The sequence below is a fragment of the Hibiscus syriacus genome, unplaced genomic scaffold (genome assembly GCF_006381635.1).
Source record: "Hibiscus syriacus cultivar Baekdansim isolate YM2019G1 unplaced genomic scaffold, ASM638163v2 tig00110500_pilon, whole genome shotgun sequence".
Classification (NCBI taxonomy): domain Eukaryota; kingdom Viridiplantae; phylum Streptophyta; class Magnoliopsida; order Malvales; family Malvaceae; genus Hibiscus; species Hibiscus syriacus.
The window spans coordinates 1,508,789-1,652,967 of NW_024062762.1; the positions used below are offsets into that span (position 1 = coordinate 1,508,789).

Consider the following 144,179-nt stretch of genomic DNA (forward strand, 5'->3'; position numbering starts at 1 on the left):
CGGGAGATGAAATGTTGAAAAATAGCTTATCGGGTTTGAATTGGAAAATCGGACTTCGAATTCGGACTCATGACTTCAAAAACATAAAATATGACTTTTCAAAAATAATCAACTACGCTGTCAGAACCTCTTTATTTCAAATTCGAGCTTATTATCTTCGATCTCGAGCTTCATATCTTTTTCATGAACCCGGACCATTTCTATTACGAACTCAAATCCAAATAATTTCCCTTGCCAAAAATATTTAATCAATAACTGGGGGACTTATTTGTCAACATCAAAGACCTACACAATCAATTTAATACTTAATTACTAAAATATGGGCTAAATCAAATGGATCTAAACTGTTGAGACATAAATAAAACTATATGGAAACTTCAGGGGAAGGTCAAGTTCTTACCAACTCGAAGAACTAAGGCTGCGATTTGCCATCTATCTTTATTTCCAGCTACCCCAAAACTACGTAGTTTTGGGGAGCATTTAAATGCTTAAGCTTTTCTCCCCCATATTGTTTTTCATTTTATTTTGTTTAAATCTTCCCCCCACCGAGTGCTCTGTAGGTTAGCAAAGGAGCTTTGTTGGCCGGCAGTCGAACGCCGATAACCACCATATAGCCGCCGTCTCCGATCACCTTTCAAAACCAAAGTTTACCAGTAAGTTTAGTACGCCATCCTCACCATGAATACGTGATCTGATTTCCCAAACTAGTCGTTTATTTTCCCTTGGGTTAAAAACTCATCTAACGCCGTCGTTCACCGTCTGATGATCCCGATTTCTAGATATGTGCTTCCCATCGGCAAGAGGAGTGCTCCCACCGTTGGGATCTCTATATTAACGCCTCCAACATCGAAAATAAAACCCCCAGCTCTTGTCGACATTCTACTTTATTTTCCTTTGTTATTATTTATTTTGCTTGTCTCGGGTTGTTCACTATTGTTGTTAAAGGTGGTTCTGCAGGTGACAAAATGTTACATTGAGTGGAGCTCACACCGTCAGTCATTGGTACTGTTGGAGTTCGAATAAGCTTGGTGGTAATTTGGTTGCTGCAAGGATACCTATCCGAGGCCGCTGTGGTTCAACGGGATGGCTGAGTACGTTTAGCTTGCTAGTCTATTGGTTGGTCGATCTCCTCCTTTGGTTCACTGTTTTAGAGAACCAACGAGGTTAGACTAAAGATTCATCCTTCATCATCCCCAATCTCGGTTTTTTTTTTAACCGAACTGCACCCATACTTGAGAAATCTCTTAAAATATAATAACCATGGGGAAATTATAACTAAAGACCATGAATTTCCTCCCTATTTCTTTTGAACCCAATACTTCAATTAAATTATTATTTTAATCTTCATATTTAAGCTAGAAGAAAGATAACCCTTAAATTGAAAATCACTTTTAAATTTTATATTTGGATGGTAGAGTATGTAATTTGAACATTTAAATTTGTGTATGTTTTTTTAAATTAATAATTTAAAAATGATAAAAAATCAGGTATCTAATTACCAGATACCCGCAACATTCGGGTCGAGACACCAGCAGGCTAATCAACTACCCGAAGACCGGTACCTGGAACTTGGTACAACCGTTAATCAGACCCAGATTTGAACACCCCCTATACGCCACAACCTCAAATAATAATGAGCAAATAGTTGGTTAAACCGAATAATATTTTAAATAATAAACTAAATATATATGTTTAATAATTTAATTTAAATATAAAATGAAATATATACTCTTTTTAAACAACAATATATTTTTTAAAATATTCTAAAGTGATAAATAAAATATTTAAATATAAATTAATATTATTTAATTGTATAGTTATGTTAAGGCTTAAACTAAAAATAGGTATTCAAACTATATCTTTTTTTCCTTTTGTTTTAAGTATCTAAACTATTTTTTTATCAAAGCCCTTAAACTATTATATGTAATCACTTTAAGTGCCGAAATAATTTTCTAATCAAAATAAGTTCCTAAACTATGATTCTTTTTTTTAAGCCCTTAAACTATTTTTTGGTCAAAACAATAACTTAATTTTGTATGATGTGTCAACATGTTTTAGTCAGAAAAAAATCTATTGAAAAAGTGCTAAAACTTAAAATAATTAAATATAATAGTTCAAGGATTTAGTTTGACCAAAAAAATAATTCAGGTACTTAAAGAAAAAAGATACATAGTTTGAGTACATATTTTTTCTTTATGTCCTCTTACTAAAGATAAAACCATTTATGGCATTAAATAGTTATTTTACCCTAAGATCGTTGTTTTACCACATTCTCTTTCGGGCAACAAAAAGGGATAATCATATTCAAGCATCCAAACAGATCCTATGAAATATCTACAATACATTTTTCTCAATCCCACTGCAAATTTGTAGAGGCTTAATCCTCTCTTCTCGAAGATGGCTCTCCTCCAAATCCACATGCTTATGTCTTCGCTTTCACCTATATTCTCTTCGACAAAATCTCATTTCCAGAGCTCTACAATGAAGGTTAGACCTTTGTCGCTTTCAAGATGTCTCTAAAATTTGATTAAATAGTTATTAGAATATTTATTACGAAATTCAGTTTCTTTTTTTTAGATGAAATAAGCAAAAGAGCTAGTTATTTCTATTTTACATTGGAGCTTCACGCATCTCCTCCTTGATTATTTTGAACGTTTCTATCAGGGTTGTTCGATAAAATCTATAATTTTGCCGATTGTGATCATGTCAGTCTCGCCATGTTACCTTATTCCTCTCTGTAGGTACAAAGACGAGCTTCAAACTCCAGCATCTGTTACTCAAGTCTGTAATAAAGGGAGTCATTGAAGATGTATTCCTCGATCCCGATCTAGCTGTAATTTCACTAAGAGCTTCCTTGTTATCTGTTTCCATAATGATGGAGTTCAATCCCAAATTCCAAGCAACCAATAATCCTTAAAAAATGCTCCAAAGTTCCGCATCAAGAATCGAACACTTTCTAATGATTTTGGAATATCCTACGAAATTCAATTTCTTAAGAATATAAAATTAAGTAATCAAGCTGTATTTCTCATTGAAGAACAAGATGTTACAGTACTATAAAAGATAGAAAGAAAAGTAGAAAGGAAGTACAGGGCCGGTTTTGGGCCTGTGCGGCTGTCCAGCCGCACAGGGCCCAATTTATTTAAAGGCCTTCAAAATTTTTTAAGTCTTTTGTATATATATATATATATATGTGTGTGTGTGTGTGTGTGTGTGTTTAAGATGTTTGATCCAAGAATTTTCAAGTTCAAGGCCCACATTATTACATGAAGATATTTTTTACCACTATTTAACGTTTTCTTATAGTTATAATAAATTTTAAAATATTAGTGAACTTCTTTATATATCTAATATTTTAGTTTTAAAATGCCTATTTTACTATTACTATTATAGCATAGGGCCACCAAAATTTACAAGACGGCTCTGGGGAAGTATAGAATAGAGAATTAGAAACGAGAGAAGATAATAGATCGTAACAATATTATCAACAATCGATAAGTTTGTTGAGTTGGCATGAATGCTCTTGAGTCATAATAATATTTTAGGCTCTAAATATTTTATTTAAGATAAAAGGATATCTACCTTTCGAATAAATAATCACTTTGACCCTTATTTTTAGAGTATTGGAATAATATCAGAATTAGTCCCAAAATTTATTAAAATGACTATTTTAGCACCTATTTTTTAAAAAATGTTTTTGTCTCTAACGTTTCATTTTAAGGTAAAAAGGCACCTAATATTTTATAAAATATTCTCTTTGGTCCTTAATCTTTTTCCGGAGCATTTTGACCCTCTACATTTAATTTTAGAGAAAAATGCCCCTATTTTGGAGCATTAACTGTGTGTTAATTAACTATTTTCATTCATATAGGAGACTTTTTTTCCCAAAAAAAATGTTGGAGTCCAAAATACTTTAAAATGACCATTCTGGTAAACTTTGAGGGTAACTTTTGCATTACAACACTTTGTTAACGAAAAAATGCCCTAATTTTGTAGCGTTAATCGATTTCTAATTAACCTTTTTTGTTTACGTATGGAACTTTGTTTTGAATAGAAACATCTATATGATTAAATAGATAAAGCAACCATACAAAATACTGATACGAGCCTCTTTGCAAAACCTCCCTACACCTAATGGAGTAAAAAAAAGTGCATTGTATCAATGTCGAAACAACTTCACTTTATCAATAGTCATAATCAATCCAACTCAAGACATTACTTAAACAAATATACATAGGCTGAAACAAAATTGATAAGCAAAGAAAACCCAACACCTAAAAAGCATATGGAACTACTAACAACGAGTTGATCTAAGAGAATGAGATATTAGATTCTTTAAGCAAGGTTAAGGGATCAAATCCTGACATTTACGTATGGAGTAAACTGGGTTGGAAGGGTCGCCCCTATAATAGATCTCTATAAAACTCGATCTGTATAAATCGATCAATATATTAGATATTAGTGATTATTAAAAAAAAAGATGAAACTCAACACATCAGACAAGAAGAAAGAAATCGACCCCTGCCTTTGAACATCACCACTTGTCGTTCTCAAAAACCTTTGTAAGGGCCGCTCTTTCCATATTAACACTTTGAGTCAATTCGTGGGCATCAATATTGCTTTCCCTGACATAAATGTCCCACCTCTAGAGGACCCAAACCCGGCAAGTGCCGTATATTGGCCTGGGTACCTGCCCAGGGCCAGAATTTTCATAATGTATTATAGGTCTAATTATTTGAAATATTTGTTATTATGGTTTAATATTTATTATCATGAGCTTATTTTTTAATATTTATTATTAGGGACCTATTTTATAATTTATTTTTATAATATTTATATAAGTGTCTAATTTTTTCAATATTTTTTTACTAACATTTGTTATTAAAGGCCCACTTTTTTCAATTTTTATTATCAGATATTCAATTTTTTTAATATTTGTTATTAGGGACATACTTTTAAAATTCAATTTTTTCTAATATTTATTTGTTGTTATGAATTTGATTTTTTTTCATTACTTTTTATTGGAGATTTAATTTTTATATATTTGTTATTAAGTGCATACTCTTAAAATTTACTTTTTTTTTAATATTTGTTATTATGAACTCATTTTTTTCAATACTTATTATTATTATTATGAAGCTAACCTTAAAATTTATTTTTTCAACACTTATTTTTATGAACAATTACTTAAATAACGATACGTAACCACAACAATGACTGTTATGACATGGTAACGACATCGTCTAAAACTGCGATATCAACAATCGTTATGTCCACAATAGTATATGTTATTAAAAATTCACAACCATAATACTTGCAGTGACCACAATATCATATGTTATATTCACAATAACGATAAACACAACACGATCAAAGACACAAATACAAACTGTAATTTAAATCTTTGTTTAAAGGCCTAATTTTTTAGTTCGGATAGGGCCACCAAAATCTCAGAAATAGGCATCAACCTGGCCAGACCAACTTCCACAAGCTGTTAGTAGAAGACCCGACTGAAGAAATAATTTTACAATAGGAACCGGGGACATAGCATCCAATCGAATTCTCAGTCCACCTTACACAATCACTACTCACGGTGTTAATCGAAACGGACCTAATAGTGTGCATAAAGCTCTCCCAATCAAACAGCCGCCTTCGTAGAAGAATGTTTCATTACCACGTCCCATTGTCTTTGTGTCAGAGCTCGCAAACCTTGCCCTACTCCATAACAACGAGGGCGAAAATTCTTGAGAATGAGACTTTAACAGATGATACACCAGTCCAATGATCTGTCTAAAAGTCGATTGACCTCCCATCTCCAAGAATGGCTATCATATTACTGGTAAAGCAGTCTTCAGACTTAGTTAAGGGTCGTGATATGTTCCTCTACATCTATGACACATTTCTATCTTGTATTTGACTTGGCAATCGACACATTGGGTCGTTACTTTGTATGGCATCAATCACTCTCTTCCATAATCTATTCGATTCATTATCATATCTTCATACCCACTTGTTAAAAAGAGATCAATTACAAAAGCTAGCGTCAAAGAAACCATGCCATCATACTCTTTGGGTCTAACTGTATTCTCTCATCTTACTTAATAGATCGATCAATTTGAAGTGAACTCTCAAATAAAACTCACAACCAACTTATTTAATTTTGATGCGATCACAGCCAACATTTGAAATAGTGACATAAAATACTCTAAAAAATAAAAATTAATCTGATTATTTAAACAAACGGTAAGAAGTTTTTTAAGCATTATACCTTTAAACTTTGATACAATCTAATATAAATTTTACTATGTTTTATCTTGCTTATAATTTAAAAATTGAATATGATAAATACTCACATCAAGCACGATTGATTGTTTTAGCACATTCTCCTTCGAAAGGGGATAATCATATTCAAGCAGCCAAACAGATCCGCTAAAATATCTACAATATATTTTCCTCACTTAAACCCCAACTGCAAATCCTGAGGCTTAAACCTCTCTTCTTCTCAAAAGATGGCTCTCCTCCAAAACCACACACATACACGCCCGATGCCTTGGCTTTCATCCGTTTTCTCTTCATCAAAACCCCATTTCCAGAACCCGCTCTTCTTCTCTACAACGAAGGCTAGACCTTTCTCACTTTCAACAAAACCCAGAAAGCTGATTTGCAAACCCCCTCTTGGAAAATATGTCAGGGAAGATTATCTTGTGGTAATTTTTTTTCTTTTTTTCCTTTTATTTTCTGGGTTTGTTTTGTTTTTCCATTTTCACTATTGGGTTGCTGACTTGCTATAGGAATTTTTTTTGGGGGGGGGGTGGAAACAAAGTGCTTTTTGTGAATTTTGTTTTATCTTTTTAGTGGAAAGATTAGGTCAAACTGATGATTGTTGACTTGGAATGGTGCATTTAATTCAACTTGTGGCTTTTCTCTGTTGGGTTGCTGAAATTTTGGGGAAAAACAAAGGAATTTGAGTAAAAACCTCCATTTCTTAGTCTCAGCCATCCATTTACATTCATCCAATGATCCTAAATCAATAATCCAATTAATTTAATGTATATATAACTAAACTGTGTATATAAAAGAATATTATATGTTATATTATATATATAGAATTATATATAGTAAGTTATGTTCATTAGCATACAATACTAAACTAAAAATAATCAGTACAATATTATGGCGGAGTACAGTGAGTAGTATGAGAGGATGATGTATGTAACCATCTGTGATATCAAAAGCGCATGTTGCGGTATCCATGTAAGAGCAGGGCACGAAATTACTTCCGGTCCCCACTTACACCATTGCGTTTCGTAATGAGAAATAGAACCAATTTATTTACTTGGAATCGAGGAGTCATGGAAGAAGGATGCTTATCTTTTTTTATAATTATTCATATGGTGATGGTGTTTTATGAACTTTTGAAATTTGTTGACACTTGTTATTGGCATTTTGAGTGAGCAGAAAAAGATGTCAGCTCAAGAAATCAAGGAGCTGGTAAAATGGGAGAGAACTGTACCCATAATTATTGATTTCTATGCAACATGGTGTGGTCCTTGTATTTTAATGGCTCAAGAACTTGAAATGGTAAGCCTTATTTACTTGGTTTCTGCTTCGATGTTCTATTGGTAAATTTAAATGTTTCGTTTAATCGGTTTCTGCTTCGCTGTTCTATAAGTAAATTTAAATGTTTCATTTACTCTGTTTCTGCTTTGCTGTTCTATTGATAATGTTCTATTGATGTATGTAGACACACATGATTGAGTTTACATTTAGTTTCTCTTCTCCTCAAGATTAGGATTCATATAGAAGGTAATCTATCCCTATGTTTCTTTGACTTGTTTTCTCGAAGCACCATTGTTCGGCACATATTCTGACATGGGTATAGTAATAGAGTTATAACTCTTCAAAGAACCTCCAAATACATGGAAAAAATTTACTCGTGTAATATTCACATCCAAGTCCAATTTACGTAAGCCCATCATGAATATACAATAAAGTCCTAGGCGTTTAAAATCGTTCTAAAAGGAATCTTCTCACTGCCTGGAACTTATGTTAAGTTCATGTGTAGTCCAAAGTCCAAACTGACAGCATCTGTTGCTATCTGAAGAATAAAGTACCAGTGTGGTTTGTATCTTACCTTATCTCCTATTTCACCAGTGTTTACAGTTAAAAAGTATGAAATAATTGATCCTAGTTTTACAATTTCGCGATACAAATTTACTGAAATAAGCCAACTGCAATCACATTAATGCAATAAAGTAGAAGATGAAACCAGGAGTGTACTTTTTGGTAGAGCTAAACGAGAACGATGTTCTTGACATTTTTGAATCACTGAATTTTCTGTTAAGTTGATGTCATCACTTATCAGGAGTTTCGGTAAACATCTCCTGGTATATCATTCATTAACATAGCATCAAGTAATGTTGTTAGTAGGTCCTTTGAAATGGCACTGGAAAATTCTGCAGTTTTGCACTTAATGCACAAGTAAGACGTTTTCTTGCAATTCACAATTTGAACACAGTTTTGAAAGATAGGTTCTATATCTTCTAAATATTCCGGGATGCTGATTTCCGGTGAACTGATGTAAGCACCGCCCTTAAGCATGTTATGTGCTTGACCAAAGTCTACAAATCGCCGTGCATTATATTCAGGCATTTGGTTGCATTAAACTGGGGTTTGCTTTACATATTTGGTTGCTTAGCTATAAAATGCTTGCAGATTCACTCAAATGTTATCTTGTATTTTTTATGTTATTTTTCTTTTTAATCACAGCTAGCTGTGGAGTAAGAGAAAAATGCAATTATCGTCAAAGTCGATACCGATGACGAGTACGAATTTGCACACGATATGCAGGTAATTTGGGAGTAATATTTATTCCTCTAATTCTATCGTTTCCGCTGTTTCTCTACTTTTGTTGCTCCAACACTTCATATTTCTTAAAGTACCCATGACTAACACATATTCGAACTTGAGTTTCGGGACATTTATATACTAGATTGATGCCAATATCCGATACTCACACCTGAATCCGAGCAACGATCGAACCTATTTAAACTAGCTACATTCCGTTTTATGTTGATTTCACTAGTGATCTTCCTGTCGGATTAGGATAGTAGAAACTGAATGGAACCTGAAATTCTGATGTACCAGGTCAGAGGGTTGTCTACTTTGTTCTTCATCAGCCCTGATCCAAACAAAGAGGCAATTCGAACGGAAGGCCTCATTCCGGTACAAATGATGCGCGATATACTAGACAACGAGATGTGAATAGACGAAGACCGGTTTTTTACCTTGAAACGGAACCATTGTACTGGATTCTGCTTCAGAGCGTTGAATACATATTTTTTGGTGCCGATCGGACGCGGGAACCGTATGATCTTGTAGCAAACTTGGCATGGCAATGACCTTCTCTTTGTGAAGGGGATGCTACAACAATTATTTAGCCGACAAAGCATGTGCAGAGACAAACGGCCAGACATTATTTAGTTAATTGGTTCAATTTTGAGGGACCATTATGTTTGATAAATGTTTTATGTTTAAGCACTTAACTTTATATTAATTTAGCAATGCTTTGGCCTATTAACTTAAAATTAATGTTTTAAAAATTAAAATCATAGTAAAAAAATACTACTTCAACGATGCAATGATTCTGTTTTTATAAATATTTAGTTATGATGGGTGTCCCAATTTAATTTCAATTTTTATATATTTATATTTACTATAAAATATATAATTTGATTAGCAAAATTAAGTGGATGGCAAATAAATTGAAAAATAATTAAAATATTTTTAATTAATAATTAATATTATAGTAAGAGTTTTTTTTGGGGGGTTGAAGGTGCTAAAAGTCTATGCTTTTAGAAAAATTAATTAAGTCCTTAATTTTTTTTACATCTAATTAAGTCTGTAAATCTAAAATATTTAACCAATGTGATTATATGGTTAACGAAATTAGCGTTTGCATACGTCTTTGTTTTTTTCCCATATCTTATAGAGTAATAATTTAAATAAAAAACCAAAAACGTCAATTATTTTGTATTAAACTGAGATAATTACAAGGTGATATTTGTTCTAAATATTCTAAACCCTTTGAGAATAAAAGCTCAAAACACATTTACAAATGCTAGTGCTTGAACCACGAACATCTAATGATTACAACAATCCCTTTAAATGTCTATTTAAATTTTGAAAAAAAAAATAATAAATTATCAATATATGTTGGGCATATCAGTGAAACATATTATACTTTTAATGAGAGAATTTAAATTCAAGCATTAAATAAGATATTATTGAAAAGAACAACCACATACATTAAATTGTGAAATAAACATAAAAGATATATACAAAGAGACTAATAAATTCATATGTTATGGTTGGTTTAAGTGGTAAGCAACTTGATATTACTTTAGTAATGTCTCATGTTCGAGTACTTGTGTATGTTTAAAATTCCCGTTGGGAGACTCACCTATCAAAGCTTACGACCTGAATTGATCCAGATATTAGTCAGAGTGAAACATTTTAACTAGAGGATTTTTACAATTTCATTTATAATTATTTAATGAATAATTTTAAAAAATTAATCTAAAATGAATATCGCATATCAAAATATACCATTAATGTAATACACTAAAATACTCTAGAATTTCCCAATTTTAAATTACATTATAAAGAGTTTTTGTTCAACTACATCGACAAAACCTAGGATATATATTAATACGTGGCTTGAGATGAATTGACTTTCGTTGAAGCTCAAAATTGAAATGCCATTTGATGTTACGGCATGAGATATTATTGTTTTGATTAAACTACACATTTAGTATTTAAACTATCAATTTTGATCCATTTTAATACTTATATTTTAATTTTTTTAAAACCATACGTAATTTTTAGTTTTTATTTTATTTTAATATCTCCTCGTTATAAACTTAACACATTTAGTGCATAAACTATTAGTTTTGGTCCGTTTTAGTACCTAAATTTTCAAAAAAAAATAAAAAAAATTAAAGTTAAATTTTGAATGGAATACTAAAATAAAATAAAAACTAAACGTTAGGTATGATTTTTAAAAAAAATTAAAAATTATATACTAAAACAGATCAAAACTAATAGTTTAGATGGTAAACGAGTAATTTGCCCTAATATTTTTCTAAATTAAGATTGAACCATTTTCAACCCTTCTCTTTTGACTTTTGGGTCCAACAAATTTTCAGACGGCTGCTATTTGCAATTTGAACGGTGTGATTTTTGTTATCAAACTAAAAAAAACTTAAGGTACGTTTGGTTCGTGGAATCTTAAATTATTAAGGGGAATTTTTTTTCTGAAATTATATTCACACGTTTGGTTCACATAATCTTATATTATCAGAAATATTTTTTTCTAATAGTAGCATTTTTTGGTTAAAATTATGAGAATGTCATTACCTCCAAATTCTTAGGTAATCTTTCATTCCTACCACTTTGGACAAGAATACCCTTAGACTAATGAATTCCTTTTATAATGATCCTTCTAAATTCTTATTTTTTATTTTTTACTCAAAATTATAAAAATAATAATAATATACAAAGAGTTTGATTTACCAAAATATTAATAATTTTGAGAATTTAAAATATTTTATATTTTTAATATTCAATATTTTACTATTTATAATTTTATGAGACGAAAAAAATAGTATTATTGTAAAAATGTAATTATTTAAAATAATATTTAAGTTTTAGCTATTAAAAACATATCTTATATAATTGAAAAAATATCATTATCCACTACCATAATATTTTTTTTATATTATATATATTATATAAAATAAATATGTTACTTATGAACATTATTAAAAATATAAATTTAATATATTAATTATATATTAAATGTAATTTCTCCTCAAAGTTAAATAGTTTAACGATTAAAATATTTTTATGAATTTTCATTCAAATATTTATAAATTAATATTAAAGTTTAATTTTAAAAAATATATCACAAGTATAATTTGGTAAAATATGCATCCAAGTAATCTTATATTCCTCCAACCAAACACTATAATCTTACATTCATGCTAAATAAATCAAACAATGTAATACAATATTCTTATAGTAATGTTACATTCTAGTAACGTTATTCCCAAATATAATCTTACATTCTGTGAACCAAATGCCTCATTATTGGTTTATTAAACTTTGACTAAAATATATTTAGTTTACTAACGTTAATTCAAAACTAGTTTCATGTGGTATTATTTAATTTATCATAATATAATTCATTGTTATTTGATTTGTTTTAATATAATTATTAGAGTATGTTTGGTTCAGATAACATAAAATTACTCTGATCATATACGATTTTTAAATTTCATAACATTCTCTACTAGCAGTGATATTAAAAAAAATTATAGTTAATACTATTTGCCGGCCACTTTCCAGTGGAAGACGTGTTTTTTTAACACTGGTAGTCATACAGTATAGGAAACCGCGTTGCCCACAACCTCCGCCGGCGAAAACGCCAAGAACATGAGAGCTGCCATGATCCCAACTGGAAAGAGCATCAGAACCAACGGCGGAGGGGGTAACGGCGGCAACATCAACGGAAGAAACACCATGGACGCCGCCAATGCCACCAGCAACAATAATCCCCCGATTCCGAATCCCAAAGAAGCACCGAAATACTTGGCCATCGTAGAATCGTTTTTTTCTTCTTATCCTGTAATCGTCGTCAATGCTCTGATCATATCTCGCCGTAAAAGGCGACGAAATGGATACTTTTGGCGACGAAACGAATACTTTAGCGACGAAATGGACACTTTTAGCGACGAAATGGGTACTTTTAGCGACTGAACTCGTCTGAAAATTTCTGGAAAGAAATCTTGAATCTTAACAGATTTAGGGTTTGGGTTTTGGGGAGAACGATGAAACTAATGACGATGGGATGGATGGATAGAGAATTTTGAAGTGAGAATAGAAGAGATATGCATTCATTGTGTATATATAAATATATTAATAAAGAAATGTGAAGTTTTATGATGGCTGCGTCCAATCTCAGCCGTTGAATCAAGGTTGATGATGTCGGCTCTTTTGGACTAGAAAATCTGACTCATGTTGGGTAGCAGACAGACTCGTAGTCGTAGATGAAGGTCCCATGAATTTCATGCAATACATAAAATTATTATATTTAACTTATTATTTGTTTAATTTTTTCTATCAAACCCGATTAAAAATAATATCCCTTCTAAAGATTTTCAATTCATTTAACAATAAATACTCAAAATAATATCATAATATTTTGGGATGAGCATGGATCAATTTTTTGTCAATACAGTCGGACCAAAAATATATACCCTTTATCCGAACTTATTCCTTAAAAGAATCCGACTCGATTCGATCCCAATTTTAAAAAATCGACCCAATAAGATCGGAACGGAACCTACCGGATTTGAGTCTTGTGCCCATCCCTACTGATATTTGATGTGCTCGAATCCGAAATCTCTAAAAATAATAATCATCCTTTTAATCACTGAAATAATTTTATATGTATTATTAATTGTTTAATTAAAATTAAATACTTTAAAAAACTTTATACATAATAGGATTCGAACATAAGATGTTAGAATTTTGAAAATCTTGATTGAATCAAAAATCTCGTTCGCTCAACTTTACCATCTTTCATATATAATAGTATTAACTTATTAAATAGAAGGGTAAACTGTGTATTTAGTACTTCAGCTATCATTTTTTCCGTTTTAGTCACCTAATCATTTTTTGTGTGAAAGTCATACATATCTAGTGTTACGTTTTTATTTCATTTTAGCTACAACGTCTCATTTGAGACAAAAAGATCCTTTCGTGATTTGAAACCGCTAGTTAACAAATGGTTAATGATCTATAATAAGGGGTTTTCAACCTTAAAATGAAACATTAAGGGTCAACCTTAGAAATGGGCAATTGCCGAGAAAGCGATAACACAATAAAAATGTCGTCTCTTATAACACATGAAAGATGTTGAAAAAAATTGGATCAACAAAATACGATCCAATCCACCTTATGAAAAGTAGAAAACCACAGCTGCCATGCGTTTCCCTGGTCAATTGAACAGTCTAAAACGACATTTACCACTCCATTTAGCCACCGTAATCATGTGTTCAAATTCTTTGAAACATTTCATTATTTTCCAAGCTTTAATCAACTTTTCAATAGGAATATTCTTAATTATTTAATTGTATTTTTAGGATGATTCTGTCACGTTCGAAGAACACCGACAAACATCATTAATTTAATTTATAAATTTTAAAATTATAAAGTACTCAACGTATAATTATAAATTAATTAAAAATCTAAACGTAAATTATTTAAAATAAAATATTAATTACATTATTTTTTATAGGCTCATCGTTAATGGCACTCATCTTGCGTTATAAAATGTCCCTATTTTTTACACTTAAAAGATATAATTTATTTTAATAATTCAATTGCATCGTGATGTAACTATCACAGTTGTTAAACCTTTTTATATTAAAAATAACGAGATAATTTTAACAACCAGTTGATCTAGTGGGATAAAACACTAGATCTCTTAAACAAGGTCGGAGGTTCGAATCCTGACGTTTGTGAATGGAGCAAACTGGGTTGGGAAGGTCGCCATCGCCTCTGCTATACCCAATCTAGATTAGTCGGTCAATAGATCGGATACCAATGATTAATTCAAAAAAAAAACGAGCGATTGCTTATGGCCATATTTTTTCCCTTATAATTCTTTAATTTTCTAATCATATATTTTATTTATAATTGATAATTTAGTTTTAAGAATCGATAATCTGAATGATTAAAATACGACGTGATTTTTACAACATTGGTTTAAATCATCCGATCCTTGTGGATGAATGAAAGACTATTTGGAAAGAGGCTTCCCAGTTCAATGAATAGAGTGTGAAGAAGGGAATATGTTGAAAGCCTTTCGTACACGCTCATAACAACACATTCATTGCCGTTTTCTCATCCATACATGTTCCCCGACTCCCTACCTTACCCACACAGAGTTATTTGTATGACTTTATGATTGATAGCTCATCGTTCGAAATGTGTTTTCGTTTATAAATTTTCAGGTGAAGATTAAAAGACGCGCCTCAAATTAGAGATTTTAACCGTTTGGTTTACCAACATAATTTTCTATTTCACTACATAATCTGAAATTTAAAGGAAATTGCTCAAAAATAAAAAATGAAAAACAAGTTTTTTCTTATCTTTGGAGGGTTCACGCCAACGGAGAAGAAGATGAACACAATAACATGAAAATTTAGATTAAATTAATGTTAATTTACCTTTAATCTAATCTTAAATGAATATTTTATTCATTTAATGAAGAAAAGATCATTTTACCCTTAATGAAACTTCATATTTACCATGAAACCAAGACACTTCAACCTTATCATATTTCAGAAGTTAAATATGAACAATATATTTCTAACTTTACCATTTTATCCTTGAAACTTTCCAAAAATGACAATATTGTCACTTTAATCCAAAGTTCTAGATGTAACACAGAATTAAATCCTCAAATCCAATGATTTATATTATTTTCAAATATTTTCAAATGTGGAAATAATATTTGTAAGCCTAATTTATCATTCTTCAATTTTTTTTTGAAATTTCTATTTGATCCGATTTACCAAAATTTTTTCTCAAACTTTATCGCTTTATAGTTTTTAATACAAAATCTATACGAAAAATCTGATTCTTACATAAACATCATTATTGAGGTAAAATATTTATTTATGGGAACGAAATGCAAATTTTTAAAAATTGCCATTTTAGTTCCTAAAATTTTCTAAAAATTTATATTTTGGCCACTTAACTTTCAAATTTTACATTTTGGTCACTATCTAAAATTTGGGGTATCGCCGCCCATCATTGATATTTTTCGCAACAAATTTGGTACCAAAATGTTTGCATTTCATTTCTCTTTCATCTCTTAGATTAGTTTTTTCACAAAATTCACTTAAAATTGATTAGAAAATAATTGGACAATTCTCGACAAGCTTGGAAAACATATACTATTTTATAATCATTTCAAATTAATAAAAAAAATTGAGAAATGAAAGACTCTTTTGTTCAAATTTTGTTTCTACTTTTTTTCTCTTTGTTGTTTGGAATAAGGGACTAGATGGGTAAAATATCAAAATGTTGAGAATATTTAGAATTAGGAATAAATGAAAATTAAATGTAAAATTAAGGGTTAAATTGAATATTATACTAAATTTATTAATTATCACAACATCTGGACTCAATAATAAACATCATATAGTCAAGGGACTAATTTTGTATGTTACCCAAGAAATGAATCTTATTCAGTGATAAAAGCGCTATCACTCTAACGGTTAGCTATTGTCCTTTCTTTCTGTTTTGGTCTTACATTTGGCATATCAAAAATTGGTCATTTTGTAACCATATACACAACATAAAATATCATTATAATATAAATATATTAAGATTTATAGATGAATTAAGCGAATTTAATAGTTAAATGAATTATTATTATCTTTAAAGGTCTTAGGTTTTCGTTTAACGTGTGTAAGGATGTTTGAATATTTATTGTTAAATGATTGAAAATCTTTCAAACAATTATTATCTCGTAACCACTCTCGACAAATAAAATTTAGGGTAAACTACACGGGTGACTACCGAACTATGTTCATTAACCATTTTGACCACCAATGTTTGAAAACGATCAATCAGATCACCCAACTATTTAAATAGTTCAATTAAGTCACTGACCGTTAATTTTTAACAGAAATAATAATGTGACAGTTAATTAAATTAGCATAATTATATATTTAATTCTTAATATTTACTCATTGTATCAATTTAATTATTATTTTAACTCAATTAAATAAATTTAATCATTCAATACGAAAAATACAACCTCTCACTATATAATTGAATTAATTATATTATAATTTATTTTAATTCAATATACTTACCACCATTCATAGGATGACACGTGTCAGAAAAGAAAATTCACAGCAATTTCATGAGAGGGGATTCAAACCTGGAAATGGCTGGATGATAGAAGTAGTGCTCAACAACCGAGGTAGCCTATTGTTTGGTCTCTGACATACAACACACAATATATTCTGTTTCAGTGAGCTAGCTTGCGTTTTGGTATAAGGCGCAATAATTATATATATTTTAATTTTAATTCACATTACTAAATTAAATTCACATCTTAAAATTTAAAATATATTTTATTTTTATATTAACTTATTAAGTAATTTTATTTTTGTTTTAATTTGAAAAATATATTATAATCTTGTTTTAAGTTAAAAATATAAACATATTAAATACATTTTATTTTATTTTATTTTAAAATATATATTTTAGTCTTATTTAACTTAAAAAAATATTTTATTTTTATCTTAACTTATGAAATATATTTTATTCTTATTTTAATTTAAGATATATTTTTAAAATTTAATATAAGAATAAGATATATTTTTGAAGTTAAAATAAGATTAAAATATATTTTTCAAATAAAAATAAAATATATTTAATAAGTTAAGATAAAAATAAAATATATTTTTTAATTTTAAGATGTTAATTTAATTTAGTAATGTTAATTTAAATTAATATATATATAAAATATTAAGAATTTATACTGTGAAATAGACTATATATCATATATTGTATGCCTTAGACCATAAAAGCAATGCAGCTTTGTGGTTGTGCACTCCCATTATCATCCAGCCTTTCCCAGGTTTGAACCCCCTACACCAAAATTTGCAATTGTTGTGAACTTTATTTTCTTGCATATTAAAATTAATTAAATTCATCTTCCAATTCCAATTATATAGTGACACATGACACCTCTGGATTGGAGGATTAAATTTATTTAATTGAATTAAAATAATGACTAAATTGATGTAATGTGTAAATATTGAGGACCAAATATACAATTATGCCAATTTCATTAAATGCACGGCGAGTGGCTTAATTGAACTATTTAAATAGTTGAGTGGTCTGATTGATCTTTTCTAGACGTTGGTGGTCAAAATGGTTAATGACCATAGTTCGATGGTCACCCGTGTAGTTTACCCTAAAAATTATTTTAAGAATTCTTTACATGATTTTTTTAATATTAAATAATATTATACTCGAGTCAAACACAAATATAACATAAAGATAACTTAATTATCTAACTAATGTTTTATGAGTTAGTCAAACAAGATACAAACTTGAAAACCTTATTTTAAAACTTAGGGTAAACTACATTAGATACTAACAAACTTTAGGCGTTGTATCGTTTATATCGTTGAACTTTCAATTTTTTCAATTATAACACTAAACTTTGAATTTTGTTTTGTTTCAATTATACCACTGAACCATTAAATCACTACAACAAAATGGGTTGTTAGCGGCATTTTTAGTGGCGTTTTTTGAATAAACGATCCTTTCGATATGGTTGTTAACGATTTAACGGTCCAGTGGTATAATTGAAACAAAAATCAAAATCTAGTGTTATAATTAATAAAATTAAAAATTCAGTGATATAAACGATAGAACGCGTAAGTTTTGGTGGTTTATGATGTAGTTTACCCTTAAAATTAATAAGATGGTCTCATGTGATTTTGGAATTTTAAAAATTTAGTACACCAATTTAAACTGTACAACGAAATTAGTTAAAATATAAAGATTGAAAACATTAATTAAATTTACAATTTATATATAGTACAAAGTTTAAAAATTTAGTTCGATTTAATAAGTTTAATGCAAATAGACTAAAGATTCTCACCACCGTAAATGAGAGATCATGTTAATATTACTATGGGTAAACTACATCATATATCATCGAACTTTAGGTGTTGTATCGTTTATACCACTGAACATTTAATTTTGTCAATTATAGCACTGGACTTTGATTTTTGTTTCAATTGTACCACTGAACCGTTAAATCGTTAATGGCACAATGATGTGGCTAACGGCTGTCGACATGGCTAACGATGTCAACGTAGATACCTTACCAAAACGACGTGGTTTTGATTCGACTGATAATGATTTACGGCTCAGTGGTATAATTGAAATGAAAACTGAAGTTCGGTTATATGATTGACAAAAATAAAAGTTTAGTTATATAAACAATACATTGCCTAAAGTTCAGTAGTATCTAGTGTAGAGTACCCTATTAATATATGTATAAACACTAAAGGTCATGACTGTATATATAAATACTTCATCCATAATTCCAAATTAATCAGACTGAACCAAACCTTCTAATTGCGTCAAACTGAGATGCATCATGACCAATACCACCACCATCCGCATCAATGACTCTCGTCGTGTCGGAATCGGTCGACAAGTTCTGAGGAGTGGTGCCATAGCAGTTGGAGTTGTCCGTGAATTAATCGGCAATTTCGGAGTCTTTGCCAGTGAGTTGCTGGACCAAAACTGCGAGGCACATGTCTTGACCTTCATTGGACTCGAGATGTAAATGACTTTCAAATCTTTCTTGAAATTGTCTTTTTTTTTTGAGATCTTACTTATTTTGTTTGACGAACACCAAATGCATTCATGAAAAAAATCAAAAAGAAAAAGAGAAAGATTTGAATAGCCAGTGATGATGAACATGTGAAATAAGTTTACCTAGGGTTTTTAGGTATATATAGGGCTGTTAAGTTTGGATATTTGTTTAGCAAGCAAAGGTGATTTCTTGGAAAGAGATGAGATATGGAAAAATATTATTTGACAAAGGAAGATGAAGGTTACAAGAAAGAACGAGACGGGAAATATTTAATAAAGAAAGGTGATTACAAGATAATATATGTCTATATAATATTTAACATAGAGATAATGCATATATACTTTGTAGACGTAACTGCTTGAACAAAAGACTTTTAGGGAAAATAATTTTATATCACATGTTTTCAAATTATTAATTTTTTTTATTAATCTATGGTGATTACAAGTAGTAGTATTCGTTCAAAGGACTCTCAACTATTTAACAATGAACGGTCAAATACTCTATGACTGTTGGTGGTTGAACTCAAGACATCTAGGGATGACAATTATTCCTTTAACTATTGAGATCTTTTGCTTTGGGTCAAATTATAATTTTAAATAAATAATGGGGATGGTAAGAGGGACTAGTGGGGGCCATAATGTCCCTAAAAAATTTAAAATTACAATGCAGACTCTTTGGCCCCAAAAAATTTTAAAAATTGATATTAAACTTTAAATTTTTGGTTGTTCTTGATTAAACCGCCTTCCATAATTTCTAAAAATTCTCATTAAGTCTCTAAAAATTTCAAAAAAAATTAGTTAAACCTTGATTTTTTTGGAAAAAATGTAAGCTAAAATCTTCAAAACTTTTAAAGATTTTAATTTGAACCTCTTAAATTTTTTAAATTTTACGTTGGTCCCACCCAAATTCTATCACCAAGTTTCGCCACCGAAAACAAATAACGTTAATTGCATCACACATTTTCAAATTATGATTCTCATTTTAAATAAATTTCTAAATTCTTTAACCTTTCAAATTCATCTCCAAATTGTGAGTCGGTCCCTAATTTTTAAATATTACAATTTTATCCCTAAACTATAACTTTTATTTTAAATTAATCCTCAATCTTTTAAATATTTTAATTGCATCTCTAAACTATCTCATATGCTAATCATGTCCCCGTGTTAATAAAATCATTAAAAAAATTATTAGTCATCGTTTAAACATAGATTATTATTATTTAATAATATATCATAAACAATAATATTGTGTTCAAATAAAATAATAATTTAATTTTGAAACATATAAATAAATTGAAAGAATAAAACAAAATCAAATAACCTTTCAATTTCATTCTAATTAATGATTTCGTGGGATATTATTATTTATATCGTATCATATTATTATATACATATTAATATTAACATGATAATTAATATTTTTTAACGATTTTATTAACATGGTACGTGATATCACGTACCGATAGTTTGAGAATATGATTTGAACATTTCAGAGATTATGAACCAATTCAGAATAAGAAACAATTTAAAAATAAAATTAAAATGTTTGAAACTTTAGAAATTAAATTAAAATAAAAACGGTAGTTTGGAGATGACTATTTTATCCATTTGGTTTACATAAAACATGCTTTGAATGTTTAAAAAAAATTAAGGTCATGGTTAATTTTTTGGGAATCCATTTCAAATTCAAGCATGCGTAATGAAATGACTATTTTATCCATTTGGTTTACATAAAGCCATGGTTTTCAGAATCAGACCGGTTAGCGAACCGGTCATGCTGACGGTTCACTGGTTCAATCGGCAGTCCGATCGATCGGAAGAACCGAACAACGTCATAATTATTTAAAAAATTAAATAAAAATACCAAAAATATTTAATAAAAATATTTTTTTTATATCACAAGTCATATTCAAAGCAATTCATAACATATATAAGTTAAAAATCATAAAATCAAGTGAAACAAAATGATTCAAATTAACTACAACATAATATTTAAGGTAAAACATATTAAATAATAAATATAATTATATAACTGTAATTAAAAAATAAATTTGGGGCTAAAAAATCATAACAAAATGATATTGTTTGGTTTAATTTTTTTTAAATAATCTCACATGGCTAAGAAACATAGAAGAGCATCCCAAAAGTCTAAAGAGTAAAAATATGAGAACAAAACAATCTCACATGGCTAAGAAACATAGAAGAGCATCCCAACTAACTTCTATAAATAATAGAGGTAATTTGACATTCAAAATCATGGAGCCTTTTGGTGAGCATTGAGTGAACTATTCTTTCACTTCAATCAAGCTCGAATTTTAGGCTTTAATCGAGCTTCTAATTTTTTTTTTCTTCGAGTTCAAGCCTTTTCGAGTTCAAGTTTTAATATTATATTTCGAGTTCGAGTTGAACTTGATAATTTTTAGCTCGTGAGTTTGAGTCGAGTTGAGCTTACTTTTAAAGTTTTCAAGTTCGAGTCGAGCTTAGCAATACTCGAGTTCGACTTGGCTCGTTTAACAAACGACGTCGTTTGGTTTAAATTAAAAAAAAACAAAATTGGCGATTTTTTCCAGTTTTCAGTCGGTCCGGTTCGAACAGTTCATCGGTTCCGACCGGTTCACTAGTAGCGGTTCAACCGGTATAGATTGAACCGGACTAGACAACAATTCCCGGTTGAACCGGCCGGTCCGATCCTGTTTTCAAAACACTGCATAAAAGCATCCTTTGAATGTTTACTTTGAAGCATGATTTTTGGTTATTTCCGTTGCAGTGATATGTTTGATATTTACTCAAGTACATTAGCTTTCGCCTAGTAAGTATGATTAGGTTTGTATTTGTCTAATTTACTTTAAAATTTATTGTGTAACTAGAATACTCGAGTCAACCATCGTAATTAGGTATAAGATGTTACATTTGAAGATATCTTAGTTAGATTAATGTATGATTATATATATCGAGGTTAGGTATGTGAACCACATTGTCTCAATAATTTTGAAAATTTAGTAGATATTGTTTTTGATCACTCAATGATTCTCTCACTCTAATTTGATTTAATTTTGTAGTTTAGTTTGTATTCCGTGATGTTGTCATGTCGTGCTCTGTTGAATGTCTCAGATGGTGCATGTCATGCATCCGGAGCGAATGCAACCGAGTTGGGTGGTGGTGCCAGTGGTCCTCCTCCACCACTAGATCCGTAACAGAATCCTCCAGTTAATCTGTTGACTGAAGCGCTTATTGATGTCTTTTGTCATGTGATGCCTAAAATAATCTTATTATTTTAAAATATTATTGAGAGTGATAACAACAACCATTCTTATTTGTTTTTAGTGTACGATTCCATAGGTTCAATTAACATTGGAAGTAGATAAATTCATATTTGACTCTACAAGTCATAATTGACATCTAGTAAAACATTATGACTACTCAAGTTAAATGAAAAACTCATGATTCAAGACATTCTTAATACAACTCATGTCGAAATCTTTTTATCTCATGATATCTCGACAGAATATAAGACCTACAAATGTCAAACTTATATCGATCTATCTTCAATTTCTTGACGTCAATTAAACTGACGAAATAATAACAATTATCTCCATCAATTCATTTGTGTGAAAAAATCAAGACAATTCATTCTTACTTTCACTTTTTTTAATATAATTTGAGTAAATTTGTTCTTTAAAATTATTTAAATAAATGATATGTATTTATCATTAAATACATATAAAACATTGAGATTTTTTAACTTATTTGTTTAAATAAAAAATATATATGCATTTCATTTTTTTTTCTATTTTTCTAATTTATAATAAATTTTATAAATTTGAAAGATTAAAAATATACTATGATATTATCATTGACCTATGATATCATTTTTATTATCATATCATAAAAAAATAAACTTTTTCAAAATAATAAATAAAATTTAAATTTAAACAGAGAGTAAACATTCTTTAAATATTAAATTTTTAAAACAAAATCATTTCAAATATTTAATTCTTTAAATGCATATTTATTTTGGATATTAAATGTGTAGTATTTAATTTTTTTTATATCAATTTTAGAAAAAATATTTAAATACTAATTTTTTTGAAAATAAAACATCTAAATTATATTTTTTATTTAGGTTCTCAAAGTTTATTTTAGTTAATATTGTTTAACATTTTTTTTATCAGAATAGATGTCTATTTGATCAAAATAAGTGTTTAACTTTTCATTATATTAAAAAAATCATTATCTAATGATGAATATGAATGCAAACTAAGTGGATGAATTTTGTGATAAGGCGAGGATACTCCTTTGTAGCGACAACAAAAGAAGATGAATTTTTGAATTTAAGGTTAGGGATAGAGATAGGTATGGGTCGGGTTTTTAGTGACTTGACCCGAGAACAAAAATTCATCCACTCGAGATTTGACCCGACCCGAATATGACCCGATATATAACTTAAAAATATGATCTGAAATAATAAAAAATATTATTTTTATCTAATAAAAATAATGATTTAATTGAAAAAATATATAGAAGGGTATTATTGTAATTATTCATAAATATATAAGTAAAATTATATATTTTTCAGGTCGGATCGAGTATTTTTACCCTAAACCCGAACCCAACCCGATCGAACCCGAAATATTTTAAAAAAACTCGACTCGACCCGATCGGATCAGGTCGGGTCTCATGCTCATCCTAATTAGGGATACAACTTTTGTGAATTTATGATTTTTTATGAGAAATTAGATAAATTTAATTTTTAATTTAAGAAATTTAAAATTTTAAAAATAATTTTTTTAAAAAAATATGTAAATAAAATCACGTGTCAAATAATAACAGATTTCAATTTTTTTAATAAATTAATTTTAAAATAATTAAAAGACATTTAAATATATAAAATATAATTTAAACATTTGTTTTATATTTAAGTAATTTTTAAAGTTATATTTTAAAATAACAAGAAAATAAATAGAGTTGTAGGAGCAATAGGAGGGTTCAAACCCAAAGCTGGTTTCTTACATAACACAGTTCATCGAAGATTGGCTGTCCTTATTGATACTGTGTCAGTGTTATCTGACACAGTTTTTACAGCAAAGTAAAAAAAAATTCATGTCAAACCTCATTAAAGTTACGCTCAAAACAAAAACGCAATTAAAATATCATTAGTTCTTGGAAAGTGGAAAGATTTCTCGCAGAAAAGGTCAAGAGGGCGCCTAGAGATTGGAATATCATTATCCAACCAAGTAAATATTAACAATCAAATACAATTTTTCATCAGAAAGTATTTCACTGGGTGAGTTTTTCTGGTTTTAATCTTTCAAGTTCTGCTCTGTTTTAAAACAATCATTTCCAATTATTATTATGGGATGTTTACTGTTTGTGTTTCTGAAAAATTTAAAGAAAGTGGTAGGCATGAGTTGATTTTAACCCTTTCTTGACCATGGGGTTGGAAAAAATTGTTTTTTTTGTCATTTTTATGTATTTTTGTGGTTTTTTTTTGGCTAATGGGTTTAGGTGTTTTTAAACCGAAATTGTGTGATTTTTGTTTTGGATCTTCTAGAGTTTCCCTAACACGTTTTCTTTAGTGATTTTGGCTTGTGGGTATTTTTAGCTTAGTGTTTGATCTTTAGAAGTTTATCCTTTTTCTAAAAAGTCGTTTGCTAAAACTTGGGGTTGGTAAAATATTGCTTTTGGTAAGCTTGTGTTCTTTCTTTAAAGTTCTATAATTTAGGGTCTTTGTGATTTAGGTTATATGCCATTAATTTCGGTGCAAGTTTATATTCTTTGCTTGTGCCATCTAGATCTACTTCCTCTAGGATTCTTGCTTGTTCTTTTTTGCATATTGAAGCTTATGAACTTTGGGTTTTGTATCCATTGCTTGCACATTCATTTTTGTGAGGTTTTGCTTTGCAATCTTGAGTTGTTCTTTCTTAGAATTTGTGAGTGTGTGTGTTTCTCCATGAAATGTAATGATATTCGATGTAAGCTTGTGTTATTGTTTTTTTATTTCTTGTGCTTTTGATTGTTGAAGTCATGTACAATTCAAATGGTCTAGAAATCTGGTATTAAAGTGTGTATTTTTTTGTTGACTTGATTAGGTAACTTAATCATCGTACTTTCTCCGTTTACTTGTGTGGTTTTATTTATTTTTGTCAAAATCTGGTTTGAGAAGCGTCGAATCTTGTGTTGGCATGAGGAAGAAATCTGTAGAATTGATAGTTTTCTTGTTAACAAGTGGTATTATCCTTTTCGAAGAATGTCGGACAATCTAATCCATGTTCTTCTTGAGATGGTCGTCTTTTATTGTTGCTTGGTTGTGTATCTGAACCTTAATAAGAGGTAGATAATCTGAAAGGCTTATCTAGACAGGGGGAACTGTTTCGCTTTCTCGGATGCTTGCAATTTCTGATAGCTTTATAACAGGGTCGACATTGGTTTTTTAGCTTCATCTAGTGGATGTAGTTTTGGCTCTATCTGTTCTTTTGTTAGTTTCATCCAGTTGGTATTTTCGACTGGCTTGGGGATTGGTCGATTTTTTTATTTGATAACATGATTGACATTATATTTCTGGGGACTAGGTAATTTCTTTTGTAATGTTCTTGGCATTCTATGGTTATCGGAGAGCATTTCACTGTTATTTTGGATAGGAAACTGTTGACATTGATTTGCTCTCCCAATCACTCATATTTTTAGCTGGTTCTGGATTAATTTTTATTGTGTCTGCCCTTCGTTTATTTTTTTCCTTCATATTGTTCTGTTACTATCTTTACCAAAAGAAGGTGGTTATATCTCTCAGTTCGTTTCACGCACTGTTTTAATTTGTTTTAGGGGTATTAAAGAAGTACGATCACGATGCATGGAGCGTAGAACATCGGTCTATGGAGCAAAAGATGAGAACAAAGCAGCAAATGGGATTCCAGGTTTTGACCCACCGTTACCAATTACCAACATACTGTAAATTCCCCAGCTACTCCCTCTAATTATGGTATCGATCATCTATCAGCTTACCGTTACCAAATCTTAACGTCATTGATTCGGACATTTAGTAGGTAGGGATTTCTTTTGTGTCGTAAGGGAGTGTAGATAATTAATGCTTTGGTAGTTAGAGACGTTCAGCTTTGGTGATTGCCATGAGAAAAGATGCTTTCCATGATAAGAACTTTGTTCAAATAAGATTCTGTGTTTTAATGAAGTTATTTCGGAACGACGGGTCTCTTAACTCAGATTCGATATTTGTCGAGAATTTACTCTTCTCTCTCTCTCTCTCTACAACTGTGAAATGAATGTTTGATGGCATTGCATTGTATCGGTTTAGTGTTTTGCTGTGCCTCTAGGGGAGAGCAGTTCTCTGTTCTAACTGAAAAAACAAACAAAACTGAGCCAATCGGTTTAGTCGGTTTCAGTTTTATTAGGTAAGTAGGTTTAGTTGGTTGGATGTTCCATTAAGATGGGTTTTTTTGGTCAGTTTAATTATAAAATTTCATGACCAAATTAACCAACTTATATGTACTATTTTTAATTATTTTAAATATATTATAATATATAATAAATATTAATTAATAATTTATTTCTTTTAAAATATTTTTAAGTTGATTAACCAACCTAACCAACGGACTTTTAGTCGGTTTGGTTAGGTCGGTTTAGGCTATCTAATTCAGTTGGATGTCATTGCTTTTCTGGTTACTTGCATCTTGTAAATCTGATTTTCAGCTGCAGCAAAGGAACCACGATCCATCCGTTCCCTGCTTCAGACTTGGACACATTTGACCAATCCGTTGGACTTTGCCTAGAGGATGCTGTTAACCTGAGTGCAAGTATGCGTTCAGTAATCTAATCCTTACAAATCATGATTGAAGCAATCATTTTTAAAAATATTTTTTTAAAGAAAAATATTTTTAAAATAAGCAGACATTGCATTTGATTCAGCAAACGTAAGTCGCCAAGAAGTTCCTTCTGATCGTAACCTTATTAGCAATTCGGATAAGGTGGATTTTTCTTGTCTTAATCATGTAATTAGCTTTCTTTTGTAGTGTTCAGTAATATAATTTTCTTCTCCTTATTGATCGAAACTCAAATTTCATTTAATATATATCCGTCCACCGACCAAGCTCAATCTCCAAGGTTGCAGTTAGAAAACAGTCAACAAACGAATCTGGTCTCGATACCAAGTGGTACTACGGAGAACTGGGGAGAATCCAATATGGCTGATAGTAGTCCGAAGACTGATATCTCGACAGATGCAGATACTGATGAAAGAAGTCAGAGGGTATGCTTTATTTTGTACCCCTGCACTTTTAAATTTAATAAATCCTTTTTGGATAGTTTAAATGGTATTGTTGTGGTTCTATTTGAGCACATTTGTGCAATATGATCCATTAGCCTAGGCCCTAGCTCATGTAGCGGGGCTTGTTTTTGTTTCTGTTGTTGTTAATTGACCTCTTGCGAGTCTGACATTTTACCGCTTGCAGTTCGATAGAGGAAAATCTAGTGCTCTTGTGGCGGTTTCTGATTCCAGTGACAGATCCAAGGGTAATTTGGATCAAAAGGTCAGATAATTTCTCTTATTTGCATGGATAATAGCTAGTAATGATTTGGTCATATTGGTGACCTTTTGTTGATAATATTGTATTCTACAGACTCTTCGTAGACTTGCTCAAAATCGTGAGGCTGCTAGAAAAAGTCGATTGAGAAAGAAGGTAGGTCTTTTCCCGTTTGTTTTGTACTTCTGCTCTCAAAATCTGATGCATCTTGCTTGAGATCATTTGGTACGCTTTATTTTACATGGATATCAAATCGGATCTCCTCTATTGAGGCGCATTATCGTTTTTCTCCCACAGGCATATGTGCAACAGCTGGAGAGTAGTCGTTTGAAATTGACACAACTGGAGCAGGAGCTTCAGCGTGCAAGGCAGCAGGTTTGACTTGGTCCATCACTGCACGGGCTGTGTACTCCGTTTATTAATTTTTTTTATTCGGTCATGTGCTACTGTAACATACAGGGTATCTTCATATCAAGCTCTGGAGATCCAAGTCATTCAATGAGCGGAAATGGTAATGGTTCGGTCTTTTAATCTAATTATTGGTGAACTTTTCTTCTAGTGACTGTAGTACAAGTCTTGTTTCTCGGAGTCGTTCATTGAAGCAACGGAATGCTAGCTATCTTGTATGAACAGAAAAGATTTGTTTACGAGTTGGAGTCCGACCAAAAATCTAAAGGTAGGAGTCATAGAACCATGTCCATTTTCTAAGACCTGGCCATGTTGCTCCGGCTCTTTGTTTTCTTGAAATACTCACGCCGGACACCCATGTTCGGAACACATCGGACATCAGCATGAGGATATGGCACTCCAAAAACCCTCCAAATACAAGGAAAAGAATTTATCATTCCTATCTCAGACACATACCTGTATCGGAGTTATACACCCGGGTCTGAGTAGCATAGTTGATAAGTGATATGCAGTCAATTAAATAGTACGGGTCAGTCTACACATATCAAACTAACCAGTGCCATCTTCAGTATCTCAAAAACGTGCATTTCGAATTCTTGGAGTGTGGTTGTATTGGGTATTGTACAGAATTTTTTGTTTTCATACTAACTAGCATTCCGGACTAAGATTTCCAATATAATCATGTATTTATCGGGTTCTCTATGTGTTTTGTTTTCTTATTTTCTTCGTAGGTGCCATGGCATTTGATGTAGAATATGCGCGGTGGTTGGAAGAGCAAAACCGGAAAATTAATGAGCTGAGAACGGCTGTAAACTCTCATGCAAGCGATGCAGAACTTCGAATTATTGTTGATGGTGTAATGGCTCACTATGATGAAATTTTCAGGTTGAAGAGCAATGCGTCTAAGGCTGATGTTTTCCATTTGCTGTCAGGCATGTGGAAAACACCGGCCGAGCGATGTTTCTTGTGGCTCGGTGGTTTCCGTTCATCTGAGCTTCTAAAGGTAATTTATCTGAGTTTGCTGCTAAACTTCTTAACGATAGTCGTGTCAAACTTCATATTTTTCTCTGTTCTTTCACTTTATATTGTTTGCTGGTTCGGATACTGTTATATTGATTTCTGCATTGGCTGAGTTTCGGTCTCGACGACTAGGGAATCAGTAAGGTATTCTAGGATTAGCCATTTCAGTTTAGAAAATAATTATGCAATAACTTAAGGATATCTTGAAATCAAGATTACAATAAAATACGCTTTCTGAAAAATACATATAAAATAACTTATGGATTATATGTTATGTTTATACACCGTATACTGTTGCGATTCATATAAACACGAGTTCCTATTGATGTAAATGAAAGATCGTATTGAAGACCATGGTACAACTTCTGTTGGATCATTATATCCTTGTCTCGAATCATATGCTAAATGAGGATGAAGTAAGATCAGGCTAAATAAATGATAGATTTATTTCCTGTTCTGATTTTAGAATGATAATGATACAAAGAGCCTTACCTAAGTTGTCTGAGAATTTTCTGCTTTTCGGATCGAGACGTATATACATGAATCATATCCATGTATGTATATTCCGTTTGTAAATGGTTTCTGCATATCTCATCACTATTGAAATCGATGTTTATTCTTGCAGCTTCTCGTAAGCCAATTGGAGCCATTGACAGAGCAACAGTTGGTCGGAATTGGCAATTTGCAGCAATCCTCCCAACAGGCTGAAGATGCATTATCTCAAGGGATGGAGGCCTTGCAGCAATCTCTAGCCGAGACATTGTCGACTGGATCTTTAGGTTCGTCGGGATCATCTGGGAATGTAGCAAACTACATGGGTCAGATGGCCATGGCCATGGGGAAGCTCGGGACCCTCGAGGGGTTTATCCGTCAGGTAATTATTAGTTTTCATCCTCTTTTACCGTATGTACACAACTTGCTAGTATCGGCTGACATGAATAGATGAACCTTCGATACGAACTTGGAAGGCTGATACTAGTTTTGCTAGACTCTAAAGGCTGTTTTCTATTTTTCGATTGAATCTGTGGAGGATTTTGGTATATATTGCGAATTCAAAAACCGGTACTTCGTGTTCTGAAAGTCTGATATGGAAGTTTTTTTAAGCCATTCGTCGATCTATCGATGGTGTCCTTTATCATTTTGCGAATAAATGTTCTCTAATAAGTTGCAACGTTACCAGGCTGACAATCTACGGCAGCAAACGCTACAACAAATGCACCGGATATTGACGACCCGCCAGTCAGCCCGAGCACTGCTTGCTATACATGATTATTTCTCGAGATTACGGGCTCTCAGTTCCCTCTGGCTTGCCCGACCACGGGAATGAAAATGTCCCGTTCTATTTTAACTGATATAGGTGCTGCCGGAAAGTCAACAACGGGAGAATACTTTTTCCGATCTGGCATCTGCAGGAACGTTAGGCCTATTAACTCATCTTTCTGTCTAAAACTTATGTTTTAGTTTGGGTAACCCTTTGATGTGTTGTGTTGCCTTTTGTGAAATGGTTATAATTATATGTGCATTTTCAGCAAACTGAACTCTGAAGTTCAAAGTCATTTACGTATTCTATTACCATAATCTATCACATGAAGGCATCTTAATATATATATATGAGTTAGGATTCCCTTATACTATGTAAAATTAATAAGTTTTACATCAATTTATAATCATTAGATTTAAATAAATAAATAAATAATTTAGATTTAATTAAAATTTATAATTCATGAATAAATATTTATTTAAATCACAGTAAAATAATTTTTATTTTTATTTTTAAGAGGTAGGATTTAGGTGTAGGGTTTATAATTTATGATTTGAGGTTTAGGGTTTGAGATGGATAAAAAGAGATTGTTTTACTGGAGTTAAGAAATATTTATTTATGAATTATAAATTTTAATTAAATTTGAGTTATTTATTTATTTCAATTTAATAGTTATAAATTAATGTAAAATTTATTTGATTTATATAATTAAATACACATACAAAATCTTAACCTTTAAATCTAAAACTCTAAATAAAAATTCTAAATTGTAAAATTTAAACTATAAACACTAAATGCAATACATAATATTGAAATTTATATAATTTATCTATCAGCTAACTTTTTATATATATTATACTAAAATTTATTTGATACACATTGTAAATTTTAGTTTATACATATCTATTTTTCTAGGACTTGTTACCAAAAAATGGCTAAACTATATTATTTTTTAAAGTGGTGTTTAAACTTTTATTTTTGGTCAATTAAGGTGTATAACATTATAAATGTTATCATTTTAGGTGTCTCGGCCGAAATGACTGCTAAAATAGCCCATTAAATAACATATGTCACACTTATATATTTTTAAAGTTTTTATTTAAAATAAAAATATTATTTAAAAAAATCTCCCTACCAGTTTTCTCCCTCCCTCACCCCTTTGCAACTTTTTTTCCTCCACTGCAAATTCCTCCTCCTCCCTACTCAAATATAAATATATACACTGTAAAAAAATACTCATATTATATTGTATATAATATAATAATTAAAATATAATATAAATAAACTCATCAATTAACTTTAATGATAAAAGATAATGTTATTATCTATTAAAATCATTGATTGAAATAGTAGCATTTATAGGATTTATATATTACAATTATTTTGCAGACCCAACCAACCAGGCCACTCAAAGGCCCTAAACAGAACCCAGCCCACTACAAGAAACCCGATCCAGCAGCTCAACATGATCCGACCCAGGATTCGACCCGGTCCAGACCCTGTTGGGTTTCTTCACCCAATCACCATGCCCTGCTATCCCGTGACCATACCTCCATGACGGCAACAGTAAGACAACAATCTCCCCCAAATCACGACACCACCAAATGCATCAACGAAATCAGCAAGCAAATTATTATTTATGTTGAACATTTGTAATGTAAAGGGGGAGCCCGATCAGAAAAAACATTCAGAGAGTTCCCTATAATTTTGATAAACAAAGGAGCAAAGAAAACTTTCTTTTTTCGGCAACAGAGAAATACCAACCAAGAAGCCTTCAACTTCAGCGGACTCTCGACAACTTAATATTCAAAGATCTAAAACCATTCGAAATAAAAAGTCTTTGGGTTCTTGAAGACGGTTCGGCTCTGGCATTGGGTTCTCAAACCCCAGCAGTGAACAACGAGATAACAGTGAGGGAGGCCACATAACTTGATACCGTGACAATCTGACGGCGGAGGAGTTAGATCGGAGAGGTGAAGAGTCGAAGTTTCTTTTGCCTTTTCGTGGGGCTGGGGACATTTTCTTGCAAAATCGGGGTTGGATCCAAGTTACCGGTGTCGAGAAATACCTACCCTTGAAGTTTGGCGTTGAACGACTACCAGATAACGGCGACGGACGAAGGTCCTTCCTTTCCCTACGAGGAAGCAGCGAAGCACTCACCCTCTGTTTTTAATCTCTGGTAACAAATGAGTTTCTTTCCATTTTTAGTTTTAAATTTGAATGCGGCTTTAATCTGACATAGTAAGTGGAGCCGCACCAATTGTCATGTATTGGGAAAATTACTTATTTGGTCACTTGACATTTGATGAATTATGTTAACTTTATTTTTCCTTTAAGTTTGGCACTATATTATTTATACAATTCATTTTGGTTCTAGAACTTTAATTTTAAATTGAATCCTTAGATTTAGATTTCAATTATTTTAGTCATAATTTAGATTATTTTATCTAGTATCATTTTCTTTATTATTATTTTTAAACTTTTTTTGACTTTTTTTATTTATCTTTTAACATTTCTTATATATATATATATTAATATTTTCTTCATGTCATTTTATTTTATGGTTTTTAACATTTTTACTTTATTTTTTTTATTTTTTTAATTCAACCTTTTTTTTCTTCTCTTTGGTTTACTAAAATATTTATTTATTTATTTCTATTTTACAATCTAACATTTTTTTACTTGTTAAGGGCAATTTTAGTCGATAAAAGATAAGTAATTCGAATTGAGTCTTTAAATTTTAATTTTAATTTTTGTAATTAAGACAACCGACAAATTAAAACGGTACCGAAATGGCAGTTCAAGATGCTAATCTTTTTTTGACTATAACCGACTCTCAAATCTGGCATATTTATGGTAAAACACAGATCAGATAAGATGGTGTCCGATCAGCCTAAATATTATTTTTAAATGATCGATGATGACTCTAACATGTTTTATTTAAGTCGAAGCCTAATTCCAGGCCCATCCGAAAGACGGCTGCGACATCATCAATTTAAGAAAATTTAAATCGATACTTACTTATATTTATCTCGGAATATTCGTAAAACGATAATATGAATAGTTGGATTAGATGAGTTTGAATACTCATAAATGTTGGCTAAGTTAATCTAATGAGTACTAGTTTAATACGAGTGTTTTTTAAGAAGTTTAATATGAGTGTGTTTAAATTATCTTATTTTTCATTCATTATGTTATTTTTGTTAAAATAATATATTAATATTAAATATATAAAATAATAATATTTTGAGTATTTATGCTTTGAAGTGAAAAGTTCGTAAAATGACTTATGGAAAATCAGACCATAAGTCATTTTCCAAAAATACAAAGAAATTCAGTTGACTAAGAAAATGAATTATATTGACCATATGTTTTTTGTCAACTAAACACTGGAAAACGAAAAAAATATTTTTTGGAAAACCAATTAAAGAGAAATAAACAGAATATAATTAAATTTAATACTTCATTTATATTTTTAATTTTTGTTTTCGACTAATAATACAATTGTACCCGATTTTATTATTTTTTCAATTTAGTGTTTAAACATTTTAAAGATGAAATTAGAACTTAAATTTGGAAAAAAATGCATTAATATTGATGATCACGCAATATTTTATCAATCAAATAAATTGTGATATGTTATATTTAAGGGTAATATTTTATCAATCAAATAAATTGTGATATGTTATATTTAAGGGTAAACAATACAATTGCTCACTCAACTATTTAGCCTTTTACTTTTACTATTGATCTTTCAATTTTTGTTAATTAGACATTTAACTATTTAGTTATGTTCAATTAGACCACTTACCGTTAAAAATCAAGCGACGCATCTGACGTGTATTTTTCGTTACTTTCGTTATTCTGCGTTGGATGAACTTATTAAAAACATCATAATGCCACGTAAAAAAACTTGCTTATGGTTTTTTATATAAAGGAATATAAACCCACTGTTGGGAAATGATATTTATTTTTAAACCCTAAAAAAGCTGTTGCAAAAAAGAAGAATACAAACAATCAAGTGAAGGAAGAAGAAGAGAAGACTAAAATAAAAAAATAGATGCAGAAAACTCGTTGGATGAACTTATTGAACACATCATAATGCCACATAAAAAACTTGCATAAGGTTTTCTATATAAAGGAATATAAACCAACTTTTAGGAAAGGATCTTCTTCTTTCTAAACCCTAAAGAAGATACTATAAAAAAGAATAATACAAACAGTCACGTGAAGTAAGAAGAAAAGAAGACTACAATCAAAGAATGGATAGAGAAAATGCGAACCGATTGTGCTTCTGTGGAGTTCGTTCAACGATAACCATTGGTTGGACAGATGAAAATTTGGGAAGAAGGTTTTAGGGTTATAGAAATTATGGGAAAATGAGTTAGGGTTTGTAAGTTTTTTGTTGGTATGATCCATCGATAAGTTTTTGCTCAAAAATTGTTCTTGGTGGTATTCTTAGAAGGATTGGAGTCATGGAGCAGGAAAGAAAGAAACAAAACTTATTTAGATTTTTATTTGTTTGTTTTTGTTCTTAGTAAAGAAAATGGTTGACAGAAGATTTAGGGTAATGTTTTGTGGTTGTTATATTGTAAATGTATGTAATGTAATGTTTATCATTGTTAGGTAAAATGTGTTATGAACAAAGAAAACATATATGACCTACGTAAGAAATATATAAGAAAACATATATGAACAATTAAAATAAAGATATGATTGCATTATTCATTTCGTAATTCCAAATTAGTTTAAAAAATATTCCATACATCACATGTTTGACCAATATACATAATCAAAATAATGCATTACATATAACATATATGAGTAATGTAGGAAAAAAAAGATGTAAATAACTTAACTAAGGTTAACAAAAGGTTGTGTTATTTCCAATCACAACACCATAGTGGATCACAAGTTCACGACATGATTCATATTTAGTTAAGTGTCACTACACAATAAAAACCAAACAAAATATTTATGCTGGAAGCATAATCAAGTATCACCCTATGCATATTTGAAGATGATTGACTGACAGAACTATCCTGACTCAAGGGTACAGTGCGGTTGGGCATCCATATAACAGTAAGGACCTTTGAAGCTTGGTTTAGCGTTGGAGGAGCAATTTGACAATTTTGACTGAAAGAATTACCCTGAACTAAGTGTACAGTGGGACTGTGTATCCATCTCACAGTATGGACTCTTGAAGCTTGGTTGGGAATCCATTTAACAGTGTAAACAAAATGATGTTGTGTTGGAGTTTGCTGAAAACAATTCTAATTTGTTATATTTCTTTTAAACTGTAAAAACAATAATCATCAAACTGATATACAAAATATCCAAGACCAATCAAAACAATAATCAAACCAAGTGCAACAACATATGTCCCAACACCAAGTAAAACTCTAAACAGTCAATCAATAATCAAACCAAGTGCAACAACATATGTCTCAATACCAATAAAAAATCACAAAAAATAACTTATTGTCAATTTTGATATTCTAGTAGAATTGATATGATAGCCAATAGCAAAGACCCGGAGAAGTACCCAAGTGTCACCATCACACGAGCAAGGGCTAAGGAGTTTCAAGCAACCATGGAGAGCATGTTTACATCAACTTTGGAACGTGATGAAGAAGGAATCAAAAGGGAGGAACACTTTACGTTGCTTATGCATGAATTTGCATGAGAATTTAAAGTTTGCATAACATTCATTGCATATAATAAGTGTGTTGTTCATTCAAGCATGCATTGCATTTAAATCATCTAGTTCATTCATAAAACTAGTTTGTTTATTAAATTAACTCTTAATTGTTTTATTCATGTTTTCAATTAAATATTGAATAAAGTTCACCTTTGTGTCTAGGTGCATGAGAGAAGTTGAATGGTTTCATTATATGCAATAATGTAAGTCAGAATATATTCCAATTATGGATGCGATACAGATGTGTTTGGTTATAGAAATCAATTAGACATTATTCCTCTATCTCTTATCTTTCCAACGCCTTTTGAATCATCTTAATCCGATATTGGGAGCTTGAGATATGATCGATTTATTGAAGACAGTGCATGCTAGAATTTTGTTACAGGAATTTTATGCATGGATGAGTTTAAGCCAAGGATGAATCTTTTCAGCTTCATCCAAGTGACAAGCCATTGAAGGACTCTTAATTCACCCATTTAAGGCATTCAAAGCTGATTGTTATCATCTAAGTTCAAGGGCTGTTCATATTCTTCAAGGGAGCATGCAATGAAGAGTGATTTAATTCACTTGTTAAGACAATTTTCAGCATGGAATAGCAAGAGTCTTCCACCCCTTGGACGAAATTAAGGTCAAATTCAGCTTCAAATTATCTAGATTCATCCCAAAATGATCTAGAATATTCAACCAACCTTGAAGATAAGAAGACAAAGCATTCAAGTGCATTTTATTGCTAAATTGATGATAATGTTTTCATCTTTTGAGTCTTTTCATATGCTACATAGAAACACTATAAATAGGCACATTTGGGATCATTTGTAGAGACATTTGAATATATAAAACATCTTTGAGAGGTTGCTTTCATTTTGTTCTCTTGTAGAACTTTATCGGCTTCAAGATAGTCTTGTAGTCTTCATCCATTTCCTTTTGTTATAGTATTGGTTCCTAGCTCATCTATAGCTAGTGGGTCACGTTCCATACCCTACCATTTCGATTCAATCTTTTTATACTGTTGGTTCTTAGCTCCAAATAGCTAACGGGTCACAATCCACTTTAACCTTACATCACTTACCACGACTACACCATTTGCCACGACAACGCGATTCATATTTCACCATCTATTTTCATTATCATTAAACCACAACAACCATCACTCTTCCATCACCTTCAAACAACTTCCTCATTCTTTTCATTCCATCGTTTCAATTATTATTTCATATCATTTCCTTTTTATGTTTATATTTACACAATTTTAGAGTTCAAGCTATCATTACGGGGGTTTTTACTATAATCACGATCGGGCATTCACATATATGACTCGAAACATAAAATCGAGATCATATCATTTGATATCAGAGCTGGCCGATTTAGAAGCGTATCGTTTCATTATCTCTCTCCCGGGTTAGTAAAAAAACAAAAATAAAATAAAAGAAAGAAAAAAGTTTAAAGAGGGATGGAGTAATTCTTTTTATCTTTAAAGAAAAAAATATTTACTCCATCTTTATATTCAATTATTCAATTTTGTTACCTTTATTTACCATCTCTTTTCATTGTAGCCAATTTCTTTTCATTATCCTTATTACCAATCTACAATTGTTTCAGCTAAAGTCCACTAGACCTTGTAAGCCTTGAGAAAGTTCCCAAAAGGACTTGAAATCAAAACACGAGTAGTAAAAGGCAAGAGTGATCATTAAGGGTAAAAGCCATCCCGAGTGAAACACGAGTGGAAGTGACTTTTCTTGGAGTGTTTGGTGAGGTTTTTATTTTGTGAGGTTATTTTTTACTAATTATGTCTCATCATTTGGGAGACAATTTTCAAGTTACAGATAACGTTGAGCCAAACCTACAAATGCAAGCCATGGTGCGTGAATTGACTAGGATTTTGAGGGAAGAGTTGGAACCTCTCCATAAACGTATTGACTGTATTGAAGAGGAGCGTACTCAAGTATTCCGAGAACAAGAATATGCCAATCAAGGAGGAAATGAAGAAGTTGAAAGACCAGAAGAAGATCGTGTATCACAACAAAGAATGGGAAATCGAGGTATAAGGCCCAAAAGGTTTCACCCATTAATGGATGATAATCTTGTTAATATCAAGATTTTCATTCCATTATTCCAAGGCAAGATGGATTTTGAGGCTTACCTAGCATGATAAAAGTAGGTAGAGCACATCTTCTGGTGCCATGATTATTCTAAACTCAATAAGGTAAAACTCACTGCCCTTGAGTTTATGGATTATGCACTAATATGGTGGGATCAATCATCAAGTAGGAGACGCAATGGAGAACATCCTATCACTACAAGGGATAAAATGAAAGCAGTGATGCGAAGGCGATTCATTCCAACCCACTACCATCGGGAGTTATTAAACCGTCTTCAAAACCTTTCACAAGGTAACCGAAGTATTGAAGATTATTACAAAGAGATGGAGGTGGCCATGATTCGAGCCAACATCGATGAGGATCGAGAAGCCACAATGGCAAGATTCCTAGTGGGACTTAATCCAGACATTACGAACGTGGTTGAGTTGCAACATTATGTGGAGATGGAAGACATTGTGCATATGACCATAAAGGCGGAAAAACAACTCAAAAGGAAGGGTTCCACATGATCTTATGAGAGTGCAACTTCAAAATGGGGCAAAGTTCATACAAGAAGACTCATCCATTGTCATCCCACGAAAGAGGATGACCACCCAAAGGAAGTAAGCCCATTGTTGAAACTTGCAAGGGTAAGACTACCACCACTCCAAATCATTCCCGTGACATACAATGTTTTAAGTGTTTGGGGTGTGGACACATTGCAAGCCAATGTCCAAATCATAACACCATGCTTCTTCGAGATGATAGAGAAGTTGAATCGGAATAAGAAGATGATGAGAATGAAGATGCTACCATTGATATGGAAGAATTAGAGCATGCCATGAAAGGAGAGGTTCTTGTTGTCAAAAGGAGCCTAAATGTGCAATCCAATGGAGGAGATGAACAACGTGAAAATATATTCCATACTTACTGCCACGTTGGATGAAAGATATGCTTTGTTATAATTGATGGAGGTAGTTGCACTAATGTTGCTAGTACCTTAATGGTAGATACACTTGGCTTGGCAATAACAAAGCATCCACGACCTTATAAACTGTAATGGCTCAACGATGGAGGATAACTCAAGGTGACCAAGAAAGTTTGAATTGCTTTCTCCATTGGGAAGTACAAAGACGATGTGTTATGTGATGTCGTTCCAATGCACGCAAGTCATTTACTAATTGAAAGGCCTTGGCAATTTGATAGGCGAGTGATCCATGATGGTTATACCAACCGGTATACATTCGCCCATGGGGCAAGGAAGATCACTTCAGCTCCACTTTCACCAAAGCAAATACATGAAGACCAAATTCAATTGAGAGGAAAATTTGAAAGAGCCAAAGAGAGAGACCAAACTAGAGGTAAAAGTAAAAGAGTGTGATGAAAATAAGGGAAGGAAAATCATTATTCTTTCTAAAGAGAGAGTTGAAAAATGTTTAATGATGGCAAAAGAAGCACTAGTGCTCATGTACAAGGAAAATTTTTTGAACGCTAACTACATTGATCAAAATTTACCTTCTTTTATTGTGTCTTTATTGCAGGAGTTTGATGACCTATTTATGAAAGAAATACCAAGTGGGTTTCCACCTATTCGTGGCATAGAACATTAAATAGACTTTATTCCTGGAGCTGTCATTCCAAACCGACTAGCTTACCGAAGAAACTAAAGAATTGCAAAGGCAAGTATCTGAGTTAATGGCAAAAGGCTATGTAAGGGAAAGCCTTAGCCCATATGTTGTGTCGGTTCTACTTGTTCCAAAGAAATATGGAACTTGGCGCATGTGTGTGGATTGTCGAGCGGTAAACAAAATTACAGTTAAGTATCGTCACCCTATTCCTCGCTTAGATGACATGTTAGATGAGCTTAACGGTTCTAACTTCTTTTCCAAGATTGATCTTAAGAGTGGTTACCACCAAATACGAATACGAGAAGATGATAAGTGGAAAACAACATTCAAAATGAAGCAAGGTCTTTATGAGTGGTTGGTTATGCCTTTTGGCTTAACTAATGCACCAAACACATTTATGAGGTTAATGAATCATGTTCTTAGGCCATTCTTGGGTAAGTTTTGTGTGGTTTATTTTGATGATATTCTAATATATAGTAAAACCATGAAGAACATGTTCAACATTTGAGGTCAGTTTTACTTGTTTTCAGGAAGGAAAAAATGTTTGCTAATTTACAAAAATGTACGTTTTGTACTGAGAGATTTATTTTCCTAGGTTTCGTTGTGAGTTATGAAGGTTGACAAAGAGAAAGTTAAAACCATTAAAGAGTGGCCACGACCAACAAGCATTTCTCCAGTTAGAAGCTTCCATGGACTTGCAAGTTTTTATTGGAGATTCGTCCCAAACTTCAGCACCATAGCCGCCCCACTAACAAGTGTTATTAAGAAGAATTCTAAATTCTTTTGGGGGAAAGATCAAGAGAAGTCCTTTAATATCATTAAAGATTGTTTAATACATACCCCTTTACTTGCTCTACCTGATTTAATTTAACTTTTGAAATTGAATGTGATGCATCAGGTGTAGGAATTGGAGCAGTCTTGTCTCAAGGTGGACATCCTATAGCCTATTTTAGTGAGAAATTAAGTGGAGCTACGCTTAACTATCCTACCTATGACAAAGAGATGTATGCTCTTGTGAGTGCAATGAAAACATGGCAACATTACCTTTGGCCTAAGGAGTTCATCATTCACATCGATCATGAGGTGTTGAAGTATATTTGGGGGTAGTATAAACTCAACAAAAGGTATGCCAAATGGGTAGGGTTTCTTAAAACTTTTCCATATGTTATCAAGTACAAGAAAGGTAAGGAGAATATAGTTGTCGATGCATTGTCACGAAGGTATGTTCTTTTAAGCACTTTGGAATCTAAGTTGTTGAGTTTTACTTTTATTAAAGAATTATATGTTTCTGACTCTGATTTTGGAGAAATTTACAAAGCTTGTGAGAAAGGGACAATTGATAAATACTTTAAGCATGATGGTTTTCTATGCAAGGAAGGAAGACTATGCATCCTTCAAGGTTCCATGCGAGAATTACTCACTAAGGAAGCCCATGGAGGAGGATTAATGGGACATTTTGGGATAACAAAGACTTTGGCTATACTTCAAGAACATCTGTATTGGCCCAAAATGAAATGAGATGTGGAAAGGTTATGTGAGCGTTGCATTACTTACCGAAAGACCAAATCTAAAGTCATGCCATATGGACTTTACACACCACTGCCCATACCAGAAGCAAAATGGATGGATATTTCAATGGAGTTTGTGCTAGGGCTTCCACATACAAAGAACAACAAAGACTCCATCTTTTTAGTTTTTGATAGATTTTCCAAAATGACTCATTTCATTCTATGTGACAAAACTAATGATGCCTCACATATTGCTACTTTGTTTTTCAGGGAAATTTTAAGGCTACATGCTATACCCAAAACTATTGTGTCTGATCGAGATGTGAAGTTCTTAAGTCACTTTTGGAGAGCCCTATGGAGTAAGTTTGGTACTAAGTTACTATTCTCCACCACTTGCCACCCTCAAACGAATGGTCAAACTGAAGTGGTGAATCGAGTACTTCTATGTTACTTCAATCCATCATTTGGAAGAATTTGAGAACATGGGAGGAGAGTTTACCACATGTGGAGTTTGTATACAACCGTTCAATCCATACTACTACGGGGCATACGCCTTTCAAAGTGGTATATGGGTTCAATCCATTAACATCAATAGACTTGTTACCATTACCCGCTGATCAAATTATGAATAAAGATGGACTTAACAAAGCTGAGTTTGTTAAGAGGCTTCATCAACAAGTGAGGGAGAACATTAAAAAGCGAACTAAGCAATACGATATTCAAGCAAATAAGGGTCGTAAGCGAATTAATTTTGAGCTAGGGTATTGGGTGTGGCTGCACATGAGGAAAGAAAGGTTTGCGGCTCAACGAAAGTCCAAATTAATGCCTCGGGGAGATGGACCATTCCAAATAGTCAAGAAGATCAATGACAACACCTATCAATTAGATCTTCCAGGTGAGTTTAATGTCATTGCAACCTTCAATGTTGCTGACTTGTCTCCTTATGATATAGGTGACGATTTGGGGACAAATCGCCTTAAAGAGGGAGAGACTGATATGATAGCCAATAGCAAAGACCCGGAGAAGTACCCAAGTGGCACCATCACACGAGCAAGGGCTAAGGAGTTTCAAGCAGCCATGGAGAGTATGTTTGCATCAAGTTTGGAACGTGATGAAGAAGGAATCAAAAGGGAGGAACACTTTACGTTGCTTATGCATGAATTTGCATAAGAATTTAAAGTTTGCATAACATTCATTGCATATAATAAGTGTGTTGTTCATTCAAGTATGCATTGCATTTAAATCATCTAGTTCATTCATCAAACTAGTTTATTTATTAAATTAACTCTGAATTGTTTCATGCATGTTTTCAATTAAATATTGAATAAAGTTCACCTTTGTGTCTAGGTGCATGAGAGAAGTTGAATGGTTTCATCATATGCAACAATGTCAGTCAGAATGTCTTCCAATTCTGGATGTAATACAGATGTGTTTGGTTCTAGAAATCAATTGGACATTATTCCTCTATCTCTCATCTTTCCAACGCCTTTTGAATCACCTTAATCAGATATCGGGAGATTGATATATGATCGATTCATTGAAGACAGTGCAGGCTGGAATTTTGTTACGAGAATTTTATGCATGGATGAGTTTTAGCCAAGGGAGAGTCTTTTCAACTTCAGCCACGTGACAAGCCACTAAAGGACTCTTAATTCACACATTTAAGGAATTTAAAGCTGATTGTTATCATCTAAGTTCAAGGGTTGTTAATATTCTTCAGGGGGAGCATGCAATGAAGGGTGATTTTATTCACTTGTTAAGACAATTTTCAGCATGGAATAGCAAGAGTCTTCCACCCCTTGGACGAAATTAAGGTCAAATTCAGCTTCAAATTGTCTAGATTCATCCCAAAATGATCTAGAATATTCAGCCAACCTTGAAGATAAGAAGACAAAGCATTCAAGTGCATTTTATTGCTAAATTGATGAGAATGTTTTCATCTTTTGAGTCTTTTCATATGCTACATAGAAACACTATAAATAGGCACATTTGGGATCATTTGTAGAGACATTTGAATAAATAAAACATCTTTGAGAGGTTGCTTTCATTCTTGTTCTCTTGTAGAACTTTATCAGCTTTAAGATAGTCTTGTAGTCTTCATCCATTTCCTTTTGTTATAGCGTTGGTTCCTAGCTCATCTATAGCTAGTGGGTCACGTTCCATACCCTACCATTTCGATTCCATCTTTTTATATTGTTGATTCTTAGCTCCAAATAGCTAATGGGTCACAATTCACTTTAACCTTACAACACTTACCACGACTACACCATTTGCCACGACAACGACATTCATATTTCACCATCTATTTTCATTATCATTAAACCACAACAACCATCACTCTTCCATCACCTTCAAACAACTTCCTCATTCTTTTCATTCCATCATTTCAATTATTATTTCATATCATTTCCTTTTTATGTTTATATTTATGCAATTTCAGAGTTCAAGCTATCATTACGTGGTTTCTTACTAGAATCACGATCGGACATTCACATATATGACTTATGTCCATACTTTCCACATTTCATGCAAAATAGTTTAACACCCCTCTTTGTAACTTTACCAGCCTGAGGTGGTACTTCATCAACCTCCATTCTTATTTTCTTGTGTGGTCTTCCCGAGGGCCTTCTCAATATATGTGATAGGATAGGCTCCATTGTTTCAATATAGGTCCTTTGATCTTTACCTCTAATTGGACTTATCAAATGATAATAAATGGTCTTTTGGGTTTTCACAGTCTAGCAATCATCAACATATGTTTTTGACCTTTCGTGATTAGACATGATAATAGAAATAGCATAAACATAAGGAATGCATGCGAAAAAGAATAATTAATAACTAATGGTCTATATAAAAAATAATTAAATAATATAGTAATAGAAAACGTAAGTTGACATGTTAGTTCCAATTTTTTACAAGTACAAATCTTTGTTTCAATGTCAACACAATGTTGATTTGAAGGACCACACGAAACATGAAATGTTGGTCCACCAGTATGAATGAGCTAGCATATGAAAAATGAAAAGAAAAAATTATGCATAAAAACAAATAATAAGTATTAACACTTATAATTAATTAAGTATACTTATTTGCCTGAGATATTGCTTGGTCTATTTTTTTTCTTCTAGATTTTAGGGTAGAAGAATCCATAAAATTTCTCAACTTCATCATTCCTTTTTGCGAGTCTTTGCATCAATTTTGATATAATTGATTCCACTAATGTAATGATTATTTTGTCTCTAGCTTCAATATCATCTGATCATAAAGAATAAAAAATTAGTGTTACAAATTCACCTTATTAAAATAAAAAATAACATTTTTTGGACAAATTCACCTTATCGAAACATTCACAATGATTATTAAGAACCATGTTTAACTTGGCTCTAAAAGAGAAGTTTGACTTTGACCACATTTTATGTTCTTTTTCTGACAACCACTTGTGTGTTGTTCCTGATAAAACATGTATGAAAAAATTAAAATAATTATAATGTTCATCATAATGAATACATATAAAATATTAAATGTACACCACAAATAATTTACCTTTATTCTTTTCATGGCAGATTCGAATTCCCTGACATATGCTACCCTAACAACTATCCACAATTGGTCTTTCAACGCTTTCTCCTTGTGATGAGCATTGAACATAAAGTTTGAATAAAGTATCTGACACATGTTCTAAGTTCTACACTGAGATTCAATTCGACCACAACTTCCATGAGATACACACCAAAAAAGAAAATTAAATTAAATTAACTTAACTTAAATTTAAAAAAAATAGTAATATCTTTTGTCTATTAGTTATAAATGTTAACCTATGAGAATTGTTCAACTTCAAATCATTCCTCAAAATTTCTACAAACCAACACCAAGATGACTGATTCTTACTCTCTACAACAGCAAAGGCTAATGGATAAATAAAGTCATATGCATTTATCCCAACAAAAAATAGGAAATGATCCCTATAGTACCCTTTTAAGTGACAACCATCTAAACATATAATGGGACTATATCATGATTTGAAGCTATTCGTTATTGCTCATACAAACATAAAGCCTCTTGAATAATCTGTCATCCAAGTGACAAATTGTGGTTGTCTCTGGATTTGTGAACCTAAGTTCCCTAAGGTAATCATATAACTTGATGTATTGTTCATCATAGTTCCCATGTATCTTTTTAAGTGCTAAGACATTGCTCTATAATACTTAGATAAAGATAACAAGATGTTACATTCATCACGCATAACTTGTATAAGGGTTTTCACAGAGTAATTAGGATCAACATGAAATGCATGTAAGTACTGATTTGCAAACCAATTAGCTATTACATTAGAATTTAAAAATTCCTTAAGCAATGAATACTATTTTTTATTGACTTAATTTGCTAAGTACCATTTTGGGTTCATTGCAGTAGCCTATAGAATTTAAGGACAACCTACCTTACATATTACTTGGATTTTTTTGTTGTCATTTCTTTTAAACTTCACATAGTACCTATTTCTAATACCATATGCTTTAATTACCTTTCTTGATATTTTCTTCTCAGCAAAAATTAGTTATACCTTTAAAATAGGGTTTGATATCTGTGGAACTATTAAATTCAAGATACCTATTCTTCCTTTGTGGATCATCATAATATGATTTATGTACACTATATAATGAGTTAAAATGTCCATTTTCAATGTCGCTTTCAACCTTTATTTTATCACTGCCCAACTCATCATTCACATTAAAGACTTTATCTTCAGATTCCAAAGTCATTTTCCCTATCAATAAAATCATATTCATTACTACTTGACTTTTACCCTTTATACTCAGATCCTTTTAGGTCTGACTCAGACTTAGACTCAACCATAATGTCAAATGATTCCTTAACCTCATATGATTCCCTAACCTCAGACAACATTTTCACCAACATTAATTTCTTTCAAGTAGACGTGCACATAGTGATTAATAGGTAAAATTCTAAGCATTTCAAGTATATCGTCATCACTGCTCATTTGTTTCACCTCTAGTGGATTACTCCCTCCGCCCTATTATTTGTGTCTGATATTGACTATGCACATAGTTTTAGGTGATATCTTTGACCAAGATAAATATAATATTATCCTTAAAAGGTGATTGATAGATTTAACATTTTTATTTTGATAAAAATAAAATAGTGAGATATAAAGGTTAAAAAGGAAATACAAGTTTTGTTGTTTGTTGATTTTTCTAATAAGACACTTTGAATGAGACAATTTTAAAAACAAAAAGAGAGACATTTAGTGGGACGAAAGGAGTATTTGATACTTCCCAAAATAGTTTAACAACATACATAATTCTTAGTTTTTCAACCATATCAATAACAGTAAACACGCTCATTTCATCAACATCACAATTATCAAATATAATCAACCAATTGATCAAAATATTTCACCCTCTATCTTCCAACAAAGAAACCACCTTGATGTATTACAGTCATAAATTTTATTGAATTGATATTTGTTCATAAAAATCAAATAAATTATTATTATTATTATTTCATAAAATTTTATGGGATCGCGGGTTACGTAACGTTGTGAGGGAAAGTGACAATAGTGAGGTGGTGAGATGCCTTAATTCCCCTGAAAGTGTGAATGATGACGTTGTCTCTCGGTGTATCCGCTAACTTCTTTTTCAGAGCTAGAGAATTAAAATCATGTATGTCAAATGTGAAGCCAACTCACTTGATGATGCCATGGCTCACATCAGTAAAGATGGCCATCTTGATATGATGATCTTTCAGGAACCCCATCTAAAGTGAAAAGTATTTTTAATCTTGAAAAGACAATAATTGCTCATATCTAACCACTCTGTAGTGGCCCCTTTGTTACAAAAAAAACCACAAACATTAAAGGCAAACCAAACACCAAACAATAAACGTCTAATAATAAATGTGGATTCCACAAACATTAGGTGCAAACTAAACATAAAAAATATGGAGCACTACAACCATTGACTATATAAAATAACATTAAATAACATGTAGAGGCCACAAACATTAACTATATAAAATAAATCTAACAATAGAACATGTAAATGTCACAAACAAAAAGTTATATAATATTGTTATGAACAAACATATACAACACATCTTCAAAACAATATAGTCTAAAAATTATATATGAACATATGGTATCAACCTTTAATCAACAAATGGATAATGTTTCTCTAACAATAATCAAGTACAGTGGGAACATTGAAAGTACATTGTTATTCATTTTTTAGACATAAAAATTAGAAGAATCTTTCTGTACCAAATAAAACTAAGAATCTTCCTTTTAAGTTTTCTATATATTTTTCTCAATTTTCTAGTAAAAAATATGAATATCCTAAAAATTCTATTATTTTTTCAATTTTTTATTCACGTTTTCAAACCATAGAATAGACAAGAAAAATAATCTTTCTAACCTAAAAAGTGAGTTAGAATTATCAAACCCAAAATCCAATATTTTTTTTCATTTTTTCTAGCTTCCCAAAACCTTATCATAGTAACTGTGTCAAAAATTCAACCATTGGTTTAGAACCCTAAAACTGAATATTATTTTATTCAAACCCTAAAATAAAAGAAATTTATAATAAATCCTAGAACCCATCAACATCATTTTTTATCTTCTTTAACATTCCAAAACAATATCACAGTAAATGTGTCAAAAATCTACCCATTTATTTAAAACCCTAAAACTAAACATTATTTTAATCAAACCCCAAAAAAAGAAATTTATAAACAAACATTAGAACATATAACTCAACGAAGAAGAAATCCTGGAGTAGGAGAAAACCAAAAATCTTTTTTTTCCACTTATCATATCTTAGAGTTGTATCAACCCATCACAATGATTTTTGTTACCTATTTTAGTCTTTCAGTTCTAAACTCCAAACAAAGAAGACACTTAAATAGGGATGGCAACGGGCCGAGTTCGGGCTGGGTATTGGTCCCCCGTCCCCGTTTAAAAAACCCGTACCCGTCCCCGCTTAAAAAATCACAGAGATTTAAACGGGGATTCCCATCGGGTAATCGAGAAAAATTGTGGGGAAACGGATATCACCGTTTAGCATAAACGGTTATTTAAACGGGTATTATATATATATATGTTAATTTAAATTAAATTTATTAATATTATATATATATATAATAATTATTTTTAATATTTATCGGGCTAGGTATCGGGTCGGGTAATCGAGGCCGGGATTACCAAATCCGTCTCCGTTTATCATCCACGAATCTAACCCATTTAATTCGGTTTTCGATTTTTCCCGTCGGATTCAGATTTTTTTAGTATCCCTACACTTAAAATATAGAACCAAATCTCTCTCATAACTTTTCTCACAAAGGGAAGAGCAAAATGATTTCAATCGATGATGAAGTTTGAACTGCAACGATTTAGTGTTTCAAGGAAGCTAAACGAGTTTATGCCTTTTCAATAATAAGTCATTAATTTTTTAAATCGATGTCTTTTCCTATTTTTGAGCTAGCTTTAAAAATGTTAAAAAAACTACATATATACTTCACCGTTAGTAGATAACAACTACGTCTGATGCGCCGTTTGATTTCTAACGATAATTAGTCTGATTGAACATAATTAAATAGTTAAGCAGTCTAATTGATAAAATTAAAAGATCGGTAGTAAAAGTAAAAGGACTAAATAATTGAGTGATCAATGGTATAGTTTACCTTATATTTAATAACTTGAGTACATTGATTGATATAAATAACGACTATTAATATGTTTAACGTGAATGTGAATTCAAAATTTATCTGATCGTGCATGAACTAAATAATTTTAATGGTTAAATAGATACAGTTAGTTCTAGATATTTTTGGTTCATGCATGATATTTGTAGAAACATTGAACATTCATTGTCAAATGAATGAGAATCGCTCAAATCTAAGAGCTCAAAATGATAATAACAAATGATTTACTAAAATTGCTTAATTCGTGCCATATCCATGATAATATCTTTTTGAATAAAGGTTTTTTTTCCAGCAAAGTTGGTCTAAAACGATAGGTGGGCTTTTTATTTAGCTCAATACGATAACAACAAATTTACTTTTGGAACTACTGTAATTGTTACAGTGTTGGGAGAACTCGTCAGGACCAAGTGATGAGTTTCCCAGAAAAAAATATATTTTGATGGACCCAGTTATATGGGCCCGTAGGGTTTAATATTTTATTATATGTTTTGAAACTCGTCATGCCCATGTGATGAGTTCTATTAAAATATTATTTTTTAATTTAGAAAATTTATTTTTCATAATAATTATAAAAAGCATAGAACTCTCGTGTCGGCTTGACGAGTTTCTTTTGATTTTAAAAACTAACCGTTTATAGTTATTGGACAACATGCAAAAAGTAACAGACATATGCAACGGTCCAGACGTGATGAGCTCCTTGAGATTTTTGAAAAAAAAACTAGTCATTGGGTTTGTGTTATAAATAGAGGTTTGAGGTTTAAGATTTATATAGAGAATTGTTAAGAAGAAAATTATTTTTTTGACAGAAAATTTAGTTTTTTTTTAAGAATATCGTTGAAAATGTATAGTCGAGAAGCAATGCTATGCCTTAATGAAGTCTATATTCCCTTGCTTGAACTCATTGCGATAAATTTTTTCTGATATTTTTAAAAGTTTAAATTATTATGTTAAATTTGTTGTTTTGAAAATGTATTAATTGTTCGAAAATTTTATTGTAGGAAAAAGAATAAGTCATCCGTCAACGAGGAATGAAAACTGATGATCCACATGAGCGTGTAATTATATATCTACAACAATTCGAGTTGGATCATGTGACATTTCTTTGTGGTTTTAAGGTGAATCTGCATTGATTTCGACGCTAATTGAACGTTGAACACCTGAAACACATACGTTTCATTTTTTGAGTGGTGAAACGATGATTACTATGGAATATGTTGCCTACTGAGAGTTTCGTTAAACGGTGTGACACTAGTGAGACACAACAATTACTGTTGATTTATCGAATTAGTTATGGGAAAGTGGTCACCACCAGACATCATATATGGGATGCAAATACATATGATTTGGTTAATGGATAAATTTAAAGTGAATGAACACTCTACCGAAACTGAGGTCAAATTTGCAGTCCGATCATATATTCTCCAATTGATTGAAGGGATATTGTTACTGGATAATTCTGAAAATTTGGTGCATACTCAGTATCTTCTGATATTGAATAATTTGACTGAGTATCGTAAATAAAGTTGGGGTTCAATGATTTTGATATTTTTATATCGAGAATTTTGCATGGCCGCAATCATTAAAAAGGGTAAAAAAAGTCGTAATTGTCATGTCGACACGATGAATCTCATGTTTTTATATAATTATTATAAAAAATAAAATTTCTAAATTTTGAAAAAGTAATATTTTAATAGAGCTCGTCAGGTGAGCATAATGAATTCCAAGAAATATAATAAATTATTAGATCCCACATGCCCACATACATGGATCCATTAAAATAGATTTTTCGGGGAAACTAGACATGTGACCATGACGAGTTCTCTAACATTGTAGCAATTATTGTAGTTCCCAAAATAAGTTCTTTTTCCGGGGCTAAATAAAAAGCCCGCTTGTCATATTGAGCCAATTTTGCCTTGTTTTCCTTTTTAAAATATCTAACAACAGATCAGGCCTTCAAGCTCTTAAACGGAAAACCAAAATGAAGCCCAATAACAAAGGTATAAAGAATCAAATCGGCCCAAGCCGATGAAAAACCCTTAAAAAAATTCTCTGCCTTACTAAAGTCGGTTCGGTTCGGTTCGATCTAGTCTCATTATATATATCGCCCAACACAGTCGAATGCAGTGAAAATAGCAGAACAAAACAGAAAAATCTCAAAGTTTCAATCTTGCAGCCGTGTCGTTTGTAAGTGTTCCCTTCTCTTTTCATTTCCCAGTTTCAATACTAGTTGTTTTTTTATTCTAAATTCATTTTCAATTGATTTTTTTAGGGTTTTCGGAGTTTGATTTGAGTCTGTGTTAATGGCCCATCTCGGAGGCGGTGCTGAGGCACACGCTCGTTTCAAGCAGTATGAATATAGGGCGAATTCTAGTTTAGTTCTTACAACTGATTCTCGGCCTCGTGATACTCATGAGCCGACAGGAGAGCCGGAATCTCTCTGGGGGAAAATTGACCCTAGGTCATTTGGTGACCGTGTTTATAAAGGTAGGCCGCCGGAGTTAGAATCGAAGCTTAAGAAGTCTAAGAAGAAGAAGGAGCGTGATCCGCTTGCGGAGCCAGTTCCGGTTAGGCAGAGTAAGAGGCGTAAGTTACGTGAGGAGAGTGTTTTGACTGTTACGGAAGAAGGGGTTTATCAGCCCAAAACGAAGGAGACTCGGGCTGCTTACGAAGCTATGTTGAGTTTGATTCAGCAGCAGTTGGGTGGACAGCCGCTTAATATTGTTAGCGGTGCGGCTGATGAGATTTTGGCTGTCCTTAAGAACGAGGGGATTAAGAATCCGGATAAGAAGAAGGAGATTGAGAAGTTGTTGAATCCGATCCCGAGCCAGGTTTTTGATCAGCTTGTTTCGATTGGGAAGTTGATTACGGATTATCAAGATGGTGGTGATGGAGCTGGCGGTTCAGCTGTGAACGGGGATGAAGGTCTTGATGATGATGTGGGGGTGGCGGTTGAGTTTGAAGAAAATGAAGATGAGGAAGAGGAAAGTGATCTTGATATGGTGCAGGAGGATGAGGATGATGATGATGATGGGGTGGACAATGGCTCCGGGGCGATGCAGATGGGTGGTGGAATTGATGATGATGATAATCATGAGGCTAATGAGGGGATGAATCTGAATGTCCAGGACATTGATGCTTATTGGCTTCAGAGGAAGATCTCCCAGGCTTATGATCAACAAATTGATCCACAACAGTGTCAAAAGCTTGCTGAAGAGGTGCTTAAGATTCTTGCTGAAGGTGATGACAGGGAGGTTGAGACCAAGCTATTGGTGCATCTCCAGTTCGATAAGTTCAGCCTTATCAAATATCTTCTGCGGAACCGTCTTAAGGTTGTATGGTGTACTCGCTTGGCTAGAGCTGAAGACCAAGAAGAGAGGAAGAAAATTGAGGAGGAAATGATGAGCTTGGGTTCGGATTTGGCTGCAATTCTTGAGCAGTTGCATGCTACCAGGGCAACTGCAAAAGAGAGGCAGAAGATCTTGGAGAAGAGTATTAGAGAAGAGGCTCGTCGATTAAAGGATGAAAGTGGCGGAGATGAGGATAGGGAGAGGAGAGGTCTTGCTGATAGAGATGTTGATGGCGGTTGGCTGAAGGGTCAGCGCCAGTTGCTTGATCTGGACAGTCTTTCTTTTGATCAGGGTGGTCTTTTGATGGCGAATAAAAAATGTGATCTTCCTGTGGGTTCTTACAGGCATCACAGCAAGGGGTATGAGGAAGTCCATGTGCCTGCACTGAAGGCGAAACCATTGGAATCGAATGAGAGGCTTGTTAGGATATCTGAGATGCCAGACTGGGCTCAACCAGCATTCAAAGGGATGCAACAGTTGAACAGGGTTCAGAGTAGAGTGTATGAAACTGCCCTTTTTTGCTGATAACATCCTACTCTGTGCTCCTACTGGGGCTGGGAAAACTAATGTTGCTGTACTCACCATACTACAACAACTTGCCTTGAATATGGATTCTGATGGTTCAATTAGCCACAGCGACTACAAGATTGTGTATGTGGCACCCATGAAAGCCTTGGTTGCTGAAGTTGTTGGTAATCTTTCTCATCGTTTAGAGGCATATGGTGTGACTGTGCGAGAGCTTAGTGGAGATCAGACACTGACTCGCCAACAAATTGAGGAGACTCAGATTATTGTGACAACTCCTGAGAAATGGGATATTATTACCAGGAAGTCTGGAGATCGTACATACACACAGCTGGTGAAACTTCTTATTATTGATGAGATTCATCTTCTTCATGATAATAGAGGACCTGTTCTTGAAAGTATTGTTGCCAGGACTGTTCGGCAAATTGAAACCACAAAAGATCACATCCGGCTGGTCGGGCTGTCAGCGACACTTCCAAACTTTGAAGATGTAGCATTATTTTTGCGGGTTAATCTTGAAAAAGGACTCTTTCATTTTGACAATAGCTACAGACCTGTCCCCCTTTCTCAACAGTATATTGGAATCACTGTGAAGAAGCCATTGCAGAGATTCCAGTTGATGAATGATATTTGTTATGAAAAGGTAATGGCAGTGGCAGGGAAGCATCAAGTCCTTATTTTTGTTCATTCAAGGAAGGAAACTGCTAAAACAGCTCGTGCTGTACGAGACACTGCGCTTGATAATGATACCCTTAGTAGATTCTTGAAAGAGGATGCTGCTAGTCGTGAAATTCTCCAGAGTCATACTGATATGGTCAAAAGCCATGATCTCAAGGATCTACTGCCTTATGGTTTTGCGATTCATCATGCTGGGTTGGCAAGGACTGATCGTCAAATTGTTGAAGAACTCTTGCAGATGGACACGTACAAGTGTTGGTATCAACTGCAACGCTTGCTTGGGGTGTAAACTTGCCTGCTCATACAGTCATTATTAAAGGGACCCAGATTTACAGCCCAGAAAAAGGAGCATGGACTGAGCTAAGTCCTCTAGACGTGATGCAGATGCTGGGACGTGCCGGGAGGCCTCAATATGATTCATATGGGGAAGGCATCATCATCACTGGCCACAGTGAACTTCAGTACTACCTTTCATTGATGAATCAACAGCTTCCTATTGAGAGTCAGTTTGTGTCTAAACTGGCTGATCAGTTGAATGCAGAAATCGTTCTTGGAACTGTTCAGAATGCAAGAGAAGCCTGCAATTGGATTGGATATACATATTTGTATATTCGCATGTTGCGGAATCCTACACTTTATGGATTGCCAGTGGATGTTCTTTCACAGGATTTAACTTTGGAGGAGAGGAGGGCTGATTTGGTAAGCATACATCTTATTAGTAGTCACCATTATTTTTAAAAGGAGCATGCTACTAATTTTTTTAACTCTGCTGTGGTATTCTTCTTTCTCGGCTTCCATGCACATTTGGTTTAGTTGAGCAGCTTGTTACTTTTTCTGCATTTAACTTGACTTTTACTTGGGAGTTTAGACTGACAATCTTTATATTTAATCTGTTTGTTTATAGAATTTCTGCCTATGATTTGTAAAGCCCTCTCTTTGTTGATAGTTGGTTACTGCTGCATTTGGTTTTAGTATTCATGACTCTTGACCTAGAATATGCAAATTGTTTGAACTGGAGAAATTGTTGGCTGATAAATTTGATAATAAAATATGAAAAATAAACAGAAAATATCATACTATATTTTGAATCTTCAAAATTCGTTGTTTCAGTTTACTGTGAAGTATGTTAGCAGTTGTTATTTATTTTCCTTCCATCGTTTTTTTGCAGATCCATTCTGCTGCCGTTATCTTGGACAAGAATAATTTGGTGAAGTATGATAGAAAAAGTGGTTACTTCCAAGTGACTGATTTGGGCCGTATTGCTAGCTATTACTATATAAGTCATGGAACAATCTCCACATATAATGAGCATTTGAAGCCAACCATGGGGGATATAGAGCTCTGCAGGCTGTTTTCACTCAGCGAAGAGTTCAAGTATGTGACAGTCAGACAAGATGAGAAGATGGAGCTGGCTAAGCTTTTGGACCGTGTTCCAATTCCAATAAAGGAAAGCTTGGAGGAGCCTAGTGCAAAAATCAATGTTTTGCTGCAAGCATATATCTCACAGTTAAAGCTTGAAGGGCTTTCATTGACATCTGACATGGTGTACATAACTCAGAGTGCAGGACGTCTTATCCGAGCTCTTTTTGAGATTGTCTTGAAAAGAGGTTGGGCACAGTTGGCTGAGAAGGCTTTGAACTTGTGTAAAATGGTTACCAAGAGGATGTGGAATGTTCAGACACCTTTGCGGCAATTCCATGGCATCCCTAATGAAATTCTTATGAAGTTGGAGAAGAAAGATTTGGCCTGGGATAGATATTATGACCTGTCATCACAGGAAATTGGAGAGCTGATTCGTTTCCCTAAAATGGGAAGAACACTTCACAGGTTCATTCACCAGTTCCCTAAGCTAAACCTTGCGGCCCATGTTCAGCCAATTACACGTACTGTCTTGAGGGTTGAACTTACAATAACTCCAGATTTTCAATGGGAGGATAAGGTTCATGGGTATGTGGAGCCATTTTGGGTGATTATTGAGGATAATGATGGTGAGTATATTCTTCACCATGAGTACTTTTTGCTGAAGAAACAGTATGTTGATGAGGACCACACTTTGAACTTCACAGTGCCTATTTATGAACCATTGCCACCTCAATATTTCATACGTGTTGTCTCAGATAAATGGTTGGGATCACAGACTGTTTTACCCATCTCCTTCAGGCATCTTATTCTACCAGAGAAGTACCCTCCACCAACTGAGCTACTGGATTTACAGCCCCTTCCTGTTACTGCATTGAGGAATCCGTCTTATGAGGCTTTATATAAAGATTTTAAGCATTTTAATCCAGTTCAAACTCAAGTCTTCACTGTTCTGTATAATACTGATGACAATGTTTTAGTGGCCGCACCAACAGGGAGTGGGAAGACCATCTGTGCCGAGTTTGCTATATTAAGGAATCGTCAAAAAGGATCAGACAGTACCATGCGAGTAGTGTATATTGCACCTTTGGAAGCTATTGCTAAGGAGCGATATCGTGATTGGGAGAGGAAATTTGGCAAGGGTCTTGGGATGCGGGTGGTTGAGTTGACTGGGGAACTGGCAATGGACCTGAAGTTGCTTGAGAAAGGTCAAGTGATCATCAGTACTCCTGAGAAATGGGATGCTCTTTCTCGTCGCTGGAAACAGAGGAAGTATGTTCAGCAGGTCAGTCTTTTCATTGTTGATGAGCTTCACTTGATTGGTGGTCAAGGTGGTCCAGTGCTAGAGGTGATTGTCTCTAGGATGAGATACATTGCTAGTCAGGTTGAGAAGAAGATCCGGATTGTGGCTCTTTCAACTTCTCTTGCAAATGCTAAGGACCTCGGAGAATGGATAGGAGCAACTTCTCACGGCCTTTTCAATTTCCCTCCTGGAGTTCGTCCTGTACCACTAGAAATACACATTCAAGGCGTGGATATAGCCAATTTTGAAGCAAGGATGCAAGCAATGACTAAACCCACTTACACTGCCATTGTCCAACATGCCAAGGGGGGGAAGCCAGCTATTGTGTTTGTTCCTACAAGGAAGCATGTTAGACTCACTGCTGTGGACCTAATGAGTTACTCCAAAGTGGATAATGAAGAGGAGCCACCTTTCCGGTTGCGATCTGCTGAAGAACTTAAGCCTTTTGTTGACAAGATTAGCGAAGAAACATTGAGAGCCACTCTAGATCATGGAGTTGGCTACTTGCATGAGGGTTTAAGCAGTTTGGATCAGGAAGTTGTTTCCCAGCTCTTTGAAGCTGGGTGGATTCAGGTCTGTGTTATGAGCAGTGTGTTATGTTGGGGCGTTCCGTTATCAGCACACTTGGTGGTTGTAATGGGTACTCAGTATTATGACGGAAGGGAGAATGCTCACACTGATTACCCAGTTACAGATTTGTTGCAGATGATGGGCCATGCAAGTCGTCCTCTTCTTGATAATTCTGGCAAATGTGTCATACTCTGTCATGCTCCTCGTAAAGAGTATTACAAGAAGTTCTTGTATGAAGCATTCCCCGTTGAAAGCCATTTGCACCATTTTCTACATGACAACTTCAATGCGGAAATTGTTGCGACAGTTATTGAGAACAAGCAAGATGCTGTGGATTATCTTACATGGACTTTCATGTATAGGAGGCTTACTCAAAATCCAAATTACTACAATCTTCAGGGAGTAAGTCACAGGCATCTTTCTGATCACCTTTCGGAGCTTGTTGAGAACACATTAAACAATTTGGAAGCAAGTAAATGTATTACTATAGAGGATGACATGGATCTCTCTCCTTTGAATCTTGGCATGATAGCCTCTTACTATTACATCAGTTACACTACCATTGAGCGATTCAGTTCGTCTTTGACTTCCAAAACAAAGATGAAGGGCCTACTTGAGATTCTGGCCTCGGCTTCTGAGTATGCAAATCTTCCTATACGACCTGGGGAAGAAGAGGTTCTTCGAAGACTAATTAATCACCAGAGGTTTTCCTTCGAAACCCCAGGTTCACTGATCCGCATGTCAAAGCAAATGCTCTGCTTCAAGCCCACTTCTCTAGGCAGCATGTGGGTGGGAACCTGTCACTAGACCAGCGAGAGGTGCTGTTGTATGCTACTAGGCTGCTTCAAGCTATGGTTGATGTTATTTCGAGCAATGGCTGGTTGAGCCTTGCTCTCCTCGCAATGGAGGTGAGCCAAATGGTGACACAAGGTATGTGGGAGCGAGATTCAATGCTTCTACAGCTCCCACACTTCACTAAGGAACTAGCCAAGAGATGCCAAGAAAACCCTGGCAAGAACATAGAGACTATTTTTGATTTGGTGGAGATGGAAGATGATGAGAGGCGTGAGCTGTTACAGATGTCTGATTTGCAGCTGCTGGACATTGCAAAGTTCTGCAATCGTTTCCCCAACATTGATTTATCGTATGAAGTGCTTGACAGCGAGACTGTGAGGGCTAGGGAATATATTACCTTGCAGGTTACACTCGAAAGGGATCTAGAGGGGAAGACAGAGGTTGGACCCGTCGATTCTCCCAGGTACCCGAAAGCAAAGGACGAAGGGTGGTGGTTGGTTGTTGGTGACACCAAGAGTAACCAGCTGCTTGCTATAAAAAGGGTCTCTTCAGAGGAAAGCGAAGGTGAAGCTCGAATTTACCGCTCCCACAGAAGCTGCAGAGAAGACGTACACTTTGTATTTTATGTGTGATTCTTACCTAGGCTGTGACCAGGAGTATAGCTTCAATGTCGATGTCAAGGAAGCTGCCGGCCCTGAAGAAGACAGTGGCTGAGTGTAAGCTCCTCGTATCTTTTTTTTTATGAACCGACTGTTTCACTGTATTGGCATTCTACTTGGCACTTGGATTTTATCATTTTGCACTAGTTCTGATCTCCAATGTATTGCTCATGTATTTTAAGCTCCGTTGTACTACTATCTTTTAGGCTATAAATGGAGCTTTCTTCTATGATATGATTATGCTACGTTATATTATGTGTTAGCATTATTTACATATAATTTATCACAAATGAATGCCAGCAAGTAGTCTGTGGTAGAAATATAAGAAAAACAAGATCCAAGATGGAACATAGTTGTATGAAAGCATGGATAAGATCAAAACATCTATTGATCTTCATGTTTTTTAGTTACACTAATCCCTAGTTGATGCAGCAAGGTACATAAAAGGAGCTTTGACTGTAAATCCGAAAAGAGAAATAGCTTAACATACATATTCATAACAACAATAACCCCATGAACACAGATAAAACAAGGATTTTTTTCATCAATCTTCATAAACCTTGCACTCTTCAATCTCTGGGTTTTCCTGACACAGATTCTAGAGGATCTTTCTTTTCAACTTCAAGTCTGAGCCTAAGATCAGCTTTGGCTTGACTCACCTCTTCAACTTCATCCCAAGCTACTTTGCATTCATCAGATGTGTCATCTCCTTCACATACTTGCTTGGCTTCTGTCACTTTCATCTTAATCATCTCAGTTAACTGTTTCTCCCTCATTTGAGTCCCTTTATGCTTGGCTCCTCCACATCCCATGGCGTTTACAGTCATTCTTCTTGAAACCCATTTTTTGTGACAACGAAATGAAGGCGACAACATGCTTGGATTTGACACAAATGATGATGTTGGGATCTTTCCCCTGGTTCCTGTCAGTGAGTTAAGCCTTACGGTTGCCATAGCTAATACACGATTTATCTGGTATGGTAAGTTGTTTCGAGTTAGGGTTATGATTCTTATGAAGATCGATGGTTTTGATGAATGAGAAAGGAACTAGTTTGGATTTGAGATAAGGTCAAGGCAGGTGAGAAATGGGATTGTCTTTTTGCATTTACCAAAAGATGCTGTTTGGTGTGTGGGTGACAAAGCATTGGTCAATTCTTTAATGGGTGTCATCCAACTCCTTTGCCTGTTGGGTGTTGTTTAAGACCATTCTCAAAACTCTCCTTTTCTATGAGCTCATAAACCAGAAAGAATGATTTGGATGTGAATAAAGCCATACATCTACCTTGAAAGGGGTAAAGTATAATTTTTCTAAAGTCAAGGGCAATTTTATAATTATTCCATAAATATTTAAATTTATATATAAATTAAATGTAAAATTTTTTTGTTGGGTTGTTGGGATGGGGGCACAACCCCTCCCACTGCCTTAGTAAGTTCGTCTTGTTGATGAGCATGTTGTCTATAGATTGTTGATAATGCAACTTTTATACACTTCCATGGCCTCCCCAATCTAGCCAACAACCTTTATATGACTTTAGTGGGATTTAGTGATTCTTGGGAAATCAACGGAGGAATAAGATGTTAAGAAGTGTCCTTAATCCTTCTTAAACTCTAAACCCAACTAGTAACTCAGGTGTTTGATTCTAGTGAGAGAACTTGGAGAAAGTTCCAAAGCCAAAGGAAAGGAAAAGTTTGTTCTTGGTTGAACTTTGAGGCGTTCCAACAACTTAGAATCCAAGGAAATTCACTTCTAACTCAACTCTACCACATGTAGATCACTAGGTGTGTTTTGGTAGGTTGCATGAGTTATGAAGCATGTCCATGGTAGATCTCAACTTTTGATGTTTTTCAGTATGATAATAGACCTATTATGATCCCTTTTAACTTACATAAAACTTGAATAACGTTGGGGGGGGGGCCTCAGTAGGGCTTTTGGGTGTATTGGGGATGTCACTGTCGCGCCTAAACAGAACATTTCTGGGTTTGAGTATCTGTATTGGAAGAACAATATCGATATTGTTCGTCAGATGGGTTAAAACAAGGGAGTTTATGCTAGAAGTATCGCTATTGCTTCACTGGGTACGATTCTCTTAGTAGGAGTATCGATATCGAGTTCACTTAGCAAATTCTAGTAGCCAATTATGGTATCGGTACTAATGAGAGTATCGATATTAGGGGTAGAATATCGATACTCCGAGTAGGGGTATTGATACTGAGTATTTTTCAAAACATCGAAGTAGATTTTGGTACGATACTCATGATAGTATCAATATCCTAGTACATAAGTATCGATACTCGATTCAGGAGTATCGATACTACCCTCCATTCTCAGCTTATAACATCGCTTTATATCGATTCCAAAGGGCGAGTATCGATACTCAAGGGTCAGTACCAAAATTGAAGGGCTCAATATCGGTACCAACGTGCAGTTCTGGATAAAGAATCCAACTAAATAAGGGTTAGACTTGAAGGGCATAATAACTCCAGAATGCCAACAAATAACTCCAGAATGCCAACAAATAAACAAGTGAAAACAATAATTAAATGCAATACAACTAGAAACAATAATAGCTAGGATAACATAAAACCAACCCTGTTTGATGCTCGAGAAATAGTTAAGACACCAGAGTTTCTTTAACAGAATACAATCGTCTAAGTTGGATATATCACAGTCAGTGCCAAACACTTTAGTTGTCGACTGGGCAGATATGCCCCAAGACTTGATGGAGTAAATTGGTCGGTGTATGTTTCCGATGCAGCTCCGAATCTCACCCCAAATACCCGAGGGTATTTCAAGAAGGCTAGAGGGGTGTGCTCTGAGATGTAGATCCATCAGTCACACTATGATGCCTACTTCAACAGTTGATACAACATTTTCTCATGTCTTCATACCTATGCCACTAGCATGCTCATTTAGTGAATGCATGTAGTACAATACAATTATTAGTATGGCATTGTGCTCGTAAACTCAGCGTGCGAAATGTGTTTTCGTGTGCAATTTCTTGATTTGTATTAGAGGGCATGCACTATTTATAGACCCTTTTTATTCGTTTAACTTTATTTTGGATTTGAACTCAATATTAGTATTTTGGATGTTTTGGGAACTCCCTATATTTTGTAAACTCAGATTATTATGTTTTATTTTATATCTTTATAGATGGTTTTAAAATGATGCCTTACAGTTGTTTTAAAAGAAAACTTTTGCGTTACCAACTGTGGTGGTCCCGTGTGACGCTTTAATCCTTCGATATTCGGGTTGGATTGGATTAGGGTGTTATATCCTATCAATTGTGTCTTTGCTCTATGTGACATCTGTAACCCCTAGACCCGACCTAGACGTAGACCCGAATCCAGGCAATCACATGTATACAGAGATCATTTTCAGATTCAAACACACTTAAAATCCATATCAGTAAATAAAATACGAATAATGGTAAAATACAAAAATATATAATGTTATATATATATATATATATATATATATATATATGCATATCACCAAAAGTCCATATGGAAGCATGATCATAACAAAATATTGGTATACAAATATACACAAACGACAACAAAACATGTGTCACCAAAATATAATAGAGATAGCGTAGAGAATATACAGTGGTACAAAAATGGAGAATGATCGAACCTCCTGATGCCAAGTCTGCTAGCCTACTGTCGGGTAATATATGAAAAGTTAAAAATTGAAGAATAAACTAAAAAGCCCAGTATACTCATTGCTGTGTATAAAACATTCAGGTAAATTAAAAATTGTTTTATAACAATGCTCTTTAAACATGAACACTACCCCCATCCAAACACCTGAATGTGTAGGTTCCCCTGAACCATACATCCACTTGTACACCTGGTCTTAGCGTGCAACAAAGAAGAAATGCTTGCGGTAAGGTCTTACAAGCCAGAGACTAGGCCTGAAATACTTCCTCCAATCATACCCCCAATGATAAAATATGCATGAATTCATTAAGTTAATTTAATAAAATAAATCATGCCATTTTCCAGAATCAGATACATAAATATGATAACCAGAAATCATGCCAGAATATACGGTAAATCATATCGAAAGTCAGAGTATACAATAAACATATTTTATGCAGCCATAATATTAAATTTTGAAAACAATTAAGACAGATGATTTAAAACAATATTGTAACACCAATATGAACACACCTGTATCGATCTGAGAAGTCTGGGATAATAGCCTACTCTCGGGCCTACCTATCACAATCGGCGGCAGTACTAGACCCTACGAACCAAAAAAACTATTTCAAAATCCTAACATAAGATAAATAATAAACTTCGATTAAACAATTTACAGAATCCTACGAGACACTCTTATAGAACGTGCAACTTACTGATCTGTCGAACGATACGTACCAGATCTGGTCAACCTTCAGTCAGGTGAATCACGAGTACTTTCACAGAAATATGATCTCAGATTAGTTCCATAATCAGATCTCAAATTAATAAACATAAATGCTAAAAATACTAAGCATTTTCATATTAACAGACTCGATTCGAGGTTTTGGGTCAGAATTTGGTAAAAAGGACTTAGGATGTCAAAAAGCATCAAGAGGGAGGTTTTCGAAAAAAAGTCAACTCTGGTCAACGATCAATGCCGATCAACGATCAAATAGCGGTCAAACGGTGCGATCAGTAGTGCGACGCGGCGCGATGTGATCGGTGGTACAATACATCGTAGCTCGACTCGACTCGACGCGGCTCAGCTTGACTTGGCACGACTGAACTAGTTTAGTTTGGCTCAAAGCTCGGCTCGATCGATTTGGGTTGAGCCAGTTCAGTTGGGTCGGATCTAATTTAGATTTGGGCTAATAGTACAAAGGTTGGGTCAGGTAGGTGGATCTGATTGGGCAAACATGAAAATGGGTCAGGTGAATGGGTTGGATCAAGTTAGCGGGTTGATCAACATGTCGGTTTAATCTGCTTCTTGAAACCTGCCAAGCGGTGGCATTTCCCCACGCGTAATGGTGACATGTAGGGGCGTGCAGGCTTATCTACGATCGAAAAAATACAAAAAAAAAAATTCTAAAAATTATTTAGAATCATTTTAAGGTACTTATCAACCTCAGTTCACACTTGTGAACGGCGAAGAGCTCGATTACGCTTCGCCAAAAACTTGTTATCATTCACCCATCCTCACACCGGTGACGACAGAAACAAAGAGACCACCGTTGGACTCAGGATGACTCAAGGATTCATGGTACGGGCGGTGCTAACAAGGAGCTTTGGTCGGAAGTAAAACGATATTTAAGTATCATTGGGTTATGTTTTCCAAAAATAGAATGTTGAAGAGAGAATATTGATTTTCCATAAATAGAAATTTGTTGATTTTGGGAGGTTTTATACCCATCAAAAGAAAATGGTATAATTATGCCATAATTCCTTGGCTTTTGAAACTTTCTGATTTGGGTATGAATTTAGCTAAAGTTTCATTTTGGTCTTCGAATTTTGCCAAAATTTTAATTTAGTCCTCGAAATAAAAGTAAGAAAATTTTAACCTCGGAATTAGAGTGTGACAACGCACCCCCTTAAAAGAAATTTTGTCCTCAAAATTTACATGGTCTAAACAGATGAGGAAACTGAGTCTTTATTGACTCTAACGTTTCTCAGGTAGCCTTTGTGGAACTGTGGTTGCTCCATTGAACTTTAACCATCAGAATCTGCCTGTTATGAAGAATTCTCTCATCCTAGTCTAAAATCTGAGTAGATTCCTCCTCGTAAGACAAATCTGGTCTCAAGTCCACATCCTCAATCTGAATGACATGACTCGGGTCCGCACGATATCGCCTCATTATAGAAACATGAAAAAAATCATGGATACGTCTAAACTGGGGGTAACTAAAGCTGATAAGTAATAGGTCCGACTCTTTTCAGGATACGCACGACCCAATGAATCTCGGACTCATTTACCCTTACTCCAAATCTTAGTACCTTCTTCCATGGAGACACCTTCAGAAAAGCTTGATCCCGGCCTCAAACTCGATATCCTTCATCCTCTAATCAACATATGACTTTTGTCTATCAAAGGCATCTCTTAGGCAATTACGATTAATTTGATAGTATCCTCAGTCTCCTGGACTAACTCTGGTCCCAAAATCCTCCTATCATGCAACTAGGTCCAACGGATAGGAGTACGACATTTATGTCCATATAAAGCCTCATATGGTGCCATACGAATGCTAGCTTGGTAGCTATTACTGTAAACACACTCTGCTAGTAGAAAGTCCTCCCAACTACCACGAAATTGATCACACAACCTCGTAACATGTATTCCAGAACATTTATTACCCTTTTGGAATGACCATAAGTTTCTGGATAAAAAGTTGTACTGAAGTTTAGACAAGTACCCAGAGCCTCCCAGAATCTAGAAGTGAACCTTGCATCTCGATAAGAAATAGTAGACAACTGGATACTAAGAAATATGACAATCAGAGATATACAACTTAGTCAACTTGTTCAGAGGATAATTAACTCAAAATGGAATAAGTGAGCTGACTTAGTAAGTCTATCAACAATCCACCAAAATTGAATCCCTTTTGGAAGGAGTCAAAGGTAACCCAGTCACGAAATCCATCGTAATCTGCTCCCATTTCCACTCTGGAATTTTGATAAGTTGGAATATACCAGATAGATGTTAATGTTTTGCCTTGACCTGCTAACAAGTCAGGCACCTCGCCATAAAGCAGAAATATCATTTTTCTTACTAACCCAAAAGTAACATTCTTTAATGTTCTTGTACATCTTGCCTCCACAAGGGTGCATAGTGTCGTAACCATTTTGAAATTTTTTATATTTTAAAAACAATTATGACTTTATTAAGAAATTGAGATTTTAAATTGATTATTATGAATTAGATTTGCCATCGACTTTTAGGTTAGTTAGGTCGAATACCTAAAAATGTCTTTTTAAAATAATTAAAGAACTAAATCATTTAAAAGACAAAAGCTGGTCTGCATTTACCAAAAATATATTTTTGAAGATTTGGGAATCGATTACGCGTGGAGAAGGATAAGCAATCCCACAACGCCCAAATTGGTACTTAGTCGCTACATATTATCGCAAATGATGGTCATCATGAATTCACATCAATATTTAAAGTATGATCTTTTTATTAGACGTTGAATAAATATTTCAAATTATTTATTAGGAAATTGCTTTACTTTGAACAAGAAATCTCGAGGTTCGCGCATCCTCCAACGGGAAGGCTATCCCATCTATTTCTTGTTTGTTAAAAGAATGTTTCCTCCCTAAATTATTTAAAAATATTGAATTTAACAAGGAATTAATATTGAAATTTGCATTAATAATCTATTATTTTTTTAACAAACATGAATTGTCAATACTTAAATTAAATAATAATAATAAAGGCAATTTAAAATACTATCAATTTAAAAAAATGCTCGATTTATTTCAAGTTCACCATTCGTTCGAATATGTATTGAATCGTACTACCTATATAAGGTGGTGCTTTTCACACCCATTATACGACGAATGTTCTTGAAAATAGTTTCGTTAAAAAGAATGATTAGGCATTGTACCGAAAATTGATTCTAAAAACAAAACATACATATATATATGTACATATACATAATAGTCATAAAATACTAACTAACTCATACCTATGGTATATATTATAATCTTAATATTTAACAAATGAAAACATTTATTAAAATACAAGGCATTCATACACGAAAAGTATATAAATAATAGTAATATATATAAAATACATTTACATATATAGTACCAATGAAAATGAAACACCAAAACATATCATGTAATAATTTTAGGGATTAAAAACTAAAAAAAAAAGAACAACGAGGATTAAATGGGCGATAACCCAAGCATTAAGCATAAATAAAAAATAGTGACTAAAATGAGTATTAGGCTAAACATAAGACTTCAAGCAAAAATTACCCAATTATATATATATATTGGTGCATACGAAGGACCAAATAAATATTATGCAAAATCAACAGTCAAATTTCAATATAAACAAATACAATAAACATATATGACTAAATGAAACATAACTAAATAAATAACTTGAATGGAAATATGAAATTTCATTGAATGACTAGAATGCATTTGTTACAAAACAGAGACCCTCCATGCGTGATTAAACCAAGTGCTAAATGCAAGGGTTCATCCCCTCCAAACGACGTCGTTATGCCGACCGGATATATGGCTAGACCCAAATGCCAAAATTTGGCCTAAAATTTCATTTTTACATCATCTTTTCTTACCTAAAAAACCCTAAAGGAATTTCCCCCCATTTCTCTACTCTCTACCACCGCAAGGTAAACCAAACTAAATCTAGCCGACCTAATTGGTGCTGGAGATGAGGGTAAGACAACAATCGGAGCCCCTCCAGCCTTTAACCCCCTTCTTTTCTCGACCAAACCAACTTAGACTATACCCATCTTAGTCCCAAATGACCTCTTCTTCGAATCTAGAATCCACAAGGCAACCTAGAGTTCTAAGTGTGGTATTTTACCTTCGGTGCTTTCTTTTTTTTTTTGGTAAGATGACGGTGGTCGTGCTTTGCAAAAAAAAGGTGAGTCTTTTTCCTTTGAATAATTTTTTCGTTCGAATGGCCCTGTGTTTTTTCCAAAGCTCTCTCCCCTTTTTAATAATTAATAATACTAATTAATAATAATAATAATAAATTAAAACTCAGACAAAAACAGGTGTTTACAACAAGAATAGACAAAGACTACAAGACAACGAGTTTTTGTCTTGTGTTCTCTTTTACATTGAAACTTGATGTTAAATATGACACTGCTCATCCACATTGAAGAGATCTGGTCGATTTTGAAGATAACACTATTCCTTCTTTCTGAGGACGTCGGTCAATCTGGAGATAATTTGGCGTTGACATTGTTCATTCTCTATGAGGAAGTCGAGTTAATCTGGAGATAATCTGGTGATGACCTGCTCATTCATGTTGAAGAGATATGGCCGCTTTCATATGATGTTGTTCCTTCTCGCTAAGGAATCAGGTTAATCTGGATAATTTAAGATACATGGTTCCTTTGCATTAAGAAGATTTGGTCGTGGACAACATCGTTCTTTCATGAGGACTTCTAGATGTATTTGGATATTTGGAGACAACAAGGTTCCTTCATGTTGAGGAAGTCTGATTGTCTGGACGACACTGCTCCTTTGCATTGAGGAGATCTAGTCGGTGGATGACATTGTTCCTTTGTGGTTGATGACATCTAGCCATATTTGGATAATTTGGAGATAATGTGATTCCTTCGTGTTGAGGAGGTCTGATTGTCTGAGGATGATACTACTCCTTTGCGTTGAGGAGATCTGGTCAGTGAACGACATTTCCTTCGTGTTAAGGATGACTAGTCGTACTTTGACGGTTGATTCGACATAGTTTCCTTCTTGGTGAGGAAAACTAGTCGTTCTTGAAGGATTGTGATTCTAAATAAAATGTTGTTCCTTCTTACTGAGGAGTCTAATTGTCTAAAGATAGTTTGACTTTGAATGACATTCTTCTTCATGCCGAGGAGAGCTAATAGTTTGCTCGTGTCAAATCTAATGGTGACATTGCTCCTTCTAGTTGAGGGGATCTATCATAGTTGCCATGATTGACTTGAAATGAATCTTCTTCTTCAACATAGAATTGCGAAACGAAGTCTTTGCTAACTTTTGAATTCCTGACAATATTCGACTTTGAGTGAAAATAATGAGTGGAATGGATTTTGTTTCAAGATAAGCTTTCTCAGGTGAGATAAAATTTTGTTTCGAGGGAAACAATTCAAATTTGTGTATCAAGGGAAAAATGTCTCAAGTGAGAAATACTTGTTTTTTAGGAAAACAATCTCAACGAGATCAAATATTGTTTCAAGAAAATAGTCTCGAACGAAGAAACTTTGTTTCGAGAGAAACAATCTCAAAGGTGTCAGACGGTCTGCTTCTGCATGTTGAGGAGATCTAGCTGCCTTTAGAAGATCTGATCATTCACTTCAGGATGTCAAATTTGTGAACGACATTGTTCCTTCATGTTGAGAACGTTTTGTCATCACCAACTTTTCTTTCCTGAAAGATCTATAAAAAATGATGCATTTATGAATGACTATCTTGAATGTTTTTATGATATCAAGATGAAGTTTATTTCATGCATTTCATTGAAATTTATTTTAATAAAATGACTTTTTTAATTTGTCCTCATGGATGAGAAAATGATCTTAAGCCCCAACTATTTTTTTGCCCCTAATAAGTTTGGCTTCCCCTGTATGAACTTGTGTAGAAATCCAGTAGAGCTTTCATTCTTGTTTTGAAAAGAGAATCCATCATTCCTAGCTTTGGAGACTGTGTACGTGCTGCTACTTTATGACCAAAAATCAATAGCCACTGTCTAGAGCTAGCCACCACAGTAATTGATGGGACATCTATGTCCCCGACAAGCTCTATGATACATCCATGCCAAGGATGGTAGTTGAAGCCATAAAGGAAATAGAAATTGAAATCGAAATGGACGGTGTTTGCCCAATTACTAACATCGAATTCAACTATCCAAGCTACTTGTCGCCCATTTAGCGGAAAGAGAACTTCCCCGTTATCTACTTTTGATTTTGGTGCAGACATAACACGACCTCCCAACTGGGATTTAGAAACCCCTTATGAACTCAACATTGACTCAACTTTGTAACTACTAGTACATGAAGCATTCATCATTGTGGTTTCAATATTATTGCATGACAAATCATCAGCATGATACAACTGTATGTTGTGATGATTGACAAAACAATCATATATAGTAAGCTTCACTGTCTATGCTTCATCATTTTTTGTCTTCACACCATTTTGTCCCACTGAAAATAAATGTATGCTCAATTCAAAGATCTTGTACTCCTAGATGATATGGGCTATATGCCCCAATATTTATCATTTCTTGCCACAATACTGATTCTAAGCATGAGCTATGTGTCTGAGAAACTAATGTCAACTACCAAGATATACTCTAGAGAGATTGTCTTGTTTGAAAATGTTTTTCTTCTTCTTTTATTTTCAAAATATGAAGAATATCAATTAAAAGAATTTTGAAAAATGTTTAATAATTTTTTTTAAAAAACAATTACCCTTTTCTAGGTCTTACAATTGAGACAAATCATAAAACAAGAGTTCATTTGATATCAAAGAATTAATTACTATCTTAATCATTCAAACTTATAGCTCTTTTAAAAGAATAATCAATTGCTAAATCTTTTAGAATATTTCTATTTCAGTTCTCTGAAATATTCCATTTGTTCAAGCTTCGTAGACTCCTCTAACAAAGGCAGTGCAGAAATATCGGTCTAAAAATAAATTCCTGAGTGCTCGCTGTGAAATTGACTATAACAAGTGTCCCTTAACTCCTTTAGTCCATCTTCACCTAAACTCCTTATTTAGTAAATTCGATTTAATTTGTCATTGTTTGGTTAAATGAATTCAGTTTTATTGTACATATATATTTTATAAGAGAAAATAACCTCAGTGACCGAAAATGCCTTATAATATACGATTTTAACCAACTTTTTTTGGATTTGCCAAAATGACCAACAAATTCGCAACGCGAACTCCAATTTCGCAACCCAGTTTCCAATTTCGTAACGCGAATCTGTAAATCGCAACGCAAATTTGTAAATCGCAACACAGAAGTCAAATTCACAACGCGATAGTCAAATTCGCAACACAAAAGTCAAATTCGCAACACAAAAGTCAAATTCGCAACGCGATAGTCAAATTTGCAACGCGAATCTGTAAATCGCAACACAAAAGTCAATTTCGCAACGCGATAGTCAAATTCGCAACACAAAAGTCAAATTCGCAAAGAGAAATTTCAAATTCGCAACTGAATTTCAAATTCGCAACTGAATTTCAAATTCGCAACTAGATTTTCGAATTCGTAACACGAATTTAATTTCGCAACAGGTTTTAGTTTTGCAACACAAATGTTTTGGGTATATAACAATGCAACAACAACAACTCATAACCTAAATCTCTAAATCACAACTCATTCCATCTCCATCTATCACTCTCTCCGGCGACATCCGTTCCTATATCCAACGACATCCTTTCCCATCTCTAATTTTTTTTACATAATTTTATTTCTATATAATTTTTCAATGATTTCTCTCCCAAATTATCAACTATCAACTTAATAAAGGTATGTTTTTCTCTAAGTTAGTGATGATATCTAGTTTATAGCTCGTTTGTTTAGTAAATTAATTTACAATTTGTAGAATGAAATCATCTAATGTTGATCATGTTTGGATAGATTTGTGTTTTGGAGGGTCATGGTAGAATGTTCATGGTGTTTTACAATATGTGCCTTTACCCATGAATCTTCAACTAAAACTATCATTAAAAAAGTTAACTTATGAAACTCTAATGTTACGTGTTGCAAAGAAATTGAATTTAGAGCCTCTAAGTGGATTTAGGCTATCTTATCAGAGAAAAGGTAAAGTTTATTTGTTAACCGACAATGAAGATGTTGAACGATTCATTGCTTACATTAGTGTTTCGCAAGAAGATGATGTTACATTGTATGTTGTTGAACCTAGAAGTAGTGAAGTTGGGTCAGTAGCGGGTGGTAATCAACTAAGTTCTTCAACCCAGTTTATGGTGCTCACAATGTACAACGCTGTTATCAACCTCAAAATTTAATGGTTCCACCACAATTTCATCACCAAGAAAATTTTGTTTCACCACATTTCCAATACCAAACACAATATCAAAGACAATCTCAAAACTCACAACCTTTTCCTAATCCAAATCCTAATAAACTTTCAACACCAAATTCTGATTTTCGTATTGACCATTTAGACGATTATGAGCCAACAGAAAAATTGTGAGTATTAGTCAGTATTCGAAATTTGATCTTGGTCAATACCCAGACTTTGATCTTGGTCCATACTTGGATTTTGATGATGTGATGGAAGAAGAAACAGACCTTGCATGCAATGATTTTGATATTGGTCAATACCTGAATTTTGATGATAAAACAACCATTGTCGAGGAAGATGTTGTTGATGATAATGAGGAGGAAGTTACGACTGTGAACGAACATGTTGAACATCTATTCTGTAATTCATATAACCCTGAAGAAGAAAAAAAAAAGAATAAGTCCCCGAAGAAAAGAAAAAGAAGAAAATGCCACGGGAGTATAATTGGAATATGCCAGAATTACTTCAGATACCGGAAGAAGAGTTGGTAAAGATAACAGTTGATTGTTACACAAAAGTTATTCGTATCAAGAAAGATGATTGTTTTGATACAAAGGAAGACTTGAAGATAGCTTTGTATACGAAATGTGTGGAAGATGGCTATTAACTAAAAGTTAACAAATCAAGCAAAGATCGTTTCGAAACAAAGTGTATGATTGACAAAAATTATACGTGGCGTATGATTGCAAAGACGATAAAAGATTGCGAAATGTTTCAAGTTAGGACTTTTATTGATAAACATACATGTTCAAGAACCCAAGTTTTTCCTCACCATAGACATGCAAACAAAAAGGTGTTGGGTGGTTTTCTGGCTGAGTTAATGTTTTTAAATGGAAGGGTATATCAGGGACATGAAATTATGACTGACATGAATGCTCGGTTCAAGATTAGTATCTCATATTCTCAAGCTTGAAGAGCCAAATGTTATGCCTTGGAATTGTTGAGGGGGTCGCCAGAAGCATCGTTTGCCCAACTGCTGGCTTATTGTCACAATTTAAAGCTGAAAAATCATGGGTCGGTAACTCATATCAAAACAGATAGAGATGGACGCTTTGAGTTGCGGTTTATCGCCATTGGTGCTACGGTTAGTAAATAATTATAATTTTGTTGACTCATTTTGTTAGTTGCATGCATTTCACATTTAAATGATTATATTTCTTGTGTATATGATTTTGTAGATTCGTTCGTTTATTACTTGCATGCGCCCAATTATTATAGTTGACGGAGCACATTTGAAAGGTCGATACCTTGGAGTAAACTTATTAGCAGTAGCCATGGATGCTAACAATGGGATACTGCTAATATATTACGGGGTTGGCAAATCTGAAACCTCTGATTTATGGACATGGTTTATGGGGCATCTTAGGGATTGCATAGGTCCTATTAGCAATCTGACAATAATATCCGATAGGGAAAACTCAATTGATAACGCTGTTAGAAGGTGTTTCCCATATGTTTTTCATGGACTTTGTGGTGTTCATTTGTACAGAAATCTAAAATCAAGGTCTGCTGGTATAAAAAATCACAAATGGACATTACTATGTTAATGGAGTTTTTTTGAGCCTCTATTCAACAGTGGTACTACAAGAAAAGAAACCATGCAGGTATTATTTCTTTAAATTCGTAACTTATCATATATTTTACTAAGTATTATTTATTTAAATTTACAGGAACATTGGAACGTCGTGTTACACCATGGACTAAAAAAAAGATAACGAAACGTGTTGTGAAGTCAACGTCATGGAGAGTTGAACCATGTTCAAACACTTTGTTTGAAGTATTGGATAATAACTTAAATGGGATTGTCGATCTAAATGCAAAGATGTGTAGTTGTAAGAAATGGCAAACATCTGGTTATTCGTGTGGCCATGTTATAAAAGTTGCTCTTCATCTAAACCAAGATGATTCAAGCGCATACGCTATGGATTGCTACACTACAGAAGTATATCGACAGACTTATGCCGAGATTGTCTACCCATGCCCACATCCTTCTGAGTGGGACATACCAGATGACTTACAAATAGTTTTTCCACAAGTCATGGACAGCAGACTACCTGGCCGACCAAAAAATTACGATCATATACCGTCTAAGGGTGAAGAGAAGAGGATATCGACATGTAGTCGGTGCAAGGAAAGTGGTCATACAAGGTTGACCTGTGGATCACCAGTGCCATCACAATTATCTTTTCCTCTACCAAAAAATGGATCCTCATCAAAATCCAAAGCTCATATGGTGCCAAACAAAAGGAAATCAAAATCGCAATCAAAATCAAAATCCCAATCACAACCGACTTCACCTTTTGGGACTTATTAACTTAGGTGATTTTTAAATGCAAACGTTGTATTTTGTGTATTTTATGACATTTTCAGTTAGACATTCATTAGTGACTTGAGTTTGAACATTGCTATGATCTGTTCAGTTGTTATCATATTGGGATTTTCTCTTGTGTTTGATTGCTTGGATAGTTGTTCTCTTGCTTCTTCAAATGTCCTTAGCTTGTATTTATAGCTTGGAATGTGTTTGTTGTTGTATATAAGTTGATGTTGTATGTTGCGATCAACGCGAAACTCAAATTCGCAACACGAAATAAGCGTTGCGAAAGTCAAATTCGTAACGCGAAATCGCAAACCGAAAATTGCAACGCGAATTTGACTTTCGCGTTGCGAATTTGACTTTCGTGTTGCGAATTTGACTTTCGTGTTGCGAATTTGACTTTCGCGTTGCGAATTTACCTTTCGCGTTGTAAATTTACCTTTTGCGTTATGAATTTGTACCTTCAACAGGTCTTTTTTGCCTTCAACATAATGTAGATTGAATTTAAAACAACAAATCAACTTTTCAATTAAACAAGCAAAAAAATCATTCTTATTTACACATCAAATTAAACAAATCAACTTTTACAATTCAATTAAACAAGCAAAAAATAATTCTTATTTCCTCATCAATTAAACAAATCAACTTTCAATGTAAAATTCAATTAAACAAGCAAAAAAAGTGTACCCCAGACTGTTGTTTATGCACAAATACATCAATTTCACGCAGCTCATGTCAGGAATAACCTGTAGAAACCAAACATTTGCTCAAACAACACTTTCTACACATCTAAAACCAACAAACAACAAATTATTGAATTCTAGGTACTTAACCAAACATTTTCAAACCAACAAAGAGTATATATGTTAACAACACTTGCTCAAACTTACCAATTGTTTATGCAAACTTTTAGCACGTAGATGCAGGTAGGCAACGTCTCGCATATATCGCTCGGGCCATAAAATGCCGAAACCATAAGCCTACTGCACCTCTATCTCTATCTGTGGGAGGTAGAAGGTGTTTACTTCCTGTCGTAAAACGCTCCAAGCACATGCATACAAGAGGACCACAATCCCCTCTGACTCCCTCCGTTTGTTGTGGCGCGGTATCGTCTCTGATCATTGTTACTTTGAACTTTTCTGGCTTATTGTTTCTAGAATTAGTCCAATAATCAATCGCGTCCAAGTATTTCACCAAATGAGCGCTCTATCCCTTACAAATAATATCTCTCAAATCAGACGATAGTATGTAATTCAACATGATGTCATATACCATTGTCTTCAGGGATGGGAGCTGAAGCTCGACGAGAAGCCAATGACGACGTTCCAAAATAGGGATAAACACCTGCAATCATAAATAATTGCGCACATCAAATAAAATTTATGAAAACCTTTAAAATATTCAAAAAATAAATACTAACCTTATCGACCTCCCACCATGCAGGATAAGTTTAGCTTTTCCATTACCCAACGTATATGAAGCATCTCTCGGATCCTTCAAGTGAGCTACGTGAAAAGACGACGACATAATAGTCCATCGAGTATTTTTTTTTCCTCAATTTTCTTATTATTGACATGACACTCATGCATCAATATGCTATTTTATAAAAAACATATATTAGTGAATTTATTAATAATTTAAAAAAATTAATCAAAATGCAATATAAGAAGAATATAAGACTTACCACCCATTCGAGATAGCCATTATCTTCAACCCCTAATAAAATACCCCACCAAGACCGATCAAGAAACAAATGCATAACATCGTCGAGTTGGCATAAGTAAGAATAACACCCCTTGCTCCACTCATGTAGATAAAAATCAACTGCGGTCTTAGCCCAAAGGGTATTATCCGTAATTGTGTCCGGTAGTATTTCCCTCTCCTGCTGAGGAATGGTACTAGTCGGTAACACATAGAAAAGCCAACTCGCATGCATCATATCGGGCACAGGAGGGGGTTTATCAATATATCGACATATGACGTCATGTGAATCGGGCTCTTGAACGGCGGACGGACCTCTTGAACGACAGGGGCCTCTTGAACGGTGGAAGGGGTCTCTTGAATGATAGAAGGCGCTCTTGAATGATGATAGGTGCATCAGGCTTCTTCTTACGGAGTCTTGGCACTAGTGGGGTGAACGGAGACGTAATGGCATGTGTACGACGTCTGATGCGTGAACCCTGTCGTGCAAAAAAAACCTGACGTAAAGCATCTACCTTATCAGGCAGCTGAAAATAAATTAATACATAAATCAGTAAATAAATAAATAAATAATGCCGAAAAAAGGTTATTTGCATTTTTAGTGTAGTATTAAACAAATTTACCTCATTGCGTAGAGTATGAACCTCATTTTGTAACGATGAAACAATCTCGCGTAGAGCGGCAACCTCATCACGTAAAGTAGATACCTCACCACGTAGCACACCATTGTCATCGCGTAAAAAATCCACCTCACCACGTAAAGACCAAACCTCATCATGCCATGCACAATTATCTTCACGTAAAGTACAGACCTCATGACACAAAGCACCGACCTCATCACGTAACTCCCCTAACTCATCCCGTGGAGGTGGAGAACAGGGAGATAAATGTCGTGGCCTCTTTGTCAGTCGCCTATCATGAGGTGATGGTGGAGAAGAGGCTCGATGATGTGATGGAATAGGTGATGGTGGAGGTGGAGAAGAGGCTCGATCAGGTGGCTGTGCTGTTCGGCTGATCAGGTGATGGTGGGGGGTGATCATCATCCGTCCCATCAAAAAGCCGCTTACTAGCTTGCCACCAATCAGTGGCAAGATCAGCCTCTGTGGGTGTCAGCCTCTGTAATGGATAGTTGGCCTCCTAACAATATAAAAGCTCAAACAAAGTTAAACTTGTACTAGTAATAACTTGTTTATATATGGTATTATTTGTGTGTTAACTTACATCATTCATCGTCGTTTATGGGAGTAACTCTTCCCAATCCAACATGCGGATCCTCTTCCAGGTATAGCCCTAGGAATCATTTGATCTTTTTTCGCATATGTCGCATGCTGGGGAAAGTCTCAAATATCCAAATCTACAAACAATATAATACACAAACATTAGTAATTGTTAAATAATTAATTATAATTTTGGAAACATTATATATAAATTCTTACCTTAAAGGCCCAAGTAAATCCTATCAAAGTGTATTTAGAACCATCGCCCCGTAAACTTTTTCGGTCCTCAAAGGCAGACGACAACTTCTTCCAGGTAGCTTTCCATAGATATGAACCCCACGAAAATAGGTTCCATCCATTTAGGTCCTCTACCAAAATATTAGGTCCTCAGATAGGTTGTCTGCCCTCTTTGCCTAAAAAGCTGGCATACAAAAGAAATAAATGGCATACTCGGACAACATCAATGTCATCCATCCGAGTAAAACCATCTTTAACAAATAATCTCTTCAAGTCGTTGACGTGTAAACTCGACTTCGACTTTGCCAGCTCAGAAAAAACCCTAGATAACCATGATGGGCAGGAGATATGACTAGTGTACCAGGTTACTTCATCGTGTCCGAAGTGTAGACCAGTGATTATGAAAAACTCCTCCCGCCCAAAACAAGTATACGCCGGTGCGGAGAAAAATGAAACCATATCTCTTCATCACCACGTTGTATCCTCTCGGGTAGATCGTTAGTCATGGTCTGAAGAAACAAATGTGTCAGCATAGCATCTCCACTCGTATGTTGTACTTTCAGCCATGACCCGAAGCAAGTATCCTCAAACAATTTTCTTTGTAGAGGTGTAAGCGTCGACGCAATTTTAGTGGCTAGGCTTAATTTATTCCTTAAGGTCAATGCAGCCGAAATTTTTTTCTACAAAAACAATAAACATACCAAGTTAGATATACAAAAAACTACAAATTATACACTATAAACAGACATGATATTAAACAATGAAAACAAAGCCAAATATGTTTCAAACTAGCACGGTATTCACATACTGTCATTATTCTATCATAGTTCACAAAATGCATCAAATAACATTCCAGAAGTAAGCACTTATATAAACATTTAAAAGGACAACATAGGTTTAGTGCAGGTTCAAGGACAACATAAAGAGTAGTAGTTTATTCTTGAAACTTAAATTAGCAACACTGTGAAGTAGTATTTGTCTTTGTTTTGTCTTTTTGTTGAAGAAATGCAATTCATTCAAGTTTCAATTTGCAGAAGAATAGTTTTTTGAAACTTAAATTCACAACACGAAAATGAAATCGCAACACCAAATCGCAACGAGAAAATCGCAATGCGAAAATGAAATCGCAACGCGAAAATAAATTGCGTTGCGATTTTCATTTACGCGTTGCGATTTGGTTTTCGTGTTGCGAATTTAAGTTTCAAAAACTATTCTTCAGCAAATTGAAACTTGAATGAATTGCATTTTTTCAACAAAAAGACAAAACAAAGACAACTACTAACTTCACGGGGTTAAAGACCAAACAGTTTAGCAGTATTGGCAGCAACCGAATGAATTTACTAAGCAATCTAAGTGAAATGGTTAATCTTTATATATATTAAAATTACCAGTAAATTTATCATAAATATAAGAAAAATCTAATAATAATACAAAAATTTCAAAATAAAAACAAGAGATTAAAAAACTAACCCTCGGTGGTTGATTTTCCATTTCTTATCGTGAATGGTTATGAGGGTTGCTCTGAGAGATGGAGATAGAAGGATTTCGCCGGAGATGGGGACGGATTTCGTCGAAGATGGGGACGGATGTCGTCGTAGAGAGTGAGAGATAGAGATGAGACTGAGTTGTGATTTAGGGTTTTAGGTTATGATTTGTGATAATACTGTTTACATTTGTGTTGCGAAATTAATATTGTGTTTCGCGTTGTGAATTTGACTTTTGCGTTGCGCATTTGACTTTTGTGTTGCGAATTTAAAATTCAGTGTTGCGAATTTGACTATCGCGTTACGAATTTGACTATCGCGTTGCGAATTTGACTTTTGTGTTATGAATTTGAAATTCAGTGTTGCGAATTTGACTATCGCGTTGCGAATTTGACTTTTTTGTTGCGAATTTGACTTTTTTGTTGTAGATTTGACTATCACGTTGCAAATTTGACTTCTGTGTTGCGATTTATATATTTGTGTTGCGATATTGGAAATTGGGTTGCGAAATTAGAGTTCGCATTGCGAATTTGAGATCGCGTTGCGAATATTTTGGTCATTTTAGCAAATCCAAAAAAAATTGGTTAAAATCGTATATTATAAGGCATTTTCGGTCACTGAGGTTATTTTCTCATTTTATAATTACCTTTATTTGGCTAGCTGAATTTATCCATAAGGTCGGTGCGTTTAACCAATTGCTCTAGAGAGATAACTCAAGATTTATTATATACATATATAATTACATTTTGGGTATACAGATTCAATTTCTTAAGCTTGTCAAGAATAACCTTTATAGTCCATGTGTTGTTGAAAGTCAAAAAATTTCATCCTTAGAATTCAATTTCCAAGCAACTGACCTAAACTAGATTCACTTACTCGACTATTCTATCTATGAAGGTCATGATCATCATTGAACGTCATCAATAGAAGTAGAAACCAATCAGCTTTACAGTCTCATGTGCAAGATGCCCCATTTTTTCCACATCCTTACATACTTGCAAGAGAAGTGAGTGTATTATGGTGTATCTTCTGAAGTAAGATTAAGGGTTCTTGTTTTACGAAGGTTCAATCTTGTTATTTACCCAGAGGCCATAACCTTAATTCTCAAGGGAGCTTTTAATTCAAATGATATTAAAAGGACTACAAGACTAAAACCTATTCAATTATTCACAACCTTATAAGGTAACATAAGTTCAATCATCAAATGACTTAACAAAATATTTAAGCAAAAGATAGAACAAAAATGAGTTCAAACAAAATAATAGGCTTAATGCAAGGGTAAGAAAGCTTCATGGTAGATGCAATGGCTTCTTCTTGATTAACATCAAAATGCCCTATCATTCATCGAACATCCATGCCCCCGAATCAATCAGATTCTAGACCTTTCACTTCAATGCCCTACAATTCTTAGTGGAATACCCTGAACTTCCTATGCGATAGTTGTATACAACATTGACATCGTAGCCTTCAGGATATGGCAGTTTCTTCGGCTTGGATTGGATTGGAGTCACTAAGTTCTTGTCAATCAATATTGGAAGTAATTCCTCATAAGTTATTGGAATTGGGTCAAACTGACTCTTTTCTCAGATCATCATATAAAACTCAGCCTTACGACCAGCTGAATAGGCTCCCACAATACTGATTTTAGCTTCATGCTCGGTGTCAGTGCTTTTTGTATTCCTGATTTTACCATTCTTGATCGCCCTTTCAATCATTTCTTAACACGTGATGACATTAGAGAAACTCTTAGTGGTAAACCCTAACGTGTGGTTGGTATATAGAGATTTTAATGTATCGATGAATAAAGTGATGAACTCCATTTCAATCATTAGTGGATTATAACACCCTTAACCCATATCCGACCGAGAGTCTGAGTTGACTTTTCAAACTTTGACACTTAAAGAAAAAAGGAAATTTTAAACTTTCATTAAAACCAAATACATTAATTTACATAAAACCACAACAAAATCGAACAAAGCATTCATAACCACTTATTACATGCAACACTCTATACACAACCAAAATACCTACTTTGTCAATTACTGATCTTTAGTAGTGATGTTGTCCTTGCCGCCTCTATTACTGCTTCTCTTGATTCTACCTACGTGTAAATCACTTACACGTTAATAGACTTAGTGAGGCATAATATATATATATATATATATAACAATGTATTCATGAACATGCATTCTTACCATGACATCTTTATTGTATGCATCTATTTCACTATAACATATATGACGGTAACATGCACATATAAACATATATTCTTATGCTAATTCCACTTTAACTTATCTTTGAATTGCCCATGTACATTATGGAGAACAAAGGTATGTGAGTACATAGAGGTTGTGCACTATACTGTCACCACAGCTCGTATAATTCCCTAAAGGGGAACTGAATATTTGTCCAGAAGGACCATTGATTATTCCGAAGAACCACTATGTCCCGAAGGACCACTGATAATCCCTCAACTCTTGGCATGCCAATTATACCTATAGCTCTCATATTAAATAACATGGGCTTAATTATAAATACATTTCTCATTTCATATCTCTTTCATCACTGTCCATGTAAACACATAAGTCACTTCATATGATCATTTTCATTATTTCACATATCTGGAAGAATTCTCTGATAATGACATTCATTCATATAATACCATGTTAATCATGAATGAAAAATGCATGAAATCACTATAAAGTTAATACATATATATGTATGCATGTGCATGAATATAAAATCATAAATTCAAAGATAAGAGATAGACTTATCACAAGTCTCGTCTCAATTCCATTTAATCTAGGATAAGCACTTACCTTGGCCTTGCTTATTTTGATTTGATCCTAATCCTTTGTTTGTTCCGGAATGAAATTACGTTGTATATCTATATAGTAATACATTGATACTAATAAGTATACTAATTAATATATTCTAAACTATCACTCTTTAGGCTAAAAAGAAATCTATTTTCATCTTTTAATGAAGGTATGCATCGATGCACTACACCATGTATCGATGCATCCCTTGACGGGTGCATCGATGAACAATCTATGCATCGGTACATAATACCATTCGATGTTTGTATTTTAAGGGGGTGCATCGATGCACTACTTGTACATCGATACACTAATGCCATTCGATGTTTTTATTTTAAAGGAGTACATCGATACACCTCATGTGCATCGATATACCTTGAACAATTTCTGGGATTTTACCCTTGATGCATCAGTACACATTGAATGTGCATCGATGCACACAACCCAGAAATGTTATTTTAGCATGAAAATCTCTTCATAATCCTCTCAACACTTCATATTTCCCATCCTTTTATCTCCTTAACTTGTATACATCTACTTAAACTAATTAATACCCATTCAATACCTCTTATACTTAAAAATTCAATCCTACACATAGATTTGAAGAATCTCCCTCAAATTCCAACATGTTCTATATCTAATTCTAACACTTCGTATGTCTTAATTAAGTCGATAACTAGTCAAATTCAACCTCCGATTCCAAATATGAACTCTTTTTCAAAATTCCATTCAAGCACTCCTAATCTTTAATTCTTCCTACACTCCTTATCTTATTGTTTTAAAGCAAATTAGTTTTCCTTAAGCTAATTAACATCTAAGGAGCAAAACCAACTTAAATTTTAGCAAACAATTAGCTTATGAAAAATCTCACCTTTGCTATAAGTCTTCATGTTTGGGAGAAAAAAAAGAAAGAGACTCTGGAACCTTGGTTTTTCTTTTTCTCTTCCACGTGGAGCTAATATAAATCCCTTCTTTAATTATTTTCCCTGCAAAAGACCATTCTATCATTCTATTCTTTTTTCTTTATAATTTGATCCTACACAATATTTCATATAAGTCCTTGCACTAATCAATTATTATACTTTAAATCACCAAATTCTGAAACTTTACAATTTAGTCACTAACCTAGTATTGAGGATGTTACAAATCTCCCCCTAAAGAAAATTCGTCCTTGAATTTTCATTGCTCGAAGAGATGGGGGTACTGATTCCTCATATCCTCTGCACGCTCCCATGTTACTTCCTCTACTTTGTGATTTCTCCATAATACTTTGACTAATGGAATAATCTTGCTCCTTAATTGCTTAATCTCATGAGCTAAGATTTGGACCGGTTCTTCCTCATATGTTAAATCTGATTGAATCACGATCTTTTCTGGAGTCACAATGTGGGAGGGATCAGATCGATACTTCCGAAGCATTGAGACATGGAAGACATCATGAATCTTTTCCATTTAAGGTGGCAATACCAATTGATATGCCACTGGTCCAACTCTCTTTAAAATCTCATAAGGTCCAATGAATCGAGGATTTAACTTTCCGCTTCGACCAAATCTCAAAACCTTCTTCCAAGGAGACACTTTGAAAAACACTTTATCTCCCATTTGATATTTGATCTCTTTTCTGTTTAGATCCGCGTATGATTTCTGTCTATCAGCTGCTGCTTTGAGATTACTTTGAATTACTTGAACTTTTTCTTCCACTTCCTGGGTCAACTCCAGACCAAGAATTTCTTTGTCTTTAAGCTCGAACAAATTTAGAGACGTACGACATCTTCTTCCATAAAGAGCTTCATAAGGTACCATTTTGATGCTTGATTGATAACTATTGTTATACGTGAGTTCAACAAGAGGCAAGTACCTTTCCCATGATCCTTTGAACTCGATAACACAAGCTCTCAACATATCCTCCAAATTTTAGATTGTTCTCTCGGATTGCCCATCGATTTGTGGATGAAACGATGTACTAAAGTTCAACCGAGTACCCAACGCTTTATGTAATGGTTTCCAAAACTGTGAAGTAAATCTAGGATCTCGATCCGAAATAATAGAAACAGGTACATTATGTAGACATATAATCTCCCTGATATATAACTCAGCATACTTATCAATGGAAAAGTCAACTCATACTAGAATAAAATGAGCTGACTTAGTCAATCTTTCTACATAGGTTGCACCAGTCCGGACGAACCTGATGTTCAGCTTTGACTGCTGACACGTCAAACATTGGATACGAATTTCGTAATGTCTCTCTTCATTCCAGGCCACCAATATCGGCTCTTGAGATCCATATACATTTTATTTCCTCTCGGATGCATAGTCAATGGACTACAATGAGCTTCCGTTAACAAGTCTTTCTTCCACTCATCATCATCTGGAATCACTAGCATCCCTTGATAATATAGGTTCCCATCAGCTTTCACTTCATAATCCGTAACCTCTACATTCCTTATCTTCTGTAACTTCTTTAAACATATTTCATCTCTAGCTTGCAATTCTTTAATTCGATCTAGCCATGATGGCTTGAGAGTCAATTCTGCACATATGGCACCGTCTCATCTTAATGATAGTCTAACATCTAAAGCTCTTAAGGCTGCAACGTCTTTTCGACTTAAGCATCCGCTACCACATTCGCTTTTCCCGGATGAAAATCGATCACTATCATAATCCTTTAAGAATTCCACCCATCTTCGTGTCTTAAATTAATTCCTTCTGAGTCATCAAATATTTCAAACTCTTATGATCCGTATAAGTAGCATCGCTCACCATACAAATAGTGACGCCAGATCTTAAGAGCTAACACTACTGCCGCCATCTCCAGATCATGTGTTGAATTCTTCTCATGTGGTTTTAATTGCCTAGATGCATAGGCCACCACTTTGCTTCTTGCATTAACACATCCCAACCCGTTATGAGACGCATCACTGTACATACAAAGTTCTTGTCAGACTCGGGTTGAACCAAGACTGGAGCTTCTGTCAAATCTTCTTTAACTTTTCAAAATTCTCTTGGCACTCCAGAGTCCAAGAAAATTTTACCTCTTTCCTCAATAACTTGGTTAGGGGTTAATGCTATTATCGAAAAGTTTTTAACGAACTTCGATAATAGCCATCTAACCCTAGAAACTCTGAACTTCTGGCACATTCTTGGAACTTCCCACTCTAAAATAACTTTAATCTTTTGGGGATCTACTCGAATCCCTTCTGCAAAAATTACATGTCCAAGAAATGTCACTTTCTTCAACCAGAATTCACATTTGGAGAGTTTGGCATAAATCTTCTTTTTCTCTCAAAGTCTGTAGAACGATATTCAAATGCGAACTATGCTCTTCTTCCGACTTGAATAAACTAAAATATCATCAATGAATACCACAACGAATCAATCTAAATAAGGTTGAAATATTCGGTTCATGAGATCCATGAAAGTAGCCGGGCATTCGTAACTCCAAACGACATCACGATAAACTCATAATGATCATACCTCGTTCTGAATACCGTCTTTGGAATATCTTTATCTTGAATCTTCAATTGATGGTACCCAGAACATAAATCAATCTTTGAAACACTGAAGCTCCTTTAACTGATCAAACAAATCATCAATTCGGGGGGGGGTGGTACTTATTCTTGATGTCACTTTATTGAGTTGCCTATAATCAATGCAAAGACGCATGGATCCATTATTTTTTGACGAACAAAACTGGAGCCCCATGGTGAGACACTCGGTCTGATAAACCCTTGTCCAGTAATTCTATAATTGGATCTTTAATTCTGTAACTCTTTGGGGCCATTCTGTATGGTGATATGGCAATAGGTGCAGTTCCGGCATTACTTCAATCTGAAATTCTACCTCTCTGTCTGGAGCAAACCCGGTAACTCTGCAGGAAAAACGTCAGAAAACTCTCTGATATAGGAATTTCTTCAACCCCCATCTCTTTTGCTCTCACATCCATCACAATTACTATAAACCCTTGACATCCCTGTAGAAATAAATTCTTTGCTGACATCACTGATATTACATTAGCCAATGGGTTTCATCCTTCACTAAATAATAACTTCTATATTCTGAACTTCTCAACGTTACTCTTTTCAGTACAGTCAACCTTAGCGTAATAACGATATAACCAGTCCATTCCCAGTATCACCTCGAATTTGTCAAAGGTAATTCCATCAGATTAGTAGGGAATTCAATTCCCTGAATCTGTATGGGACACCCTCGATATTCCATATTAACTCAAGCACTACGTCCTAACGGATTAGTCACTATTACCTCATGCTAGTAGATTCTAACAAAATATTCAATTCTTTCATTAACTTACTATAAATGTAAGAATATGTAGACCCGAATCAATCAATACAAACACATCTTGTCATACAACTGAAAGATACCTGCTATTATTTCTAGGTCATCTCTATCATCGCTAGTCTTGAGATTATACCCGAGTTGTGGAGCGTATCTCTTGTGGATCAAGGATTCTGACTGAATTTCTCTACCTCACCTCTTCCTCTCTGGGTAGCCGAGGCAGACCTCTCTGGATGAGCATATTCACCCACTAAATGGGACAATCCTGAACAAAATGTCCGGTGTCCCCATTCAAGAACTCACATCTCTGCCCCTTTTTGATGGTGTAACACTCGATGATGCCCTGATCTTTTCGAAGTCTGAACTCGAGAATCCCTGAACCTCTCATTTTGAGCTCTTTCCAAGCTTTAGCAGGTTCACCACTTATTGAACGAAGATAAATTCAATACAATAAGCATCTCTTTCAGACGACGACGCAATCCCTCAACAAACTAATCGCAAACATCCTTCTCTGTAGGAATTAACTCCGCAGTGAAACGACTCAACTTGTTGAATTCACATTCGTACTCATACACTGTACGATTCCATTACTTTAAATTCATGAACTCTTGCTTCATCTGTCGGATGAACTGATCTCCCATATTTATGCTTGAACTCTTCTAAGAACAAAGACCAAGTTACTTGATCACCGGGCATTCTCAATGTAACATTGATCCACAAAATCCTTGCTTGCCCTCGGAGCAATGAGACTATTCCATCCAGCTTCTCTGGATCAGAATAATGAAGTCCCTCAAGCATGATTTTACATCATTAAGCCAAAGGTCCGCAAATAGGACATTTTCGGCTTCACCTCTAAACTCTGGTGCTTCTAAACCCTTTAACTCCTTTGCAACATTCATTCTTGGAGTTGAAGTAACAAAGGTTGAAAACGCACCAATACCACATCCAATGTTCTGAAGAACATATCTTGATCACTTACAGGCACTATAGAGGGTGTCTGATCTTCACTCTGCCTAGCCAGGGCCGATGAATTACTGCTTTTAGTGGGCCTATCATCTCCCGCTTCACTTTAAGAGCTACCATGTCCGAAATCTAAAAACATACCCATATCATTCTATCAGCAAAACAACATACTTATTATTATATCAGATCAGAAGTTTTCACTATTTTGTTGGCATGTATACTTTATAGGACACGCTAGACTTCAGTTTATACCGAGAATCGACTAAACCGTAGCTCAAATACCATTAAATGTAACACCCTAACCCATATCCGACCTGAATATGAGTTTCGAGGTGTCACATTGACTTTTTAAACTTTGAAACTTAATGAAAAACAGGGAAATTTTAAACTTTCATTAAATCCAAATACATTAATTTACATAAAAAGACCACAAAATAAAAATCGATCAGAGCATTCGTAATTAACCACTTATTACATGCCAACACTCTATACACAACCAAAATATCTACTTTGTCAATTACTTCTGATCTGATCTTTTAGTAGTGATGTTGTCCTTGCTGCCTTTATTACTGCTCCTCTTGATTCTTGGTACCTACGTGTAAATCACTTACACGCTAAGTCATAGACTTAGTAAGGCATAATATATATATATATATATAACAATGCATTCATGAACATGCATTCTTACCATCTGATCATGACATCTTTATTTGTATGCATCTATTTCACTAACATATATGACGGTAACATACACATATAAAACATATTCTTATGCTAATTCCACTTTAACTTATCTTTGAATTGCCCATGTACATTATGGAGAACAAAGGTATGTGAGTACATAGAGGTTGTGCACTATGCTATCACCATAGCTCGTATAATTCCTAAAGGGAACTGATATTTGTCCCGAATGACCATTATGTCCCGAAAGACCACTGATTGTTCCGAAGAACCATTATCCCGAAGGACCACTGATAATCCCTGACTTGGCATGCCAATATACTTATAGCTCTCATATTAAATAACATGGGCTTAATTATAAATACATTTCTCATTTCATATCTCTTTCATCACTGTCCATGTAAACACATAAGTCACTTCATATGATCATTTCATTATTTCACATATTTGGAAGAATTCTCTGATAATGGAATTCATTCATATAATACCATGTTAATCATGAATGAAAAATGTATGAAATCACTATAACGTTAACACATATATATATGCAGTGCATGAATATAAAATCATAAATTAAATGATAAGATATAGACTTATCGTAAGTATTGTCTCAATTCCATTTCATATAGGATATGCACTCACCTTGGCCTTGCTTATTTTGACTTGATCCTAATCCTTTGTTTGTTCTGAAACGAAATTATTCTATCTAATAGTAATACATTGATACTAATCAGTTACTAATTAATATATTCTAAACTATCACTCCTTAGGCTAAAAAGAAAGATATTTTCATTTTAATGATGGTATGCGTCGATGCACTACACTTTGTATCGATGCATCCCTTGACGGGTGCATCGATGCACAATCTATGCATCGGTACATAAATCCCATTCGATGTTTGTATTTTAAGGGGGTACATCGATGCACTACTTGTGCATCGATACACTAATGACATTCGATGTTTTATTTTAAAGGAGGCATCGATACACCTGTATATCGATAAACCTTGAACAATTTCTGGGATTTTACCTTGATGCATCGGTACACATTGAATGTGCATCGATGCACACAACCCAGAAATATATTTTAGCACAAAAATCTCTTCATAATCCTCTCAACACTTCATATTCCCATTTTTATCTCTTAACTTGCATACATCTACTTAAATTAATTAATACCCATTCAATACCTCTTATACTTAAAAATTCAATCCTCCACATAGATTTCAAGAATCTCCCTCAAATTCTAACATGTTCTAAATCTAATTCTAACACTTCGTATGTCTTAATTAAGTCGATAACAAGTCAAATTCAACCTCTGATTCCAAATATGAACTCTTTTCAAAATTCCATTCAAGCACTCTTAATCTTTAATTCTTCCTACACCCTTTATCTTGTTGTTTTAAAGCAAATTAAGCTTTCCTTAAGCTTAATTAACATCTAAGGAGCAAAACCAAACTTAAATTTCAGCAAATAATTAGCTTATTAAAAATTTTCCTTTGCTATAAGTCTTCACGTTTGGGAGAAAAGAAAAGAAGAAGAGAACTCTGGAACCTTGGTTTTTCTTTCTTCTCTTCCACGCGGAGCTAATATGTATAAATTTCTTCTTTAATTATTTTCCTTGCGAAAGACCATTCTATCCTTTATTTTTTTCTTTATAATTTGATCCTACACAACATTTCATATAAGTCCTTGCACTAATAAATTATTATACTTTAAATCGCCAAATTCTGAAACTTTACAATTTAGTCACTAACCCGGTATTGAGGATGTTACATGGATTCACTTAAGAAGCAACATCCCTCATCGTTGTGCATATTGTCGGAAGCTCCCATTATGCTTCATCTCCATATTTTGTAGTGTTGTTCTATCAGGGTCATATCAGTCATGTGCTTGTATTGACCCATAAAGACATGAGCCCAATCCTTCTAGGAGTGGATTTGAATACAACTCAGTTGATTATACCACTTAGAAGATGTTTCAGTCAAACTATCTTGAAAACAGTGGATTAACATCTGATCATTGTTGGTGTATCTAGTCATCCTTTGAATGAACATTGTAAGATGGGCAGTAGGGCAACTGGTTATATTTTACTTTTCAAAATCAACCATTTTGAATTTGGGCGGGAGCACCAAGTTAGGAACCAAGCATAGTTCACTTGCATCAATTTCATTATGAGAACGTCCTCTAATTCCTTAAATGTCTCTCTGCACCAATTTTTTAAGTTCTCAGGGATCTCATTCTTGGCTTTTTCCATCTCATAAGGATTGGACATGTTGTGATCAGTAGAGTTAGCATTAGGATCTAACACAGTTGCTTGAGTCTTAGTGACGAAGAAGCCTACTCGGTGGCTTGGAAGTATTTCGGGTGAAATGAATAGTTGTGGATTAGCCTGTATCATCATACACTTAGAGGTTTCCATGGATGAAGAAACATGCTCTTTGCCTTTTTCCTGATTGAGCCCAACCAATTTTTCAACAATCTGATAAACCATGTTGGCTTGGGTTTGCAAGATGTGGTCTATGGTAGCCTTTTGTGATTGATCTAATTTAGCTTCCCAATCTCGTTCATTCTCTGTAAATTCTCTTGAATTCTTCCTTCAATTTTTGAATTTTGTTTCCATTATGTCACGTGATAATGACCATTTTCATCAAATTCTCCATGAATTAATCCCCATGTTTTCATGAACGATGCATGTGAAAACGATTAAATAAATGTAGTGCAAAATATAAATATGCAAATGCAGATGCAAAAAGTGTTGATCATAAGTTAGGATTCCTAACGATAAATATCATAAAATAATTTTCATCAGAGATAAAAAGTCTTCACATCACAAGATATTCCATTTTGCAGACATGCTTTTTCTTAGACGTTGGGTCTGAAATGAGTCAATGCTTCATTTTGGAGTTTCATCTTGGAAAATTATGCCCCTCAAACGATCTATAATCTATATCAGTTAATGCCCCTATAGTGCTAGAATCATGCGACACACCTTGATGATTAATGGTGGAATAGTTGTAAGCAAAATCTATACCATTACTTTATCTTCTCGGATAAAGGGATTTCCTTTCGAGTCTTCGAGGTTGTTCTATCAGTTAACTCTAGTGTGCAATCTTCAAGTGATTTTCTTCCTCATTATCAATCAGTTCATGTTTGTGTATGCGACTACTTGATTGAAAACTTTTTTCTCTACTTATGAAAATTTTCACTTAAATATTCCCTTGCATATCAACATTTTCGCATTATGTTATGATGATGCAATGTAAAAAAAGATGAAAAATGACACAAAAAATTGGAAAGAATGAGTTAGTACAAGTAAGATAATCGATACAGATAAAAGTGTTATTTAGAGATGAATATAACACCTACCCCATCATGGTATCTACCCGAGCATGCTTTTATTAAATAACAATCCTACCCCGACATACTTTCTACCCGACATGCTTTATTTTCAAGAAATTGATCCTAACTGCATGGTATCTAGTTTACAATTTTCATTCGAAAAGAAATTTATTCTATGAATTTAAAGCAAAATGTAAAGGTTTAGAGTTATTCCTCCTTTGTGTACACTTATTTCGGTTCCTACTAACGGACATAGGTTCTGTATGGCTCTACCTAGGGTGAACACTCTATGGTTCACTATATGTATGTTTTAACTCTAACAGGGAAAAGTACTCTAACTGTCCTTATTGTCGGTGCCTCATTGGGCTTCCAAGCCCTCAATCATCACCCATTATAGACTTAAACAGATCGAGTTCAATTCAAAGGGATTCACTTCTTTATACACATACAAGGAATAAATCCCTACGAAGGTATAAGGCATATGTACCCTAGAGGTTATTTTCCAAGGCTTATATGAAGAATAAATTCTTACGAGAGAAAATCGTTCACCCCTACTTACTTGGGACGAAGCTTGTGTATAGAGCTTATGTCATGCAAATGCATGTGAGGTTTGTGAGGAGGAACACACAAACCTTCAACTAAATAAAACAACAAAAATACAAGAAAAACTTTCGAGAGGAATTTTGGTGAAGCTGAAAACATGAATTAAAACATTAGTACAACTATTTACATAAAAAATGTATAATAATGTAAAATTTCAATAAAATGATCATAAGCTAACTATAGACTCGAACTCGTAATTTCCTTCACTACGATAATGTATAAGCGAATTACAGCCTGACTCTATAAAGTGTTCCCAGTGGAGTCGCCAAACTGTCATAATCATTTTGAAAATTTTATATTTTAAAAAACAATTATGACTTTATTAAGAAATTGGGATTTTAAATTGATTATTATGAATTGGAGTCGCCATCGACCTTTGGGTTAGGTAGGTCGAATACCAAAAAATCTTTTTGAAACAATTAAAAACTAAACATTTAAAAGACAAAAGCTGGTATGCGTTTCCCAAAATTTTATTTTTGAGTATTTGGGAATCATTATGCGTGGGAAGTATAAGCATCCCCACAGTGCCCAAAATTGATACTTGGTCAGTTACATATTGTCGTAAATAGTGGTAATCATGAATTTACATCAATATTGAAAGTATGATCTTTTATTGGATGTGAATAAATTATTTCGAATTATTTATTAAGAAAAATTCTTTACTTTGAACAAGAAATCTCGAGATTCGCGCATCCTCCAACAGGAAGGCTATCACATCTATTTATTTTCTGTAAAAAGAATGTTTCCTCCCTAAATTGTTTAAAAATATGAATTAAACAAGGAATTAATATCGGAATTTGCATGAAATAATTCATCTTTTTTTACAAAACATGAATTGTCAATACTTAAATTAAAATAATAATAATAAAGGGCAATTTAAAATATTACTATCGTTTTAATAAAAATGCTCGATTTATTTCATGTTCACCCTTCGGTTGAATATTGTATAGAATCGCACTACCTCTACAAGGTGGTGCTTTTCACACCCATTATATGATGAGTGTTCTTAAAAATAGTTTCGTTAAAAATGAACGAAATATGCATTTGTATAATCATCCGAAAATCGATTCTAAAAACAAAACATACATATATATGTACATATACACAATAGTCATAAAATACTAACTAAACACATACCTATGGTAATATTATAATATTAATATTTAACAAATGAAAACATTTATTTAAAATACAAGGCATTCATACACGAAAAGTATATAAATAAATAGTAATATATAAAATTCATTTACATATATAGTACCAATGAAAATGAAACAACAAAACATATCATGTAATAATTTCAGGAATTAAAAACTAAAAAAAGATAGAACAACGAGGATTAAATGGGTGATAAACCCTAACATTAAACAATAAATCAAAAATAGTGACTAAAATGAGTATTAGGCTAAACATAAGACTTAAAGGGAAAATTACCCAATTTTATATATATTGGTACATATGAAGGACCAAAATAAATATTATGCAAAATCAAAAGTCAAAATTTCAATAAAAACAAATATAATAACAGACATATAGGACTAAAATGAAACATAAAATAAATAAATAACTTGAAATGGAAAGATGAAAATTTCATTGAATGACTAGAATGCAATTTGTTACAAAATAGAGACCCTCTATGCGTGATTAAGCCAAGCACTAAATGCAAGGTTTCCTCCCCTCCAAACGACGTCGTTCTGCCGACCGGATATATGGTTAGACCCAAAGGCCAACATTTGGCCTATAATTTCATTTTTACATCATCATTTCTTACCTAAAAAAACCTAAAGGAATTATCTCCTATTTTCTACTCCCCACCCCGCAAGGTAAAACCAAACTAAATCTGACCGCCCCTAATTAGTTTTGGAGATGAGGGCATGATGACAAATTGGTGCCCCTTCAGCCTTTAACCCTTCTTTTCTCATCCAAAACCAACTTAGACTCTACCCATCTTAGCCCAAACAACCTCTTTTTCGAATCTAGAACCCATAAGGCAAACCTAGAGTTCTAAGGTACGTGATTTTACCTTTAGTGCTTCCTCTTTTTTAGTGAGGTGATAGTGGTTGTGCTTTGCAAAAAAAAAAAGAGTATTTTTTCTTTCTATCAGTTTTTTTCGTTCGAATGACCCTCTGTTTTTTATTCCAAAGCTCTTTTGTTAATAATAATAATAAGGGTAAAGTATAGTAATGGTCACTGAACTTTTCTAAATCTTTTATTTAGGTCCTCTAACTTTTAAAACTTGCAATACAATCCCCTAACATTTAGTTTGTTATGGTCCCCCAACATTTAGTCCATTTACAATATGGTCCCGACGTAACTGACCGTTTGACGCCATTACACTACCATTAGTATGTTTGCAATATGGTCACTGAACTTTTCAGGCGCTTGCATTTAGGTCCCCCAACTTTTAAAACTTGCAATATAGTCCTTAATTTTATTCTAAACCCTAAATTCCTTTTCGATCTCAAATTTCCTTTTCACTTCTCTCTTCTCATTTCCAGTGTAACTTTTCAGTCGGGGATGCATGGAAAATTCTAATATAACTTTGAATTATGTGGAGGTGTTGACTTGAATAAGAGTCCATTAAGAGAAGACCCGGCCAAGGGACTATCGGAACCATCAACGATTCAAGGTGTAATGTTAGATACAAGTCATCTCAGGTGAAGCATAGATGTTTGATGAAATGCTTGTGAGAAAGCAATGGGGTTAGAAATGCAGATTTGACAAATACTACTAAGATGAACTAAGTACCATTGTTGAAAGTCACCAACAAAGTTGGAATTATTTTTTATAAATGGCATATAATAATTTATTCGTTTAATTCTTGTGGTTAAAGATTTTCCAACAGATGATCAATATAATGAAATCCCAAAAAGTGCATTCACTTCTCAGTCTATTTCGTAACTCGAAATGCATTATGACAGGGTTAAGTAACTGCTCCAAATATACTACCCTGTCATGATGCCTTTCGAGTTGCGTGCATGCAGAATTTTCTTCTAAAGCTATAATTCAATACAACTCAACTGTAAAATTTCAAAAACATGTAAAAAAATCCAATTCGTTCACGATATATCAGTCCCATAATCAACATGAACTTATTAAAAAGAATACGAGCTCATAGGATGCTAAAAACCACAGGTCGGATCAATACAATTCCCGATAAACTAGTACCAGCAGTCTTTCGAATTGAGCCTGTCGATTTCACTATGTCAATACTCACAACCAATTCCCTAATTTAAAAAAAACAAAACAAGAAGATCAAAAAATTTAGCATAGAACCCTATTTCACTTATATTTTGATGGACTGAATATATTTCATGAGTACTAAAAGTTTTGATTAAGAAGAAAGAAAGAAAATTAGATGGTTTTGGTTCAATACTAACACTGAATATCTAGGTCATTGACATGCAGTTCCAGAAACGTAAAAATTTCAACAAAAACACACAATGTGAGTTGAAATGGAAAGTGAGAAAGAGGAGAAGCTTACTTCCAGATAACCCAAAAGAGAAAATAAATACCTTCTTGCAAGTGAGGGGAGAGGTTAAGAAATAAACGCAATCGATGTTGCGTTCCAACAATTCTCTCCATTTTTTCTTTGTAAATAAAAAACTGAAAGACAAAGCACTACTTGGGTTTACAATTTTACATGGTGGAAAATTGAAGAACAAAAACCAAACGAGAGTGCATGTGAGCGAAAGAGACTGAGAGGTGAATGCGTTGTTTTGGATTTCATTATATTTGATCATCTGTTAGAAAATCTTTAACCACAAGGATTAAACAAAGAAATTATTATATGTCATTTATACAAAATAATTCCAGCTTTGTTGGTGACTTTCAACAATGATACTTAGTTCATCTTAGTATTATTTGTCAAGTATTTCTAACCTCATTTTTTTCTCACAAGTATTTCATCGAACATCTATGCTTCACCTGAGATGACTCGTATCTAACATTACACCTTGAATCGTTTATGGTCTTGATAGTCCCTTGGTTGGGTCTTCTCTCAATGAACCCTTATTCAAGTCAACACCTCCACATAATTCAAAGTTAGATTAGAATTTTCCATGCATCCACGACTAAAACGTTACACTGGAAATGAGAAGAGAGAAGCGAAAAAGGAAATTTGAGATCGAAAAGGAATTTGTGGTTTAGAATGAAATTGATGATTGTGTTGCAAGTTTTAAAAGTTGGGGGACCTAAATGCAAGCACCTGAAAAGTTCAGTGATCATATTGCAAACATACTAACAGCAGTGTAACGGCGTCAAACGATCGGTTACGTCAGGGACCATATTGAAAATAGACTAAATATTGGGGGACCATATTACAAACAGACTAAATGTTAGGGGACTATATTGCAAGTTTTAAAAGTTAGGGGACCTAAATGAAAGCTTTAGAAAAGTTCAGTGACCATTACTATACTTTACCCTAATTATAATTAATAATTAATAATAATAATAATTAAACCCAGAGAAAAATGGGTGTCTACACATAGCATAAGGGCTACTATGGGCTTCCCGAAGAATAGTATTTCTTAACTCATCAGTAACGGTCATGGAAGCACAAAATGCCATCATGGTCAAGAGTATAATCCGAACTTGAACCCTGCTCAACTTGCTTGATAAAATAATGCAATGAGCTATCTAGAAGTTGCTTAGCCTTGATCTCATTGGCTAAGGTTGGTTTAACCTATAACTCTGCCAACAGACTACCATCATTCTATAAACTCAACCTGTAAATCAGTGCTCCCATATCAGAAACTGCCTTACGGCTCATGGAATCAGCCACCACATTAGCCCTACCGAGGTGATACTCTATTTCGCAATCATAATCTTTTGGAAGCTCTAACCAGCGATGTTGCCTCAGATTCATCTCTTTCTGAGTAAGTAGATACTTCAGACTCTTGTGATTGGTATAAATATAAAACTTCTCTCCATAGAGATAGTGTCTCCAAATCTTCAAAGCAAAGACCACTGTAGCTAAATCCATATCATGGGTTGGGTAGTTGCATTAATACGGCTTTAACTGACGGGACGCATATGCTACAAGATTACCCTCTTGAATTAGAACACATCCCAGTCCAGAATGAGAATAATCGTTATATACTGAAAAATCCTTCCCAGACTCAAACTTAATTAACAATGGGGCCTCAGTTAGAATAGTCTTTAGCTTTTCAAATCTAGCTTGTTGATCCTTGGACCAGAAAAATGGGATGTCCTTCCTTAACAACTTCATCAGAGGAGCAGCAATGATGGAAAAACATTTCACAAAGCGATGATAATAACCAGCTAAGCTTAAGAAGCTATGAATCTCAAAGACATTTCTAGGTTGCATCCAATTCAGAATCACATCCACTTTACTCGAGTCTACTCGAATACCCTCAGTAGATACGATATGTCCAAGAAAAGCTACCTCACTAAGCCAAAACTAACACTTACTCAACTTGGCATATAACTTATGCTCCTCTAAAGTCTATAAAACAATCCTTAGATGATCATCGTGCTCTGTTTTAGTCCGATAATATACCAATATATCGTCAATGAACTCAACAACAAATTAGTCCAGATAGGGTCGGAACACCCTATTCATCATATCCATAAAGGCAGCAGGGACATTAGTTAACCTAAATGGCATCAAAAGGAAGTCATAATGCCTATATCAAGTACGAAAAGTAGTCTTTGGGATGTGAAAATCTTTCACCATGAGTTGGTAATAACCCGACCTCAAGTCTATTTTCGAAAAGATGGTAGCCACTCAGAACTGGTCAAACATGTCATCAATCTTAGGTTGGGATTTTTTTTACTGTGAGCTTGTTCAACTTTTAGTAGTCAATACAGAGTCTTAATATCTCATCTTTCTTCTTGACAAAGAGAACTAGAGCTCCCCATAGTGAAACATTGGGGGCGAATGAATCATTTATCTAACAACTCCTAAAGTTGAACTTTTAATTCTTTAAGCTCCTTAGGGGCCATACGATAGAATCCATGAAAACTGGCATCGATTCAGAACAGGCTTCAATATCAAACTCAACGTCCCTATCCGGTGGTAAACCAAGTAACTCCTCGAGTAAAACATCAAGAAATTCTTTAACAGTTCAGATTCAATTTATGGCAGATCGGGAACCTCTAGTATCTAGAATATAAGCAAGAAAGGCATCAGAACCCTTCTTGGTCATCCTTTCAGCTATCAAATCAGATACAACATTTGTCAAGAATATACGATGTTCTCTAATCATCACTATCTTTCAACCATATAGACTCTTCAAGAAAATTCTCTTAGTCTAACAATTAAGATTAACTCAATGCTTGTCCACCAATATATTTCGAGTATCAAATCAAACTCATTTAATGGCAACTCCATCAGGTCAACCAAAAAGATCTCCCCACAGATCTCTATAGGGTAACCTCTATAAATTCTATCCAATTCAATAGATTGGCCTATAGGACTCTTAACTGTCATAGAACTCTTGGTATTCTCAATTGGGATACCAAGACCCCAGATACAGAGCGCGATATATTGTAATAGGTATAATCGAAATCATATAAAGCAAAGTATGGAACTGAATAAATAGTGACGGTACTTGTAATCACATCAGACCCGTCACGATCCTGATGAAGTCTGACAACATATACCAATCCAGGCTGTCTGGCCTCAATCCGAGCTGTACCCCTACCTGAGAATGTCGGCCCCTACTAACAGACCCATATGCTCTCCCATGACTACGACCCCAACTGGAGTCTAAAATGTACTCTGAGTACGAGCATGTGTCTGAACTAATGTCTGAGCAGTGGGAGCTGGCTCTGGACAATCCCTCAAGAAATTATCTCTAGATCCACATCTAAAACAGATACCCATATTCTTCTTGCACTCCCAAAGTGAGGTCTCCCATAATGCTCACAAGTGGGCAGAGGCGATGGTCTAGAAAACCACCTTGACTAGAAATTAGAACTGTCAGAGTGGTTGACGTTGTATTCCTAGAACTCCTACCACCTCTCTGAGAAGACTCGCCCCTACCTCTCTTGTTGGAATATGCAGAAACATTACAAGAAGGTCTCTTGAATCAGTCCCTATCTTTGTCTCAGTCTTTATCTCTATCTCGATTTCTGTCCATTCTACGCTCTATACACACTCGCTCCAACTCCTTTGCAGTCTTGGCTATATCTACCAAGCTATCAAAGTCCCTCACTCGGTGGGTAGCAAAGCGATCCCTGATATCATACCTTGGTCCATTTTTAAACCTCAAGCACTGATCCACCTCGTCGTCCACTAACCCCGGAGCATAATGACTCGGACTAATAAACTCAATCTCATTTTCCATAACAGACATATCACCCTACTCCAAGCTCAGAAACTCCTGGCGTCACTTTTGTAAGTATCTTTCTTCGATATAGCGACTCTAAAAATGTCCCTTAAAAAGGTCCCAAGTCAATTGGTCCATCAGAATACTCTTGGAAACTGAATTACACCATCACATCGCTTCCATCCTAAGCAAAGTTATTGCTCCCTTCAACCTCTGCTCATGCCTCAGCTTCGTCTCACCCATAATCCTCTCGATGTCCTTCAACCAGTACTCAACATCTATTGTAGGTCCACCAGCCATGCCCTAAAAAAGAACCACTCTAGAAGCCACTAGAGATGTAAATATATCGATAACATAAATATTAGTAGGAGCTCTAGCTATCCTTTAAAACATACGATAAACAACTCTGTCTATGGCACTCTGATCCATCTCAACATACTTGACCTTAGTAACGGGAGGGCCTCTCGCCTGTGTAACCAGATCATCTCGGGAAGTGAACGGATGGACATGCAGAGTAGAAGGATCACTGGCTAACGTCGGATCCTCAAAAGAAACAGAAGACTGAGTCGCTCACCCGCGACCATGGCCACGGCCTATCCTACGACCTCGGGTACTCATCGAATCAGATCCAATAGATTATATAGAAAGAATTTAAACCTGAGTTAGACTGCATAAAAAATCTCAAATCCGTTTAAAACTCGCAAAACAATGTGACATAGTGTTTGTAAATATCATAAAATATCTTTTAAAAATATGGTATATGGACTCATCAGAGTCTGTGTGTTTAAAATCAAAAGCTCTGATACTACCAAATATAACCCCTAGACCCGACCTAGACGGTAGACCCGAATCTAGGCGGTCACATGTCGTATACAGAGATCATTTTTAGATTCAAAACAAACTTAAAATCCATTTCAATAAATAAAATACGAACAATGGTAAAACATGAAAATACATAACAATATATATATATACATATCACCAGAAGTCCATATGGAAGCATAGTCAGAACAAAATATTGGTATACAGATATACACAGATGACAGTAAAACACGTGACACTAAAATATAACAAAGATGACGTAAAGAATATACAATGGCACAAAAATGGTGAATGGTTGAACCTCATGATGCCAAGTCTGCTAGCCTACTGTCGGGTAATATTTAAAAAGTTAAAAATTAAAGAATAAGCTAAAAAACCTAGTGTGCTCATTGTGGTGTATAAAACATACAGATAAAATATTTTGGTAAAATTATTTTATAACAACATGTTCTTTAAAACATGAACACTACCCCCATCTAAACACCAGAATGTGTAGGTTCCTCTGAACTATACACCCACTTGTACGCCCGGTAAGGACCTTATGCACAAGGGCAAGTGGTAAGGTCTTAGCCTGTGCACAAAGTAGAGGTGCCTGCGGTGAGGTCTTACAAATCAGAGACTATACCTGAAATACTTCCTCCAATCATACCCCAATGATAGTAAATATACATGAATTCAGTAAGTTAAATTAATAAAACATCAAATCATGCCATTTTTCAGAATCATATACATAAATACAATAATCAGATATCATGCTAGAATATACAATAAATCAAATATCGAAAGTCAGAGTATGCGGTAAAATAGATTGTATGCAGTTAGAATATTTAAATTTTCAAAATAGTTTAGACATATGATTTAAAACAATACTATAACACCAAAAAAAACACACTTGTACTGATCTGAGAAGTCTGGGATGGTAGCATACTCTCATGTCTACCTATCACGATCGGCGGCAGCACTAGACCCTACGAATCGAAAAAACTATCTCAAAATCCCAAGATAAGATAAATAATAAACTTTAATAAAACAATTTACAGAAACCTACGAGTTACTCTCGTAGAACGTGTAACTTGCTGATTTGTCAGACGGGAAGTACTAGATCTGGTCGACCCTTGGTCAGACGAATCACGGTACCTTCACGAAAATATGATCTCATATTAATTCCATAATCAAATCCCAAATAAATAAACAGAAATGCTAAAATACTAAGCTTTTTCAAATTAACATGCTTGATTTGGGCCTTTCGGGTCAGAATTTGGAAAAACAGACTCAGGACATCAAAAAAGATCAAGAGGAAGGTTTTCGAAAAAAGTCAACTCTGGTAAACGGTTAAATGACGCGGTCAGTGGTATGGCGCTGCGCGGTTGATGGTGCGGTACGGTGCGACGCAACTCGTCTTGGCTTAATACGGCTCGACTTAACTCAACTCGGAGCAGCTGGACTGGTTCGGTTTGGCTCAGCTCGGCTTGACTCGATCGATTCGAGTTAAGCTTGTTCAGTTGGGGTGGATCAGATTTGGATTTGGGCTATGGGTATACAGGTCGGGTCGGATCAGACGGTTCGGGTAGGTGGATCGAATCGAGCAGACATGCAACAGTCAGGCAGTTTTGTCAGATTGGGTTAGCGAGTCAGGTCAGCGGGTCAGTTTGACCCACTTCTAGAAACCCACCAAGCGGTGACCTTTCCCCACGCGCAGCGATGGCGAGTAGGGGCACGTGCGGGCTTATCTGCGGTCGAAAAAATATCTAAAAATTATTTAAAAACATTTTAAGGCACTTACGACCTCAGTTTACACTTGTGAACGATAGATAGCCCGATTAGTTTTTTCCAAAAACTTGTTATCGTTCACCCCTCCTCACACTGGCGATGACAGAAACAAAGAGACCACCGTTGGACTCGGGACAACACATAGACTTCAATGGTAAGGTTGTGTCAACAATGGAGCTTCGGTCGAAAGTAAAACGGCGTTTAAGTATCCTTGTTTTATGTTTCCAAAAATGGAAGGTCGAAGAGAGAGAATTTGGTTTTAATGGAAATTTACTAATTTTGGGAGGGTTTTATAACCATCAATAGAAAATGGTATAATTATGCTATAATTCCTTGGCTTTTAAAACATTTTGATTTGGGTCTGAATTTAGTTAAAGTTTCATTTTGCTCTCCGAATCTTGCCAAAATTTTAATTTAGTCCTTATAATAAACGTAAGAAAAATTTAACCACGGAATTGGGATGTGACAACAATCAATAAATATATCAATTTATGTGAAAAACATGTTTGATCAATTATATCTTTTCAAAAATAAATTTCTTGCGATATTTTGACATTTAGGTGTCACAAAATATTTAAATATTTTTTCATCGTTTTTGTAAAATCTTTATTTTTAAATTATTTTTAATTTTTTATTAATAATTTTAAATATTTGATTTTATTATTTTTAGTTTATAATTTATAATTTTAAATTTAACTTTTATATAAAATATATTATTATTTACAAAATTTGATGTGTAATATTATCATACAGTTTAATATATTTTATTTATATCTATGTTATTTAATTTTCCTTAAGTGTGATTTTTATAATACAAAATAATTATAATTGAAAATTGTTATCGACTCTATCAATGATAATTGATGAAGACTTTAGTCCCAAAACGACTTCTTTCTCTATTATTGTAAATTTGATATTAATCTCTAAATAATTTTCTCCCTCTACACCTCCCTAAATAATTATTTATTGATTGTTATGTCATATAAAGTAAAGATGCGATTGATAGAATGCATTTTTTCTTACGTAACAAAAATAAGTATTACTTCAATAAATAATAAAAAAATACTATTTTCATAATTAATTTTAAGCAATAATATAAATAAGTAAACTAGAAACAATCAATTATATTTATTTCTTATTTTTTATGGGAAGAAATTCGTTTACATTTAGTGTAAAACTCTTAATTTTACATCTTTTTTGGATCATTAGATGATAGAACTCAAAGGCTGAAGTTAACCGTAGGATATGAGAAGATATTCACTCGAAAAAAAGAGAGTTAATATCAATTTTTGATTTCTCTTAATCCAACGATCCTAAAAATATGGTATAAAACTCTTAATTTTACTCAAGATATAAGTGGATCCTAACTCTTTTTCTGTATCTTCATTGTAAGTAATGTTAAATATTATCGAAGTTTATCACCTCTAACGAACTTATTAAAACTCTAAAGACGGTTAATTGGATAGTTAAGATTACTTAAAACATGGAACATAAAGCAAAAACTTAAGCTGTATAATATAAAATTAAAAACAAATAAAATAATTAGGATGAGCCAATTCATTGCGTGATATTATTACTGTAATATAATTTTCATTATTAATGCATAAACAAATTATATTATAAATATATCTTGATGATTGTAAATGATTTTCTCTTGTACTTTAGATGAAAAATTATTGTCAGTGATCAAATTATCGTTAATCGGTGAAGTTAATGGTAAAGAGATAAAAAAAAGTTACGTAGAGAGTATCCAAGAGAAATATTTAATAGAAGTCGATGATGTAGATAGTGCAGGAGTTGATACAAAGGGTAAGAGTTTCTTTTCTTGAGGTGTATAAGAGTGTATATATTGATCTTCTGTGGTTGATAATACCAAGGATAGATATAGAAATATTTTTAGAATTAACACATATATTAATTTAATAATGAATTTTTTTAGAAGTGTGAACTCGTAAAATTTATAAAGGAAACGCACGAACCAACTTTTATTACTAGTTAAAGGAATCGTTATTGTTCCTAGAGGTCATAGGTTAGAGCACCAACGACTGTAACATGATGATTGAACGTTTATTGTCAAATGGTTGAGAATATTTAGAATAGATATTACTTTGTAATTACCTTAGCTTAATCAAAATTTTTTTATAGAAGATACAATCAATAAAATAAAGCTTAATACCAAAATAAGTGTTCAAATTATACCATGATTCCCAAATAGGTGTCTAAACTATTCTTTGACTCATCCAGGTATCTAACGTTACAGACGTTACCCATTTAGGTGCATCGATCGTAATGACCGTTGAATAACCCCGTTAAGTGACACATATCACAATATTAATTTTTAAAATTTTTATTTTTCTTAAAAATAAAAATATTATTAAAAATTAAAAAAAAAACTCAAACTCTGCTCCCCTCTCTCTCCCCTTCCCTGCTCTCCCTTCCCCCCTTTCGTTATTTCTATTTTCATGGCCAAACGACCAAAATTCAAATGGCCAAATAAACAGCCGACCAAATGACCAAGGGGTTGGCTGCCATAGTCGGATAAACAATCAATTACCACGATCGACCAAATGAATTTAAGGGATTGTATATTTTTTATTTTAGGGATTAGGGATTGAAGTTTATGGATTTAAAATTTTTGAGTTTTGAGATGATAATAAGGGTTATGACCGGTCAGTGGGTGGTTGACGACGTATGGGTGGCCAGTTACCTGCGGATAGGTGGCCAAAAATGACCGCAGTTGAACTAAAGGGACTAGAATAAGAGATTTAGGGAGTTTGAGGTTTTTTGATATTTTAAAAAAATTAGGCCTTTTTTGAAAATAAAATATTTTTAAGTTTAAAAAAAAATTCAAAGTTACCAAATTGTGACACAAGTCATTTAACGGATTTTTTAACGGTCGTTCGAACCGAGACACTAAATAGATAACGTTTGTAACGTTAGACACCTGAATGAGTGAAAAAAATAGTTTAGACACCTATTTAAGAATCGAAGTATATTTTAATATTTATTTTGATATTAAGCCATAAAATAAATAACTGACCGAATTTTTTTAAATTTTTATTACCCACTCTAAACTCTATGTGGGTCCTTCATACCTAGAATCATGGTATTAACTCTTGGAGAATTTTCTGAATTAATTCTTGTTGCTATCGGTTATTACACATAATATAAGGCCGAATACAAGAATTTTACCCTCCAATTATTTTTTTCATCCTTCGATCTTCCTTCAAAGCAAAGGGGTTAGAGCTGTTTTTGTTCCGATTTTTACTGTTGGAAACCCGTGAAGCAAAACAAAAATCCTTCCAGTAGCAAAAGGCTGCAACCAGAACCTTCTATAACCCAAGTTGTGAGAGGAAAAAGGAGCATCGCGTGCGGCGGTGATGGCGTCTGGCGGAAGTGTGGAGTGGCACGTTAGGCCACCGAATCCCAAAAATCCAATCGTGTTTTTCGATATAACCATCGGTTCTATCCCCGCCGGTCGTATCAAAATGGAACTCTTCGCTGATATTGCCCCTAAAACCGCCGAAAATTTCAGGTATTTCTGCTTCTTTTTCTTGTCCTTTTTCTACTGATTATTTTATTTCCTGTTTAACCTTTGAATTTCCCCCCCCCCCCCATTTGCAGGCAGCTATGCACCGGTGAATACAGGTTTTTCTTCTCTTTTCTTTTTAAAACTTGAATTATCTGAATCTTCATGAGTAATTGCTACTTACCCCTTTTATTATTTGGATTGAATATCAGGAAAGCAGGGTTGCCTGTTGGTTACAAGGGTTGCCAATTTCATAGGGTTATTAAAGATTTTATGATTCAAGCTGGAGATTTTCTCAAGGTTGGTAGTTTATTATTATATGAGCTTTCATTTTACATTTATAATCTTATCTAATCTGCTACTGGTAAGTCATATTAATCTCGAGTACCCAGAATCTGGGATTTAAATTGCGGTTTTCACCATGTTTTTGGTTGCGTGGCGATTATTGTGATTGCGGACATAATGGGTGCTATTGCGATAATTACTGGTATTGCGGTTGTGCAATAACGGTTTCGGACGGCACTAAAACCACCATATAATGACTGCTATTCCGATAGCAGACCGCTATTTAAATCCCCGCCCAGAATCAGCTTCTAGAGTGTCTTGTAGACTATGAATTATTCATTTGTTTCGGAATATCGATCTTGAGCATGATGTTGAAGTACTCGTTTTGCTGTTGTTATGTTCTTCATTGAGTGCCCCTAGCTTGAATGTATGAGTCAATATTCATATTAAGGATAGTTTTTGCCTCAAAATGGAGGGCGGCGTTTGCCAAAGGAAATATATTTCAGTAACTTAGATGGTTGTTTTGATTTGTTAAATTTAAACTAGGCGCAACAAAATACGGGTTTTTAAATAATAGAGTTATTTGTGATTGATTTGGTCCGATCCGATGTATAATAGTTACATTAAAATCTCTCCTTGCAGGGTGATGGTAGCGGATGCACTTCCATTTACGGTCATAAGTTTGAAGATGAGAATTTCATTGCCAAACACACTGGTCCTGGCCTGCTATCAATGGTATGCTACTGCTTATGTAATCTTGAGTGACAATATGTTATATATAGTATCTTTATCTAATTTTGAAAGTGTCATTACTCGAAAACTTCTTTTTTCTTGAAGTACCCGTGTCTGACACTCATGTTCTATGCATATTTGGGCATGACTATAGTGATACGATCTTCCAAGTACTTGGAAAAACTTAAAAAAAATTGAACATACGCATGTTTTACACTCACGGTTGAGCCCGAATAACATAGTTTTTCCCGGAAGGGACATAGAGATATACAAAGACTAGTAGAGGTAATAGGATATGAAAAAAGTTCAGTGAAATTTTACTGAAGATGTATATGGTTTTTTTTTTTTTTTGCCTTTTACGTTGCAGGCAAACAGTGGACCAAACACCAATGGTTGTCAGGTAACTTACTCGATTTCTCTTTCTCACTTGTATATGCACAAAAACACGCACACGCACGTATGCAATCCGATGCATGTAAGAAAAAAACGCATTCTTGCACACAAAATGAGTAATGATCAAGTGCCTCCTCCATTAAAGGCTAGATTGTAGAACGTTATGTATTCCAGCTAGGTGAATGCAGGATTCGATGGAGAAATATTGCTGTCACAAAATCTTTGAGCATGTCTATTTTTTTTAGGATAACTATTTTAAAAAAATCTTGGTAAATCATCTTGTTTACTGTTACAAAGCCTTTTGTATATTGATTCCGCTGTTTATTGGATGCAGTTCTTTTTAACGTGTGCGAAATGCGAGTGGCTTGATAATAAGCATGTTGTATTCGGGGTATGTTCTCTAGTCTTTTATTGCAGAATGCATCTGTATTTTCGTAACTTTTGAAGATGAATAATATTCTCGAAATGATGAAGAATATTTCGTCTGTGATCATGTAGAGGGTGCTCGGAGATAGTCTTCTTGTGGTTCGGAAGATCGAGAATGTGGCTACGGGACCAAACAACAGGCCGAAACTACCATGCATTATTGCCGAGTGTGGCGAAATGTAAAACTCGATATTCGTTTAACGCATCTGCTGAAAGCCAACCACGAATGAGATTGCTGTAAACATTTTAGAATCTGTTTACTCTTAAGGTCATGGTTCTTGATTATCAAGATGTTGACAATGTTTGCATTATGCGTTAAGGGTGTTGGAGTTTCGTTTAACTGTGATTTGTATGGTTTGGGATCGTGTAACAACCTAATAATATTTGAATGGGTAAATTATAGATTTTACCATTCATATTTATTCTTACTTTTATTTTGGTCACTAAAGTTTAAAGATTTTCAGTTTAATTACTTAATTTTTGAGTTGCTTCTATTTTGATTATTCCATGTTAAATCATTAAAGGTAGGATGAAGTGATTTTATCTTATTAATATTTTACTATGATTTGGATTGTTTTAATAATATTACGTGACACGTAATTTAAAAAAAATAAATTTAAAAGTAAGCTATACATATAACCTCTTAATTAGTACTCCCTCCGTCCTATAAAAAATGTCACTTATTGATTTAAAATTTAAAATTTTTTAAACTTTGACCATAATTATTTTATATATTCTAAATAATTAAATTTTATAAAATACATATTTAAAAACTATTTAATTAAATTTTATAAAATACATATTTAAAAACTATTTGATTAGACGTTTTTAAGATGTATTTTTATATATTTTTAGCAAGTATAAATTTTAAATAATAACTAGTCAAAATTTAAAAAATTGACTAGAAAAAAGTCAATATTAGACATTTTATGGACACGGGAGTACTTTTTATTTTGACCACTGATCTTTTAATTTTGTTAATTATATCACTAACTATTTAAATGATATATCAAATTATCTGTTGTTAAAATTTAACGAAAAGGATAATGTAGCAATTAACAAAATTAGAATAATTACACATTTGAGTCTTAATACTTATGTATTCTATTAATATGATCCAGATTTAATTTAATTTAATTAAAAAATATTGATGGAAATACTCATTATCACAAGCCTCAAATCCTCATTGTCACAAACCCCAACTAGAGTAAACAAAATTCGACTCAATTTAAAAATTTGTTTTTTTTATTTTACTCGAAAAAATCAAATTCAAGTTGTATTATAAAATAAAACCTGGATAACTCAAAATTTTTAGTAATTAAATGATTGATTTTCAATTTTGAATTGAGTTCGTAAATTATATATAATATATGTATATCACATATAAAAAAATATAAAGAGATACATATGTATTGTATATGATTATAGAAACCTTTTAAATCAAGTGGTATCATAATATATAAATATTTAGAATTAAATTTAAACATAAACTCGAACAATTCGACTCGACTCGAAATAATTTCGAATAAAGTTTCGATTATAAAATAAAAGTCATCAACTCAAATAACTAAAAAAAATTACTCAACTCGATTGAACGGTCAGTCCTGATCTTAACCCTCACCCAGCCTCACCCTATGGGTAGCCAACATCCCAGATGAACCAAAAGGCAAAGCATTTCTATGAATTGCAAAGAACCAGCCAACATCCCAGATGAAATTACTTCTATTGTCTTGCCAACGACAAGATGGCCGGGAATAGCTTCACTCATTTATTCCGAAAAAGGATTAGTTACAAAAATGTAAAAAAAAAATTATTTTACATAAATTTAGGACCGGATGAATAAAAATATATGTATGAGGTTAGCAGTAGAAAATAAGAAAAAAACTGGGAAAAAATTAGGAGTCAATCCTAGTTATCTATTTTCACTCATACAACGGTTAAATATATATATAATGTACATTGTACAATGCTATCATAAATTATGATACAAAATTAAGTGATCAATTATATTGCACGTGTCATAAGTCTTAAAGAGTATATATCATAAGTTGTATTTATAATTTGTGATAGATAAAATTATAAATACCTAAAAGACTAACATAATATTTAGTTTATATAAAGAGATAGTGGTCCCAATAGGTCAACTTTGTGATAAGAGAAAACCCATTTTATTAGAAGATTGTAATCAAAGAATGACTCAAGGATTCAACCTATCAATTAATTCGGATATACTTATGCATCTAGTATGTTATTCTTGATGATTTGACATGATCAGATCCTGATTATTTTTATATTAACTATAATTTGATTCTATCAAATCCTTCGCAATAAGAAATAAATGAGAGAAACATAAAATATATTGAAAAATACTCCAAGACCCATAAACCTAAAAACATCAACTCAAAGAATAAGGCAAACAATAAAAAAAAATCTCGAGAAAAACTTGAAATCTAGAGAGAAAAAATAAGCATAGCACTTAGCGTAATGATATCAAAATAGTATTAAAGATGATTATAAGATAATATTTGTTTAAAATTTTACTTAATTTATTGACAATACAATTTTACACATACATCTGCTTGAATCTGAGTCTCTTAGGGATAATAACATTCTCTTTTACACTGAAATCACTCAATGGATTCACAGTGAAATAATGTTAAATTCAAATATTTTGGCCGTTTTCGATTAAATAGACATACATTTATGGGGAAGAAACGAGTTTAATGAAAATTTTTGGATTCATTGACTAGTGTTAACAATAACTTGCGAAACTGAAATGGTGGATGACGTGCTAATCAGAATATAAGTAAGTAGACTCAACTCAGAGGAAAAAAAAAGAGAAAGGAAAAAAATAAGGAAAACCGTGAATAAAATAAAATTTATCGAAATCTAATACGTAATTTTTTGCTATAAATATATACTAAATTAAAATAAATAAATTTATAAACTATTTATGTAATATAAATTTGAGTTGGATCTGGACCGGGTTTAGAGTTTGAACCGAAAATCTTGACTCAAGCCCAACTCGAAAACCGCAGTCCATCAATGTTCGATCTGCTGTAACAAACGACAGCGTTTTAAGACTCCAAGGCTTCACATTGATTATAGGTGCAAAAGTTCATTTCCTTCCCGTCATCCCTCTCACCCTGACTCAGAGTTACTGAACGAACTCGAGCTCGAACTCAGATTACCTAAATGGCGTTCACGTTGAGGAGTGTGAAAGTACCACTGAACTCAGCGAGTTTGGAAGAAGCAAGGGGCCGAGTCTTCGATTTCTTCAGAAAAGCTTGTCGATCGATCCCCACTATTATGGATATCTATAACCTAGACGACGTCGTCACCAAATCTCAGCTTCGTTCCATCATCGCCTCTGAGATCCGTAAGAACACCCATGTTACTAATCCCAAGGTTCGCTTCCCAGTCTCCCCATTTTAGATCCTTTTATTTATTTATTTTTGATCTGTTATTTTTTTTGGGGAATTTTGTATTTTCTTTTTCATTTTTGAGTGTTGTGGAAAAATTAAAAAAATTTGAAGTATGGATATCTATAATTTTTTAGATTTATAGCAATTTGAATAAAGAGAAAAGAAAATAATGAAAAATTAAGATAATCCAGGATTGGTGATTATCCTATTGAAAACTGAATTTAGGATTAGCTTAGATGATGTGGGATTGTGAGGGGAAAAGTTGGGATATTTCTATTTTTAATTGAATTGGATATGTATGTTTTGATTTTGATATATCTTCATATTTAATGGGAATGCTAAATTATGCTGTAGAATCAATTTTTTTTTTCATTTTTTGCTCCATTGTAAAGAGTAGAGTGTGAAGATTTCTTCGGTAAAGGGCTAATGGATTGTGTTGAAACATTTGTTTGGATTAATCTGGAATATCTATAGCTCTGTGAATAATGGTTTCTGTATTTCCTGTTTCGATCTACGTGTGCTCCGTCAATGATTTCTCTGGGATTTTGTTCATCTTATGATTTACTCTTGCATGAGCTGTTTGCGGCTATTTTTCTTTAAATGAAACAGCTTAATTTTCTGAATGCTAATTGATGTAATCTTCCCATAAGTTGTTTTGAGTTTGATGTCGTTTGAATGGTATCAAAAAAAATGTCGTTTGAATGGTATAAAAAAAGTCTTTGTTTGCTCAAACTTCATTCTCATGAAGTATCCGTATCCGATGTTTGGTATGGGAGATATGGCCTCCGAATATCCTTCAAATATTTGGAAAAACTTAGAAAAATGTAACCATTCCTGTGTCCGATACATACCCATGTCCGAAACTTACACCCGAGTCCGGCAAAAGTTAAGTTTGTAGCCTCTTGATTTTTAATCTTAAAGAATTCTTTTACTTTAGCCAGATGATACCGTGGCTGTTGATGGTGAAAGGTAGATTATTCTGCAGATCAAATGATCATGTGTATTGATCATATGTAATTTTTGCTTCAAATAAATTACTGTTTTTTACATTGGGATGACGTTTAAAGATTATCCTGGGGTTCTCTATTTGGAAATTGATCAATTGATCTTGCTACCAGTGTATTTCAGGTTTTCTCTGGAGAAAACTGATGACATAGTTGATGCTAATAGAGTTATACATTTTTTAAATTTTTTCATGTCTCCATACCCTTGCCCTAATATGTGTTGAATATGGTATCGGACACGAGCACTTTAGAAAAATGAATTGTTGGATTCTATGTGTCCTATAGGAAAGTTCCCTTCTTTTATTTGCATGTTCAAATCTTCAACATATGTTTTAGTTGTATTAATCTTGTGTGCAGCAATTCTAACTGATGTTTGCCCAGAAGTGTTACTTTACTCTGAAAATGAATTGTTAAATATCTCATTAGCTACTGAATGTTATCATTATTGGCTTCAGCACACATTAGGAACTGCAACTTATAGGAGGTAGTGCCTTACCAAATTGATTATAGAAGATAGCCTCATTGGCGTGTATTTGGTTTTTCCAGAAACACTCTTTACAATACTCTATTCATTCTCTCTTTTGCTGCCTTCTTGTTGGTAGTTGATATCAAACTGTAGTCATTTGGCAGAGCTGCTTCGTTCCTGATAATAATTCAATCGCAATATGTGTTTGTTTATTCGATACATTGGTGTATGGTTTTAATTATTTTCTGCTTACGAACGAGTCTGAGTAGGCACTGGAAATACGGAAAGGATTCTTGAATCTTTACACTGCAAATATTTGGCTGACTGATTTTGGAAACACCGTTTTCAATTGTCTTGATAGCGAGAAATCTGCAGGTAATTGATTTGCTGCTGTTTAAGGGTATGGAAGAGCTGAACAACATCGTCGAACATGCAAAACAACGGCACCACATTATCGGGCAGTATGTGTTGGGCCGTCAAGGGCTTGCTCAGGATTTGGACACCAAAGACGAAGGCACGTCCGATTTCCTCAAGAATTTCTATAAAAGCAACTACTTTTAAACATTATGTTTTCATGGACAGCTCCTAGGCAATCGAGTCTTTGACTTCCTTGATAATAAAATTTTCAATCCGTACCTTCGATTCGGTACATTCCACCGATTTTGATCGTGTTGGTTTTCATTAATGCATAGAAATGCATCATGCATGCTTGAATTCTGATGAATTCAATATTTATTCCCACACCTAAGAATTAATTATCCTTTGAAGGACATTAAAGGCATTGCATGCTATTTTTAAAGATAATTTACATTTGTTAATCATTCGATATATTTGTGGTGTTTTTTAATCATTTAATCTACAATCGCATGTCATTAATTAGTATTTATATGAACTTTGGGATGTTAAAATGTTACCATATTTAAAATGTTATAAAATCATTAACTTTTATCTCTACACTTACTATAAATATGTGATTCAAGTGAATGGATCATTTTTCATAACATTTTCGGGTTGTAACCGAAATTATTACGAAGTGTATCTTTTTCGGTTGAAAACCCTCCCACCACCAATGGTTCCAAAGCTGTCTTAAATTAACCGTTTTTTTTTTTTTGAAGAGTGTAACTTTTAAACTGGATAGGATAACATTTTAGATTAAAATTGTCTTAAATTAACCTTAAATTAGGTTACAACACAAAACTACCCCAATAACTAAATTGGTATGGTTCCAAAGCTTGAGTTATGATTTCATGTTTCCATTCAAATCTCCATAACCGATACTTGAATCTCTAAGTGGCAAATGGTCGGTGTCTCTTGTAATGACTTCACTCGTCTATTCCCAAAATCTCACTGCTCATTAAGAAGATTAAGCTGAATACGGATACGATGAATATTATCTCTGTCTGCTCTATAATTTATATTTAACAAAAAGATAAGATTATTTAAACTCTGTAAATTATGTTTAATAGATAAGCTGGTTTGCCCGAGTGTTTAAGTTGGCAGACTTAAGATCTACCGCATTTTAATGCGCGTGAGTTCAAACCTCACAGCCAGCATTTTGAAATTTCCTTCATTTATCCCCACAACGAATGTTTGTTACAATCAGTCACAGAAAAAGTCACTTTTCTGTTAAAAATGAAACCAAAACCTAAATATTAGGGAAAATACTTTTAGCTTTCCCCATTTGTCGGTAGGGATGGCAACAGGTCGGGCTTTTGGTCAATTCAATCCGATGTAAAAATTATATATCTTTCATCTGACTTGATTCGACTGGAAAAATATATATCTTCCACTCAACTCCGATCTGATCTGAATTTTTAGAATATAAATCCGACTCGACTCGACTTGAACCCGTATATTTTTTAAAATAATCCAACCTATCAAGTCGAGTCGAGTCAGAATGTTGATTTTGGTTATTTGTCATCCCTATTTATAGGTAAAAAATAAGGACTTTTATAGGGTTTGTTATTGGTTAGTGGGATTAGAGTTATCGGATAAAGTGATGGTAGGTGGTTATTGAATATGAAGTCGATAATATTTGGGAGAGAGAGAAATCAAGTAAGTTTTCTATAGATTCGGGTTGATCCATGTATATATCTAATCCGAGTTTAGGTTTTAGTATGAAATTAATGGCATATATGTCTCTATTTTAGGTTGTAGATTAATGATTTGGGTTTTGAGCAAGCCCGAACGAAGATATATACTTATAATACTTAAAATTTTCTATATAACATCCAATCAACGGGTTAGTGACCAAAATGTAAGAATTTTAAACTCAATGGTTGAATTAGAATAATTCAATAAATTCAAGGATTTATAGTGGAATTTATGTGTAGGGCTTGATGGAATTTTGGTTTAGTGGAGAGGGTAATATGGTCTTTTCCAAGAAGGATTTTATCTTCCTTTTTAAAGGAGATAGACACGTGGGTTTTGGAAGAAAATCAAAGAGAAGTTAGAACCATTTCTTATCTTTTCTTCTACGTGAGCTCCATTCCTCAAGGTAAGAGTATGGAATTTGTGATTTTCTTTAAATTTGGTTTGGTAATGAAAGTTTGGGTGTTATATAAGCTTAAGGAAAGCTTATATAGGATTAAAACAATAAAATGAGTAAATTAGAAAAGGATTTGTAAAATGGGTTTTGAAATTAAATTTTGATATTGAGAAGTTTTTGATGTTTTAATAAGATATTTGACTTGTCAATGAGCTAATGAAATGGTTAGGAGTCTTAGAATTGATTAAGCGATTGGTTGAAAACATGGTATAATTTTTAGAGGTAAGGTTTTGGGTGGAATTTGGTATGTTTAAGATTAGTAATTGATGACAAGTTGGGTTGGAAGTTTAAGGATGAGTTTAAGGCTTATGATGTGATGAAAATAAGATTTAGGAAGATTTTTGGGTGAATTTCGAAGTGAAAATGGCCATTATGGGCTTCAAGTATCAGTACCATTAGAACTGTACCGATACTTCAAGGGATAATCTATGTATTTCTTTAGGGTAGTATCGATACCAGTTGAAGAGTGTATCGATATTGTAAGGGTAGTATCGATACTAGGGGATGGTATCGATACCATTTTTAAGATACGATTACAGAATGCCAAATCAGTATCGGTACCTTGTGGAGGTATCGATACACATGAAGGGTAATATCGGTATTGTATAGATGGTATCGATACTTCTAGGCATGAAATGGAAAGTAAGAGTTTCTTGCATCACAAGCTATTCTGATTGGATATAAATGATTCGAAGAACGATATTGATTTTAGATTATTTTGTAGTGATTGAACGTAATCAACTTCCGGTCAGCTCGACATATTAAGTATCGATTCGAAAAGGTTAAGGATTTGGATTAGACTTCAGTGAGGCAAAGATGAGTGTAACTTCTCGGGAATTGAGGAAGGCTTACAATAAGCCAACCTCAATGTTTTCGAACAAAAACTTTATAATTTCTTTATTGTTATATTGCAATGTTTTATTTAATTGATATTATACAAGCTATGTTATAAGATTATATGATTATGGAAATGTGTACTTTGAACAAGTGAATGTGAAAAGATTCTATGTGAGAGTAACTATATGAATAAGAAACACATCAAATAATGATTGAACATAATTATGTGATTAATAGCCCAAAGTATGTGTATGAGTATTAGAGGTATAGTTGGCATGCCAAGAGTCGAGGGTTTTATATGATCCTTCGGGACAAATATGTGGCACTTTGGTGCAAACCTATATGGCGCTTCGATGCAAACCTATGTAGTCATTTAGGATAATTATGTGGCACTTCGGTGCAAATTACGAGTTATGGTGACAACATTAGTTCACAACCTCAATGTACTCAAATACCTAGCATTCTCAGTAGTATACCTTGGGCATTTGGAACAAAGATATGCAAAGTGAATATTATTCATAAGTATACTTTTTGATATGGAAAATAATGAGAGTTCTTTGTAAAATATTTTGATAAAAACAAATAAGATTTTATTTACTAAGTTAGTACTATTAGTATTTGCCTCACTAAGTCATCGACTTAGTATGTGATTTCCTCATGCGTAGGTTTGAAGAAAGCTGAAGACTAAGTTGTGGAGGATATCATACCACTTGAAGATCAAATCAGGACAAATTAAATATAGGTTTTTGTTAATTTTGTAAACTGTTAGCATGTATTATACTTTTAATTTGAAATGCTTTGATCAATTTTGTAAACTTATATATTTTGCATATATGTAAGATATCAAAGCTTCTACTTAAATATGAATGGGAAATGTTTATCTTATTTAAGTTAAGGTTGATACCTTGTTATATTGATCAAAAATTTTAAATGGTTCTTATTTTCTAATTACATGTGTTTTGAAAAGTCAATGTGACACCTCAGGCTCGTATCCGGGTCGGGTACGGTTAGGGGTGTTACATTTAATGGTATCAGAGCTATGGTTTAAGTAGTTTTAAGTTCGAAATAAAGTATTTTTGTTTTAGAAAGTGTAAATGCAAATTTTAATAAAGTCTTTCTGATCTAATAAGGTGATCCATATGCTATCCTTACTAATACCTTTAGTAAATTGATCTTAATAGATGTCGAACTTTGAAGGCTCTCGAAGTGATACGGGAGATAGGATGGAGGAGAGTAGTAACTCACCTGCCCCGAGCAGGCATGGTGAGGAACATGCACAGCCTGAAGTGCCTGTGCAAGATCAAGGGACCTTCTTTCAGACGTTGGACGCGATCCTGATGCGTTTCCAACCGTCTACCCCCTCAGCCCCTAAAATAAATATCCCTAAGGAGCTGAGAAGTCTAAGAGCACCTGAATTTAGGGGGGATGCTGAAGAAGGTCTATTGTTCTGAAATGGAGAAATTGGATGGTGCGGTTTTGTTATTAAGAGGTGAAGCCAGAATTTGTTGGTCGAATGGACAATGAGAGCTTCAAGGGATCAGGTGACTTGTCCCTTCTTTCTGGAAGAGTTTAAGAATAAATACATAGAGGATCAGTTTATCAGGCAAATGAAGCAATCATTGTTGAGTTTAAAGAAAGGAAATCACACAGTGTATGAGTTCGAGTGCGAATTTAATAAGTTTAGTCAATTTGCTGCGGAGTTGGTGCCTACAGAGAATGACTCATATGATTGGTTTGTGGAGGGTTTACGACCTCGATTGAAAGATTTTGTTGGTACTTAACCTCTCTTTCTTTCAAGAGGTTGTGAATTGAGCTAAAGCTCTGGAGCGAGCTCAAAATGAAAGATTTGCGAAGCAAATGACGCAATGGAATAAGAGATCTGGTGCATTATCCGGTTTTTATCAATCAAATAAAAGTAGAGGTTCGAGTTCTCGACCTCATACTAGAATAGAATCAACAACATCCTCATGTAGAGGATCAAATAACTTATTCGGTGGAATCCGGATTGGACAAGCCGAAACAATATCAACATTGTGGGAAAAACCATAGCGGAGTTTACAGAAGGGTCTCCGAAGCTTGTTTTAAGTGTGGAGAGGTAGGGCATTTTATTTGAGACTGCCCAATGATGACGGGAGAGCATGCCTAAAACAGAAAGATCCACGGCTGCAATGAGAGGAAGAGGTAGAGGAATGAATCAATCTGAGTCGACTGCTCAACCTGAAGTACGCTCTACCACTCGGGTGTAAAATTTGAAGACCAGTGAAGATTGTGATGATCCTGAAATCATTGCAGGTACTTTTCAGATAGCTAGTAAATCTGTTTTAGTTTTGATTGGCCTGGGATTGAATTATTCCTATATCAGTAGTAAACTGGTTAAAAACTTGAATATTCTATTAGGGCTTATTCGTAGTAAGGTGATTGTGACGAATCCATTAGGACATAGTGCTATTGTGAGGCAAATTTGTCAAGGGTGTCCCATATGGATTAAGGGAATTGAATTCCCTGCTAATCTAATGAATTACCCTTTGATAAATTTGAGGTTATCATTGGTATGATTAGCTTTACCATTATCATGCCAACGTGGACTGTCGATCTAAGAGAGTTCAATTAACAAGTCTTTATGGATTGGAAGTTAGTGTGGCCAGTGAAAGAATCAATACTCTAGATAATGTGATATCGTTGATGTCGGCTCAAAAGTTAATGTTGCAAGGATGCCAAGCGTACATTACTAATGTAATTGATACGAGAGCTAAAGATAAGAAGCTTGAAGATATTCCGACGGTCGGAGAGTTTCCAGAAATATTTTCAGATGAATTACCTGGTTTACCTCTAGATAGAGAGGTTGAGTTCCATATTGAAGTGATGTCAGAATGAGCATCAATTTCAATGGCTCCTTACAGGATAGGCCCAAAGGAATTGAAAGAGTTAAAGATTCAACTGTAGGAGCTTTTAGATAAAGGATTTATTAGACCTAGTGTGTCACCTTGGGGTTCTCCAGTGTTATTCGTAAAGAAGAAAGATGGTTCGATGCGCCTTTGTATTGATTATCGTCAGCTTAACAAGGTGACCATTAAGAACAAGTATCCTCTTCAAAGGATCAATGATTTATTTGATCAACTCAAGGCAACTGCAGTGTTTCAAATATTGATTTACGCTCAGGGTATCATCAGTTGAAAATACAAGGAAAAGATGTTCCAAAATCGGCGTTTAGGACTCGGTATGGTCATTACGAATTTGTAGTAATGCTATTCGGGTTAACTAACGCACTTGCAACGTTCATGGACTTGATGAATATAATTTTTCAACCGTACCTTGATCAGTTTATGGTCGTCTTTATTGATGACATCTTGGTGTATTCAAAGTCAAAAGAGGAGCATGATGTCCATCTTCATGTGGTTCTCCAAACGTTGCGAAACAAGAAGCTTTATGCAAAGTTCTCTAAATGTGAGTTTTGGTTATCTGAAGTAACATTTTGGGACTTGTGGTTTCTGCCGAAGGAATTTGGGTGGATCCTCAAAAAGTTAAAGCTGTGTTAGAATGGTATATTCCAAAGAATATGTCGGAAGTTCGAAGTTTCTTAGGTCTCACAGGTTATTATCGAAGGTTTGTCAAAAACTTTTCGATGATATATCTGCCTTTAACCAAATTATTAAGAAAAGATATGCATTTTGAATGGACTTTTGATTGTTAGAAGATCTTTTAAGCATTGAAGAAAGTTTTGACAGAAGCTTCGGTGTTGGTGAAATCGGAATCAAACAAGGATTTCACTATTTTTGGTGATGCTTCCCATAACGGTTTGGGTTGTGTTTTAATGCAAGATGGGAAGGTAGTTTCTTATGCTTCAAGACAGCTTAAGCCTCATGAAAAGAATTATCCGACGCATGACCTAGAGTTAGCAGCTGTGGTCTTTGCATTGAAAATTTGGCGGCACTATTTGTATAGTGAGCGTTGCTACATCTTTACCAATCATAAAAGTTTGAAGTATATGTTGACGCAAAAGGAGTTAAATTTGAGGCAAAGAAGATGGATGGAGTTGCTGAAATATTATGATGCAATCATCGATTATTATCCCGGGAAAGCCAACGTAGTAGCGGACGCTCTTAGTCGGAAGACTTTTACCGCTTTGCGTAGTTTGGATGCTCGAATTGTGCTTAAGGAAAATGGTGCATTGATGGATGAGTTAATGTTGAAGCCATTATTGTTAGAGCGGATTAAGGAGTTGCTAAAGAAAGATGATAAATGTTTAACTTGGTTCGAACAAGGATAAAAAGGTGGACTCAAAGACTTCGAGGTTAAGTCGAATGGGTGTTTATATTTCAAAAATCAAGTTTTTGTTCCCAATATTGATGAGTTGAAAAGAGATATATTGTATGAAGCTCAATTTAGTCCTTTAACGATTCACCCAGGAGGAAACAAGATGTATCAAGATTTGAAAGAACGGTTTTGGTGGCCAGACATGAAAAGAGACGTTACTGAATTTGTATCAAAGTGCTTAAATTGTCAACAAGTAAAAGCTGAACATCAGGTGCCTTCGGGATTATTACAACCGATCTCAATTCCTCAGTGGAAATGGGAAAACATTACAATGGATTTTGTAACAGGTTTGCCTTTATCGCCGGGTAAAAAGGATTCAATTTGGGTAATTGTGGATCGCGTTACAAAGAATGCGCATTTCATTCATGTGCGAACAGATTTCTCTATAGAGAAATATGTTGAATTGTATATTAAGGAAATAGTGCGATTGTATGTTGTTCCAATGTTAGTTTCTGATAGAGATACCAGATTCAATTCGAGATTGTGGAAGTCTTTGCAAGGAGCTTTGGGTACCCGATTGAATTTTAGCACTACTTTTCATCCTCAGAATGATGGTCAATCAGAGCAAACAATTTAGATTCTAGAAGATATGTTGAGATCGTATGTGATTTATTTTACTGGATTGTGGGAAAAGTATTTACCGCTCGTGGAATTTTCATATAATAATAGTTATCAATCTAGTATCAAGATGGCACCGTATGAAGCATTATATGGAAAGAAGTGTAGAACACCACTTAATTGGTATGAATTAAGGGATCGGGAAGTTCATGGTCCAGACTTGATTAAAGAAATGGAAAAAAAGTCCAGGAGATTCAGCACAATTTGAAAGTGGCCTCAGATAGACAAAAGTCATACACATATTTGAAAAGAAAAGAAATTGAATTTCAAGTAGGTGACAAGGTGTTTTTGAAAGTATCACTTTGGAAGAAAGTACTTTGTTTTGGGCGTTAAGGAAAACTGAGTCCTAGGTTCATTAGACCTTATGAAGTTCTGATAAGAGTTGGACCTGTAGCCTATCAATTAGCATTGCCACCAGAGATGGGAAAGATCCACAATGTCTTCCATGTATCTATGCTTCGGCGGTATCGATCAGATCCTACACACATACTAACTCCAGAAGAAATAGAAGTTCAGTCTGATTTGACATATGAGGAAGAACTGATACATATTCTAGCTTTTGAGAACAAGCAGTTGCGGAATAAAATGATTCACTAGTTAAGGTTCTTTGGAGAAACCATAAAGTAGAAGAAGCTACGTGGGAGCGTGAAGAAGATAAGAGGAAGAAATATCCCAACCTCTTTGTGCAATGAAAATTCAAGGAAGATTTTTCTTAAGGAGGAGATTTGTAACATCCTAATCATCGGGTCAGTGACCAAAATATAAGAATTTTAAACTCAGTGGTTGAATTAGAATAATTCAATAAATTCAAGGATTTATAGTGGAATTTATGTGTAGGTCTTAATGGAATTTTGGTTTAGTGGAGAGGGTAATATGATCTTTTCCAAGAAGGATTTTATCTTCTTTTTTAAAGGAGGTAGACACGTGGGTTTTGTAAGAAAAGCAAAAAGAATTCTGGAACCATTTTTTATATTTTCTTCTACGTGAGCTCCATTCCTAAAGGTAAAAGTATGGAATTTGTGGTTTTCCTTAAAGTTTGGTTTGGTAATGAAAGTTTGGGTTTTATATAAGCTTAAGGAAAGCTTATATATGGTTAAAACAATAAGATGAGTAAATTAGAAAGGGATTTGTAAAATGAGTTTTGAAATGAAATTTTGATATGGAGAAGTTTTTGAAGTTTTAATAAGATATTTGATTTGTTAATAAGATAATTAAATGGTTAGGAGTGTTAGAATTGATTAAGAGCTTGGTTGAAAACATGTTATAATTTTTAGAGGTAAGATTTTTGGGTGGAATTTGGTATGTTTAAGAGCAATAATTGATAACAAGTTGGGTTGCAAGTTTAAGGATGAGTTTCAAGGCTTATGGTGTGATGAAAATAAGAGATTTAGGAAGGTTTTTGGGTGAATTTTGAAGTGAAAATGGCCATTATTTGTAACATCCCAAACTATGGGTTAGTGACCAAATTGTAAAGTTTTAGAATTTGGTGACTAAAGTAGAAGAATGGATTAGTTCAGTGATTTATTTGGAAGTATTTCCTAAAAGTTGTTAGTAATTATTAAAGGAACTAAAGGGTAAAATGGTCATTTGACCATTTAAGGAATTAAACAAATGTGATAGTGGGGATATATATATTTTACACGTGGGAAATGAGGGAAACAATGTTTCCAGAATTCTCTTCTCCTCCTTTATTCTTTGTGCGTGAAGCTCCAGCTCAAAGGTGAGTTTCTTAATTAGTTGGTTATTTGTTGAATTAAAAGTTGGGTTATGATTCTTAGGTGATACTTAAGCTTAAGGAAAGCTTAAGTTATCTTAAAATCAAAAGATAAATGAGTTAGGGAAGATTAAAGATTTGGAGTTCTTGAGTGAATTTCCAGAATGGAGTTGATAAGTTGAACTTGAAGCTAAATTTGACTTGTCATCAGCTTAATTAAGAAGTATTAAGTGTTAGAATTGGATTTGAAACATGTATAAAATAGGGTATGATTCTTGAAATTCCTAAAGATGAGAGGATATTAAGGTTAAAGATGAGATAAATGAATATTAATGAGTTTAAGTATGTATATGAAAGTTAGGAATATGAAAGGAGTTGAAATATGAAGGATTTAATCCAAAAAGAATGAATTTTCGGGTTCAAAAAGAGGTTCTGGGCAGAGTGCATCGATGCACATTCATAGTGCATCGATGTATCAAGGTTAAAACCCATAAATCGTTTGAAGGTGTATCGATGCACAGGAAGTGCATCGATGCACTCTTTTAAAATAAATGCATCGAATGCAATTCGTGCATCGATGCATCCCAGTAATAAACAAACATCGAATGCATTTTATGCACCGATGCATCAGTAGTGCATCAATGCATACCTTCATTAAAAGATGAAATTGCCTTTTCTCTTAGTCTAAAGAGTGAACCATTAGAGTATATTAGTTATAATACTAATATAGATCTATGTATTATGATGTAGATATAGAACGTGATCCCGTTCCGGATCAATTGAAGGATTATAATCGAATCAAAGCAAAGCTAAGGTGAGTGCACATTCTCTAGTATATGAGGTTCAAGGGAAAATAAGACTTGTGATAAGTCTATTTCCAATAGTGAAAAACTTGAATTCATAGAAGTATGTATTTGTTATGACTTATATGTGTGCATGAGTATATGTGTTATTGATATGAATATGGTAAGTAAAAGGGATTAATGGTGATGATAAGAATAATAATAAGGATAATGAAATGATAAGTATATGTGAATATAGGTATTGATGTGTTTTGTATGTATTGTAAGATGATATGTTTATGGGATAACATGATAAGATGACAATGATTTACATGTCATATGAACACATGAGAAATGTTATGAGCCATATGAAAGAGAAAGTATATGTGATACATGAGGGTGAATCCTATGTTTATATGAATATGAACTCATATGAGAATTGACATGAACTACGTGATTACATGTATATGTGAATGAAACCATGAGCTTATATGAATATATGATATGGTTACATGAATATGCAAAAGGATATAAAAGATAATGCCCATGTTATGTGTCATGAGAGCTAGGGGTATAGTTGGCATGCCAAGAGTCGAGGGTCTATGTGGTTCTTAGGGACATATATGTATTCTTTGGAACATGTGTGAAGTCTGGTGAGACACATACTTGATCCTTGGCATATGTATATGATTCTTAAGGAATGATATGTGGTCCTTCGGGACATATATGTATTCTTTGGAACATGTGTGAAGTCTGGTGAGACACATACTTGATCCCTAGTATATGTATATGATTCTTAAGGAATGATATGTGGTCCTTATGGACATTATTATATGGAACTACGGTGCAATTCTACGCGGCACTCCGGTGCAATTCTACGTGGCACTTCGGTGCAATTATATGAGCTGTGGTGATAACATTAGTGCACAACCTCTATATACTCGCATATCTTTAGTTCTCACATGTGTATCATGGGCTATTAAATAGATAATATTAATAAAGTGATATGATAATATGTTTGTTTCCTTGTGGAATTTCATGTGTGATATTGATTGTACAAATAGTAACTAATAAGACCATATGATGAAAGGAATCAATGATAGTGATAAAATAAGAAAGAAATGAAGATGATAATATAGTTGCTTGGGTGTACGTGTTTTATGATAGTATATATATATGGTTTACATGACAAGATATGTATATGTGCAATTGGTTATGATATATGTTATATGATATGGACATAAGAGATTATAGGAACATGAGATAAGAGATATGAATGATAATGACATATATGTATGCATATATTTCTTACATGTAAAAGTATGAGTGGTATGAAATGATAGTATTAATTGTTTAGGTATGATTATTAGTTACGTCTATCTTATATGTTTATATGCCTCACTAAGTCTTTGACTTAGCGTGTAAGTGATTTACACGTAGGTTTCGAGAAGAGTAAAGAGCAATGTGGAGCAAGACAGGTCAATTCTCCTTACTAAAGGTCATATAAAAAAAAGATGTGAATAATATGTATTTTAGTATATAAAGTTCTAGTTGGCATGTTTTCAAAAGAATCTATTGTTTAAGCTATGAATAATTTTATAAATGTTTCGAATAGTTATATGTAAATAATAAGTGAAATATATATGCTCTGATTGGTTTTGTAATAATGAAAATGTCTTTTATGTAAATTAGTCATTTATATGTTATAAAAGTTTTAAATTACTCACTATTTTATACAAGTACATGTTTTAAAAGGTCAATGTGACACCTCGGATTCGTATCCGGGTCGGATACGGGTTGGGGTGTTACATTATTGGCTTCGAGTATCGGTACCGTTAGAATAATACTGATACTTCAAGGGATAATTTATGTATTTCTTTAGGGTAGTATCGATACCAGTTGAAGAGGGTATCGATACTGTGAGGGTAGTATCGATACCAGGGAATGGTATCAATACCATTTTTAAGATACGATTACAGAATGCCAAATCGGTATCAGTACCTTGTGGAGGTATCGATACCCATAAAGGGTAGTATCGATACTGTATAGATGGTATCGATACTTCTAGGCGTGAAATGGAAAGTAAGAGTTTCTTGCATCACAAGCTATTCTGATTGGATATAAATGATTCGAAAAACGATATTGATTTTAGATTGTTTTGTGTAGTGATTGAACGTAATCAACTTCTGGTCAGCTCGACATATTAAGTATCGATTCAAAAGGGTTAAGGACTTGGATTAGACTTCAGTGAGGTAAAGGTGAGTGCAACTTTTCGGTTTTGTAACAGAATTAAGGAAGGCTTACGATAAGCCAACCTCAGTGTTTTCGATCGAAATCTTTATAATTTCTTTATTGTTATATTGTAATGTTTTATTTAATTTATATTATACAAGCTATGTTATAATATTATATGATTATGGAAATGTGAACTTTAAACAAGTGAATGTGAAAAGACTCTATGTGAGAGTAACTATATAAATAAGAAACACTTCGAATAATGATTGAACATAATTATATGATTAATAGCCCAAAGTATATGTATGAGGATTAGAGGTATAATTGGTATGCCAAGAGTCGAGGGTTTTATGTGGTCCTTCGAGACAAATATGAGGTACTTTGGTGCAAACCTATGTTGCACTTCGGTGCAAACCTATGTGGTCCTTCGGGACAATCATGTGGCACTTTGGTGCAAATTACGAGTTGTGGTGACAGCATTAGTGCACAACCTCAATGTACTCAAATATCTAGCGTTATCAGTAGTATACATTGTGCATTTGGAACAAAGATACTCAAAGTGAATACTATTCATAAGTATACTTTTTATATGGAAAATAATGAGAGTTCTTTGTAAAACATTTTGATAAAAACAAATAAGATACTTAGTGTGCAATTTCCTCAAGCGTAGGTTTGAAGAAAGCTGAAGACTGAGTTGTGGAGGATAGCATGATATCATTCGATTGGAGGATAGCATGATATCATTCGATTGAAGGATTAAATTTATTTTAATTTATTAAAAGTATGACTAAATTGAGAAAATATATAAATAAAATAGACCAAATATGTGATTATACCAAAATATTTAACTGTCACATCATCTAATCTATTAACTACTAACGATAGTTAATTCTTGATGACCATATCTTATTTAAATAAAAACGAAAGTGACCACATATTATGTTTTTTTAAATCAATGAGGAAAAGTGGATAAAATACAAATATAAGTGAATAATCATGTAGTTAACCCTTTTATTTGTGCTCATATTTCATTGTTTTCCCTCCTCTCACTATCGTTGTCGCCTTCTCATCTCCCTTTTAGTTTCCCTCATAGACTTTTTTCCACTAGAGAAATGTGTGAAGTTAGACAAAATATTTGGGGATGATTGGTTTAAAGGATTTATCATGATTGATTCTATTGATCTTAAGTTCTCCACGTTCATCGCACTAATTATTAATCAGAACAAGTGTGTTAGTCAGTTGTTAACCATTCATCCCTTTTAATTTGGATAGAGAAACGTAGTATGTAGTTAGTTATACAACTGTTGGTCGATATCCAAATATTATATCCCCATGAGATAAGAAAAGTATAAGTGAAGATAAGGGTTAAAAGTCTTCCACTCAATTTTAACCAAAAGATTTTATAATAATCCTTAGCGCATGTGTCAAACATAAGTTTATTATGGCTATCTATAAGTTGGATGTCCAATTAATGTGATCAATTATTAACTCTTGACAAATTAAGTGATGTCTATCAGAGATCATGTCAAAAGATCATAACTTCTTGAGGAATATAAAGGTTCAAAGTTTAAAGGTGTCCTTTGAATATTCGTCTAGGATCTTGATACTTTGAGATGAATATAGTAGAAGAGAAATGAAGAAAATGACAACATTTGTCCCCTTGTGTCTTTTTTGACTAAACATGAATTTTGTCTAACTTTAATGATAAAAACTTACACTTGATCTGATTTAATATATTTACATATATATTTTATTTTATTAGATAAAATAGAGATTTAAATAAAACAACTATAAAGAGATGAACATTATTATAATTATCCTTAAATATAAGAGATAATTATATTATTTTTTAGGTAAAGTCAAGTATATTTTATCCCTGCAAGAGATATCCTCATATTGATATTATATTTTATCTATATTATTCAAACACAACTTTTCATTCATATCGAAAGGAATGAATATCGATAGACCAACTAATCCACTATCCTCATGAATTCATGGAATCACTTTAAACTATTATCTTTAGGGGTGAATATTCGATCGAGTTGAGTCAAGTTAAAAAATTTTGAGTTGATAAGTCGAGTTGAGTTTAAGAAATTTGAGTCGAGTTATTCGAGTTCTATGCTAATTTTAATTATTTATAGTATTATGGTAAGGATTAGTTCTAATTTTTTGAATTTCACTAACCATATAATATATATTGTCAGAACAATCCTTAAGCCTTTTTTAAGTGTTAGGAGGGTATCGAACCAACTTAAGTTTTAATGGTTCGGGTTTGAAAAACAAATTGGCTTGGAGTCGCCATCGACATTTGGGTTAGGTAGGTCAAATACCTAAAAAATACCTTTTAATATAATTTTTAAGAAAATTGAAGTTAAAAGATAAAAATAACCTGCATTTGCCCAAGGATTCATTTTCTAAGGGTTTGGTAGTCGATTATGCATAGGGAAGGATGAGCATCCCCACAGCGCTCGACATCGATACCTATGTGATTATATGTCATCTAAATATCAAAATTTGCAAATTCAAATATACGTTTAAATTATGATCCTTTTAGAAAAATTAAAAGGCGGATCATTTTGCACAAATAGTCCTCAGAAACGCATTCTTTATCAGTTAATGTACATTTTCATAGATTCTCCATACAAAATAACATTTCCTTGATTTTTTTAATAAATTATGTATATCTAGTAATATTTAAAAACTCTATCAAATATGTAAAAAGGGTATAATTTTGTTTGAGCATCCTCAAGAACACAATTTGTTGACCCTATTTTTATATAACAACTTTAAGGGCAAAATGTTTTTGGACTTGATTAAATTTATTCAAAGTTTTCAAAAATAATTCAAAGTCCATAAAACTTGAATTTAAACACAAGACATTTTTTCTGAGTAAGTAGTACCAATATTGTTCTTACAGTATCGATACCGCAAGAACATTATCGATAGTTTTCTTACAGTAACAATACCATAGGTAAGGAAGTATCGATACTCTTATGGCAGTACCAATACTTCTAATTGGTTTCAAATGTGTTCATATTTCATTAAGCAACATTGGTACTAATACTCAAAGAAGTATTGATACTACTATATAGTAGTATCAATACTGAGGATTCAATATTGATACTCTCTCATCCCAACAGTATTTTAACGGGTAGTTTTTTTAAATTTATTAGGTAGTACCGATACTCCCTAGTCTGAGCAGTTTTATTTTGCAAAAAATTAATCCCTAACGGCTCCAAAACATCCTCAATGACTAGAAGCGGCTACAAACTCATTCCAACATATAAAAACAAGTTGAAGACACTTGAAGAAGATTACAACAACAATCCAAGCAATCCATATCAAGAGAAAACATTTTCAATTTTATTTTTTCTTTTCTCTTGTACATAGAGTGATTTTTTAGCTTAATTCATAAACACCTACTTTTTAGAGGTTTTCTTGTTTAGATTTATTTATCCTTTTGTAAAAGGGAATTGATTTTATCTTAGCATTTCAAAAGATGGGGATTTACAAAGGTTACTCTTGAGCCTAGAAAAATAAAGAACAAATTAGTGAATTTGTTAGAAATCCTTTGTGTGAGCTAAGATTGTGGATGTAGACTTGGTTTAGAAGTCGAACCACTATAAATCATTATGAAAATTTTCTATCATTTTTCTCCATAATCCTAACTTTTTATTTGGCCAATTCATACCCTCTTGGCACCATTTTTTATTGATCAACAGAGCAACACAAATCCCAACAATTGGTATCAAAGCGGGTCAAAATCAACGGTTTAACAACCTTATGAAGATCCTTGAAGCTTTCTATCAATTCGTTATGACTTCCACATCTGGTGTGTACTATCTCAAGGATTCACACTCTATCACTAGGCCACCCTAATTCAATGGAGAAAATTATCCCTATTGGAAAATTATGATGATGTTGTTTATCCAAGACACTAACCTTGTGATTTGGGATGCCATCGTTGATGGTTCTCCCATTCCTTCAAGGAATCAGAAGGAATGGACAAGTGAAAATATGAGACTTACATAACCCAATGCCAAACCATGCACATACTTTGTTATACACTTAGCCCGGATGAATATAGTAGAGTATATTTATGCTCTACTGCTAAGGAGATATGAGACAAGTTAGTGGTGACCCATGAAGGAACAAGCTAAGTGAAGAAGTCCAAAACTAGTATTCTCACTCTCAACTACGAGAACTTCAAGATGAAGCCTGATGAAGACATAAAGACAGTGTCCGATCGGTTCACCTCAATTATCAATGAGTTAAAGAACTTTAGGAATGTTTATCCCAATGAAGAATTAGTGAGAAAAATGCTTGCCTCGTTGCCTATATCTTTGGAAGGTAAAGCAACCACCATTGAAGAAGCCAAGGACTTAGTGTTATACAGCTTTGATGAGCTCATTGGTTAATACTCACTCATGAGGTGAAACTCTAAAAGAATAATAAAGAAGAAGAATAGAATAACAAGAAAAACAATGAGGTAGGAATCGCCTTCAAATCCACCAATGAGAGTAATCAAGACTCAAGTGAAGAGGTGGATGAAGAAGATCAAGAGAAGGCCAAGCTCTTCAAAAGATTCACAAGATTCATGTCTTCCAAAGGAAAGGAAGTGAAGCATGAATCGAGTAAGAAGAAGAGTCCCTCGGTGTGCTTTGAATGCCAAAGAACATGGCATGTCAAGTATGATTCTTCCTTCTTAAAGAAAAATGGACCAAGCAAGAAGAAATCATTTGTGGATGCTTGGAGTGATGAAGACAACTCCAATGATGAATATGAAGTAGACAACCTATGTCTAATTGCCATTGAAGAAGATTCAAGGGTAATTTCTAACTCTTGTGAATTAAATTCTATTCATTTAATGAGTTACAAGATGCCTATGATAAGTTGTATTTGGAGTTTGAGACCATGAATTCTAAATATAAGAAATTAATTTCAAAATTTAAAGTTGAAAATGATTTGATTTTTAAAGCAAAATTTGATTTTGAAGAACAAAATAAAATTTTGAAAAATAACTTTGAGCTTTCAAAAATCAAAATAAATGATTTAGAAAAAGAAAATTTTGATTTAAAAGTTAATCTTGAAAGGTTAACAAAAGAAATGAATTAATTTCTCAAAACAATTCATCATGTTTAACAATGACAAAATGCACACATTGTCATTTCCATGACCACATGGAACATACTTGTCCTTTAAAACTTAGAAAACTTTTTTAAATTAGGCAAGTATGGGTCCTAAGGGAACAAGGGACATTAGCACTAACAATTAGGGATTCAAAGAAATTTGGATACCAAAATCCAAATAAATGTTATTGTAGGTGTGTGGAAGCAATGGTGACAAAAGTGAATACATTCACATGCTCTAGTCACACAAGATGAGGAATGGGTAACCTTTAAGCTTAATGTTTTAGATTTTGAATAATTGGTTACCTATTTTGTTTTTTACATGCATGATTTTTTTATTATAAATGATTATGTATTTTTTTCATCTCGTGTATGTTAAAATGTGTTATGTTGAACATTTTAAAGTTTTAATGATTTTTCATAAATTTTAGTTCATCATAATGATTTTTGGTTAAGTATGTCTTTAATGTTTTGTTTTACATACTTTGATTTTTTATCTTAAATTTAAATATTTATGCATGTGTCTTTTATTGCAAATGATCTCTCTCTAATAATTGATATCAAATTTTCAAATGCATAACATTTTTTTGAAAGCTTTATGCATGTGAACTTTAATGTCTCACGTTAATAATGCATAAAGTAGTACAACTTGGATTTATTGAATTTCATGTGTTACTAACATGTTTGTTCATCTTTGTTGAAATTTAATAGTTTTTTACGTGTCAAGTTTTTAAAGTTAACTTTTTTGGGAATGAATTTGTTGAAGGGGAGCTTTAAAAAAAATTCAAATGATTTTTATGTTAAAATTTCTACTTACTCTCCATTGTTATTTTGAACCTTAAATTTAATTATTTTTATATAACAAAAAGGGGGAGACATATAGGTTTGAAAAATTCAATTTCAAGAATGAAAAAGGGGGTAGCTTTAATATTTTCTAAAATATTTCTCTTTTTCGTTAAAATGTTTTTTTCAGGGGGAGTTTTGTCAAAACCATTTTCAAATGTTTTTGTTATATCAAAAAGGGAGGTTATTGAACCTATTTTGATATAACAACTTTAAGGGCAAAATGTTTTTGGACTTGATTGAATTTATTCAAAGTTTTCAAAAATAATTCAAAGTCCAAAGGTAAGGGAAATATCTATACTCTCATAGAAGTACCGACACTACCTATTAGTTTCAAATGCTTTCAGATTCCAGTAAGCAAAATTGTACCAATACTCTAAGGAGTATCGATACTACTATATAGTAGCATCGATACCTAAACCTCAATATCAATATCTCTCAGCCTAATGGTCTTTAACGAGTAGTTTTATTTGAAAGTTATTAGGACAGTACCAATACTTTTAGCCCGAGTACCGATAATCTCTGGTCTGGACAATTTATTTTTCAGAAAATTAATCCCCAACTACTCCAAAAACATCCCCAACGGCTATAAACTCATTCCAAAATATAAAAACAAGTTGAAGACACTTGCAAAAGGTTACAACACTTATCCAAGAAATCCACATCTAGAAAAATCTTTTTCAATCTTATTTTTCATTTTCTCTTGCACATAGAGTGTTTTTGTGAGCTTAATTTGTAAACACCTACCTTTTAAAGGTTTTCATGTTTACATTTATTTATCCTTTTATAAAAGGGAATTAGTTTTATCTTAGTCATTCGAAATATAAGGATTTGTAAAGGTTACTCTTGAGCCTAGTAAAAGAAAGAACAAATTAGTGAGTTTGTTAGAAATCCTTAGTATGGAGCTAAGGTAGAAGATGTAGACTTAGTTTAGAAGTCAAACCACTATAAATCGTTGTGTAAATTTCTATCTTTTCTCTTCATAATCCTTAAATTTTTTATTTGGCCAATTCACCCCCTCTTGACAAAATTTAGGTTGATTGATAGAGCAACGTAAATCCTAACACAATATTTCTTAGTTAAGGTTTGTTTCCATATATTCCTCTTACAAAATAATATTGTCTTTTCTTTTAATAAATTATGTATATGCATAAAATTAAAAATAATATTTAACATGGGAAAATATATACAAGTTACATATAAAAAGATAAGGTATAAAAATATAAAGTATAAGGACTAAATAATCATAAATATAAACATGGTACAGAATGAGGACTAAAATAAAAATAAAATAAACCACAAGCGCTGAAATGAAATAAAGACCATAAAAATCATGTAGGGCTAAAATAATATAAAACATAATATCAAGCTCAAATTAAAAGCAAGCATAAAAGTAAATGATTGAATTTAAAGGACTGAAATGTAAATACTAAAAAATTAAAGGTCATAACTAAAAATACTAGAATATAAATAACAAGAAAATAGAGTTAGGGAGTTAATATTTTAATTTTTAATATGGATCGTAATAACGCAGATCATACCCTGGGGCGGGTCACCATGAAATCGTACGATTAGTTTCCAATGTGAAAAGTAAAAGTTAGCAATTAATAGCGTTAGCAATTAATAGCATTAGAAATTTAACCTAAACCATAATAACATTGATCGTACCCGGGATAGATCACCGCGAGGTCATACGATTGGTTCAAACGCCAAAAATTAAAAGTTGGTGGTTAATAGGTTAGAAGATAGAAAGTCAACAATAAAAACAAGAAAAGATATGGATCATAATAATATTGGTCATCCCGATTGGGTCACCACAAGATCGAATAGAATATTAATGCAAGTAATTTAAACAATTTGTAAGTGACCAAAACATAAATTATAAAAAATATAACATCATATTTGAAAATAACAAAAAATCGGTGACCATTTTATAAAAACAAGCCACAGTTATAGGAACCGAAGGAGGAATTTCATATAAAATTCTATATACATATACCACGTTTTTCTAATTTGGGAAAAATCTTAACCCTAAACCAAATACATTATCGCCCCATTTTAAGAAAACCCTCAGTTTATCTTGCTTCTCTCGATCGAGAGCCTGAATGCACTCAAATCTTCACCGGCCACAACTCACGGTGGTCATTCTCCTCTCTGATAACCCCCTAATCGACTGAAAAGCACCCCTAGAGGTATAAGCGACAAAAATACTCTTTTCTCACTTAAAACGCCTCCAAAACCCCCTCAAAGCTCACGGCCACCACTCGTGGTCTTTGATCGGCGCTCTTATCCCCTCGACCACCACCTATTGTGGCTCATCTCACCAAAACCAGACCTATACAGAACTAAACTCCTCTATTTTCTTTGTTTAAAACTAAAATAAGCTTCAAGAAACCAAACGATCACCCCAAACAGCTGAGAGCTTCGACCCTTCGCTTCCATGACAATCGATGGCTGACGAGACTCCGAGAAAAACCAAGTAACGAAACCTGCCTTGCGCTTTTCTTTTTGAAAAAATGAAAAATATGGTTGCAATAAAAAAATGAAAATTCATAACCCTTCTCATATGTTTTGATTTTATTTCTAAAAAACAAATAAAAAAAAATTTAATATCCAAATAAATGTCCAAATTATATTTTTTGTATTAAGTAAGTGATTACATATTTTTATTCATTCAGGTACTTAACGTTATAAATTTTATCTCTTTAAGTATCGGAGTCGTTAATAACGTTAACGTTATAAATTTTATCTCTTTAAGTATCGGAGTCGTTAATAACGTTAAGTAACACGTGTTATAATCTGATAATTTTAAAATTTTATATAAAATTTTAAAAAAAATTATATATTTCTAAATAAGAAAACAAAATTTTAAAATAAATCATAAATTTTAAAAATATTCATTTCAACTTCTAAATCTATAATGATCACTGTTCTTTGCCGTCAAAGAAGTTTCACCCGATCTCCCCTCTCCCATCAACCAAAACTCTTATGAAACCGTGACCGGTTGATGATCGATCGATGACAAATTAATATTTTAAATCCCACGAATCATATTATAAAAATCACGATCTCATACGATTCTGACGGTGAATTGACGATAACTATGGCAACATATAACTAGAATGATGATAAGGACTACGTTGGTTGCAGTGGTCATGACCGGAGAGACGACGACAATAAATTAAAGTTATGATTTAAGATTTTGATATTATTTTATAATATAAGAAAAGTTAGGAGTTTTTTAAAATATAATAATATTTTTAATATTTTTTAAAAATATAAATTTCTAAATTATCATGTTATGAAACGTGTTAATGTGAAAAATTAATGTCGTTAACATCCCGAACACCTAAAGTGCTAACGTTTGTAACGTTGGCATTCAGATGGACAAAAAAATATAAACACTTATTTGACACAAAAAATATAGTTTGGACACTTATTTGGACATTAACCAAAGAAAAACTCTATGGATTTAAAATACCTTAAAAAGGGGGTTATATTGCTTGTTATTTTTTTGAGATTGCTTGGGTCTCTCGCATGAAATGTGAAAGATCAAAACTTGTATTGCTTATTTTAAAAAGAAAATCAGAGATATCTACCTCTTAGGTTGCTTTTTAGGTTTTTATATCCCATGTTTCCATCGAGTAATGCCAAAAAAATTACACTTTTTCTTTTTCTTTTCTTTCTTTATATTACACGGTTTTGACGAGGCATGGACCATTGTTGTTGTCGTGGTTGTGGTGGTGGAGCATTGAAGCTTGCTAACAGCTTGTTGGAGTGCTGAGACCACCTTGTGCGTGACTTGGCTATTGTTGAGGAAGAAACACTGTTGGTGATGCTGATCGTGGCTTAGGAACCGTAGGGTTTTGGATGGATTCAGACATTTAGGCTTATTGAGCTTCAAGTGGGTTTGTAATGGATTAATGGTCGGGTCAATTTGGGTTTATATTTTTATAATTGTTTTGGTGCAATGGGTAGAGGTGCAATCGGGCTTGGCATTATATTTAGGCGGGACTATGTACATTGTTTAAAGATAGATATTTTATTTTGGATTTAGTATATTACTTTGGTATTTGTTATTAAAATTTGGATTAATATAAAAATAAGTTCCTAAACTATACTCAAAATTAACTTTTGGTGTCTAAAGATTTTTTCATTAAAAATAGGTGCCTAAATTTTTCTTTGTTACCCTTTTAGGTGTTTATCATTAAAAAAATCGTTAAGTGAAAATTAGACATGACACGTGTTACTTAACGGTTTTTTTAACGATAAGCACCTAAAATGTAACGAATAAAACTTTAGGTACCTATTTTTTACGAACAAATCTTTAGGCACTAAAACTATAGAACTAATATTTTAATATAACAAATAAATGCAAAATGTTTTTGGACTAAATTGAATTTATTCAAAGTTTTCATCAAAATAATTCAAAGGTCCAATCAAAACCTTATAATGAGTATTTTGACCAAAAGTTTCGAAACTTCTACAAGAGTTTCGAAACTTTCCAAGACAGTTTTCCGAAAATTTTTGATACTTTCCAATAGTTTTGAAACTTTCATTAAAGTTTCGATACTTTGGGTCCACCGATTATATTTTTCCAATTGCTCTTTCGAAGAGTTTGGAAACTTTTCCAAAGTTTCAAAATTTTGTGTGCAGAAAGTCTTCCAACGACTACAAACCTTCCCAAACAGCTAGAAACAACTAGTAATTCATTCTCACATATAAAAACAAGTTCAAAACACTTGAAGAAGGTTACCAACACCCATCCAAGCATTCATACACAAGAGAAAAGTTTTTCAATCGTTATTTTCTTTCTATTTTAAGTATATATGTTCTGAGCTTAATTGTATACCTTAGGTTTTTTTTGTGAGCTAAATATTTGTAAACACCAACCTAGAGAGGTCTTCTTGTTTATACATTTCTTATCATTTGTAAAAGGGTTTTGGTTATAGTTTAGTCAAGTGAAAAACTAAGGAGTTGTAAAGGTTACTCTTGATCCTTGAAAAATAAATAACAAATTAGGCAACGAATAATTGAAAAAAAGTTTGGCCACATTTTTTTAATTAAGCCTTTTATTTAAGGTAAAAAGGTATATATTTTGAAGTATTAATTGTGTGTCAACTAACTGTTTCTATCCACGAAAGAGGCTTTCTCCTCAAAATATAATGTTATGATCAAAATATTTCAAAAACAATAAAGCAAATGACCATTTTAATAAAGATTAGGTCTAATTTGAGTATTACGTCAAAAATGAACGGCAAAATTGGTCCAACAGAGAAGACGGGTTAAAAATTAGTCCAATAAGTCATTTTTAAAATTAATTTAAGATCAACGTGATAGATTTAAATAAAAATATTATTTGAGTAAATTTATCACGTGGACGTGACAAATTAACCTTGTAATATAACATTTATCGTGAAATTTAAAATAAAATCCAAATTTACCCAATAGGATAATCTTTTTAAATCCCCCCCCCCCCCATAAATTATTGAGTCAGTTTTACCAAAAAGGAACTGTTGAAGTAAGTAGAATTGGTGGTGTGAAAGGGTTCAAAACAATTGGACCGAGGTGCTTGAGTAAAACTGTCCCAAGTCTTGGACAACGGACATCTACAATAAAATAATAATTACATTAAGGAGCGTTTGGTTCACGTAATATAAAATTATCTTTGAGAATAATATTATTAGAATATAACAGTATTATGAGAATATTGTATTATCATGTTTGATTTGTTTACTATGAATGTAAGATTACAATGTTTAGTTAGAGGAATATAAGATTACTTGGATGCATATTTTACTAAATTATCCTTCTAATATATTTTTTAAAAGTTAAACTTTAATATCAATTTATAAATATTTGAATGAAAATTCATAAAAAATATTTTAATCGTTATATTATCTAACTTTTGAGGAAAAATTACATTAATATATAATTAATATAATTAGTATATTAAATATATATTTTTAAATAATGTTCATAAGTATTATATTTATTTATATAAAATATAATATAATATAAAAATATTATGGTAGTAAAATATTATTTTAAATAATTACATTTTTACAATAATACTATTTTTTCATCCCATAAAATTATAAATAGTAAAATATTGAATATTAAAAATATAAAATATTTTAAATTCTCAAAATTATTAATATTTTAGTAAATCAAACTCTTTGTATATTATTATTATTTTTATAATTTTGAGTAAAGCATAAAAAATAAGAATTTAGAATGATGATTATAAAAAGAATTCATTAGTCCAATGTATTTTTGTTTAAAGTGATGAGAATGTAAGATTACCTAAGAATTTGGAGGTAATGACATTCTTACTATTTTAACAAAAAAAATACTACTATTGGGAAAAGAGTATTTCCGGTAATGTAAAATTTCGTGAACCAAACGGAGAATATAATTTCGAAAAAAAACATTTCTTTTGATAATATAAGATTCTGCGAACCAAACACACCCTAAAATTGTTTTCAAAGGGAAAGACAGTCAACACGGCAATTAATTAATATTGCTTTGAATAAATCTTCACAAACGCCATTCTTACAAGTATTTTTTTGAAAATCGGATCGGATCGGTCGGTTCAATCGGAAATCGTTGCCTAGTCCGGTTCAATCTAGATCGGTTGAACCGTTACTAGTGAATCGGCCGGAACTGCTGAACCATTCAAACCGGATCGGCTGAAAATCGGAATTTTTTTTAAATTAAACCAAACGACGTCGTTTGTTAAACGATCCAAGTCGAACTCGAGTATTGCTGAGCTCGACTCGAACTTGAAAAATTTAAAAGTAAGCTCAACTCGATTCAAACTCACGAGCTAAAAATTATGAAGTTTAACTCGAACTCGAAATATAATATTAAAATTTGAACTCGAAAAGGCTTGAACTCAAAAAAATTAGAAGCTTGATTGAAGCCTAAAATTCGAGCTTGAATGAAGTGAAAGAATAGTTCACTCAATGCTTACCAAAAGGCTCTATGATTTTGAATGTCAAATTACCTCTATTATTTATAGAAGTTAGTTGGGATGATCTTCTATGTTTCTTAACCATGTGAGATTATTTTTTTTAAAAACATTAAACCAAACAATATCATTTTGTTATGATTTTTAGCCCCAAATTTATTTTTTAATTATAGTTATATAATTATATTTATTATTTAATATGTTTTACCCTAAATATTATGTTGTAGTTAATTTGAATCATTTTGTTTCACTTGATTTTATGGTTTTTAACTTATATATATTATGACTTGCTTTGAATATGAATTGTGATATAAAAAATTATTTTTTATTAAATATTTTTGGTATTTTTATTTAATTTTTTAAATAATTATGACGTCGTCCGGTTCTTCCGATCGATCAGACCGATTCAATCGGTTAAACCAATGAACCGATAGTATGACCGTTTCGCTAACCGATCCGATTTTAAAAATCATGCTTACAAGTTTACACCAGATGCGTTCCAAAACGCATAACAGAAGGGTGTTCACTTTTTTTTAATGTTCAAAGAGCTCGCTCTATTTGCAGTGGCGTTAACACTCACCGCAACATCAGCGGCAGCTCAAACGAAACCAGGCTGCCAACCGCACTGTGGGACCGTAAACATCGCATACCCTTTCGAGTTGATGAGTCGTATTTTATAACTCAAATTTAATTTAAAATTTTATTATAATTATTTATAGTATTATGACAATGATTTGTTCCAATTTTTTTAATTTTATCCAATCATAATATATATATATATATAATGTTATTTAATATATCAAATACAATCTAAAATTATGAAATACATTCATAATATTATATTTTAAAGAAAATATTTTGAGGGTAAAATATTGATTTGAGTATAAATGAGTCAAGAAATTGAAGAGAATAAAGAATTTGCAAACAATTGTAGTCAAAAGACCAAATTGAATAAAATGCAAAGTATAGGGACTAAATAAAAAGATAATATATATTTAGTTGAAAAAATAACAATTAAAGTTACATAGTTATTCTATTGTGATATATGAGCATGTGATTCATATTTGATACAAAAAGTGACTTAAAATAAATCACAAATTGAAGGAATAATGAGATCATTAAAAATTGAATTACTAAATTGAAAAATAAAAAATTATTATAAAAAAGAGGAATTGAAAGTACAAATGTATTATACTATGATTTAGGAGCATGTGGCTCAAATTTGATAAAAAAATGGACTTAAAATAAATGATGTTTTGAAGAAATAAGGAGATTATAAAAAATTGAAAGACTAACTTAAAAAAATATAAAATTTGTTATCAAAAAGTGGAATTGAAAGTACACATGTATTCTACTATGGTTTAGGAGCATGTGATTCAAATTTGGTAAAAAATGGACTTAAAATGAAGGAGGAATTGAAGAAATAATAAAACCAGAGACTAAATTGTAAAACTGTCAAAGTACTAGGTCAAATTTTTGGTTTTTCAATTAACTCAAAAATTCAAAATTTCAACTCGAACTCGAAAACCAAATTTATAATTCAAGTTGATTCGAATAACTCGAAATTAAAAAAATCGATTTTTCGAGTCTAATCGAATTTTGCTAACCCCTAAGTTTTTAGAATGTTTTCTAAACTAAAATAAGATATATATGTATATATATATATAATATAATATAATAATCAAATAAAATACTTTAAAAACATAGTAATAGAATAAAATAATTAGTTAATATGACATTGTGAATACATTATTATTTAAAATATTGAAATTAAGAGTAAATTAAATAAAAATTAAAATTTACATTTTAAGTTAAAAATTAAATTATAAATTTTAAAATGCAGAAAGGATGACAAATTAATATATCAGTTTAAAATATATTTTAAAGCTTATTTAAAGAAAAATTGAGAAATTGGGTGTAAACGGCCGAAACGTGTATATATATTTTCTTTTGAATTGAAAACCCAAACATATAGAAAAATCTAGAAGCTCTTGATTCTCTTATCTTCTCATTTGTTCAGTAAGAATATTTATTCTCCTACCTGTTACTTGAGCTTTTTCCTTTTTATAAAAGAAAAAATGTTCATCAAAAAAAAAAATTCTCCTTTGTTTAGTAAGAACTCTCTCTACCTGTTTCTTGAGCTTTTCCTTTTTTTATAAGAAAAAATAGGTTCGAGGATAAGATGATCTTATCAATTTTCTTCGGTCTTGGTAACTGATGCTCAATCTGAAAACTCCGTCGAGCCCTTTCATTTTTCAGAGAACTTCGTCGAGTGGTCGTGTATGTTCATCGGTGGCGGTTACTTGTTGTTTGGTGATGATGAATGCAAAAAAAATCATATTTTTAAGTTTTTTTCAATAGCGGTAGAATAGCGCTGATAGCGTTCTGTTATCGGTGTTACACGCTGTTACCCGTTAAAGTACGGGCGCGACCGACCGCTATCGACGTGAATCCGCATCTCAACGTTAAAATCGTCAATATATGTTTTGGACGGCAGCACTACTGTAAAATAATGGGCGCTATAGTGTTTGTGGTCCGTTTTTTGAAACCCTTGCACGGGCCAAAGCTGCAACATCAGCAGCATGAGGCATTACATTCGTTGTGACACCAGCACGAACCCCGCTACACCGTTCTTACGGTATCCAGTCACCATGTAATATGCCGAAGTTCATGTCCTCGACGTCTCCCTCAACGGTTACCTCTACGTCAACTCGAGTGGCAACATCGGTTCCAACTGCTACACGTCATTGGGACGTGCCTTGGATTCGAGCATTGGTTTTTATTGGCTAAGGGAACTCGCCATATCTCACACAAGGAACAAGTTCACCGCCATCGGTTGTGACACTATAGCCTACATCGACAACTCCTTTATCGGGCTCAACTACTCGACCGTATGTTTGACGTTCTGTGGTAGCGTATCGGATGTGATAAACGGGTCATGTTCGGGTACCGGATGCTGCCAGACGGTTATACCTTGTTGGTAATGCTCAATCCCACATATAGTTGGAAATACTAGTGGGAATGGTATTTAAGGTTTACATTCTCCATTCCATTGTTGAGTGATAGAGAACAAGGCATGGTAATACGTGTCTTTCACACGTCCACACGAATAATATCTTTTTAGAGAAAATTCGTAAGGAATTTTTCTATGAAAGATTAAATGAAAAATGTGAAAGATTCATATGATATTTATAGGCTACTGAGACTGTTAAAGTTCGAATATTTCAGATGATAATAACTGATTATTAGTTGTCTGAAATTAAATAAATTAAATTTTTATTTTCCTAAATTAAATTAGAATTTAAGATGTATCTGGACTGGTTTCAAGATTTGTTCATGGAAGAGACAAACTATTAATATCAGGAGTTACAGGAGTTATCTGATTTAATTTCAGGAGTTATAACTGTTTAATTTTTATGCAATGAACATGGACTTTTTTTGAGCCAGATTCATCAAGAGGAGTTACAAAAAGAGTTTAAATTCAGAATTAAAATCAAATTTGATTTGATTTTCTTGTTGGACGGATTTACCCTTACTTCTAGCCTATAAATAGAGAGCTAAATTCAGCTTCTCAACACACTCTCTCTACAATTAGAATTCACTCTCCAAGTGTTTTCTAAAGTTGTTCTCTCCGTGCTTTCCGATCAGAAGTGCAATACCACCAGCAGTCCACTCAGGTTTTGGGTGTATGGAATTCGGAGCGACCGTGTTAACCTCGGGGGACGGTCCGCCTACTGCAGCGATTACACACTTCGAGGCGAATTTGTTTCTAAGGCAATGGTTAATATCACAACACGGTTAATCGATTCTTTAATTATATATTTCAATATATATTTTTCCACTCAATGCTAATGTCTCGTTTTGCAGCAGTCTATTTTACCAACAATTTAGAAACGGATTCTTACTGCTGCTAAATACGACAATAATTATTATTGTTCGTGTTGTGAAGAAAGATGGATTCTATGATCACCGGAAATTATCGGTAAGAAAATCGAATATGGATTGCACTGCATGAGATCGTGTCTCTTCTTTGTAAAGTTTGAATTCATTCTACTTTTCGAAATGGTAAGAATCAAAAGGTTAGTACGATTGCATTCTTAATATTAATAATGATTAATACAATACTTATTATAAATGTTTTTAAACGTTTGTAAGTAATACAATATCTGAATAATGTTCAGATTAAAAAATGCAATTATTACTTGAAACGATTAAATGCCATGTCAATGCATTTACATGCATTAATTTGTGCAGTTACACGTAAATATGCACATTTCTTTTTGGTTAATGTGTATTAATATGAATGGAAATGTATATATAATGCGTTTAAGAAAAATGAAAACTATAATATCATTTTAAGAAATGGTATTTATTGAAAACATGAATGTATTATAATCATTATGTGGTTATAACTTTTGATTTGGAGTTATTGGTTGTTTTATGGCATTATTATTATGCCTTAACATTTATGTGTTTACGATGAAACAGTAAAAGAAACTTTTAAATGTAAATTAAGATTACATTTAAAAATTTGACACATTTGTGTTGTGTTTATGATGCATCAGTTGAATATGCATTAGTGGTAATTTTTATTGACAATTCATTTGGGTGATAAATGGATTAATATTTGAATAATGAAAAATCATGAAAAAAAATGGTAAGCTTTGAATAGAGATTTTAATGGTTCTATTATAGCAAATAATAGAATTATTTATTAAGCTTTAATGACAATTTATTAAGCTTTAACAATATTGTATAAAGGTGGTAGATGGCCGTTTTATTCTTAGTGAATTGTTTCATGTTTCCATGGCCTGCCTTATTTAATTCTTTATTATGTGTTTAAGAATTTTAATATGGTTGGTTCATGTACAATGAGTTGAGCTATAAAACTATTCAGTTTCTGAATAGTAAGTTGAAAAATAAATGTCAACTCTCTTGTCGTACTAATAATTTCTTTTGAGAAATTATTAAAGATAACATAACGTTGCAATTTTGGAGAATCATGAAGATGATGATATTGGACGAGAAGATTCTTCAAATCGAAATAGTTGTTAAATTCGGGTTTGATTTTCACAATCTAGTGAAGATAAGGAACCAAAATCTTAAAGATATGGATCTTATTACTATCAGTACATTATTTTTATTTTATTACTGTTAGTAAAAAATTTTTTGTTACTAACCATATATATTATTCATTTGAATTCAGAAGATTCAAAAGAGATGATGGGTTAGAATGAAGTGATTGTCATGATAGATTTTGAGGTCCTAATGCAAAGGCTGAAGTAGCATGCTTGGTGAGGATGAACAAGTCTATTTGGAAATTATGACTCTACCTACGAGGTCAAATTATTTAGACTTGTTGTTTGTTAATTCATGTTCTTTTAAATACATGAATTAGACTGCATGAGCCTTTAAGGTAGTCTTTAAAACTTAGTGGATACTATGAAATGAGATAAAATCACTAGTAAAGACTAAGGTAGTACTACTAAGGCTAAGGTAGTAGTGCAAACCCGAAATATACATGCTTAATAAGATACTATTGTGATTAAAAGTATCAAGCATAATTCTTTAAGAAGCCTTAAGAAAGAGAAAATCTATAAATAATTTATTGGAAAGTAGTGTGATGAGTATGAAAGTGCATGTCTAGGATTGGTTCGATGAAGACTTGGTATTTAAGCGTGCCTAGTGCACCACCTCTCTTTCATAGAAACCTACCTGGTGCATTGTTCATTACTATGCTCACTATTTCAATTTATAAAATACTATGACAAGATGATAACTCTTTAAACTTAGTGTAGAAGTTAAAAGAGTAAAGATTAATTTGGTTGAGTGAAATACCAAACTTAGTCATAGTAAATAAAATATGTGATGATATCTTTAAGGCTGATATGTTGAATATCGTGAATGGAAATATGATAGACATTATTGCTACTAAGAGTGTGTTGTAGCTATTAAATTTCTTTAAGTGATTTTCCTAAGTAGAGGAAAAAAAAGAGATTATCTATTTCATAATGGTTTATGCATTTTAATCTTAATGATTTGTAACTTCTCAAAACTTTGAGAATATAATTATGTGTAAACAAAACTTGAGTTTGTTAAAATATAGTTTTATGGCTAAAACTCATAACAAACTTTACTCTAGTATGAATGAGTATTTGTTTACACGTTTTACAAGACACTTATGGATATCCTAAAATGTTAGAAATGTGGGGGTGTCTTAAAATGTAGATTAAATGCATAAACTCAAATAGAAAATATTCTATCAACTTCTTCTAGTATTCCTGCTAGGTCTTCTCAAGAAATTGATTTCGAGACTATAAGAAGTAAAAGGCTATTTGGACCAAATTTTATCACTTCCTTTATTTCTGAGATAAATGATTTAGACTCTCTTTCTGATCATATAGCTTAAATATTATATGAGGATCCTAAAAAGGCTATAAGATCTATCGATACTAGTTCTAGAAAAGCGCTATTAATGATGAACTAGAATCGATAATGTCTAATCATACTTGGGAATTAGTTGACTTGCCTAGAGGATTTAAACCAATCTGTAGCAAATGAATCTTCCGGAAGAAAATGAGACTAGATGGTTTGATCCAGTGGTACAAGGCAGGGCTAGCTGTCAAAGGGTTTACTCAAAAGTTTGTTTTAAACTACTTTGATTCTTACTCTCCCGTTATGAACATCTCAACGATCCGTGCATTATTTGCACTAGCCTCCATTCATAAGTTGCAAGTACATCAAATGGATGTTAAAACTGTATTTTTGAATGGAGATCTAGATGAGGAGATCTATATGGGAACAATGGTACAAGAAATTTTATAAAACTATACTTAGTTTTGGTTTTGTTGTGAATGATTCGGATGCTTTTGTGTATTCGAGGATGTTTGGAATTGATAACGTCATCATAAGTTTTGTATGTTAATGACATGTTGATTTTCAGTTCTAACATTGAGTCCATTAACAAAACAATCAGTTTCTTGTCCATTAAATTTAAGATGATGGATTTGGGAGAAGTCAATGTAATCTTAGGAGTCAAAATTACCAAAACTGAAAAGGG

At 33.3% G+C, this 144,179-nt stretch overlaps 5 protein-coding genes, 1 long non-coding RNA gene and 1 pseudogene across 9 annotated transcripts; 5 read left to right on the forward strand and 2 right to left on the reverse strand.

Moving 5' to 3' along the window:
* The first annotated feature begins 6,479 nt into the window (after positions 1 to 6,479).
* Positions 6,480 to 9,435, forward strand: LOC120129463 (annotated as a pseudogene).
* Positions 9,436 to 12,597: 3,162 nt separating this feature from the next.
* On the reverse strand, positions 12,598 to 30,778 carry LOC120129483. The gene is made up of 5 exons (XR_005516744.1): positions 30,767 to 30,778; positions 20,549 to 20,558; positions 15,157 to 15,161; positions 12,807 to 12,835; positions 12,598 to 12,743 (listed from the first exon to the last, which is right to left on the reverse strand). It is a non-coding gene; the product is annotated as an uncharacterized LOC120129483 (long non-coding RNA).
* On the forward strand, positions 24,564 to 31,011 carry LOC120129482 (transcription factor TGA2-like). Of its 4 annotated transcripts, XM_039146968.1 has the most exons (12): positions 24,564 to 24,772; positions 26,308 to 26,433; positions 27,190 to 27,293; positions 27,388 to 27,464; positions 27,548 to 27,745; positions 27,948 to 28,025; positions 28,116 to 28,175; positions 28,317 to 28,394; positions 28,479 to 28,530; positions 29,159 to 29,430; positions 30,073 to 30,321; positions 30,628 to 31,011. In XM_039146968.1, the coding sequence occupies exons 2-12, from the start codon at positions 26,336 to 26,338 to the stop codon at positions 30,772 to 30,774; spliced, it is 1,413 nt and encodes a 470-aa protein (XP_039002899.1). In that variant the 5' UTR covers positions 24,564 to 24,772; positions 26,308 to 26,335; the 3' UTR covers positions 30,775 to 31,011. The 4 variants fall into 4 exon arrangements, with proteins under 4 accessions (XP_039002899.1, XP_039002898.1, XP_039002896.1 ...); XM_039146967.1 differs by lacking the exon at positions 24,564 to 24,772 and having other exon boundaries at positions 26,420 to 26,528; XM_039146965.1 differs by lacking the exons at positions 24,564 to 24,772; positions 26,308 to 26,433 and having other exon boundaries at positions 27,608 to 27,745.
* A 20,419-nt stretch (positions 31,012 to 51,430) lies between these two features.
* On the forward strand, positions 51,431 to 58,807 carry LOC120129470 (DExH-box ATP-dependent RNA helicase DExH12-like). Its single transcript, XM_039146958.1, is given in 7 exon segments — positions 51,431 to 51,523; positions 51,609 to 53,204; positions 53,206 to 54,119; positions 54,122 to 54,588; positions 55,058 to 57,833; positions 57,836 to 58,457; positions 58,459 to 58,807. Coding segments are annotated over 6 exon segments (6,516 nt in total). The 5' UTR covers positions 51,431 to 51,523; positions 51,609 to 51,639; the 3' UTR covers positions 58,631 to 58,807.
* A 266-nt stretch (positions 58,808 to 59,073) lies between these two features.
* Positions 59,074 to 59,553, reverse strand: LOC120129465 (calvin cycle protein CP12-3, chloroplastic-like). The gene has a single exon (XM_039146954.1). It carries the CDS (start codon positions 59,526 to 59,528, stop codon positions 59,145 to 59,147), a length of 384 nt encoding a protein of 127 aa, XP_039002885.1. The 5' UTR covers positions 59,529 to 59,553; the 3' UTR covers positions 59,074 to 59,144.
* A 44,580-nt stretch (positions 59,554 to 104,133) lies between these two features.
* LOC120129496 (peptidyl-prolyl cis-trans isomerase CYP22) lies at positions 104,134 to 106,514 on the forward strand. The gene is made up of 7 exons (XM_039146973.1): positions 104,134 to 104,398; positions 104,488 to 104,511; positions 104,605 to 104,692; positions 105,320 to 105,412; positions 105,777 to 105,809; positions 106,137 to 106,193; positions 106,301 to 106,514. Exons 1-7 carry the CDS (start codon positions 104,244 to 104,246, stop codon positions 106,409 to 106,411), a joined length of 561 nt encoding a protein of 186 aa, XP_039002904.1. The 5' UTR covers positions 104,134 to 104,243; the 3' UTR covers positions 106,412 to 106,514.
* Positions 106,515 to 109,338: 2,824 nt separating this feature from the next.
* On the forward strand, positions 109,339 to 111,802 carry LOC120129497 (NADH dehydrogenase [ubiquinone] 1 alpha subcomplex subunit 6-like). Its single transcript, XM_039146974.1, has 2 exons — positions 109,339 to 109,636; positions 111,499 to 111,802. Exons 1-2 carry the CDS (start codon positions 109,424 to 109,426, stop codon positions 111,682 to 111,684), a joined length of 399 nt encoding a protein of 132 aa, XP_039002905.1. The 5' UTR covers positions 109,339 to 109,423; the 3' UTR covers positions 111,685 to 111,802.
* Positions 111,803 to 144,179: the final 32,377 nt, after the last annotated feature.

Coding starts and splice junctions, on each gene's coding strand:
- LOC120129482 (XM_039146968.1), top strand. CDS start 26,336: ATGGAGCGTAGAACATCGGTCTATGGAGCAAAAGATGAGAACAAAGCA. Junction 28,026..28,115: donor AGGGTAATTTGGATCAAAAG/GTCAGATAATTT, acceptor TGTATTCTACAG/ACTCTTCGTAGACTTGCTCA. Junction 28,176..28,316: donor AAAGTCGATTGAGAAAGAAG/GTAGGTCTTTTC, acceptor TTTCTCCCACAG/GCATATGTGCAACAGCTGGA.
- LOC120129497 (XM_039146974.1), top strand. CDS start 109,424: ATGGCGTTCACGTTGAGGAGTGTGAAAGTACCACTGAACTCAGCGAGT. Junction 109,637..111,498: donor CCCATGTTACTAATCCCAAG/GTTCGCTTCCCA, acceptor AGAAATCTGCAG/GTAATTGATTTGCTGCTGTT.
- LOC120129465 (XM_039146954.1), bottom strand. CDS start 59,528: ATGGCAACCGTAAGGCTTAACTCACTGACAGGAACCAGGGGAAAGATC.
- LOC120129496 (XM_039146973.1), top strand. CDS start 104,244: ATGGCGTCTGGCGGAAGTGTGGAGTGGCACGTTAGGCCACCGAATCCC. Junction 105,413..105,776: donor GTCCTGGCCTGCTATCAATG/GTATGCTACTGC, acceptor TTTACGTTGCAG/GCAAACAGTGGACCAAACAC. Junction 106,194..106,300: donor ATAAGCATGTTGTATTCGGG/GTATGTTCTCTA, acceptor GTGATCATGTAG/AGGGTGCTCGGAGATAGTCT.